Source organism: Garra rufa, chromosome 5 (assembly GCF_049309525.1).
Source record: "Garra rufa chromosome 5, GarRuf1.0, whole genome shotgun sequence".
NCBI lineage: Eukaryota > Metazoa > Chordata > Actinopteri > Cypriniformes > Cyprinidae > Garra > Garra rufa.
This window is the reverse complement of record NC_133365.1, coordinates 49,606,080-49,736,702: the sequence shown is the minus strand read 5'-3', so window position 1 is coordinate 49,736,702 and position 130,623 is coordinate 49,606,080. Positions and strand designations below refer to the sequence as shown.

The 130,623-nt window shown below is 35.1% G+C and overlaps 7 protein-coding genes and 1 pseudogene across 9 annotated transcripts; 3 read left to right on the top strand and 5 right to left on the bottom strand.

Annotated features, from left to right (window-relative positions):
- Positions 1-9,142: 9,142 nt before the first annotated feature.
- LOC141334889 (E3 ubiquitin-protein ligase RNF183) lies at positions 9,143-15,252 on the bottom strand. Its single transcript, XM_073840114.1, has 2 exons — positions 15,140-15,252; positions 9,143-9,793 (listed from the first exon to the last, which is right to left on the bottom strand). Exon 2 carries the CDS (start codon positions 9,719-9,721, stop codon positions 9,143-9,145), a length of 579 nt encoding a protein of 192 aa, XP_073696215.1. The 5' UTR covers positions 9,722-9,793; positions 15,140-15,252.
- Positions 15,253-19,558: 4,306 nt separating this feature from the next.
- Positions 19,559-30,718, bottom strand: wdr31 (WD repeat domain 31). 2 transcript variants are annotated; one of them, XM_073841130.1, is made up of 11 exons: positions 30,496-30,718; positions 30,035-30,133; positions 29,828-29,959; positions 29,624-29,750; positions 26,259-26,333; positions 25,493-25,637; positions 25,310-25,410; positions 25,131-25,198; positions 22,201-22,342; positions 21,955-22,117; positions 19,559-19,733 (listed from the first exon to the last, which is right to left on the bottom strand). In XM_073841130.1, exons 3-11 carry the CDS (start codon positions 29,872-29,874, stop codon positions 19,573-19,575), a joined length of 1,029 nt encoding a protein of 342 aa, XP_073697231.1. In that variant the 5' UTR covers positions 29,875-29,959; positions 30,035-30,133; positions 30,496-30,718; the 3' UTR covers positions 19,559-19,572. The 2 variants fall into 2 exon arrangements, with proteins under 2 accessions (XP_073697231.1, XP_073697230.1); XM_073841129.1 differs by lacking the exon at positions 30,035-30,133.
- Positions 30,719-33,824: 3,106 nt separating this feature from the next.
- On the top strand, positions 33,825-49,498 carry slc2a11b (solute carrier family 2 member 11b). Of its 2 annotated transcripts, none has more exons than XM_073840346.1 (12): positions 33,825-33,956; positions 34,839-34,937; positions 38,818-38,978; positions 39,097-39,221; positions 40,391-40,520; positions 40,652-40,800; positions 43,100-43,287; positions 45,244-45,354; positions 45,908-46,009; positions 47,698-47,773; positions 48,585-48,712; positions 48,879-49,498. In XM_073840346.1, the coding sequence occupies exons 1-12, from the start codon at positions 33,903-33,905 to the stop codon at positions 49,065-49,067; spliced, it is 1,512 nt and encodes a 503-aa protein (XP_073696447.1). In that variant the 5' UTR covers positions 33,825-33,902; the 3' UTR covers positions 49,068-49,498. The 2 variants fall into 2 exon arrangements, with proteins under 2 accessions (XP_073696447.1, XP_073696446.1); XM_073840345.1 differs by lacking the exon at positions 33,825-33,956 and adding an exon at positions 34,240-34,394.
- A 1,133-nt stretch (positions 49,499-50,631) lies between these two features.
- Positions 50,632-52,383, top strand: LOC141335463 (glutathione S-transferase theta-1-like). Its single transcript, XM_073840937.1, has 5 exons — positions 50,632-50,819; positions 51,027-51,114; positions 51,198-51,348; positions 51,434-51,607; positions 51,726-52,383. The coding sequence occupies exons 1-5, from the start codon at positions 50,696-50,698 to the stop codon at positions 51,870-51,872; spliced, it is 684 nt and encodes a 227-aa protein (XP_073697038.1). The 5' UTR covers positions 50,632-50,695; the 3' UTR covers positions 51,873-52,383.
- Positions 52,384-56,166: 3,783 nt separating this feature from the next.
- On the bottom strand, positions 56,167-57,651 carry LOC141334888 (glutathione S-transferase theta-1-like; annotated as a pseudogene).
- Positions 57,652-64,878: 7,227 nt separating this feature from the next.
- LOC141334887 (glutathione S-transferase theta-1-like) lies at positions 64,879-66,284 on the bottom strand. Its single transcript, XM_073840113.1, has 5 exons — positions 66,161-66,284; positions 65,966-66,053; positions 65,738-65,888; positions 65,209-65,382; positions 64,879-65,052 (listed from the first exon to the last, which is right to left on the bottom strand). The coding sequence occupies exons 1-5, from the start codon at positions 66,282-66,284 to the stop codon at positions 64,879-64,881; spliced, it is 711 nt and encodes a 236-aa protein (XP_073696214.1).
- A 1,235-nt stretch (positions 66,285-67,519) lies between these two features.
- chek2 (checkpoint kinase 2) lies at positions 67,520-81,672 on the bottom strand. The gene is made up of 15 exons (XM_073841211.1): positions 81,592-81,672; positions 78,991-79,268; positions 77,827-77,951; positions 76,978-77,116; positions 76,736-76,826; positions 76,449-76,545; positions 75,237-75,290; positions 75,087-75,151; positions 74,628-74,727; positions 72,796-72,882; positions 72,443-72,606; positions 68,623-68,738; positions 68,066-68,151; positions 67,848-67,901; positions 67,520-67,729 (listed from the first exon to the last, which is right to left on the bottom strand). Exons 2-15 carry the CDS (start codon positions 79,241-79,243, stop codon positions 67,658-67,660), a joined length of 1,503 nt encoding a protein of 500 aa, XP_073697312.1. The 5' UTR covers positions 79,244-79,268; positions 81,592-81,672; the 3' UTR covers positions 67,520-67,657.
- A 1,230-nt stretch (positions 81,673-82,902) lies between these two features.
- On the top strand, positions 82,903-92,460 carry hscb (HscB mitochondrial iron-sulfur cluster cochaperone). The gene is made up of 6 exons (XM_073841336.1): positions 82,903-83,272; positions 83,553-83,649; positions 88,438-88,527; positions 91,672-91,816; positions 92,028-92,075; positions 92,218-92,460. Exons 1-6 carry the CDS (start codon positions 82,944-82,946, stop codon positions 92,310-92,312), a joined length of 804 nt encoding a protein of 267 aa, XP_073697437.1. The 5' UTR covers positions 82,903-82,943; the 3' UTR covers positions 92,313-92,460.
- Positions 92,461-130,623: the final 38,163 nt, after the last annotated feature.

Below are 130,623 nucleotides of genomic sequence, written 5' to 3'. Positions count from 1 at the left end.
AGCAAAATAATGAACAGTAGGTATTCTAAGTCCAAGTGTCCAGACAGACAGAGACCATGAATTTACCCATCAAAGTTCATGTCCTTAAATTTCGTCATCTGTAAGTCTGTTTATACACAAATCTGAACGAGCGCTTGAGTCACTAACTTGAGTGGATGTTGAGTTTATGTTTCTGCCTGTGGTACACTTTTGTGATGTGCAGTTCTGTTTTCATTGCAAATTATGTATATTTTGTGTCATACAGTGAGGGAAACACACTTTGTAATTTAACCCAGAAACAAAAATACAGTAACACTCTACAATAAGGTGTCATTTGTTAACATTAGTTAATGTATTAACAAACATGAACAAACAAAGAACAATACATTTATTATACTATTTATTAATCTTCAATGTCAAGGTCAAAGCTTATTTATAAAGCACATTTAAATACAGCTGACACTTCCCAAAGTGCTGTACATGTTTCAATAAGAGAAAAAATAAAATATACACAGTACAAAAGTAGCAACATAAAAACGTAAGAATACTAAACTCAGCTCGTGTTAAAAGCCAATGCATAGAAGTGTGTTTTTAGGAGTGACTAAAAAAGGAGAATCTTTGCTAATGTTAGTTAATAAAAATACAGTCTTTCATTGTTTGTTAATGTTAGTTCAAACTGCAAAATAATGTTAACAAACACAACTTGTGATTTTAATAACGCATTATAGTTCAAGCTGAAATTAACATTAACTAAGATTAATAAATGCTGTAGAAGTATTGTTCATTCTTAGCTCATGTCAACTACTCACCCTTATTGTAAAGTGTTATTACCCAAATTACTTAAAATATTGCATTATAAACATAATTACATTTTTATAATGTTTATTTCAGTCATATTATTTATTATTAATGTTAGGAAATTGGTATAAGTGATTTATTTTTAGTGTTAATAAGAATAGCAATTATTGTGAGAGAGAGTTTCCTGTTCTTCAGATAGGAAGGTGACTGATTACTCATCCACTTGGAGGAAGCCAACAGGAAAACCCACTGTATGTGGGAGTGATGGTGAATAATGCTGCATCTTTGTTTGTGGTAAATTATATCGGCCGTGACCTCAGAGACACAAGAACGACTGGCTCATCTGACTGAATAAGTGGAGAAATTTAGCAGGGCAAGAGGAAGCTTGTTTTCTTTGGCATTTTAATGCATTTCATAGGAGTTTTTTTTTCAGCAGATCTAAGGATTTAATTGTCTCCATAGGGATGAACATTTCAAAAGTTTTTAAGGCGAGACACTGCAGGTGAATAGGGTTAAAAAAACGAATAGTTATGACCTTACTTATCCAGTTGATTGATTACATTGATAATTGCAAACATTTTTTGTATACAGGTTTTTAAAATGTTAGGTTTAAATATGCAAATGAGGTATTATTTAATAAAATATGCGCTAATTTGCATACATTTTCAATACAAAAATTTAAACACTGGATGAAGTCAATTTCAAACATCTTATTTAATTTTTTTTGACATATTAGAGTCATAGAGAATGTTTTAACAGAGGGGATTTTGGGTATCTCATTTTGTCAATTCAGAAAATTCTTAGAACAGACAGAAAACAATATATATATTTTTACAAATTTTCTGTGGAATAAAATGTTCTATAAAATCAAGCAAATTATATGTGAACAAATCCCTCTGTAAAAACCTTCAGAATATAGACAGGAATAAAAATGGAAAGTTTGGTGTGTGTAAGTGCTACTGAAGTGGAGATTTATGGCTTGTAATAAAATCTATTGACACAAATAAATACAGTGCCACTTAACAGTGTCTTTTGGATGTTTTCTTACCACTTTCCTAACACTTTATGAAAAACCAAAAAGCGCAAAATTTCAAACTTGACAGATGCATGAAAAAACAGTGTTTTTGCCTCCAGTGTCTTACCTTAATAAAACACTGTAAAAGTTAACAAAACATAGCAGCTCTGAGGTTCATAGCAACACTACAAACTTTGATTTTAAGCTAAAATGTCTAACTGAAAATTGAAAATCTGAAAGCACTGAAAATAAATAATTAATGGTACAATGTAAAACTTTTTGAATGTATATAAGAAATATTGCAGTAAAATGTTTGGGGTCAGTAAAATGACAGTAAAGACTTAGACATTGTTACAAAAAATGTTTAAACTAAATCCAAAGAATCTTTGAATTGAAAAAATGGTTTTCACAAAAATAATATGCAGAACAACATTGATAATAATCAGAAATGTTTTACGAGCAGCAAATCAGCATATTAGATCATATCAGAGCATATCAGAATGATTTCTGAAGAATCATGTGACACTGAAGACTCGAGTAATAATGCTATAAATTCAGCTTTGCATCACACTTTTACAATTTAATTTTAAAATATTTTCAAATAGAAAACAGTTATTTTAAATTCTCAAAACTTTCTTAAAAAGATCTTACTGAATATAGTACTCGTAGTATCTTAATCTTAGATATTAATTTTTTATTTAAATTTTTTAAGTTGAAATTACATTGACTTCATATTTTAGCATATATCATTACATAAGTTTATTGTAGATCTGTCTTTTTTTCTACAAACCAGTTTATCAACAGATTTTTTTCTAACTTGTGGAGACCACTCTATTGTTTAAAAAAAAAAAAAAAAAAAAAAAATTGCAAACATAAAGACAGCAATAAATGTGGTAAACATTATATATATAATAGTACTCGGATATCAATAAAAGCTTTATATGTAGTGTGCCATGACTTTCATTCTCATATAATAAACACACACACACACACACACACACACACACACACGCGCATACACGCACACACACACACACACACGCACACACACACACACACACACACACACACACACACACACGCATACACGCACACACACACACGCACACACACACACACACACACACACACACACACACACACACACACACACACACACACACACACACACACACGCATACACGCACACACACACACACGCACACACACACACACACACACACACACACACACACACACACACACACACACACACACACACACACACACACACACACACACACACTGGTTTACATGTTTTATGGGGACATTCCATAGGCGTAATGGTTTTTATACTGTACAAACCGTACTTTCTATCGCCCTACACCTACCCTACACCTAAACCTAGCCCTCACAGGAGATTGTGCATATTTTTACTTCCTCAAAAAAACTCATTGTGTATGATTTATAAGCCTGTTTCCTCATGGGGACCTCAGAAATGTCCCCACAAGGTCAAAATTTACTGGTATTCCTATCCTTGTGGGGACATTTGGTCCCCACAACGTGATGAATACCAGTACACACACACACACACACACACACACACACACACACACACACACAACAAAACTCGCAAAAAAAAAACAAAAAAACCCAAAGACAAGAAACTCGTGCCAGTTCTCATGAAGGACACACATAACCAGCCCACTAGTTTACTGAAGCGGACAGACATTCATAAACACACACACATCCACATTCTTTCATTAAAATCTCATTCTACATCAGTAACACGTTCACAGGAAAAGCGCAACTGTGCATTGTAGTTCACGTGCTGTAGCAGAACACGAATAGCAACAGAATAGACTGCTGTAATCTGGTCTGCTCAGTCTTTGTGTTGGGTTAAACATCATCTGACGTACATTAGCATTAGCTGCAACAATACGAAAGCAGAGATGTGTCACATGAGAGCGATGATGCTTTCTGACATCACTGGCTGAAAAATCACTGGGGATCAGTCTAACCCAACGTTTACCTTACTACAGTACATTAAAATCATCTCTACAGTACAATCAAACAATCTCTAGACCAGAACTTGTAATGTCTGTGGATATCTGACTCAAATCTACACAGAAACCACCTGCATGCCTTATAATCAGTCCAGACTGTAACATTTATTTTAAGACCAGATATTTCTGTAACACTTTACAGTAAGGTCTCATTTTAAACATTAGTGAAAATTGAAAATAAAAATTTGATAGACATTTAATCAGCACATCTAAGATGTAGATGAGATTGTTTCTTCATTGGAACAGATGCAGAGAAATTTAACATTACATCACAAAACATAATCCACACAACAGTCTATCAATTTACTCTGTGTGAAGTGAAAATCTGCTTATTTGTAATAAACAAATCCATCAAGATGTTTTAACTGTTGTTTCCAGCTTTATGACTCTATTTATATATGACCTTGGACCACAAAACAGAACAGTCTTAAAGGAGTAGTTCACTTTCAGAACAAAAATGTACAGATAATGTACTCTACCCCCTTGTCATCCAAGATGTTCATGTCTTTCTTTCTTCAGTCGTAAGGAAATTATGTTTTTTGAGGAAAACATTTCAGGATTTCTCTCCATATAATGGACTTCTATGGTGCCCCTGAGTTTGAACTTCCAAAATGCAGCTTCAAATGGACTTCTGAAAGTGAACTACTCCTTTAAGTCGCGCAGGTATATTTAATAAAATTATAGATTTTTCTTTATGCCAAAAATCATTAAGTAAAGATAATGTTCCATGAACACATTTTGTAAATTTCCTACTGTAGTATAAATATGTCAAAACTTATTTTTTTATTAGTTATATGCATCTAGGTTTAGTTCACTTCCAGAACAAAAATGTACAGATAATGACTTGTCATCCAAAATATTCATGTCTTTCTTTCTTCAGTTGTAAAGAAATTGTTTTTTGATGAAAGCTTTTCAAGATTTCTCCCCATATAATGGATATGTAATGGACCCCATTTGGACAACTTTAAAGGTGATATTCTCAATATTTAGATTTTTTTGCACCCTTAGATTCCAGATTTTCAAATAGTTGTATCTCAGCCAAATATTGTTCTATCCTAACAAACCAGTGGAAAGTTTATTTATTAAGTCTCATCTGACTGCAAATATCCACAGATCAAGCGCTGCTTACATGCAAAAACAGTCCTGAACAGTTTTAAACAAATATGTTGGTGGATTTTGACGCGAGAGGACAACAGGCAATGGACTCCCTGTTGAAAAAAAAAAACAGCATATGTTGGTTAGTTTTGGTGCTGGAATGCTGGTTTTAGCTGGTTCTTTGCTGGTCATGTTGCTGGTCAAGGACCAGCATAAACCAGAAAAGGGCCAGCATAAACCAGCATCCCAGTACCAAAACATACCTAACCAGCATATGCTGTTTTTTTCAACATGGCTGTTTCACTGGAGGAAGCGTTGTTGTGGTTTATTGATTTGTATTTTAGCTGGAATCACTGTTTAAAGTTAAAATAGAGACTTGCTTGTGGATCATTGTGATGTTTCATTAATGCGAATGCATTACCTAAGGTGACCAAATTAGACCTTGCAGAGTCATTGTGCTCTGTTGTGCTATTTTTAGGTATTTTCTGTAGCACACTGGCATAATGATTTCAAAAATCTGAAAAAGTCCAGCACATTTAGTGCAACGTTTAGTTCAACGTATTACTTTACTTCCTTGATTTTTCCCCTCACATCCGCTGATCTTAAGTCACTTAAGTTACACAGAAATTAATTTCCCCATTTCTGAGGTTTCAGTTGTTTCCGATGGCAGTCATCAACTTTTTACTGGTTTGTTTAGTTTTGTCAGCCATACAAGGCAAGAGAGTTAGAGGGGGCCGCTTCACAAGCTCTGGTACTTTTCCATTGCGTAGGCGGCTCATTACCGAAGGCTCGGGGAAGTTCAAGCCGCATACGTGAATGAACTCTAGCGGGAGGACGCCATCTGATGGACGAGCGGGGCAACAAATTTGCGTTTTTTTGTCGTTTCTACAGGACTCTGACCAACTTTGATAATGCCATCGCTATGTAATCGCTTTGTAAAAGACAAAAAGACTTTGATAGCTGTGGTGGTATTAGAAACAGAAATATTTCGTCAACATAGTAGCCTAAACATGCATTCAAATCTGTAACAGGCCTAATACAAACAAAAACTGTGTGCACTGTTTTTGCCCTTTCCTTTTTTCTTTTCAATGTTGTTAATGTAAATGTTAACAGTACTTTGACAATATAGCCTTTTACCATGCAAATTAAGCCAACTGAATCGAATTTAATTCAGTATTATAGGAGGATCAAATTTAACCACAAAAAAGGATAGTTCAAACCAATTCTATTGTTGTATTAAAGGAGTAGCTCACTTTCCGAACAAAAATTTACTGATAATGTACTCACCCCCTTGACATCCAAGATGTTAATGTCATTCTTTCTTCAGTTGTAAAGAAATTATGTTTTTTGAGGAAAACATTTTAGGATTTCTCTCCATATAGTGGACTTCTATGGTGCCCCCGGATTTGAATCTCCAAAATGTAGTTTAAATGCAGCTTTAAAAGGAAACGATCCCAGCCGAGGAAGAAGGGTCTTATCTAGTGAAATGATCCTTTTCTAAAAACATTTGCAACTTATATACTTTTTAATCTCAAACGCTTGTATTGTCTAGCTCTGCGTGAACTGTGTATTCCAGTTCATGACAGTTAGGGTATGTCGAAAAACTCCCATCTCATTTTCTCCTCCAACTTCAAAAATGCCCTACATCGCTGCAGTTTACAAAGGGAGCATGCAAATAAGATCGAAAACCCTTTACAAAAAAAGGTAAAACAGCGATGTAGGAAGATTTTGAAGTTGGAGAAGAAAGTGAGATGGGAGTTCTCGACATACCCTAACTGTCTTGAACCGAAATACATAGAGTTTACACACAGAGCTGGACAAGACAGTTAGACTGGCCTGGCTGATCAGGCTTGTTTTACCTGGTGGTCTCCCAGCCTGACCAGGCTGGAAATGTGATCAAAACCTTTTTAAAATCAGCCTAGGTGACCAGCTGAAACCAGCCAACCGGCCTAGGCCTGTTTTAGCTGTTTTTTCAGCAGAGAAGAGACACCAAATTGCAATATCAAACATAAAAATAGCAGTGGTTCTTAACCAGTTGATCTGCTAAAAATATACAATAAAGTGGCAAACATATTGAATTCATATTTATTTTTTCTCCCTCATTAACTTTTTCCCCAGACACATTTCTGGAATCACAAAAAGAAGTTACAGCAGAAATACCTTACCTTATATTGGGAGCCTTTGAATATCATGTTGGACAATGGGAGACATTTGAGTCAAAAATACCTAGAACTGGTCTACTTGGTTTATAAAACAAAGGATAACCCATCTTTACTGTGGTAAAGACATTTAATTGCTCAATCTGCTGTATATTATCATTTTTATAATCTACAGCTGTATATAATCTATAATCTCATAAATATTTCAGATATGTAGTGCTGACTATTATCAGTGTACCACAGTCATACCATCATATGTGACCCTGGACCACAAAACCATTAAGTAGCACAGGTATATTTATAGCAATAGCTAAAAATACATTGTATGGGTCAAATGATAAATGTTTCTTTTATGCCAAAAATCATTAGGATATTAAGTAAAAATCACATTCCATTTTTTTTTTACCATAAATATATCAATAATTTTTGATTGGTAATATGCATTGCTAAGAACTTAATTTGGACAAATTTAAAGGCGTTTTCTGTTTTCTGAATATTTAGTATTTTGCACACTCAGATTCAAGAATTTTTTAATCGTTGTATCTCAGCCAAATATTGTCCTATCCTAACAAACCATACATCAATAGAAACTTATTTATTTAGCTTTCAGATGATGTATACATTTCAATTTCAGAAAAAAATTGACCCTTATGACTGGTTTTGTAGTCCTGTGTCACAAATATATCTTTTACAAAGTTATTTTAAAGTTATGAGTACCTCCTGGAAGAATAGAGCCAGAGTGTACCAAAGAGTACAACAGTATCACCATCTCATACCACCACAATATTGCCTGTAAGAAACACAAAATAAAGACACAAGGTGCCAAAGAGTTTTGTACATGTAGCATAGTAGTACCACATAAATACTTTGGTACCATTACAGTACTTTTTTGGAACCAGTTTCCTTCTCAGCTGTTAAATATAGCAGAAGACTTTATGACGTGGGCCATTTGCATCGGATGGAAACGTTTAAAAATGTGTTCGTTCGTGTTGTTTGTTTGTTGTTTATAATGTCAGTTTGACCTTTTGACGTGGATGCAGTCAGTGCCAGTAATAATAAAGGCCAAGGTGTACTTTGCACAGTCAAATGCACAGCCTTTCAAAGCCTTTTAATAACAAGTGCACATATGTGTTTAACACATGCATAATAGAAAGATTCTTCGTTTTGAGCAAAAGTTGAGCGATAAAAATGGCTTTGTATTTGTTAAAGGGTTAGTTCACCCAAAAATGAAAATTAGCCCATTATTTACTCACCCTCCAGGTATCCTAGATGTATACGACTTCCTTCTTTCAGACGAATCCAATCGGAGTTATATTAAAAATGATCCTGACATTTTCAAGCTTTAGAATTGCATGGGCGGGTGTTTCTCCTCATTAGTCCAAAACAAGTCCAATAAAGTGCATTCAGGAGGTGAATAAAGGCCTCCTGTAGCAAATTTATGCACTTTTGTAAGAAAAATATCCATATTTTATACGTAATAATCATTTTAATCTAGCTTGCACCAACTAGCCGTACGTTGAGTATGCTACTGTGAGTCTCGCACAAACCAACTTTTGTTTAGAGAAGCAGGAAGCAATTTCCTTTTTTTAGCAATTGGATATTTTTCTTAGAAAAATGCATCGATTTGCTACAGGAGGCCTTTATTCACCCCCTGGAGCCATGTGAGGCTCTTTTTATAATGGATGGATGCACTTTATTGGACTTGTTTTGGACTGATAAAGAAAGACGCCCACCCATGCAATTCTAAAGCTTGGAAACAGCAGGATAATTTCTAATACAACTCCGATTGGATTCGTCTGAAAGAAGGAAGTCATATACACCTAGGATCTAAATAATTGGCACATTTTCATTTTTAGATGTACTTTAATCCCCTCTGACAATTGCTTGTAAACGTAGAAGTCTATATTGTTTTTGTTGTTCTCATTCCATGTCTTTTCCGACTGTGAAACAACGGCTTTGGCCAGTGTCGCCACCTTGTGGACAAACTGATTAGTGCAAAAAAAAAAAAAAATCCAGCTGCGTGTACATTGTACACGTCATTAGAACTGAAGCTATTTATTGTTGGTCATGATGATAGTAATGGTGAGAACGACGGTCAGTATGGCCACCATGCTCATCATAAAAGCTTTGCATAGTGGTGTCCGCAGAATGGTCATAAATAAGGACCTTTCTCTACCGCCGTCTCTGCCGTCCTGACCTTCCGAGCCGGCTGGATTCCCAACATCCAGAGTCTGGCTGATGGTCTGCGTCAGGGCTGGGGCAGAGCTGGGCACTCTCTTCACCTGCAATTTGCCTTTGCTGCGGTTAAAGCGGATGCTGTAGACGTGCTGCATGGCAGTCGGAAGGTAAGACAGCACAGTGGAGTCATTTGCTAGCTTGGGAAGACCCAAGTCGGGTAACGGGGTGTACGCGCGGCACAGAGGACACTGTATGGTGTCGGGTTGAGTGGACTTCACGTTCATCCGTGCAAGACACTCTAGGCAGAAGGTGTGCTTGCATTGAAGTACCTTAGGGGTGTTGAAGACATTGTTGAACTGGCAGAAACAGATGGCACACTCCAGATCTGGGGGCTCAAAGTTGTCGTCCACAGGTTTGTAGGGGTCATGGAGGTGGTTCGGGTCAGACTCCATGACAAGGGGAAGAGGTGGTGTGGGAGAGTGAAGTCAATGGGCATCTTCAAGATCCATGATGGAGTGGCAAGTCTGAAGAATAGATTAGTTTCATGAGTTAGACTGGTGCTTATTATTTTGTGTGTGTGTGTATATATATTATATATATATATACTGTATATATATATATATATATATATATATATATATATATATATATATAATGCATTTGTTTGTTAGTTAGTTTGTACACAATGGCTTTGTGTCTTTTTGCTTATGTTCCTCTATTGCATCTGCCAATTATAAAATAAAATAAAATAAAATAAAATAAAAAACAACCTGGCTCTGTACACAATGAATATTGGCTCTTTTTCGCTAATGTTTTTTAAAAAAGCATCTGCTAAATGCATTAAAATAAATTATTATTCTCTACTGAATGCAAGAATAATAATGAAAATAAAATAAAATAAAAATACTTGGCTTTGTACACAATGAATATTGCTGGGTCTTTTTGCTTATGTTCCTCTATTGTCTGCCAAATCATAAAAGTAAAACAATCATAAAAAAAACCTGGCATTGAACACAATGGCTCTTCACTTCGCTAATGTTGCTTTAAAAAAGCATCTGCTAAATGCATGAATAATATAAAATAAAATAAATAAAAAATCCTTGGATTTGTACACAATAAATATTGCTTTTGCTAATGTTGCTTTGGATAAAAGCATCTGCTGAATGCAAGAATAATAAAAATTAAAAGAAAACTAAATAAAATACCTGGCTTTGTACCCAATAAACACTATTGGTCGTTTTGCTTATGTTCCCTGTATTTCATTTGCCAAATACTACAATAAACAAAACAAAACAAAACAAAACAAAATAAAATAAAACAAAATAATACAAAATAAAATAAAATTAAATAATTGCTTAAAAAAAACATGAAAAAAATTAATGTAAAAAACCCGCATTGTACACAATGAATATTGTTGGCTTTTCTCTTCGCTAATGTTGCTTTAAAAAAAGCATCTGCTAAATGCATGAATAATATAAATTAAATAAAATAATAATAATAAAATAAATAAAAAATACCTGGCTTTGTACACAATGAATATTGTTTTGGTTAATGTTGCTTTGGATAAAAGCATCTGCTGAATGCAAGAATGGGAAAAAATAAATAAAAATAAATACTTGGCTTTGCACACAACGAATATTGTTGGTCTTTTTGCTTATGTTCCTCTACTGTGTCTGCCAAATCATAAAATAAAATTAAATAAAAAAATAAAAAAAACGGGCTTTTTACACAATAAATAGTTTTTTTTCTGCTAATGTTGCATAAAAAAACATCTTTTACACAATAAATATAGTTTTTTTTTCTGCTAATGTTGCATAAAAAAACATCTGCTAAATGCAGGAATAATAAAAAATACAATTTAATTTAATTTAATTAAAAATATATATATATATAAATACTTGTCTTTGTACACAATGAATATTGTTTTTGCTAATGTTGCTTTGGATAAAAGCATCAGCTGAATGCAAGAATAATAAAAAAATAAATAAAATTCCTTGCTTTGTACACAATGAACATTGTTGGCTCTTTTTAGCTAATGTTGCTTTGGATAAAAGCATCTGCTAAATAAATTTTCTACAGTAAAAGCATGAATGCAAATGTTATAATACAATAAAATATCATGGTCATCATGTTTTGGATGCTGCTGTTCTACAGTAGATGCCACACCAAGATTTTAACTACCTTAGCATGCAAGTCTTGCTTATTCTTTCGGCTTCAGTAGAAAATGCTAGTTGACCAAAGAGCAAACAAGATAGTTGACTTCAGGTTGCTGTGGACTGTATAGCTATTACTTGCAAAAAAATATATTAGGACTAAGACTGGTAAACAGACATATTTGTTGTTCAGCCCACGCACTAGATCTATTCACAACAACAGATTTGCCTTGGAAATGCTTACAGGTTTCCATCAAAGAACGGCCCCAAACTATGCAAAGCAGCAGAAGGGTGTCCCATTACTGACGCTCATAATGCAGATAGACAGAACTGGGTTTCTTCATTAGAGGTTCATCAGATGAGCTTTGGGTTGGCCTCAAATGATCATGGTTTACATTTATGATGACAGTATAGTCAAATACCATGTGTTTAAATGACGCTTATAGCTTCACAATGAGCCAACAACATTCAAACTCCAACTGGCAAAACTCAGAATCCTTTGAGACTCAATCAAACTTCCCTTCTATGAACTATATTTCTAAACCAATCAAACCCATTTAAACTTATCTATCTATCTATGTAGAAGAGAGGTTATTAATATGTGAGTATAGGAGCACATAAGTCTAAGTGGACGTCCATGACATGCGGAGTCCCACAAGGTTCAATTCTTGCGCCGCTGTTGTTCAGCCTGTATATGCTCCCACTAAGTCAAATAATGAGAAAGAACCAAATAGCATATCACAGCTATGCAGATGATACCCAGATTTACCTAGCCTTATTGCCAAATGACTACAGCCCCTTTGACTCTCTCTGCCAATGCATTGATGAAATTAACCGTTGGATGTAGCAAAGCTTTCTTCAGTTAAACAAGGACAAAACGGAAGCCATTGCATTTGGAAACAAAGATGAAGTCCATAAGGTAAATGCGTACCTTGACGCTAGGGGTTAAAAAACAAAAAAATCAAGTCAAAAATCTGGGTGTGATTCTGGAGTCAGACCTCAGTTTCAGTAGTCATGTCAAAGCAGTAACTAAATCAGCATACTATCATCTCAAAAACATTGCAAGAATTAGATGTTTTGTTTCCCGTCAAGACTTGGAGAAACTTGTTCATGCCTTTATCAGCAGCAGGGTGGACTATTGCAATGGTCTCCTCACCGGCCTTCCCAAGAAGACCATTAGACAGCTGCAGCTCATACAGAACACTGCTGCCAGGATTCTGACTAGAACCAAAAAATCAGAGCATATCACACCAGTCCTCAGGTCCTTACACTGGCTTCCAGTTATGTTTAGGATAGATTTTAAAGTACTTCTACTCGTTTATAAAGCAGCCAATGGCCTAGGAACTACATACATTGCAGATATGCTCACTGTATACAAACCTAACAGACAACTCAGATCACTAGGATCGAGTCAGTTAGTAATATCAAGGGTTCACACAAAACTTTTAGCTATTATGCCGCCCGCAGTTGGAATCAGCTTCCAGAAGGGATCAGATGTGCTAATACATTAGCCACATTTAAATGCAGACTCAAAACTCATCTGTTCAGTTATGCATTTATTGAATGAGCACTGTGCTGCGTCCGAACAGACTGCATTATTTTGTGTAATCATTTTTACTGTTAATTAATTTTAAATCAATTTTTAAATCATTTCAAATGTTCTTAAATTCTCGGTTTTTATTGTTGTGATTATTATGATACATTTATTATGATTTTAATTCCTCTTATGTACGGCACTTTGAATTACCATTGTGTATGAAATGTGCTATATCAATAAACTTGCCTTGCCTTGAATCACATTAACAATATGCTAATCATGCTAGAAGCATGCTAGCAACTTGTTAATCATGTTAGAAACTAGCTAATCATGCTAGAATCAGGCTAGCAAAATGCTAACGAATGCTAATCATGCTAGAATATCATGCTGGCAGAACATGTTAATGTCTTCCTAATAATGCTAGCAACATGCTAATCATGCTAGCACCATGCTAGTGACATGCTAGAAACATGCTAATCATGTTAACAACATGATAGTAACTTGTTTATCATGCTAGCTACATGTTAGCAAATGAATAACTCTTAGTAATGCTAACAAAATGCTAACAACTAGCTAGTCATGCTAACAACTTGCTAATCATGCTAACAAAATGTTAATAACTTGTTAATAATGCTAGCAACATGCCAATCGTGCTAACAACATGCCAGCAACTTGTTTATCATGCTAACAATATGCTACTAACTTGCTTATCATGTTAACAACTTGCTATTGAAATGGTAGTGATGCTAGAAACATGCTAGTAACATGCTAATCATGCTAACAACATGCTAGTAACTTGCTTGTCTTGTTAGCAACATGTTAATAATTTGCTAATAATGCCAACAACATGCCAATCATGCTAGCAACATGCTAGTAATGCTATAAACATGCTAGTAGCATGCTAACAACAGGCTAGTAACTTGTTTATCATGCTAGTAACTTGCTAATCATGTTAACAGCATGCTAGTAACTTGTTTATCATGCTAGCTACATGTTAGCAACTTGTTTATAACTCTTAGTAATGCTAACAACATGCTAACAACTCGCTAGCCATGCTAGCAACTTGCTAATCATGCTAGCAACATGTTAATAACTTGATAATAATGCTAACAAGCTAATCATGTTAACATGCTAGAAACATGCTAGTAACATGCTAATCATGCTAACAACATGATAGTAACTTGCTTATCTTGCTAGCAACATGTTAATAACTTGCTAATAATGACAACAACATGCTAATCATGCTAGCAACATGCTAGCAACATGCTAGTAACATGCTAACAACAGGCTAGTAACTTGTTTATCATGCTAGTAACTTGCTAATCATGTTAGCAACATGCTAGCAACTTGTTAATCGTGCTAGCAACATGCTAGTAACTTGCTTATCATGCTATCAACTTGCTAGTGAAATGCTAGTAATGCTAGAAACATGCTAATCATGCTAACAACATGCTAGTAACTTGTTTATCATGCTAGCAACTTGTTAATCATGCTAGCAATACGCTAGTAATTTGTTAATCATGCTAGAAACATGCTAGTAACTAGCTTATTATGCTAGCAACTTGTTAATCATGCTAGAAACATGTTAGTAACTTGCTAATCATGCTAAAACAACTAAAAACAACTTGCTTTTAAACGTTACAATTTTTTTATACTTCAAAACTTTTTAAACTTCCTAAATTTTTTTACTTTTTTTTTTTTTTTTTTTACTTTTTTTGAACTTCTTTAAACTTTTCAAACTTTCTGGTCCAGCCTTTTTAAGCCAACTTTTATCTAGTTATTATTATTTTTAAAGGATTGGAGTTGCTTCACAGTGTGCATGAGCATGTATTTCCTGAGTGTATTTGTCCAGTCAGTTTTTGCACATGAACACTGTGTTAAGTCATTTATCTATCCAATTTCCAAGTGTTGATTATCTAATTTCATATAACATGCCTTAAGTTTTTTGAATGAGAGATGCATAACACATTTAGATTTCCAAACCTCCACGTCTTGGTGACTAGGTCTTCTTTTTTTAATGGCATAATCCTATTTAACCACATTGGTGTTCAATTGGTGATTGATTAACTATAAGCTTATGCATGACTATTATCAAGACAGGCAAAATATTATATAATCTCTACTAGATATAAAAACAGCCGACATAAAAATACACAATATATAGATTTACAATTACTCACTCATCTCAAGACATCTTTTCTTTCTCCTTGCCAGATAAGGCAGGTGTCCTGGACGTTAAGGCTGTAGTGTGTCTCTGTTGCCTGTCGGAGAGAAAGAGATGTGTCAGTGTCTTTTCTCTCTGTGCATCTATCGCACTTCTCCGGACATGTTTTACATAGAAAAACAAAAACACCAAGAGTCACTCCACCACCTTCTTTCTTTTTTAGTCTCTCTCTGCCTGTGTGTTGAAAAGAATGGCAGCATTTGAATACTGGAGCAGCAGGCAGGAGGAAATGCACAGTGAGTAGTCAAATGCAGCCGCCAGGCAGATCGACAGTGTAAACTCTACAATCCTGACCTGAGACAGAAGCAAAGAGGGAATAGAGAATACATACCTGACCCGAAGTGAAGACTGTGTGCCGAAAGCCTTCTATCTTTGCTCCAAGAAGTGTTACTCTAACAGTATCACAAAGACATGTACATATACAAATATATATGTGCATACATTTGCATTTACATAAAATAAAACTATTAATAGAATTACAAATTGGCAACAGTGGACATTTTGGTATAGCTCTACTTTTTATTTTATTTTTATGAGAACTTTTGTTTTTTGTTCATGCAAACTTGTTCCTATTGGACATTCTCATTCATAAGCAGCAAAGATCAAGCTATGTGTATTATTCCACAGATGTTTCCATTTCCTGCTGCGACTGTATGCAAAAAAGGGCCAAAAAAAGGTGTTGTCTTCATTGAACTGAAATAATTTATTCACGTTATGTGCAAATACATAAACATTTCCTTCAAATTGATAACTCCACACCTCAGCATTTACATAATAGTCAAATAAACACATCGGTGTAACCCTCACGTCCTTCTGTAGCATTGAAACATTAAATAGTACGTGAACGTCCTTGCTGGGTTTGTTCACCAATATTTTGCGAATATTATATAGTGGTTGCAAAAAGTATTTGGACATTTTAAAATGTATGTCTTGTCATTTCATTACGCAGCAAAATATAGAAAAAATATAAATGAACTAGAAACCAAAACACCTGCTGATTTTGAGTACACTGAGGAAAAATACTTAAACTTTAAAAAGAAATGCATTAAATTAGCTTTTATCTAATATTATTTTACAATACATAAAAATGCATTCAATAAAAACAATAAATAAAAACTTACACAAATAACAAAATAAATGGATTTGCTTGATATTTTGTTATCTAATGCAATGACATTCAGGCAGTTTTAAGTGTGATTTAAGTGTTTTTTTGCGATCACTGTATATTTATCCAGAAATAAAAGACGTAAAATAAAATCTTTGGTTGGTATATTTGTGAAAAAAAAAAAACAGTTTGAAACATTCAAATGTTCTCATTATTTGAAAAAAATCAACATTGCCATGTTGAGAAGACAGTATTTTCCGAAAAAAAAAAAAAAAAAATCCTCAACACTCTTTTTATTCTAGAACTCCTAACAAGGATAGAAAAAAAAAATACATTAAAAACAACAACAATCACATTGCATCACGGATTTTCACTGACTTCACATTCTCCATTGTTTGATCACTGTTTTTGTGTTTTGTGAATTCTATAACGGGCCACATCATCTCATAAGCATCCTCTCTCTCTCTCTCTCTCTCTCTCTCTCTCTTCAGTGTTTCTCTGTGTGTGAAACACAAGTCCAGTCTGTTTACATAAATGTTTGAATGTGTTTATGAGCGTGTCTGTAAACTCTAGCAGCTTCTATGTGAAAAATGATTCAGCGTCCCATGTTGCCAAATCCTCAGTCTGTGTGAATATAACTGTGAGTGAGAGAGAGACTGAGATTTCATGTACATATGTGCTTTCTGAAGGAATGATTTTGGCAGTGAATCATTTTGACCTGTTAGCAATTACTTAATGAAAGGTACAAATAAATAGTCTCCAACAGGAGTGTAAAGAGTACTGGGAAATTACACTCAAGGTAAAGTATGGGCATGTTTTTATCCTCTAAAATTTACTCAATCTGGCTGAAAACATTTGTGGGAATGTATAAAAAGGAGCCCATATTTAATTGTAGTTAAGCATTAGACAGCAAGCTTCAGGAGTAGACTGTCCCGCTAACATTAATATTTGGTGCACAAACTTTACCTTTTAAGTTAACTTTTACTTACATATCTTTCTATTTTAATTACTTAAAACAAAGGCCCAAGACATATTAAACTTAGTCCAAATTTTATACCTAAAGTCACTTTTGCACATCTGATCTTCAGTATAACGGTGGGTATAATCCAAGCGGATTAGTCAAATTCTTCACAATGTTAAATGTTGTTGTGGCCGATTATTTTTCACAGTTGGATTTTATCAGTTCTGAATTAAATTATTAAATCGTAGGGACTATTAACTGTGATTTTTGAGCAAGTATTCAGTTTCAACAAGAGTTAAAGTGATGGATAAACTTTAGAATCTTCCAGAATCTGCAAAATGTTAATTATTTTCCCAAAATAAGATCATACAAAATGCATGTTATTGTATATTTAGTACTGACCTGACTAGGATATTTCACATAAACGATGTTTACATATAGTAGTTGAATTTATTAAAAAAAAAATGACCCTGGCAAGAGCTGGGGTGAAAACCTTTGAACAGAATGGAGATTTTGTGTAAATATTATGAGGCTACAGAAGATATTTACATGTTTCCCAGAAGACAAAATAAGTTTAATTTACCCTGATCTTCAGATTCAAAAGGTTTTCACCCCCAGCGTTTGAACTTTCTGTAATAGTTTCTCTGTAATTTTTCTGTAATTGTTCTCAGTGTGAAAAGATGGATCAAAATCATACAGTCATTGTTGGAAAAGGTTCAAATACAAAAAAAAAAAATGCAGGAAAACCAAAGAATTTGTGGGACCTGAAGGATTTTTCTGAAGAACAGCAGGCAGTTTAACTGTTCAGGACAGATAAGGGACTCATGAACAACTATCACTAGGCAAAAAATCATTCAGGTAACAACACAATATTAAGAATCAAGGGGATGTAAACTTTTGAATGGGGTTATTTTTATAAATTCAATTATTAGTTTCTCTTGTGAACATCATATGTAAAATATCTCCTTCAGGTCAGTACTAAATAAACAATAACATGCATTTTGTACGATCCCTCTTATTTTGGTTAAATAATTAACATTTTGCAGATTCTGAAGGAGGGATGTAAACTTTTGACCTCAACTGAAAGTACAATTATTCCAGTACTTTACACTCCTGGCTTCCAAAAACATATTCAAGCATATTCAGCAACCAAGCAGAAGTTGAGCGGCATTTTATTGCCCACATTTGTTTACACAGCAACATACACTCACAGAAAAAAACATCACACCTCTCCTCTCCAATCATTTCTGACCCTGAATTAGGCCATATTTGGAAAATGCCATACTCTAAATCATTTCTGCAGGCAGGGATTTTTTTTTGTGTCTCATTGCTTTTAGACACTACAATTTACAAATTAGACACAAGACGACTGCATGGACACATGCTTGATTTTATGCTCCTGTTAGTAATGAGGCATGGCTGAAAGGGCCAACCTGTTAGGAATAGCTCACCCAAAAATGAACATTTGCTGCAAATGTACTCATCCTCAGGGAATCCAAGTTGCAGATGAGTTTGTTTCATCAGAACAGATTTGAAATTTTGCATTACCACTAACTCACAAATGGATACTCTTTAGTGAATGGGTGCCGTCAGAACGAGAGTCCAAACAGCAAATAAAAACATCACAAGTAATCCACACCACTCCAGTCCTTCAGTTAACATCTTGTGAAGCAAAAAGCTGCTTGTAAGGAACAAATCTGTTTGAAAGAAACAAATCTATCAAGGTTTTTAACTTTACATTGCCTCTGACCAAAAATAACCAGTCCAAAATCCATTCAAATGCTTCCTCCTGTGACTCAAATAAATCAAAATCAAATTAGTTCAGAGCTGTTTTGGACTGTCTCTTAAACAGTTCTCAATCTGTGATTATTTCATTCAAAGACGTTTTTCCACTGGATCAAGTGATCAATACAGATTCTTATTTTGTTAATGATTAATTTGTTTATTATAAACAGACAGCTTTTTGCTTCACAAGATGTTAATTGATGAACTGGAGTGGTGTGGATTACTGTGATGTTATTAATCAGCTGTTTGGATTCAGAAGGCACCCATTCACAGCAGAGGAGCCATTGGTGAGCAAGTGATGCATTTCTAAAATTCTCCAAATCTGTTCAGATGAAGAAACAAACCCATCTACATCTTGGATGCACTGAACGCAAGTAAATTTTTTTTTTTTTTTTAGCAAAGACTGGTTCCTTTAATAAGAATAGGGTGTCAACATACTTTGGAAGCGTAGTGTGCAGTCTTAGTTCTAGGAGTTCCACTTATTAAATTTGTTTGTCTTAACTCATCAGTTTGATTTTCCAGGTGGTCCAGATGGACGTCAGAAGCGAGCCACTTCAGTGAGGCTGGGCACTGCTCCCTGATCTAGATGAAGTTGGTGCAGTCCTGTGTTAAAACTGGCACACAGCAGACTGCTGGAGTCACACAGAGCCAGAGACACCACAGGCCCCGAACCGTCCAGTGTTAATGTGTACAAACATTCTGAAGAGAGAATATGGAGGAGACAACAATTAAACCATTTACATTTTAAGCAGATGTGACTCTTTTTTTTTTTTTTACACGATCATACCAGCTTGACATGTTTAGCAAAAGCAGCTTGTTTCAGAAAGCATTTGCATTTAAATTCCACTTATCATCAAAAACCTGGCTAAAAAGCATTCATTGTCACAGTAAATCACAGCTCTTAAATACAGTTGAAGTCAAAAGTTTACATTCACCTTGCAGAATCTGCAAAATGTTAATTATTTTACCAAAATAAGAGGGATCATACAAAATGCATGTTATTTGTTATTTAGTACTGACCTGAATAAGATATCTTACATAAAATACATTTACATGTAGTCCACAAGAGAAAATAATAGTTGAATTTATAAAAATGACCACGTTCAAAAGTGTACATACACTTGATTCTTAATACTGTGTTGTTTACCTGAATGATCCACAGATGTGGTTTTTTGTTAGCTGTTCATGAGTCCCTTCTTTGTCCTGAACAGTTAAACTGCCCGCTGTTCTTGAGGACAATCATTCGGGTTCCACAAATGTTTTGCTTTTCCAGCATTTTTGTGTATTTGAACCCTTTCCAACAATGACTGTATGATTTTGAGATCCATCTTTTCACACTGAGAACAACTGAGGCACTCATATGCAACTATTACAGAAGGTTCAAACGCTTACTGTCGCTTCAAGGGTAAACACTATGCATTAAGGCAAAACTTTTTGATTTTGAAGATCAGGATAAATTTAACTTATTTTGTCTTCTGAGAAACATGTAAGTATCTTCTGTAGCTTCTGAAGGGCAGAACAAAAAAAAAAAAAATAGAAATGCAAAATATGAAAAATGTTTTCACCCCCCCCCCCCCAAAGCTCTTTTTAATGCATCGTGTTTCCTTCTGAAGCATCAGTGAGCGTTGGAACCTTCTGTAATAGTTGCATATGAGTCCCTCAGTTGTCCTCAGTGTGAAAAGATTGAAAAAAAACCAAAGAATCTATGGGACTTGAAGGATTTTTTCTGAAGAACAGCAGGCAGTTTAACTACTCAAGAGAAACAAGGGGCTCATGAAAAACTACCACTAAACAAAAAAAAAACTACAGCTGTGGATCATTCAGGTAACAACACAGCATTAAGAATTAACTGTATGAAAACTTTTGAATTGGGTTATTTTTATAAATTCAACTATTGTTTTCTCTTGTGGACTAAATGTAAATGTCTTTTATGTGAAATATCTTATTCAGATCAGTACTAAATAAAAATATATTATGCATTTTGTATGATCCCTCATATTTTGATTGAATTAATTCAATTTAGCAGATTCTTTTGACTTTAAATGGATGTTGGATTTTAAAAGCACTTTAAATACTACTCACAGAAAAAATATCTTTATGCATGTTAAATAACTAAATTATTAATATTTGGGGTTAGTAAGAATTTATGCTTTTGAAATGTTTCTTATGCTCACCAAGACTGCATTTATTTAATCAAAAATACATCAGTAACAGTAATATTGTGTAATATTATTGCTATTTAAATTAAGCTGTTGTCTGTTTTAATATATTTTAAAATATTATTCCTGTAATATAAAGCTGAATTTTCAGCATAATTACTCCAGTCTTCAATGTCACATGATCCTTGAGAAATCATTTTAATATGCTGATTTTTCTGCTCAAGAAACACTTTTGTCAAATACTTTTTATCAATGTTGAAAACAGTTGTGCCACTCATATTTTTGTGACTTTTCCAGAATTCTTTAAAAATAGAAAGTTTAAAAGAACTGCATTTATTTGAAATAGAAATCTTTAGTAACATAAAAATGACTGTACTGTCATCATTGATCCATTTAATATATCATTGCTGTATATAAGTATTAATTCCTTTAAGAAAATCCCTACTGACCCCAAACTTTTAATAGTAGTGTACATATATTTAACAAATATTAATTTCTTTTTGACTTTAAATTTATTCTCAACACTAAAATAATTACTATGTAACATATATTTAAATATTTATATTTAATTAAACAAATGTCAGCTGGGAAGATGTGCTTCCCCAGCTGAGGCTGGGTCCTCTCAAACTTTCTTTTTATCTAATCTAAAGCTTCTTAGAGAGTTTTCTGACTTGACTTCATAAACAGGAAGCTTGTTTATTAACCCATGAGCCAGCTGGCCAATTCAGCGGTTTATGTTTAAAAGTGTATTTATGTGTTACCTGCTGTGTTCTGGTCCCATATTTTTACAGAGCTGTCATACGACGACGATGCCACGAGGGCAGGACATCCGGGACGGGGAGGCACAAACACGCAGCATGCTGTGGTCTGCAGGTGTCCTCTGTATTCGGCCACCTTACAACCAGGCTGTCTGAGGTCCCACAGCTATACACAAGCATAAACACACAAATGTATAAATTCAGGTACATGAAGAACTGTGTCCCGGCAGTATCCGTACACACACTCACCGTGGCCTCACAACCCTGACCGCCGAAACCATTACTGGATGACAGCAGGTGGTAACAATTGGAGCTGATATCACAGTGTGTCTGGATGTACTGCTTTGCCGGAAATGTGTTAGTGACCTGCCAGGTACGGCTATCCCACACCCTGAGACAGATCGTACAAACCAACACACAAATCAAAATCATTAATATACTGTAGTGCTTTTCATAATACACTATAAGTCAAAAGTTTTTTTTTTTAAATAAGTCTTTTCTGCTCACCAAGCCTGAATTTATTTGATCCAAAATACAGCAAAGCAGTAATACTGTAAAATATATTTATAATTTAAAGGGATGGTTCGGAGTAGAATTGACTTCATTGCTATGCACTCCGAAGCCCATGTAAATACCCCATCCGAAGTTTTTTTTTTACTTTAGTCAAACATTTTTGGAGATATTAGAGTTTTTCGAATTGCTTGTTACAGGAGTGAATGGTACATGTGGTGTATCTCGTAAATTGCACCACTAAACGTGCAAGTAATCTTACCAAACTTGTACAGTAGTGTAAATAGGTTATGTACTCACAAAACGCTGCATCGGAACATTTGTAAGTCCACCATGAGTGTTTTAAAAACACGTTTTAGCCGATCCCTACTAGTCTCAAAAACTACAAATGGCGACACGTCGACGTCACTTCCCTGGTTTGAAAAAAGCACGTAAAAGTCCTCCTACAATTTGACATGCACACAGATGTAGTAGGAGGACTTTTACGTGCTTTTTTCAAACCAGGGAAGTGACGTCGACTTGTAGTTTCTGAGACTAGTAGTTCTCGGGTAAAACGTGTTTTTAAAACACTCATGGTGGACTTACAAATGTTCTGATGCAGCGTTTTGTGAGTACATAACCTATTTACACTACTGTACAAGTTTGGTAAGATTACTTGCACGTTTAGTGGTGCAATTCACGAGATACACCACATGTACCATTCACTCCTGTAACAAGCAATTCGAAAAACTCTAATATCTTCATAAATGTTTGACTAAGGCAAAAAAAAACTTCGGATGGGGTATTTACATGGGCTTCGGAGTGCATAGCAATGAAGTCAATTCTACTCCGAACCATCCCTTTAAACTAACTGCTTTCTATTTAAATATGATCAAAGCTACATTTTCAGCATCAGATTTCAGTCTTCAGTGTCACATGATACTTCAGAAATCATTCTAATATACTGATTTGCAGTTCATTTTATTGTCCTTATCAATATCTAAAACTGTTGAGTACCTTTTGTTCAGGAATCTTTGATGATTAGAAAGATCCAAAGATCAGCATTTATCCTAAATAAACAGCTTTTGCAACAATTATACACTACACTCCAAAAGTTTGGAAACACCCCTGGCAAAGTGTGGTTTTGGACGATATCAGCATGTGCATGACCTTTGGGCAATCCTTCAGGAGGCTTGGAGTAATATATCAAGTCAATGTTTGAATAAACTGACAGCTCAGATGACCATATTATGCAGAGCAGTAATAGCTGCTAATGGTGCGTATGTTGATGTATTAACTGTTTATGTAATAAAATATGTTTTCATTGTTTGTGTTGTCCCTTATCAGTATAACTTTTTTTTTTAGAAGTTTTTAGGAAGAATGCTTTAATTTGATAAAAAAAATGATGATAAAGACACTTATAAATGTTACAAAAGATTTCTATTTTGGATAAATGCTGTTCTTCTAAGCTTTCTATTCATCAAAGACATCTGAAAAAAAAATTCTACTAGCTGTCTTCAACGTAATAATCCATGTTTTTTTGATCAGCAAATCAGAAAATTAGAATGATTTCTGAATGATCATGTGAATGGATTAATGATGCTAAAAATTCAGCTTTGAAATCACAGAAATAAATTACATTTTAAAATATATTCAAATAGAAAACAGTTATTTTGAATAGTAAAACCATTTAAAAAAAAACATTAAAACCTTGCTGTTCATAAACTTTTGACTTGTAGTGTATGCAATGTTTCAAGGCAGCTATACAGAAAATAATTTCATGCCTTACAGTCATATTTAACAGGTAAGAGATGGGCATCACTTAGCATTACATCACTTGCTCACTAATGGACCCTCTGAAAGTCCAAACAGCTGATAAAAACATCACAATAATCCATACCACTGTAGTCTATCAGTTAATGTGTTAATTGTGAAGTGAAAAGCTCTGTGTTTTTAAGAAAAAATCATCAACAAGATGTTTTCAACTTCATATTGTTTCATTTCATTCAAATTGTGATGTAAGAAGACAACAGAGGATAGATTTTTTTTTTCTACTGGAGGAAGCGGATGACTCGTATTTTTTCTGGAAGCAGTGGTATATGATACATTAAAATATTTCTAACAAATATGCAGCTTTTCAATTTGCAAGATGTTAATTGATAGACTGGAGTCACGTGGATTACTTGTGATATTTTTATCAGCTGTTTGGACTCTCATTCTGACAGCACCCATTCACTGCAGAGGATCCACTGATGAGCAAGTGACGTAATGCTAAATTTCTCCAAGTCTGTTCTAATAAAGAAACAAACTCATCTACATCTCAGATGGCCCGAGAGCAAATTTTTAGCAAATTATAATTTTTGGTTGAACTATTTCTTTAAATATCATTTAATGAACCTAAGCTGACATGAACTGATAACAAACTTTTACAAAGATTAAAAAAGCATTGTAACAAACTAATTACGTAATATGGGTAGTTAGCGTAAGTTAATGTAAAAAGACCTTATTGTAAAGCATCACAGATACACTATACAGTATATCTAAATTTATATACAGAGTTGTGTGGTGATATAATTAACATAACCATGCAGCCTATTTGTTTAGCAAATATTTCCAGAGAAATCCATCTCTGTAAACAACAACAATTCACCAAAACAATAGATCATATGACATATCAGCGATCTCCTGACCTGATAGTTTTGTCTTCTGAGGTTTGGACAATAGATGTGCTTCCTGGTACCCAGCATAGATGGGTCACCTTAAATAGGACAGGACATGTTCATATTCAGTAACTAGAAAGTATATTAGCACATTCTGTTCACAAGGATATCAGAACACAAGTCATTTTCTGAAGACAAGCCTTTCTAACCAGGTTACGTGAGATGGTGTTTTTCTGTAGACATTCTCCTGATTCAATGTCCCAGAGGCGCATGGAGTTATCACGAGAGCCCGTGCACAGCTTTGAGCCATCTACAAATGAATAAAACCACATTACAGGATTGTGATTGAGATTTTGTGGTCATACCATTTTATCGTTTGATGGTTTGCTCACCTGGGCCTACCGCTACCCCGTTAACTACAAGCTCATGGCCACAAAACTCCTGGACGGGTTCTGTATCTCGACCCAAATCCCACATCAGCACCGTCTTATCACGGGATGCGCTGAAGATTGAGGAGCTTCCTTTAAAACAACATAACTAAAGAAAAACAGAGAGATTTATACACACAGTACATTAAAAACCCTTACTCATTGTATCATCTCTACATGTGTGAAATAAAGAGATAGTTCATCCAAAAATGAAAATTCTGTCATTTATTACTCACCCTCATGTCATTCCAAATTTGTAAGACCTTATTTCACCAGAACACAAATTAAGATATTTTAAATGAAATCCGAGAGCTATGGCACGCTCCATAATGAATTGTTGAATTAAGTCATTATTTTGGTTTTCTTTGCACACAAAAAGCATTCTCATAGCTTCATAAAATTACAGTTGAACCACTGATGTCACATGGACCATTTTAACAATGTCCTTACTGCGTTTCTGGGCACTGACCGTGTTAGGACCCTTGCTGTCTATGGAGGGTCAGAAAGCTCTTGTATTTCATAAAAAAAATCCTAATTTATGTTCTGAAGATGAATGAAGGTCTTACAGGTTTGGAACGACTTGAGGGTGAGTAATTAATGATTTTTGGGTGAACTATGCCTTTAAACAATATTTGTTTTATTCATTTTAGCTCCACCAATGAAAACTTTTTCAAAAGTTCAAGCTTTGCTTGTCTAATCAAATTAGAGGAAATAACTGAAATGTCATTACCTTTGTAATCTCTCTGTTGTGGCCCTGAAAAGATTTACACCGTTTTCCAGATCTCCAGTCATAGACAACAACAGCCTGACCAAAAAACAATGACAGAAATCAATTTAATCAACCTTAAACTTGACATTTTTTTAAACTAATATTTATGCATTATTTTCTGAAAGTCTTTATTTTTATCTTTTCAGTTTTTAATTTCATAATTTTATTTAAAGTTTTGGTAATTTGATTTGATTTGTAATTGTTTTATACACACACACACACACACACACACACACACACACACACACACACACACACACACACACACACACACACACACACACACACACACACACACACACACACACACACACACACACACACACACACACACACACACACACACGTCCACTTTTGTTGAACAGTACGGTTTTACAGTTCTCTCCTGCTCACCAAGTCTGCATTTATTTGATCTGAAGTACAGCAAAAACAGTAAAAATTTGAAATAGTTTTGCCCTTTTAATAACTGTTTTCTATTTGAATACATTTTAAAATGGAATTTATTCCTGTGATTTCAAAGCTGCATTTTTTGCATCATTACTCCAGTCGCATTATCTTTCAGAAATCATTCTAATATTCTGATTTGCTGCTTAAACACTTATTATGCTATTTTTCAGGCTTCTTTGATAAATAAAAAGTTCAGAAGAACAGATTTACCTGGAATAGAAATATTTTGTAATATTATAAATGTCTTTATCATCACTTTTGATCAATTTAAAGCATCTTTGCTAAACAAAAATATTAATTTGTATAATTCTATTAAGCTTTTTATTTCTAATAAGTGCTCATCATTGGATCTTTGTATTCATCAAAGAATCCTGAAAACATATTTAACTTTTTTAAATATTGATAATAGTAATAATAACAAAACATGTTTCTTGAGCACATCGTGATTTTTGAAGGATCATGTGACACTGAACACTGGAGTAATGATGCTGGAAATGTATTTTAAATAGTAAAAGTACAAACTACTGTTGTATAAAATCAATGTCACTATATTTTGATTTTCCGTGAGTCAGATAGACTGCATGAGCTTGATACTTGATACTGTCCGTTTTCAGTCATTTACAATCAGAATTATTCTAACCAATGTTTCGTTGCTGCGCTAGTTATTGTTTGTAATTGATGTTTTAATCAGTTTACTTGTCCGGTCGGGCAAGTAAAATCCTCTTTCACTTGCCCTTTCACAAAATCCACTTGTCCCGGACAAGCGGACAAGCATTAATGTCGAGCCCTGCTTCTTCAAAAAACAAAAAAACTTCAAAAGCTTTTGACTGGTAGTGAATATATATTCATTTATATATTACTTTTGTTTCAGTTTTAATTTTTGTAATTTTAGTACTTCAGCTTCAACTTATTTGAGGCAACAATTTTTCATTTTTATTGAAGTCTTTCCAACTAATATTTATACTTTTTTGTTTTTGTTTTTTTTTTTTACAAAAATGACTGAACAGTTTTCTAATGTTACTGAGTAACAGGGATGGAAATTAGCACCCGCCACCAGCTAAATGCGGGTGATTTTGTGTTGTGGCGGGTAAACTCGCTTCACCCACCGGCCACCGTGGCGGGTAAATAAAAATGACATACTTCAACCGGACGGCGTGAGGCGGTAATGCACCTTAACGTTGGTTGCGAACTGCTGTTAAAATACACGAAGAAGACGACGGCGGACACTTTTAGCGGAGGCACACCTTCAAAAAAACGTGTAATGTGATATATAAACGTATACGTATAAACATTGTTGTTGTTCTGACGGCAAACCAAAAAATCATCTCGGCATCATTCACAATTCGTTATTTAGCAGAGAACACAGAGCACTAGAATTTCGGCGCGGGTATTAATACACATTGGAATCTATCATTTGCACGTGCTTTTGAGTCCTGCTTATTTAATGAAAGAGAGACTCATTTGCGCACTCTATAGATTATGGTCTGTGCGCCCACAGAACGCGAAAAGGAGAGTGACAGATTTAAACCATTGTTAAGGGAGTAAGCAAATGTAATATTGATTTAATACAACAGTTGAAAAACAAGAAAATATAAAATGACTTGCGTTGTCTGACTACATCTCTATTGCCTGATTTTACTCTATTTCTTTAAATGAAAATATTTCTAAATGAGTAGCAGCTCAGCCGCTGCGCATCTCTAAAAGCAAAATAGCGGTGTTTCATTAATGAATGAAAGCGCGTTTTGAACCAATCTTCAGTTCATTATCATCCATTCTCGCTTCTTTCCCGAATGAATCAGCCGTTCGAACAAATAACTTGTCTTACTGCCACCTGCTGGTGGATTTAGTGTCATTGTAACGTATACTTAGTTATTTAAAACGTAATATTTCTATATTAAAAAATGTATATTTAATACATTTATCTCAACATGAATACATTTGCACTTATGCCACCCCTGAGCCTCATTAAATGTCTGAAATTGCACCTACAAGCCACTTTTGTGTTCCTTTGTGCCACCTCTGTAGTACAAATTATTTTTTATTAATACTAATTTTATATGATTGGTAATATAGTTGTCTTATTCTGCTATTAAATTGTTTTAATTAGACATTTTAAAAATAAAATATAATAAATAATTTTTTTAATTGACATATAATGACATTTAATAAAAAAATACCATAAAGGTAAAAAGAAACTGCCACTGTAAATCACATTAATGAGTCAATTATCACCTCAAGGCTAATTTTTTATCAGAATTTTTTATTATTGATCAGAAGATGCTTCAACATGTTTTAAATTAGTAGGACACGCACTGTAAGAAGGACACAAACTGCTTATAAAGTGGATGTGTGACAGGTATGGCTATTGAATGGTGTTTGGCAAAGATATTTTGGAGGAAAAATTTTAAGTTAGAAGTTTTGTTTTTTTCTTGCTTTGATCCCTGGGTTTGTAAGAGAGAGAAAGAGAAAATGTCAATATTTTATTGAGATGTGAGATTAAATAAACTGCTCAAGTATAGTAGATCTTGTAGTATTAATTTTCACATGCAGCTACACATTGTCGGTTAAAAACATTTAGTGGCTGGTAGATTTTGAAATCCACCAGCCACACTGGCCGGTGGACAAAAAAGTTAATTTCCATCCCTGCTGAGTAATATCAATTTCTTTAAAAAAGAAAAAAGATAAAATGTTGTGGTCAGTTTTACCCACTTAATGAGTCAGCAACAGCAATCCAGGTGGGCAGAGCTTAGCAAAGGCTGAATTATTTGTGCAATTCCATTGGATGCTGAAGTAATTTTACACTTCACCTTTGACATCCAACACCACTAACGCTAATTAATCTCCAAACCTCACTCCGATTCAAAGCTTCTCCAGCTCACCTGGTCATGCCCTCCTGACACACACAGGTCAGAGGTCAGGCTGACGACACAGTTGATGGCATCTATGTGAGCGGGTTCATACTGCACTACCTGGTGCACAGGTGCAGGCTCTGACCCCTCTTTGGCCCTGTCAACAATACAGCCTCAATGAGCATAAACTCAATACAACCAGCTGTCAAAACATCACTGCTCATTAGATCTCACTTGTAAAGGTCCGAGCGCCGCCGAAACTTGCTCTGTAGTTTTCCCATGCCTGTGTGGGCATCTAATCACCCGATATCATGAGGTTTCTCTCATCTCTGCACAGCGCAAGCCATCTTCTATCTCTTTCGGGATCTGTGAGAATTACAGTTTTTTACATAAGTTGATGAAGACATCAAGTCTCTGGCAGGCTCACAAGGGAGCTATTACCTGCCAAGAACAGATGCTGATGTTGTCTCTAGCATAAGCTGGTAATCAGTTATGTATTGGGTTCAGTTATGTATGGACACAGCTTGCTTCAGGGAGCTCCTGGAAGACAGGGAGGGCGACCTGAATCCTATTAAGTGCATTAGTGCCTCATCGCATTAGGTAACAAGTAAGATGCAATATGGCAATATTTGGCCAAACCAATATCTTCATCTCCTGCAATCAACCTTTAGATATGAAACAGCTACATATAAAGAAAGAGAAAGGGAGAGAGAGATTGAGAGAGAGAGAGAGAGAGAGATGCACCGGTGCAAAATGCATTGTTCTTTTGAAGGCAAACCAGCAAGAACTTCTTGACAAACATGCAACGCTTTTAATGAATGCATCTGTTATACAACTAACGTTACATGAGGCATACAAAGATGTGCATTAAATGAAGTTCGTGAGACCAAAACAAAACTTACCGACCCAAGCCTTAAGACGCTTAGCCGGATATCCCAGTCATTGTGTCAGTGTTATTGTGAACGGCTCGCATGAGTGTGTGTGTGTGTGTGTGTGTGTGTGTGTGTGTGTGTGATATCGAAGCTTGTAGAAAGTACGTGAACGAAGGATTTATTTCGCATAGTGATCCGTTTTGGTTGTAAATCTTCCAGGGCTCCTTGCGTTCAGCTTCTCCATGAGCGACGCTTTCTCTGTTACCAGGCGCACCGAAGTCACGTGAGCGCCCAGAGGGCGGGGCTTAAAGGGACTTTGATTGAAATTAAGCGAAACAAATAAATAAGACAATATTACATTTAAATGATAACAATTACTACTATTTATTCAATTCGTGCATCTACAAGCAATAGCATATACGTCAATTTATAAATAATAATAATGGAATAGGAATATCTTATATCAAAGATTAGTCAAATAACGTCAATTATCTTTTTTAAGCAACAGATATGTGACCCTGGACAACAAAACCAGTCTTGAGTAGCACGGATATATTTGTAGCAATAGCCAAAAATACATGGTACGGGTCAAAATGATCGATTTTTCTTTTATGCCAAAAAATCATTAGTATATTAAGTAAGGATCATGTTCCATGAAGATATTTTGTACATTTTGTACCGTAAATATATTAAAACTTAATTTTTTTTATAAGTAATATGCATTGCCAAGAACTTCATCTGGGCAACTTTAAAGGTGATTTTCTCAATATTTAGATTTTTTTAGTTTTAATTCCAGATTTTCAAACAGTTGTATCTCTGCCAAATATTGCCATTGTCCTAACAATCAATGACATACATTAAAAAAAAGTCTTATTTACTGTATTCAGCTTTAGAATGATGTATAAATCTCAATTTCAAAAAATTGACTGGTTTTGTGGTCCAGGGTCACATATGGAAAAGTACTATTTAAATAAAGGTGACATATGTCTTTTCAGCATTGTTAAATATTCTTTAATTCAGTGGAAAATAGTTTAATATTAATTCAAATGAACTCAAATATCTGTAAGTGTCATGCTAAATAGTAATTATGTGCCCTCTATTTAGCAAGAATAATTCACTTTTAAAAATAATAATAAATAAATAAACAAATAAAAGCTCCCCTAAATGCTATGTGCAATATGTTGCACATTGAAATGTTATTTTTTTTTTATATATATATATTGGCCATTTTTCAATACCAGTAAGTAAAAGTGCATTTAACTACGGAAATATCTCAATTGTATAAATAAGTCAAGCTTTTATCTTCACAGCTTTTTTGCATTTTTAAAATTTATTTAAATTTTTTTTTTTCGGAAATTGAAGAATAAAAATTCTTTAATTCAGTGAAAAATGGTTGAAGAAATTATGCTCTGAATGAGAAAAATGTATTTAGGAATAAAATATAGGTAAATGTCATACAAAAAAGTAATTATTATACTCAATCTAGTTTTAACAATAAGTGAACCAAGTGAAATAATCATTTTTAACAACTCATATGTCTTGTCAGATTTATTGTTGATCTCTATATGAATTATAGAATAAAAAAATTAAGTCAGTGTGAAATAGACTAATATTAATTTAAATTAAGCTAAAGGAATTATTCTCTAAATTGGGCAAATGTGTTTAGGGACAAAAAATGTCTGTAAACGTCATACTAAAAAGTAATTATATGCCCTCTTTTTAGCAAGAATAAATAAATAAATAAATAAATAAATAAATAACAAATTAAACTCAAATCACATTGTACATTGTAATAGTATTCATTTACATTTGTAAAGTTACAAAACATATACTGTACATCAATTAATGCATAATAATACTCAAACAGGAATATCTCAATCTTATATCAAAAATAAGTCAAATAACCATTTCACCAGTTATCTTTTTCAACAACAGATATCTCTTCTCAGCTTTTTGCTTTTTGTTACAGAAAAAAAAAAATAAATTAATGCAAATAGTCTAATATTAATTTAAATTAAGCTAAAGATATTATGCTTTGAATGGGAAAAATGTGTTTAGGGACAAAATATCTGTACATGTCATGTTAATTATGTGCCCTCTATTTAATACTACTAACTAACTAACTAACATATAAAATAAAATAAAATAAAATAACTAAAAATATGAATTTTTAGATATTATATGCTATTTTTTCCATATCAGTACCAACAACTTTTCTTAATTCTTAAAATCAAAGTGAAGTGCCTTAAAACTCCTTACTGCAATATATACTGATTAACCCCTTTCAACTAATTTAACTTACTTCAAATTATAATTTGTTTGTATGTGCAGTAGTCATAATAATATTTTTATTATATATACATAATAAACCAAAAATAATTCAGACACCAGATTAAAATTTGATATTTTTTAACTAGTGTTTTTTTTTTTTTTTTACAAGTGGGACACTATGGTTCATTTATGTAAGTGAGGATAGCAAAATAAAGTATACTGTGACATATTATGCCCAAAAATTCTTCATACAGCGAAAAATTGATTCAACACTTTGACCTGACCATGTTTTGTTACATACCTTTTTTATCAAAGTTATCCGAAATTATCAAGATGAATTTGTTCTTGTCATATTTTATTACCATTTTCTAAACTATAGCGAATAAACTGTGATAATGTGAGAAATCTTGAAGGTGTCTGAATAAATTTAGGTTTGACTGCACATATTATATATTATTATGCGTAGTAGTTATTAGTAGTATTTTCCATCTAATACATGCTGCTTAGAACGGTTGTTGCTTTTTTAGACTAATTTCTCTTCTAATATCTGCCCTCTTGTGGTCAATGAAAGCATGGCTACTTTTACTGAACAGTTTATATCTAAACTAGGCCTGTGGTTAGGCATTAGGACAGAATCTGAGTTTGGTGAGACAGAAGGAATTCTGTCTCAAGCATCTTAGATAATCATTTCTTGACTGACACCCTTCACCATGCTTTAGATTTCAAATGCAAAATGTTTCAATAAAACGATGAAGCTGGTATAGAGACTTCTAAACTGGTTGAGTTTTCTATGAATCAGAGAGAGGCTTATGGGCTCTGCAGGTCACTTGACTGAAACAGCAACAATGTGCTCTTTGTGATCAAAGGCCAAACAACACAATGCTTGATATAGTTGAATAAATGTTTCTACTCGCAAAGAACAGTCAACTAGTCAAAAAATCATCACAAGTAACCAAACAGACAACAATCCAACTATAATCTTACATTTACAATTCTGAATTTGCGCCTGAAGTAATTGTAAAGCTGTGGTCAACTGGAGCTTATGATTACACTAATGACTGCATACAGACCTACCTCCCTTCATAGATAATCTTTGCAGTGAGACCTGGAAAGCATGATGGAATAGCTCAGCTCTTTATCACTCTTAACTTCAAATGTTACTCTAAATGAATGAACTTAAAATGAATGGCCCAGAAGAGTCTACAACTTTAAGAAAAAAGGTAAGCCTTCATTTGACTTCGAATTTACGGCGCACAACAAAGTCTCTCCACACGATTATCCACGGGACTGAACGTGGAAAAGCAATTCACATGCATGTGTTAAAAGTCAAAAAATATCCCTACAGAGCTTCTCCGTTGCTCAGAAGGGAATTTCATCCTGAATTAACTCTGAACCCATGCAGTTTTTCAATGCTCATGCTATAAACAAGAGCACGATTGTATTTCTGCTAGTATAACTGTTATGCACCTTATCTAGAGCACTAAGAGCAGTTGTGTCCTAGGATGAGCTCGCATTTTAGAGACAGTCTGAATCTGTGATTTAGAGCAAAAATGTTTAAATATTTTAAACGTGTTTCAAAAATGGACAAAGACAACGAAGAGCTTAAGGAATATCATCCTTTACTTAAAGATTTCAAAGAACCACCTCAACAAATAAAGGTAAAAAAAATATATGAACATTTTTATAAGTTGTTGCTGTTGTTATTATATAAAGGTATGGTTAAAATACAAGAAGTTTTAATTACTTTTTATTATTTTTAAAATATATTTAACGTTTTTAGTTATTATTATTGTTATTATTAAAACATTTATTACTAGTAGGTTATGACTAGCTGTTGACTTTAATATTCATGCTATATTTTCAGTGTCTTGCATATTATATTTATACCAAATTTACTGTATTGTACATTTGCATGTATATTTGTATATTGCATATTTTCACAACTCTTTACTGTTCAGTTACTTCTGGTGTTGCAATACTGCAGGTTTCTTCACTTCATTAGATACTCTATTCTTAGTTACTCTAAATATGAGCTGTTAATGATTAGTTTAAATCAAACTCACTTTTGAAAATGGCTTTTGTACTCTGTCTTCTATCTTTAGGTTCCCAGTAAGTCTCTTCTTCTGGCTGTCTGGGCAGCTGGCATTGGTGGAACGTTTCAGTATGGGTACAATATATCTATCATAAATGCACCTACCAAGGTAAGAAATGTGTGCATTAATGTTTATTCTTATCACTTCACTTAAGCCTGTTTATGTTTTTGTACACTGCATAAAATAAGTGTGATTTTTAACAGTAAAAAACTGTAAAAATGCCACAGTGAAAACCTGTTAATTGGTTAATGTAATTTTACAGTAAAGACTGATAATATGCAGTTTTTGGAAGATTTAACATTTAAGATGGTAAAACCTGAAATGTTGCTGCCATATTTTTTTTTTTGAGGTAAAGCTCTGGCAAACACAGCCATTGGCATTTTACCATAAATGTGACCCTGTACCACAAAACCAGTCATATTTTTTAATAAGACTTATACATCATCTAAATGGTGAATAAATAAATATATAATAATATAATAAACTTTTCATTGATTAGGATAGGACAATATTTGGCCAAGATACAACTATTTGAAAATCTGGAATCTGAGGGTGCAAAACATCAAGTATTGAGAAAATCGCCTTTAAAGTTGTCCAAAGTTGTTAGCAATGCATATTACTAATCAAAAATTAAGTTTTTATATATTTATGGTAGGACAATTACAAAGTATCATCATGGAACATGATTTTAACTTAATAACCTAATGATTTTTGGCAAAGAAAAATCGATAACTTTAATTCTTACAATTTATTTTGCCTAATGCTACAAATATACCCGTGCTACTTATGACTGTTTTTTTTTTTTTTTTTTTTTCAGTGTAGAGCAGACTTTGTGTGATATGCATTAGTCACATGGAGTTCAGTACAGTAGCCATACAGTATGTGTGTGTGATGTATGAGTTATTTTTGTAGTCGCTCATCAGACTAAAAGTCACATGAAATCTGTAGATGTATCATATGGATTTTGGTCCCTGGCACATTTTTGCTAGACTCACAAAAAATAACACAGTATATACTGAATCCAAAACCCACATTTGGGTTTTGTGCACATTTATTTATCTATTTATTTATTTTTGGTAATTGATATCACCACAGATGATTAATCATAATACATGAATCCACCTTATTTTTCAATGTGGAATAAACTTTGCCGTTGTAGGGAAATAACAAGAAGGATAACTAAGTGCAGTAAAACTGTTTGCACTACAAACCAGTGTGTTGATAATTAAGATAATACATTAAAATAATATGGTAAGACACACCTTTTTGCAATATCAAGCAGCAAAACAAGCTGTTTTGTAAAGCTAAAACATCTGGACGCGGATAAGACAGGAAGCCAGACCCATACAATTTACAAATGGCCGTGCTTTCTCTTAAAGGAAAAATAAGGTGGATGCAATTGTTTTGTATTACATTTCTCTGAATGTAACACAAATGTGAAAAGGAGGCATTGTATAATAATAATAATAAAAATAAATAATAATAATAAAAAAAACACTCATTTTGATACATTTCCAGAACAGAAATCTGAATCTTGTTTGATTTTCTCAACATATTAGGGTTTTTATAGACTGGATTTTTTTTTAGCATTCCATGAATCAGAATATACTGTTAGAAGACCATGTTTTTATGAATGAAGTGTAATATAATTCAGGTGAATATTTTATAGACAACCTTCTTTGTAAAATCCATCAAAATAGAAATAAACCTAAAGTTTGATGTATGAAAGTACTACAGTGGAGGCCACTAGTATACACTAGTATTTTACACTGGCAGCTAAAAATGGTTTTAAGTCAGTTATTTCTATCTTTTGCTGTAGTGTGTCAGTACACTGTAAAAAACACACAATTTGTTGAGTCAACTTAAAACAATTTGTTACCCTGCTGCTTTAAAATCTGAAGTTCAGTCAACTCAAGTAAGTTTAGTCAACTTAACATTTCAAGTTGACTAAACTTACTTGAGTTGACTGAACTTCAGATTTTAAGGCAGCAGGGTAACAAATAATTTTAAGTTGACTCAACAAATTGTGTTTTTCTTTTACAGTGTACTGACACACTACAGCAAAAGACTAAGTGTACTAAGTGACAACTTAGATATTTAAGTTGACTTAACAAAAAAATGGTTTATTAAATTTTAAAGCTGGGTAAGTTACAGCTGCCTTAAAATTTAAAGTTAAATCAACTCAAATATCTAAGTTGTCACTTAGTACAACTTAACATTTAAAATTGACTAAACATTTTAGAGTTGACTGAACTTAAAATTTACAGACAGCCAGATAACAAATTCAAAACTCAACTAAGTTAACAAAATCATCCAGTCTGTCTGGAATGACATGAATTAACACAACAAACTGAGACAGTCTAAATCCAGACGAACTGTGGCAACGTCTCCAAGATGCTTTAAGAAGCCTATCTGCAAAGCTACAGTCCTGTTAAAAGCTGTGTAAAATGCTGTAAAATGAGGATGCTGTCAAAAATATTCATAAATAGATTTTCTTTATCAATCAACTTCTACTAACTAAATTAAACCAACATTTGGTGTGGCCATCCTTTGCATTTAAAGCAGCTTTTGCCCTAAGTGCATAGTTTTTCAGGTAGCTTTGCAGGTAGGTTTCTTGAAGCATCTTGGAGATGTTGCCACAGTTCTACTGGATTTAGACTGTCTCAGTTTGTTCTGTTTCTTCATGTCATTCCAGACAGACTAGATCTGATGATATCTCTATGTGGAGCCCTGGCTGTTTTCAGACCCAAAAATCTCACTGGATTATTACAATTAATGGCAAAATGAATGTTTGTAAATGTAAACTGATATTTCCTACTGACACACTACAGCAAAATATAGAAATAACTGACTTAAAACTGTTTTTAGCTGCTGAAAATACTAGTGTTCTAATACTTTTGGCCACCACTGTAAGTGAAGACTTCTGATTTAGTGTATGAGAAAAAAACATTTTTAAGAAAACAACCTTTAAAGATATAATTAAAATCTACAGATGCAAATAGATGAAGTGTAATAAAATAAACACTAAGGCCTGATTTCACAGGTTTAAGCTGTAGTTCTTGGTGTGCATCTTGAGACAAAACAATGGCACTAACATATTTTAAGATATGTGCAGGTTTCATTCAGTTAAAACAGTTAACATATGCATTTTAGTCTGGGACTAGGCTTAAGCCTTGTCTGTGAAACCGTGGGTATATGTGTATTTTGGATGTTGTCTTTCCACTAGTCAACATTATGCATGCAAAATGGGCCAAAATCTCCAAACTAACCAGTGCATAAAAAACAAAGTTGTGGCTGTAGTCTCTTGCTTTAATTGTTAACCACATTTCACAATGTTCATACTTTATCTTAGATTAGTAACTCACTAACTAAGAAGTGTTTTATTCTACGGAACATGAAAGTAGATATTTTTTCTCAGTGCTTTATTGTTGTTAAAGGTTGTATCAGCGATTTCTAGCCTAAAACATAAAGTGTCAATTTCAGCTGAGCTTTCTTCACGATCCGCTCGCTGCCTGCCCCATAAATTGTCTGTGAAAAAAACGCGTCTCTCTGGTCAGCCTAGGGTCCGAGATATGCCAAAAAAAACAATCGGCACTACCAACCTTTCCACAGATAAACAAACCGTGTTCCAACCAATCAGCGTCAGGGGTTTGGTGTTGTGGACTTTCCTACTGGTGCAGGAATGTGAGGGAGGCGGAGCGAAAGTCCACAACACCAAACCCCTGACGCTGATTGGTTGGAACACTGTTTGTTTATGTGTGGAAAGGTTGGTAGTGCCGATTGTTTTTTTTGGCATATCTCGGACCCTAGGCTGACCAGAGAGACGCGGTTTTTTCACAGACAATTTATGGGACAGGCAGCGAGCGGATCGTGATGAAAGGTCAGCTGAAATTGACACTTTATGTTTCAGGCTAGAAATCGCTGATACAACCTTTAATGTTACTATTATCCAAGTCAAAGCTCTTTTTACTTGTGTGTTTCCTCTCAGGCTGTGCAGAACTTCATTAATCAGACATGGACTGAACGCTACAACACTGAAATCTCTGCTCAGGTGCTCACACTCCTCTGGTCCACCATAGTGTCCATATTCACTCTTGGTGGACTTGTAGGAGCGACTGTGGGTGGGACTCTGGCCATTAAATTTGGAAGGTGAATTGAAGTCAAAAACACTGTACAGAACATATTTGAAGGATGTGACCAAATGTGCAAGACTGGGGGGATCAAATGTTGAGATGCCCCATTGAGATGAACTTTTTTTTTTTTTTAGGAAAGGGACACTATTGTTCAACAACACCTTTGCTCTGTTGGCTGCTCTCTTCATGGGCTTGAGTTATCCTACCAGCACTTTTGAGCTTTTAATCATCGGACGCTTCCTGACGGGAGTAAATGCAGGTATCCTAAGGTTTTGAGCAAATTATATACTATTATTATATACTATTGTTCAACATTTTGAATGTTTTTTTCCCACAAGAATGCCTTAAAGTGATCAAAAGAGATGATAAAGACTATTACATTGTTCGGTTTCAAATAAATGCTGTTCTTTTGAGCTTTCTACTCACTCCAGGAAACCTGAAAAAAACATATTGTGATTTCCATTAAAAACTTTCTTCAGCATTATAAAAGAGCAGCAAATCAGCATATTAGAGTGATTTCTGAAGGATCATGTGACACTGAAGACTGGAGTACTGATGATGAAAATTCAGCTTCTTTCAAAAACATAAAAAAAATTACCAACCCAAAACTTTTGAATGATGTTTTTTTGTTTTGTTTGTTTTTGTATACAAAAAAACAAATATTAGACATACATTTTTAGCATCATAACAACAGTCACATGATCATTCAGAAATCTTTCTAATAATATGATTTGCTGCTCGAAATACATTTATTATTGTTATGTTGAAAACAGACGAGTAGAATTGATCTGAAATAGAAATCTTTTCTAACATTATAAATGTCTTTATTATCACTTTTAAAGCATCCTTGCTAAATAAAAGTAAATAAAAGTATTAATTTCTTTCTATTCATCAAAGGTTTTCGGAAAAAATGTATTTGACTGTTTTAAATATTGATAATAATAGAAATTCTTGAACAGCAAATCAGCATATTAGAAAGATTTCTGAAAGATCATGTGACGCTGAAGACTGGAGTAATGATGCTAAAAATTTTGTTTTGATCACAGGAATAAATTACATTTTAAAATATATTGAAATAGAAAGCAGATATTTTAAATAGTAAAAATATTTCACAATATTACTGCTTTTGCTGTATTTTGGATTAATAAATACTGGCTTTAAAAAAAAAATAAAAAAATAATAATAATAAAACATTTAATAAAACCAAAAACTTTTGACTGGTAGTAAATGCAAAGTAGTTTCATGGTAGCCACTGCATTTTTGATTTTCTGTAATGGGTAGAATTTCTTGGTGCCTTTATCTTAAATTGCATGTGCTTTTTTATGTATCTGCTAAATGACTAAACATAAATGAGCCTTTTGAATTAATTAAGTTCCGTTATGAGCATTTGTTTGTGATCACAGACTGACATCTTATTTGAAATGACAGGTATCGCAATATGTGTGCAGCCTCTGTATATTGGTGAGATTGCACCTAGAGCTCTGCGTGGTGCTATGGCAATGGGAACTTCAATTTTCATCACCGGAGGGATCCTAACAGGACAAGTGATTGGCCTCAAGTAAGAACAAAGGCAGTACGAATAAAAAATATGAGGAAGGTCAAAACAAAAATAGATTACTCTTACTGCACCTGCGGATAATTTAAAAAATCTCAGTAAAATGTATGTGTGTATGTGTTTTTGTGTGTCAGTGAGTTGTTAGGTAAGGAAGAGTACTGGCCTATCCTTTTGTCCACCATCTGTATTCCAGCCGTAATCCAGCTGTTGGCTCTGCCCTGGTTCCCCGAGAGCCCTCGCTACCTGCTCATCGACCGTGGAGATGATGTCGCCTGCAAAAAGGGTACAGAATGGTTTAAGAACTATATTTGGTTGTCCTGAATTTTATTTGTCCTCGATTGTCTCTCTGCTGTCCTTTAAATTATTATTATAAGTTTTTTTAGAATCAGTTAATGGATTGCAGAGGTCAGTTAAAATACACTTTCGTTCAAACATTAGTAAGATTTTAGTATAATGAGATTAAGATTTATACTCTTTAAAAAATGCTGGGTTAAATACAACCCAGCACTGGGTGAAATATGGACAAACTCAGCGACCCAGAGTTGTTTGAACCAAACGGTTGGGTTAAATGTTTAACCTGGACCACAAAACCAGTCATAAGGGTCAATTTATGCCATCTGAAAGCTGAATAAATAAGCTTTTCATTGATGTATGGTTTATTGGGATAGGACAATATTTGGCTGATATTCAACAATTTGAAAATCTGGGATCTGAGGGTGCAAACATTTTTTTTTTTTAAATGTTGAGGAAATCTCTTTTAAAGTTGTCCAAATGAAGTTCTTAGCAAATCATACTAATGATACTAATCAAAAATTAAGTTTTGATATATTTACAGTATGGCATTTACTAAATATCTTTAGGGAACATGATCTTTACTTAATATCCTAATGATTTGGGGATAAAAAAAAAACTGATCATTTTGACCCATGCAATGTATTTTTGGCTATTGCTACAAATATACCCGTGCTACTTAGGACAGGTTTTGTGGTCCAGGGTCACATATGACTGGCTTAAAATGAACACAAAATAGGTTGTAAATTAAAAATCAGATGCATAATTACTAGAGGCATCAGCAAAGGTGAACATTTATTAATAAGCAATTAAAAAAAGAATATTATTTAATTATTATTTATTATTATTATAACTTATTACTAAATGTTAATTTATTGAACGTATTAATAAATGTTAATTCCTAAACCATTTGGGGTTCATTTTAAGCAAGAAATATAGCTATTGTTAAAAATAATTAAAAATAGTAATATAAAGCCATAGTTGAGTTAAAACTACCCAAAAGGGTCAAAACAACCCAAATTGTTGGTTTGTCCATATTTCACCCAGCATTTTTTAATGTAAGATTTTTTGGACTCATATGCTAACCCAGGCTCAATTGAATTAATTAAAAAAAAAATACTATTGTGAAATATTATTACAATGTAAAATAACGGTTGTATATTTGAAAATATTTTAAATTGTAATTTAATCCTGTGATGCAAAGCTGAATTTACAGCATCTTCAGAAACTTAAAAAAATAAATAAAATATTTTAAATGCATAATTAATATTTTTGTGAAACACGATAGTAACAAACAACATGTATTTAAAATGAAAATCTTTTGTAACACTATAAATGTCCTTATTGTCCCTTTTGATCTATTTAATGCGTCTTAAAAAAATTAGAATTGAAATATCAACTGTAAATATGAAATGTATGCACATGTTACTACAAACTACAAACCAAAATGCTTCATGTGATAATTTAGAAATGTGATCCTGGACCACAAAACCAGTCTTAAGTTGCACGGGTATATTTGTAGCAATAGCCAAAAATACATTGTATGGATCAAAATTGTTCTTTTATGGCAAAAATCATTAGGAAATTAAGTAAAGATCATGTCCCATTAACATATTTTGTAAATTTCCTACCGTAAATATATCAAAACTTAATTTTTGATTAGTAATATGCATTGGTAAGAACTTCATTTGGACAACATTCATTTGGCGATTTTCTAAAATTTTCCACCCTCAGATTTCAGATTTTCAAATAGTTGTATCTTTCAAATATTGTATATATATATATATATATATATATATATATATATATATATATATATATATATATACTTAGTTTAAAAAAAATTACCCTTATGACTGATTTTGTGGTCCAGGGTCACAGATACTGCTAGGTAAGACTGAATGGTATAAATAATAAATAAATGGATAAAGATAAACTAATCAACAACCCAGGTAAACAAACCACGTTAAAGATGACTAGGCAAAAAAAGATCATTGTATCCTGCTTGTTTTTAGCAGTTTCTCTGGCAAGTCTAAGGTCACGAGTCACATTCAAACTCATGATTCCATTTAAAGAAAGATGGTGTTGTCATCTCAGCTGCATACAACCACAAAATCAAACTGTTTAAAGACTGAAGCGTAAAATCTCATTGAAATGATCACACTTGAACGGATGATGTGAGCGCTCTGTGGGAGCTAAATCCAACCGATGAGCCGTAACCAAGAACAGAAGCGAGGAGAAGAGAATCTTGTGAGTAACGGAATTTTATGCCCTTTGCCACTTTCTTTCAGCTCTAATGTGGTTCCATGGCTCGGATAAATACCACGGAGAAAAGGAGGACATGGAGAGAGAGAGGGTCAGTGCCCTTGGCATTAAACCCAAAAAGCCCTGGGAGCTTTTCACAGACACTAGTCTTCGCTGGCAGCTCCTGACCCTCTTCGTGATCCACACGTCCCAGCAGCTCAACGGCATCAATGCGGTGTGTATCTCACTCAGACACCCAGAAACAATGACAATTCACATTAGAGGCTTGAAATATAAAAAGATTAGTCTTGACTGCTGATGTGTGCACTAATAAAACAAAAAATCCACTCTCACTCCAAAACGGCATGTGATCGGCCTGCTGTGGATTAAACCCTGATCTTTTCTCAGAGCAAATGAGGGGAAAAAATATATAATCATTCAGATTTTAGCTTTGAGGCTGTGACATTTACTTGAGCTCCTGTAATGGGCATGAAAGTGATTTTGCACGCACTTAAAAGCTTTTATGGAGTGTCATGTGAACCTCGTACAGTAGGCACAAACATTATTTACACACTTAGAGTCTGTACAAAAAGTAAGTATTTGAATGTCATTGAATTAGAAACAACATCAAACCAATAAATAGCACTTACATTTCTGAAAAAAATGAAAAGAATTTGTTATTAGATGAAATTTGATGATATTTAGCCTGCAATCGTCTCCACCGTACAATTACAAACTGTTCTCTACCAGAATTTCTTGTGGCTGATATACTCACGTAATATTAAAATATATTATGCATATAATATATTGTCCTTTGTTCTTCATAGCTAGTCTGGAAACGTTTACCTTTCTCTATGATGTAACTTTATCCTCCATAGCGTTTTACTTCAATGTTTACCAACGTCATCAATGTTGCCCATTTGTATGCTCTAAAAGAAACCGTAACTGTCCTGAAAAATGTACAGATTTATATGGAAACCCATTTCTTCCACAAGTCATAGTTGCGAAATAAAAAAGTCAAAATGATGACTTACGAAGACGAAACTATGACTTACTGAAGTGATTACGAGATAAAAAGTTGAAATTATGACTTTTTATCTCATAATTTCTGACTTTTGAAGCCACAATTTCGACTTTTTATCTTGTGATTATGACTTGTTATAATTTCGACTTTTAAAGTCATAATTTCGATTTTCGTCTTTATAAGTGTTAATTTGGACTTTTTTTATCTCAAGATTATGACTTTTTAAAGTCATAATTACAACTTTTAGAGTCATAATTTCGAAATTATTTAAAAGTTCTTATTACGAGATTAAAAAAGTCAAAATTAGGACTTTAAAAGTCATAATTATGAGATAAATTGAAATTATGACTTTAAAATAATTTAAAACTTATAATAATTTTGACTTTATATGTCATAATTACAACTTTAAATTCATAATTTCGACTTTTGAAGTCATAATTTTGACTTTATAAGTTATAATTTCAACTTTTTAAAAGCTTGTAATTATGACTTAAAGTCATAATTTTAACTTTATAAGTCATAGTTTTACTTTTTTTCATAATTATGACTTTTAAAGTCATAATTTCAACGTTTTATCTCATAATTATGACTTTTAAAGTAATTTTGACTTAATAATAATTTTGACTTTTTATCTCATAATTAATAATTAATTTCAACTTTTTAAGGCATTCATTTTTTTCTTACCTTTGCGAAAATGGGCTTCACCAGATTTGAATAGGTATTAGTGTGAAAACTGACCAACAGAAAACTGCTTCATCTGAAAAGTGATTTTGTGGGTTTTGCTTCATCTCTCTCTCTCTCTTTTTTGTTTTTAAATCAGAAATTGCACAGAAATTTTGCTAATGTGCAGTTTGCAAATATGACCGCACCTTAGAAAACAATAGAAAAACTTTTAAAGCATTGTGTTTGCCATTGTTTTCGCTAAAAAGTGTCATGTAATTCTAACCCCCAAATTATTATTATTTTTTTGTCATTTTATATCTGTAGCCTATACTGTATATATTGTTTGGTTTGACATGGTAAACTACAGTTTTGCAAAGAGAACCATTCAGTCCAGTGGTGGAAAAGAGTCTTTTTGTTAAGTTTTATTGTCACTGTGCAACTGTTAAACAAATTTCAGATCTAATGTACACTCATGCCAATATATGTGTGTTTGTCTCCCATTAGATTTATTTCTATGCAGACTACGTGTTCAACCAGGCTGGGATTCCAGCTGCCAAGATTCCATATGCTACAGTGGGAACTGGAGCTTGTGAGTGCATCACTGCACTGACGTGTGTGAGTCTGAAATCTGTCATTATATCTGCGCAAATTCGTTTATCTCATGCATGACACACAGTGCAGAAATAGAGCAAATACTATAACGCACAGCTTTAATTGGTGGGCTTTTGATACTGTAGATTATGGGCAGATTTGTTATAAAATTGTTTGGCTAATGCCTGTTGATCCAGAATCATGCCCCACTTGGCTAAATCACATAAAATGACCTAAATCACACCTTGAACCAGATTTCGAAAGGCGTTTTTGGTCACATCAGGTCTCTTTATTTCTATAGCACTTTATACAATACACATTGCTTCAAAGCAGCTTCATAGTAATAAACAGGAAAATAATACCAGACAAGTTCAAATTCTTCAAAGTTCTAAAATGACAATTGTGTCATTGTTCAGCTCCAATCTTCAGGTTCAGTTTCCTTCAAATAACCGCATTAATTTAATCAATTATGAAATTGATTAATTTCAGCTGTAAGCAGCTCAAGAGAAGACAGTAATGTGATTAATCTGCTTGACACAGTTCACAGTTGATTTAAACTGAAGTGTGTGTGTTTTAGGGTCTTCTGATCGAATCTTTGGGAAGAAGAGCTCTGATTATTGGAGGATACTCTCTCATGAGCGTGTGCTGTGTCTGTTTCACCATCGCCCTCACTTTTCAGGTCTGATGACTTAATACCTGCTGTTTTTTTCTCAATATATTATTGTATGTTGCTACAATAAACTATTAGAGTCTTATGGGTTTACAGTGAGGGAAAAAATAATTTGATCCCCTGCTGATTGTGTACATTTCCCTACTGACAAAGAAATGATACGTCTATAAATTTAATGGTAGGTTTATTTGAACAGTGAGAGACAGAATAACAAAAAAAAAAAAAAAAAAAAAAAAACAGAAAAATGCATTTCAAAAATATAAATTGATTTGCATTTTAATGAGTGAAATAAGTACTTGACCACTTTACATAAATGACTTGGTACTTGGTGGCAAAACCCTTGTCGAGGTCAGATGTTGCTTGTAGTTTGCCACCAGTTTTGCACACATTTCAGGAGGGATTTTGTCCAACACCTCTGTCCAGGTCATTAAGGTTTTGAGGCTGACGTTTGGCAACTCGAACCTTCAGCTCCCTCCAAAGATTTTCTATGGGATTAAGGTCTGGAGACTGGCTAGACCACTCCAGGACCTTCTTGAGCCAGTCCTTTGTTGCCTTGGCCATGTGTTTTGGGTCATTGTAATGCTGGAATACCTATCCAGGACCCATTTTCAATGCCCTGGCTGTGGGAAGGAGGTTCTCACCCAAGATTTGACGGTACATGGTCCAGTCCATCGTCCCTTTGATGCAATGTAATTGTCCTGTCCTCTTTAGCAGAAAAACACCCCCAAAGCATAATGTTTCCACCTCCATGTTTGACAGTGGGGATGGTGTTCTTAGGGTCATAGGCAGCATTCCTCCTCCTCCAAACACAGTGAGTTGAGTTGATGCCAAAGTGTTCAATTTTGGTCTCATCTGACCAACACTTTCACCCATTCTCCTCTGAATCATTCAGATGTTCATTGGCAAACTTCAGACGTGCCTGCACATGTGCTTTCTTGAGCAGGGGGACCTTGCGAGCGCTGCAGGGCATAGTGTGTTACCAATTGTTTTCTTGGTGACTATGGTCCCAGCTGCCTTGAGATCATTGACAAGATCCTCCCGTGTTGTTCTGGGCTGATTCCTTATTGTTCTCATGATCACTGAAACTCCACGAGGTGAGATCTTGCATGGAGCCCCAGACCGAGGGAGATTAACAGTTATTTTGTGTTTCTTCCATTTGTGAATAATCGCACCAACTGTTGTCACCTTCTCACCAAACTGCTTGGGGATGGTCTTGTAGCCAATTCCAGCCTTGTGTAGGTCTACAATCTTGTCCCTGACATCCTTGGACAGCTCTTTGGTCTTGGCCATGGTGGAGAGTTTGGAATCTGATTGATTGATTGCTCCTGTGGACAGGTATCTTTTATATAGGTAACAAACAGCGATTAGGAGCACTCCCTTTAAGAGACTGCTCCTAATCTCAGCTTGTTACCTGTATAAAAGACACCTACAAGCCAGAAATCTTGCTGATTGATAGGGGATAAAATACCTATTTCATTCAATCAATTTATAACTTTTTTGAAATGCATTTTTCTAGAGTCTCTCACTGTTCAAATACAGTAAACCTACCCTTAAAATTATTGACTGATAATTTAATTTTCAGTTATTTTTTTCCCTCACTGTATGTTGAAAAATGGCATAAGCTTTATTATCCTAATTTTCAAACATTTGAATGGATGCAGATTTATTGACATTTGTTTGATGTGTCTCCCTCACAGGAGTCCAGTCCTTGGGTTCCCTACCTTAGTATGGTCTGTGTTTTTGCCTTCATTCTCAGTTTTGGCCTGGGACCAGGTGAATGAATAAATAAAAAAGAAAGAAAGAAGGAAAATTAGGCATATACTTTATGAACGTTATAGTTCACCCATAAATGAAAATTTGTTGAAAATTTACTTACCCTCAGGCCAGCCAAGATGAGATTGTTTCTTCATCTAAACAGATTTGGATAGATTTAGCATTACATTAACATCACCAATGAATCCTTTGGAGTGAATGGGTGCTGTCAGAATGAGAGTCCAAACAGCTGATAAAAACATCACAATAACCCACAAGTAATCCACACCCCAGTCCATCAATTAACATCTTGTGAAGTAAAAAGCTGAATGTTTGTAAGAAACAAATCCATCATTAAGGCATTTTAACTGTTGCTTCCACCTAAAATATGATCCCTCCATAAAATTGCTTTCTCTAAGAGTCATCTCATCGCAATCAAGAGAGAGATATGCACAGATCAAGTACTTGATCAAAACAAAGAAGTCCAAAACTGCTATAAATAAATATTTTAGTGGATTTTGATGGGAGAGAACAACAGGGGAAGGACTTTTTCCACGTGTGAAAGCTTTGTTATGGATTATAGAGCCATGTGGATTATTTTTGGATTATTGTGATGTTTTATCAGCGGTTGGAATCTTATTCTGACGGCACCCATTCACTGCAGAGGATCCATTGGTAAGCAAGTGATGTAATGCTAAATTCTTTCAAATCTGTTCTTTCAAATCTACTTTTTGGATGCCCTGAGGGTTTCACTAAATTCATAACCACACCTGTATTAAGTTTGGCACACACACAAGTTTGTTCAGTGATATCAATGTGCTTTGTGCTGTAGGTGGTGTGACAAACATTTTAACAACAGAGCTGTTTACCCAAACCGATCGGACTGCTGCGTACATGATTGGTGGCTCTATTAACTGGATATCTTTCTTCTTCATCGGCATGGTCTTTCCATTTATTGTGGTATACATGAACACCTTTTTTCCCTTCTATTAAGATAGTTTTTATTGAATATTATCTACCATGCAGATTCTGTAAAAAACAACTTTTTTACAAAAAATGATTTGTTGATTACTTGAAAATTAAATGTTTTGTTTTTAACAAGCTTTTCTTTCTCAATCTCTCTCAGAATGGACTAAAGCAGTACTGCTTCCTTGTTTTCCTTGTTGTTTGTTGCTTGGTGGCCACTTACATCTTCTTTGTGGTCCCTGAGACCAAGAACAAGACCTTTCTTGAGATTCAGAGCGAGTTTCAGTCTAGAAAGAAGTTCATTGCTGCCAACGGTTCTGAGGGCCCTCTACTGTCCACACCGATGTAAAACACACCATACATTTACAAAGCACTGTATTTTAAAGGGCTTTATAATGTCTGCGTACTTATATATCAATGTGCCAAAATACCTGGAAATGTAAAACCAGAAAATATCTATATAAAATAACTCATTTGTGACACTACATCATGTGCCTTCAAAATGAATACTGCCTTTTACAAAAGGAAAGTCACATGATGGGAGGGACTTTGGATGAGTTTTATACAAATGAATATGGTTTGAACTATACTGTGCTGAAATACTACAAAGTACTATTAATAATTAGTGTACTTGTTTTTTTTTTTTTTATAATTACTTTTTATGTCTAATTGTAAAATGATCCATAGTATGATCTTAAGCAAGAAACATGTCATGAAATCACTAAATCATGCTTGAATTTATTTTGATGTCAACTACAGTTTTGGGAATAAAGGAAATGTTTGCACGACACACTTGTTTGTATCTTTCACAGACAGGTATTTTTATTCTTAACATTCCTAAAGTTTGCAGATACTTTACAAGCACCAAAAACAAAGCGTGAATAAAATTCACTTCATTTTTAAATTCAACAAACAGTTTGTGAAAATCTTTCACAGGTCTTTTGTTCTTAACACCCTTAACATATTTTAAAGGTTTTCTCATTTATTTTTTTATTAAATAACGATTTTTTTTTATGTATTATTATTATTTTTTTTATTAATGCTTGAACAACAATTACATAACAAAAGTGTATACATAGAAAAATAGAAAAATAAAAATTTATTGTATACATCTATATAAAACCAATAAATAAATAAAAAATAAACAAACAAAAAAAATCATGAAAAGCCTTTCTAAATCACAATAACTTAAATGTACCAGATAAGAGCACAGTTTTACAGCTTTTTTGTACTCTCCTTAATGTTTTTTATATAATTATCTAATTCCTTAAATACCACCAAATTTACAACGATGAATATTAAATTTAACAAGATTGATAATATAATTTTCCAACTTATTATTTTAATTCAAAAAGCCAAATATTACGTTCATTATGACATAACGTTACCGTTCATGTCGTTCTTTGTCATTTATATAGACTATGTAGAAACCTCCCACCATAACTTGACAATGCCAGAAAATAAGAGGTAAAGTTTCTGTGTGTACTGATCATAATAAACAATTTATATCGACATCTTCCATAAATCTGGTTAAAAATGTTTTAAGTTCCACGGTGCCATTATTCAGACGTGAATTATTACGCAGTGCCGTACGTACAACGCATTGTCACATGGTATATGTTGTTTTTCTCAACGCTGATGCGGATCGACCAATCGCTATCGTTTATAATTACTTGCTATTTTTTCAAATACATCATCATGCAGAGTTTACAGAAGCGCAATACCTATTGTTTTTCACTCATAAAATCATTGAAATTAATATATTTAAAATAGTATACTATTTAGTGTTCACATATGTCTCAAATACGATAACCGTTTTTTGATTTTAATGCGTTTTAGCGTTTGTGCATGAGCCACTATCCGCTCTCAAACAGGAAGACACCTTTGTGTCGTTTTCCCTAAGCAACTTGTCATTGGACTATTGACCAGTGACGCTCAAGCTGTCTAAAGGGGAACACACTTGTCGTACAGTTGACTATGGCTGGCAGACAGGCAGTGAAAGCGTATTTGGATCTCCTGTCGCAGCCATGCAGAGCTCTACTAATATTTCTGAAACACAACAAAATACCTCACACGGTGGAACTCGTTGCGTTACGAAAAGGTGAGCAACTTTGTTGTACAGTGGAGTTAGTGAGTGCAATGTGCATTTCAAGTCCAGATGGCTTGAATCCAAGCCTGTACAAAGGTTATCCTGCAGATGTACATAACCCTTCTATATTTATTTTAGAACTTTGCATGATTTGTATTATTTTGAAGTCATTCCACAATAACCTTCACACCTTAAATACCCTTAAACTTGATTTTCTAGGGCAGCATAAAACACCTGAGTTCACCAAACTCAACCCAATGCAAAAAGTGCCAGTGTTGGACGACAATGGATTCGTCCTTACTGAGAGGTGTGGACCTTTGGAATTTAAATAGTATTTTTAATATGTGCTATTTGTGTTGTTTCTATTATTAACCATCCTTTGTGAAACAGTGATGCCATATTGAAATATCTGGCGACAACCTACAATGTCCCTGATCACTGGTACCCCAAACTACCAGAGAAGAGAGCCCGAGTGGATGAGTACGCAGCTTGGCATCATGTGAACACGCGTTTGCACGCTTCCACAATCTTCCTGCAAGAGGTACGGTTTGATACTCTTTACTAGTTGACATGACATCTTAAACAGCGATGTAAGTCTTCATCTGATATTATTTCGAGTTGTACAGGTTATATTTCCAATGATGGGACAGCAGAAAAATCCTGCAAAGTTTGAAAAGGCACTGAGAGACCTGGATGGCACGCTGGACATGCTGGAAAACATGTTTCTGAAGAGACAGGCTTTCCTGTGCGGTGATGACATTTCATTGGCTGACCTGTTAGCGGTTTGTGAGCTCATGCAGGTAAGGACTGAAGATGTTTGCATTGAGGAATATAAAATTCAATATTCATGCACAATTGTGCATGTAAAAACAAATGGAGGCTTGAGTCTACATGAGTACATTTGATTGTCTCTTTTAGCCCATGTGCAGCGGGAGGGACATTTTGAAGGACAGACCCAAACTGCTGAGCTGGAGGAGCCGAGTCCAGTCAGCGCTCTCAGACTCCTTTGATGAAGCTCACTCTGTCGTCTATCAAATGAGGCAGAAGTTCTCAGCTAAACTGTGAAAAATCAATTAATTCTATAAGATTTTATGTCATATATAAACATTTAATATTACTAACATGGCATAATCTGTCAAGGATGAATCTGTCTAATATGGATATGCAGTTTTCTCAAAATCATGTTTGATTAATGCATGATTTCAAAGAGTCATATATCCGTATATATGCATATTTATGAGAGGCATACGTTTAGTGAAATATTTGTACCCGTGTTGCAACCATGTTTGTCTACAAGTCTGTGAACATCAAGAACCAGGTTTGCTCCTGAATGATAATTTTCTTTCTTATACTTGTGCCTTACATTTCTGTGATAAAAATGTCTAATTAAAACCGTTTCAGTTCATCTTAATTTTGCAATAATGACACAAACATACTTCTAAAAATGTAAAAATCTATAATTAAAAGCAAATACTTGAAATCATTTTTCCACAGAGGCATTGTAAGACCTTGAGTTCTCTAAGAAAATAAGAAACAAAATATTTTTTGACATATTAATAAAAATTGATTGACTGATTTAGCGTTTTCATTTTCTTTTTTTTAACAAAGTGGCATAGATTTTTAATGCGTAAAATGATTGATTCGAAGTCAGACTGGTGGGGTTAAAAATTATTATACAATTTATTCATATTCTTCAGATAAAATTCATATATTTCAGAAGGGCAATGTAGAACACAATCCAAACGATAGTCATAAATGAAAGATTAACACAATTAAGAGTCCATAAATCCAATAATCAGGAGTAAACATTAGTTTCAATGTTATATTAATAAGCCAATTCAAATCTGTTCAATAATAGTATACTTCTTTAAGAAGATATACAAATGCAGAAATTATAAGAAATATTGCAATAATAATATTTACTCAAAGTTGAGAATTCCATAAAAGCCAAATTGCAATGAATAAAGTCAAATTTAGTTAAATAGTCTATTAATATTATCAAATCTGAGAAAAATAAGTCTAATAGAAAATTAAACCGTTTCAGGTGCACCCAGAAGAAAGTTGAGATCGGAGTAAAGGAGGGTGAGAAGTCTGAAGTCTCCGATCTGTCCAGAATAAAATTGCAAGACTTTTTATACCCTAAAACCAGACAACTCAGGAAGTCTGAATGTCAAAGTCAGTTGAAAATACATCAATACATCATCTCGTGAATAAACTCGTGATTAGTAATTATAAACTTGGTTGAGTGGACGTGCAGTTTCATTTCTCATTTTTAGTTTAATTTATATCTTTGAGACATTGAGACGTGTTAATGTTAATCTAATTGTCCATCTAGACTGTCTTCATTAAGTACCAAGAATAACCGTTTTGTGGAACTGTGCTTCGGACATCACACACATACATAGATGATGAAAAAATACAGATGAAACATATACTTCGACGGATGAACATTGAATACATATTCTAAAAAGATTAATAATGATTTATAATAATAATTCATAAGACATATTCATAATACAGTTAATAATGCATAATCCTACATATGAATATGTAAATTCTTGTTAATTTCATAAAGTCAACACATCAATTTTTAATACATGAAAATAGTTATTTGTATTTCTCAGAATTTCAAGATTCTAGTTACAATAGATTAGAGGACAATGGATTTGTTCATGCCGAGAGGTAAGATTAGTTTAGTTTGAGAATATATGAAAGTCAGGAAATATAACACTGAGCCTGCAAGAGATAACAATCTAGCAATTTAAATATATCCCAATTTTCTGTTTAAATAAGAAATATGTAAACAGAAGAAATTTGCATTCAAGCCATTTCATGGGATCTATGAACTTGAAAAATGTATAATTGGGGCATCTTTGCTTACGGTTTCCAACATACTGATTTAGGACACACTAATTCTCATTTCACTTATTATACATTATTTAGCATGACAAGTATGTAAAATGAGACGTGGAATGTAACCAATGCAGACCTGAATAGCACTGTTAGCATCTAAAATTATGTAATTTTACACAAGATGATGAAGAAACTACTGTTGTAAATCCTGTTGTAAATCCCATATTATCAGACATGGACTATGAAAACTAGCCTAGAATCTAGACGCGCCCCTAGCGGCAGCAAATTACATTTGCTTCTAAGGTCAGTCTAGTTACTCTCAATTCACTTAAATTTCCGAAAAATCCAAGATGTACCGGGCCAATCACGAGTCGGTGGGCGGGCTTAACATGATGACGTCTGACCTGCGACCATAAGTTCAGTCAGACATGAATTCCTGGTTCCGTGAATTAAGCGTGGAAAACTGAACAGTATTTATATATTTTTTTACTTTTGATACACAGCCACGTCCATGTGTCCTGAGCAGGAGCTCGTTACATCTGAACGCGCTGTGGTGTAGAATACGCAAACACCGGAAGCGATCTGTGGCGTGTATACGACACTCATTGTTTACACAGCACAAGAGATTGTGGATATAGCGGCTATTCAAAATGGTAATTACTTGCGCTTGTCCTGGTTGTTCAAACCCATTTAAAGCTGAAAAAGATTACGTTTGCTTGCGCAAACTCATCCTGGACTTTTTTTTTTTTTTTTTTACATATTTCCCCTTTCGGTGTTTGCGTATACTACATCAAAGCGCGTTCACATGTGACGAGTCGAATCATAGATATGCTAAACTCGTGCTCATGACAGATGGACGTGGGTGTGTATCAAAGTTAAAAAGAAAATTATATAAATACTGTTCATTTTCTTGCAAAAACCGATCGTTTCGTGTCTTAGGACATCAATGTATCGTCACGAGCCGCAGGGTGTAATTTGGATTTGTCTGTGCATGTTTTTGTTTACTTTTAAAGGTTTAGTGCCCATCTATGTCTATTATTTAGCTGACAGACTGCACAGTGCACTGATTTTTGTTAAAAATCTTCGTCGCTCTGACTACGTCACCTGACCGACTAAGTCTCTGATTGGTTGTAGCGCTATCCTATTGCGTGGCGAGGAGTTTGAAAGACAACGGTTTATCCCACCCCTCCGGTTGAGCCCTGTCTATGGAGAGTGCCCAGACCCTACATTTATGTGGGTCTGGCTTGCCAGGCTATATGAAAACATGACTGCAAATAGAATATTTCTGATGGTACAAGAGCACAAAGTCCAAGACCACAGACACATAAACTGAAAATCAGTTTAATTAGCGTCAAAGACTGACATGGAAGAGAAGAAATTGTTGAATAAAGTTATCTTTGTGCACAAAAAGTATTATCATAGTGTAACGGTCTGGGTGTCTGTCCCTTTAAGGCTCGGGTTTTTTTCGGGGAATTTCCCTTGCACGGCGCTCAAGTGTATATGCGTGAGAATCCTCCTCCTAATCGTTCTTTTGTTGTTTCTTCCTTTTTAATAATAACCCTTTTTGTTAATGGTAACCGGCTTCGTGTGGTTTTTAATGCACAGTAGGTTTACAATAGCTTCATAACATTAAGGTTGAACCACTGATGTCACATGGACTATTTTAACAATGTCCTCCTTACTACTTTTCTGGGCCTTGAATGTGGTAGTTGTGTTGCTGTCTATGCAGGGTCAGAAAGCTCTCGGATTTCATCAAAAATATCTTAAATTGTGACTTACATGTTTGGAAAGACATGAGTGTGAGTAATTAATGACAGAATTTTCATTTTGGGTGAATTATACCTTCAATTTATTACCAATACAAATCTGGTGCTTAATCAAAATGTCTTCTGTGGAATTATAAAGGAGAACATACACCCTCAAGAGTTTCTTCTAATCAAACAGGCTGAACATTTGATTGATGCTGAAATGGATGAATTGTTTAAGAAAAGCATTCCAAACATTCGTTTTGGCTAAAATGTTCATTTCTATGCACCATTAACAGACACTATATTGAAAGCCCTCATTTATCTTTATATTGTGTATTATATCTAATATTTTAAATCACTCCAGTCATTGAAAGTTAAACCCACAACAACAGAGTCTGTGTTTTATTTACTGTGTTTAATATTTAGGAAAATTCTTACAATGTCTAACACGGTTTTAGTTTTCTATATACATATTTGTACAATTGTGTGTGTCAGTATCATGTTTTTACATTTTCTACATTTTGAGGATTTCTAACTTAGTTAATCGTAAACCATTAGGCCTACATTTATTCAAAATGTCTTAAAAGGCCAAAAAATGTAGCCCCCAAAACATGATATGCATACATTAAGACGTACGTACAACATTTTAAGTAAACTAAGCATGTCTGACTTCATGTCAGACAGATTCATCATTGATCCTGTAAGGCAAACTGCAGAAACACTTCCATGTTAATTGTGAATAGTCATGAAAAATATCTCTACAGAGTGGTTTGATTTGAACAGGGAGACAGTTTAGCTGTAAACTTCTTCCTTATATTATAAACAACAAAGTGAGCTTCATCAAAGGAATCCGAGAGCGCCGACTGAACTCGACTGCTCCAGCACAGGAGTTTGGATCTGTCCTTCAAAATGTCCCTCCCGCCACACAGAGGCTAGAAGAGACAATCAAGAGACATCAAAGAGGTTCATGTGTCTCTTTATGTTTTTACGTGCATTCGCAATTGTGGATGAACATTGCATTTTGTCCTAATGAATGATGCATAAAGGCCTATAAATGGAATCAACTTTACAGCATGTTTAGAAGATCCAAGTTCTCACCTGCATGAGCTCACAAACTGCCAACAGGTCAGCCAATGAGATGTCATCCCCGCACAAGAAGGCCTGGTTCTTCAGAAACACGTTTTCCAGCTTGTCTAATGTGCCATCCAGGTCTGCCAGCGCCTTTTCAAGCTTCTCTGGATTTGTCGGCTGTCCCGTGCGTGGCAGTAGAACCTGTACAGGAATACAAAACCTATGGAGTCTGTCTGTCAAAATTAAACAGGTAAATGAAGTTTACAACAGTTTTAGATGAAGAATAACATCACTGCTTGAAATGTCACATCAACAACAGGCTTAAAAATAAAGGTTCTTAAGTGGCATTGATGATTCCATGAAGAACCTTGGACATCCATGGAACCTTTCAATAGTTTTATAGTGGAAAAATGTACTTCAAAATGGTTCTTTTAAGAATTATTCACTAAAAGGTTCTTTGGGGAACCAAAAATGGTTCTTCTACAGCATCACTGCAAAAACACCTCTTTGGAGCCACATGTCAAAGCCTACCTCATGTAAGAAGATGGAGGAAATATGTGTGCGTGTGTTGACGTGATTCCAGGCCATGTACTCATCCACTCGGCTCTCTTTTCTGGCAGTTTGGGGTACCAGTGATTAGGGACATTATAGGCTGTCACCAGATACTTCAATATGGCATCACTGTAACACAAAACCAAAGCTTAGAAGAATATCACATCCCAATATAAGGTTTGACCTGTTTTTCTAGCTACTCTCTCCTTACCTCTCAGTGAGTACAAATCCATTGTCCTCCAACACTGCCAGTTTTTGCATGGGGTTGAGTTTGGTGAACTCTGGTGATTTTTGCTGCCCTAGAGGTTCGAGTTCAAGAACATTAAAGTTTTGAAGGTTAAAGTTTAACAAATGCATTTTGAATTCATAAAGAGTTGACAATAAATACAAAAAGACTATATTCAGCATAACTTTTGAATTCAAATAATCTCTATGTGCATTTAAAACAGCTCTAACAGTCTCCACTGAACAACACACTCACAACAATGTTGCTCACCTTTTCGTATAGCAATGTTTTCCACTATATGTGGTATTTTGTTGACTTTGAGGAATATAAGTACAGCCCTGCAGGCCTGAGACACGAGATCTAAGTACACTTTCACTGTCTGTCTGCCAGCCATAGTCAACTGAAGTGCGAGTCCTTCTGTGGAAACAAGTATTCTTTCTTGGGATGTGTCAATCGCTTCGCCCTTTAATAGGGGATGGGCCGAGGTGTGGTTGTGACGTGACTTGCTTGATACAGGACCAGGGTGTCCCATTTGTCACATGCTTGACCAAATCACGGGATGTCCCAGTTGTTTCTAATTCATGGTACACCTGGAGGAAAGCCATGAGAACTGGGTGAGGACAAACTAATTTACAGAAAGGCCTCCTGGCTCAGTTGGGATGGGGTAACCCACTGATACACCGTTCCAGAAACAGATCTGATAAAAGAAACAATGACATGGATAAAGCTGTGTGTATGTACATTGTGTGAAATGATTAATAATGGGGGGATAGGGTTTGATACAGGATCACAGTCTTGCGTGCAGGACATTTATTAAATTCCAGCAAATAACAGGACGTCCCATCTAGTACAGGACAGCTGGCACAGAGACATGAATGAATAAATTTCAAGTTCTCTTACGAGAGGTCTCTCGTACTGCGTAAGCGTTAAGCTTACGCTTGGGGAAAATCCTTTCCGCGAGAGATATTGAAGCCAAAAAATTATCCTTAATTTTGTATTAATGTAAAACGCGTTGCCGCAGTGAGCAGACATAGGCGAGGCGTATTGCTTGCCTATTGGCTGCTCTGCAGCAACTGCAGCACCTATCGAGCGAGGCTTGGCGCGAAACCAGCTCCAATGAGAGCCTTTCGCGCCTAATACGTCATCTCCCGCCGAAAGTGGCGTGATCCAAGCCTATAAATATCGCTCGAAGGTAGCTACACTCTGATTTTTTCATCCTTCAAGCGAAGCTCACGCATCGCTGGAGCCGGAGAAGAAGCCGCCGTCGACTGCAAGCATCTCAGCGGGACGAGCCATTGGAACTGCTGGCCACGCCGCCTTCCGTGCCTTCCTGCTGCGCTTTCCGGCGCCTATATCCTTTATAATCCTTTATAATCTACAGTGTGTGTCGCCGCTGCGATACACACTGTTTCTCTAAGAGAGCAAAGTGTCTTTTTAAAGATGCTTTCATACGGCTCGTGCAGATGCCAATGGCGACTCTGAGGACTTGCCTTGCCTTCTTCACTGAGACTGCTCCCCCGCCCGCGCGGTGTCGCGCCGTAAAAAGCGCTGTGCCCAGCGGGCCCCGGACCCTTCCTCCAGATGACAAAGCTCGCCGGTTCGCCCGCCTGCTTCATCGACCTCGTCAGCCTCTGTTCCGGACGTAAAGCGGCCGCTGTATGCCACCGCTTCCATCGACGCCGCTGACGAGGGGGGCCATGAAGGAGGAAGAGGATTTCCGTTTCCCGCCAAAGCGGGAACGCGCATGCTGCTCAGAAGAGGCGATAGCAGCCCACTTATGTCTGCCCTCCGCTGGACGGCGTGCTAAGTCGGCCCTCTCCTCTAAAGCTTGCCGTCAGACGTCAAACCTGCTTCGCCGCGCTCTCGCCGCCGCCTAGCCGCGTCAGCGCTGCGTAACATGGTCTCTCACCGTTGCTGAGAGGCACCCGTGGTTAACGCTTTCTGACGTTTTTCTCGTCTGGCCGCCGCCCCGCCAGACGCGGCCCGCGGCCCAGGATTGAGTTGAAACCTGAGCCTCCGAAATCGTCCTAGCACATCTGGGAAAACGACAGTGTACGAGTCCCGCGGTTGCCGGACCCCCACCAAAGTTATTCGCTCGTCCAGTTCCAGGAAATGTGACTGTTCCAGTGTTTTCTGCAGCCAACAAACCGGCTCCGTCGCCCGTTTGCCTGCACACAAAAGTCGTTCCCACGGCTACACAGATAAACCCCCAATAAAGTGTATTATCTGGTGTCCCGGCCACGGCCGATGGTGTTTCATGTGTCGTATGAATATGCCCACTAACCAGTGCTCATCTCTACACACAAACACAGCGCACATAAAATCGACTCAGATCGATTGCGCGTCACACGTGGTAAATGTGCCCGCTTCACAGTGCCCACAGACACCACATTATGCACTGTTGGTTTCTGTAAAAACGAAACCAACAGTGCATTAACTCTATACTTTGGGATGTTAAATGTGCCCGCTTCACAGTGCTCACAGACACCTCATTATGCACGTCAACCGGTTTCTGTTAAAACGAAACCAACAGTGCATCCGCTCTATGCAGGCGAACGTTGTTTTGGAGTGTTAAATGTGCCCGCTTCACAGTGCTCACAGACACCTCATTATGCACGTCAACCGGTTTCTGTAAAAACGAAACCAGGAGTGCGTTCGCTCTATGCAGGCGAACGCTGTTTGGAGTGTTGAACGCCGGTGCGCGAGTCCCGCGGCTGCCAGACTCCCACCGAAAGTATTCGCTCGCTCAGCTCCAAGAAATGTGGCTGTTCCAGCGTTATCCGCAGTCATCAAGCCGGCGCTGCAGCCTGCTTGTCTGCACTCAAGAGCCGTTCTCACGGCTACCCAATTAAATCCTCAAAGGAGTGTATTTTCGGGTGTTCCGGCCATAGCCGAAGGTGTTTTGTGTGTAGCTCGCATGCACATACACATGAGCACATCCTGTCATACAAAACCCGCGCACATAAAGTCGACCCGAATCGGCTGCGCTTCACATGTGATAAATGTGCCCACCCCAGAGTGCCCACACATATCACATCAGGCAGGTCTTACGGTTTCTGTAAAAACGAACCGGACGACGCCCCGTTTACACGGCTAAAGGCTGCGCTGAGTGTGTTGAATGTGCCCGTTACTACGCAACCACATATACACACAAAGATAGCAGTCCCCGCGGTCAGTGTACCCCGAGCCTCGAATGTCACAGTCACTCGTGCGTCACAACGCACCGAAGCGACTCCGTTATTGACAGATCGGAGCGCGCTTCGCACCTACCCCCTTGCGTTACAGGTAAATGCATGGGAAAAGCTCCCAGGGGTTTCACAATGGGTGCTGGACATTATTAAAGGAGGCTATTCGCTACAGTTTCACCGACTTCGCATGTGGTATATGTGCCCACCCCAGAGTGCCCACACATATTACATCAGGCAGGTCTTACGGTTTCTGTAAACCGGACGACGCCCAGTATACGCGGCTTAAAGCTGCATCGAGTGTGTTAAATGTGCCGTTATCACGCAACCACATATACACACAGAGAAAGCAGTCCCCGCGGTCAGCGTACCCCGAGCCTTGCATGTCACAGACACCGAAGCGGCTCCGTTAGTAACAGATCGGAGCGCGCTTCGCACCCACCCCTCGCATTACATGATAGATGCATGGGAAAAACTCCCAGGGGTCTCAAAATGGGTGCTGGACATTATAAAGAGAGGCTATTCGCTCCAGTTTCGACGACGCCCTCGCCGTTACACGGCGCGCGTCGAGACCACGATAAAGGCAGATGCAGCACACCTGCTACGAGCCGAAGTGACCACTAGATCTAAGGCAACTGAACAAAGCGCTAGTGAAGCGAAAGTTCAGAATGCTCACAACCAAGAAAATCCTCGCACAAGTGTGCCGAGGAGACTGGTTTGTGTCAGTGGATCTGAAAGACGCGTATTTTCAAATACAGATAGCGTCGCGTCACAGGCGATTTTTGAGATTCGCCTTCGAGGGCCAAGCTTATCAGTACACAGTCCTGCCATTCGGTTTGTCCCTAGCACCCCGTACATTTACAAAGTGCATGGACGCAGCGCTCGCCCCGCTCAGACAGAAAGGCGTGCGAATACTGAATTATTTGGACGATTGGCTGATTTTAGCGCAATCTCACTCAATGCTCAGGGAACACACGACCATGTTACTCGATCACCTCGAGAACTTGGGTTTGAAAGTCAATTGGGAGAAAAGCTCGCTGAACCCCAGCCAGAATATCTCCTTCCTGGGCATAGAAGTGGACTCGCTGGCAATGACAGCTGACGAAGCTTTCGTCAGTGCGCGCGCTGAACGTTCAGAGCGCAGTGAGCGCGCTCTGCCGCAGCAAGTCTGCCCCGCTCAAGACCTTTCAAAGAGTGTTAGGTCTTATGGCCTCAGCATCATCAGTTCTACAGTTAGGGATGCTCTGCATGCGCCCACTGCAGTTCTGGCTGAGAGCGCGAGTGCCGCGCCGAGCGTGGGCGTCCGGTCGACTCCGTCTCACGATCAATCAGAGATGCGTTACAGCCCTGATGCCGTGGAGAACAGCCGGCTGGTACCAAACAGGTGTCACTCTAGAGAGACCCTCGAAGGTGAAAGTAGTGTCCACGGATGCGTCCACCTCGGGATGGGGAGCGCTGCTAGACGGCAGACCGTCGTTCGGCCAGTGGTCAGAACGCGAGAAATCGCTGCATATCAACTGCCTCGAAATGATGGCAGTGGAGAATGCGCTGACATATTTTCTTCCCTTATTGAAGGGAAGTCATGTATTAGTCCGCTCCGACAACATATCGGTAGTGGCTTACATAAATCGCCAGGGCGGTCTCAGGTCCAGAAAACTACATGCACTTGCAGAACGCCTTCTGGTATGGGCTCATCGCAACCTGTGCTCGCTGAGGGCAGCGCACGTGCGGGGGACCCTAAATGTAGGACCAGACAGACTGTCCAGGAACAATGTTCCGGCGGGCGAATGGTCGCTGCACCCTCAGACGGTGCAACTATTATGGAAAACATTCGGCAGAGCGGAGATAGATCTATTTGCATCTCAGGACAACGCTCATTGTCTAGAATTCTTTTCCAAAGCCAAGGACGCGCTAGCCCATGCGCGGCCCCGCCGTCCTCTTTATGCTTTTCCCCCAGTCTCTCTCCTACCTCAGGTGATAGAGAGGGTGAAGGAGGAAGGGTGTGCAATACTGCTAATAGCGCCGTTTTGGGGGAACCAGCCTTGGTTCCCAGCGCTGATGCAGATGACGAGCATCGCACCGTGGCCAATACCTGTGAGGAGAGACCTCCTCTCGCAGGCGGGCGGCGCGATTTGGCACCCTCACCCCGAGCTGTGGTCCCTTCATGTATGGGTCACCAGGGAATATATGATGAACTCCCCACAGGAGTGATATCAACGATCACACAGGCTAGGGCGCCATCTACTAGACGGCTCTATGCCTCGAAGTGGTCGATATTTGCGGACTGGTGCACAGCCCGCGGATCCTCACCCACAGACTGTGGAGTGACAGATGTACTTTCCTTCCTACAAGAGCTGCTGGACAAGGGCAGGTCCCCGTCCACGCTCAAAGTTTATGTGGCGGCCATAGCAGCGTTCTCGATGACAACGCTAGGTCAGTCAATAGGGAGGAATGATTTAATCATACGCTTCCTTAGGGGAGCTAAGAGATTAAATCCACCCAGACCGCCTTCAGTCCCAACTTGGGACCTTTCTGTGGTGCTGGACGCTATGAAGGGCGGACCATTCGAACCACTACAGGCGGCTGAATTAAAATATCTGTCTCTTAAGGCTATATTCCTCCTAGCGCTCGCTTCAGTGAAGTGCGTAGGAGATTTGCACGCGCTCTCCGTGGGCGCGACATGCATGGAGTTTGGACCTAACGACTCTAAAGTTATACTCAAACCCAAGCATGGATATGTGCCAAAGTCTATTAACACACCGTTTAGAGCACAGGTCATCGCACTGTCTGCTCTGCCGGTTGGGAATGAAGAGGCTGACGCGAGACTCTTATGTCCAGTGAGAGCGCTAAGAGTCTATGTGTCTCGCACGTCTGCTTTTAGACAGACAGAACAGCTGTTCGTCTCGTTTTACGGGCATTCTAAAGGAATGGCTGCGTCAAAACAGACTTTATCCAGATGGATAGTGGATGCTATTGCACTGGCGTACGAGTCCAAGGGCATGCGATGCCCGCTGGGTGTCAGAGCACATTCCACGAGGGGCGTGGCCTCGTCGTGGGCTTGGTCGAGTGGAATTAACCTGCAAGACATTTGTACGGCGGCAGGCTGGGCCTCTCCGTCTACATTCATAAGATTCTACAACTTGGAGGTTCCCGCCCTACAGGCCAAGTTGCTATCGGTCTAGATATTAACAGATATCTAGACCCATGTTCCAAGTTTATCCAGGTCGTTTACCTGCCCGGATATACCAGGAGCCAGTGTTTCTAGGGTCCTAATCCCCTTATATGTTCAAGCACGTTCAAACACTATATGAACCCCGGGCTATTCGCCCTCGGGTCTATGGCATCAGATCTTGGCATGCACGGCGTTTTACATGGGGTCCCCAAGCGTAAGCTTAACGCTTACGCAGTACGAGAGACCTCTCGTAAGAGAACGTACTCGGTTACTAACGTAACCTCGGTTCTCTCAGAGAGGGAACGAGTACTGCGTACCTTGCCGTGCAAGCGCGTGCTCTGGGCGCTTTTATGATGAAAAAACCAGAGTGTAGCTACCTTCGAGCGATATTTATAGGCTTGGATCACGCCACTTTCGGCGGGAGATGACGTATTAGGCGCGAAAGGCTCTCATTGGAGCTGGTTTCGCGCCAAGCCTCGCTCGATAGGTGCTGCAGTTGCTGCAGAGCAGCCAATAGGCAAGCAATACGCCTCGCCTATGTCTGCTCACTGCGGCAACGCGTTTTACATTAATACAAAATTAAGGATAATTTTTTGGCTTCAATATCTCTCGCGGAAAGGATTTTCCCCAAGCGTAAGCTTAACGCTTACGCAGTACTCGTTCCCTCTCTGAGAGAACCGAGGTTACGTTAGTAACCGAGTACGTTTCTAGTTACAATAGATTAGAGGACAATGGATTTGTTCATGCTAAGAGGTAAGGTTAGTTTAGTTTGATTGAGAAAATATGAAAGTCAGGAAATACAACATTGAGGCTGCAAGAGGTAATTTCTAGGAATTTCAATGTACTATAACATCCCAATTTTCTGTTTAAAAAGGAAATATGTAAACAGAAGAAATTTGCATTCATCAAGCCATTTCATGGGATCTATGAACTTAAAAAATGTATAGTTGGGGCATCTTTGCTTACTGTTTCCAACATTCTGATTTAGGACACACTAATTCTCATTTTACTTATTATACATTTATTTAGCATGATGAGTATGTAAAATGAGACGTGGAATGTAACCAATGCTGTCATTAGGCCTACATTTATTCAAAATTTAGCCCCCAAAACATGATATGCATACATTAAGAAATACTGTAAATACAACATTAAGTAATTTTAAGCATATCTGACTTCATGTCAGACAGATTTATCATTGATCCTGTAAGGCAAACTGCAAAAACATTTCAATGGTAACTGTAAATAGTCATGAAATGTATCTCTACAGAGTGGTTTGATTTGAACAGGGAGACTGTTTAGCTGTAAACTTCTTCCTTATATTATAAACAACAAAGTGAGCTTCATCAAAGGAATCCGAGAGCGCTGACTGAACTCGACTGCTCCAGCTCAGCAGTTTGCGTCTGTGCTTCAGAATGTCCCTCCCACCACACAGAGGCTTACAGAGACAATCAAATAACATCAACGTGGCTCATGTGTCTACTTATGTTTTACATGCACAATTGTGGACGAATAATCAATTTCGTCCTAACGAATGATGCATAATGGCCTCTAAATCAACTTCACAGTATGTATAGCAGCTTCAAGTTCTCACCTGCATGAGCTCACAAACTGCTAACAGGTCAGCCAATGAGATGCCATCACCACACAAGAAGGCCTGGTTCTTCAGAAACATGTTATCCAGCTTGTCTAATGTGCCATCCAGGTCTGCCAGTGCCTTTTCAAGCTTCTCTGGATTTGTTGGCTGTCCCATGCGTGGCAGTAAAACCTGTACAGGAGAGCAAAACCTGTAAAGTCTGCCAAAATGAAACAGGTAAATAGCTGTTTTAGATGCAGAATAACATTACTACTTGAAATGTCACATCAACTACACCCTTAAATATAAAGGTTCTTTATTGGCATTGATGGTTCCATTAAGAACCTTGAACATCCATGGAACCTTTCAAATATAGAAAAGGCTCTTTATGGTGAAAAAAGATTCTTTAGATTTTTAAAATGTTCTTCAAAATGGTTCTTTTAAGAATTGTTCACTGAAGGGTTCTTTGGGGAACCACAAATGGTTCTTCTACAGCATCACTGCAAAAACAACCATTTGAAGAGTTTAGCCACATGTCAAACCCTACCTCATGTAAGAAGACGGAGGAAATATGTGTGCGTGTGTTGGCATGATTCCAGGCCATGTATTCATCCACTCGGGCTCTCTTTTCTGGCAGTTTGGGGTACCAGTGATCAGGGACATTGTAGGCTGTTGCCAGATACTTCAATATGGCATCACTGTTTCACAAAACTAGCATTTAGGAATGTTTCACCCCCCAAAAATTATGGTTTTTATAGCTACATGTTCTCCTGACCTCTCAGTGAGAACAAATCCGTTGTCCTCCAACACTGGCAGTTTTTGCATGGGGTTAAGTTTGGTGAACTCAGGTGTTTTGTGCTGCCCTAAAAGTTCAAGAGCATTAAAGTTGTTAACAACAAATGAAATGCACTATGTTCAGAATAGCTCAAAACCACTCTACCAGCCTCCACTGAATAACAATGTTGCTTACCTTTTCGTATAGCAATGTTTTCCACTGTATGTGGCATTTTGTTGACTTTGAGGAATATTAGTACAGCCCTGCAGGCCTGAGACACGAGATCCAAGTACGCTTTAACAGCCTGTCTGCCAGCCATAGTCAACTGAAGTATGAATCCTTCCTGCTTGGGACCCCTTGACCATTTCGACCCTGTAATAGGGGATGGGCCGGGGAATGGTTGTGAAGTTACTTCAGGTTTGAGATTGTTGGCCAAAGTTCTGATAGTGCTTCCTGTTTCTAGTCAACATTACACAACTTCAGATGCCGAAGATCTTGCTATATTTGCAGTGGTGGCAAAATTAATAGAACACTAGTGTTTTCAGCAGCTAAAAATTGGTTTTAAGTCAGTTATTTCTATCTTTTGATGTAGTGTGTCATTAGGAAATATCAGTTTACATTTCCAAACATTCATTTTGCCATTAATTGTACTTATCCAGTGAGATTTTTGTTTGCACAAGGAGCCTGACAACAGCCAGTGCTCTACACAGAGATCTGATCTCACCATCATCCAGTCTGTCTGGAATGACATGAAGAAACAGAACAAACTGAGAAAGAACTGTGGCAATGTCTCCAAGATGCTTCAAGAAACCTATCTGCAAAGCTACAGTATTGGTAAAAGTTTTAGGCACATGTGTAAAAACGTTGTAAAACTAGGATGTTGTCAGATTGTGTCACAAATTGATTTTCTTTATCAATTAAATTCTATAAACTAAATTAAATCAACCTTTGGTCTGACCATCCTTTGTGTTTAACTCTCTGGGGTCAACAAACGCTCACTAATGCTTCAAAGGGAAACACGATGCATTAAGAGCCAGGGGGTGAAAACTTTTGAACAGAATGAGGATGTGTACATTTTTCTTATTTTGCCTAAATATATTTTTTTCATTTTGTACTGCTCTTCAGAAGCTACAGAAGACATGCTTTCCAGAAGACAAAATAAGTTTAATTTACTCTGATCTTCAAATGAAAAAAAGTTTTCACCCGCATCTCTTATTGCATCATGCTTCCTGCTGGAGCATCAGTGAACATTTGAACCTTCTGTAATAGTTGCATATGAGTCTCTCAGTTGTCCTCCTCAGTGTGAAAAGATGGATCGTAAAATCTTAGTTATTGTTGGAAAGAGTTCAAATACATAATGCTGAAAAAAGAATTTGTGGGACCTAAAAGATTTTTCTGAAGAAAAGCGGGCAGTTTAACTGTTCAGGACAAACAAGGGACTCACGAACAACTATCAATATTAAAAAAATATTGAGAAATTTTTTCAAATTGAGTTTTGTTTCGCACAGATTTCTGACACATTGCTAGAATTGTCTGCAGATAACTTCAGAGGTGTAGAAAATTTTAAAACATTTTATTTTTGACACAGTATATGATAGAAATGCATATTTACAAGAGCAGTACAGTGTTGGACGTTAAGGATGAAAAGAGCTTTTAAAAGGTCAGCAGGAAACAAATAAAAGTGTGTGAAAGTCAAGGCCCAGGTTTCCTCTTGGATGGTGGGTCACCCTCTCCCTCTTCTGCCTTACGTTTCTGTGATGGAACCTAAAATCACATTCAGTTTTTGTATTAGTATGCATCTAGTCAATGTTGTAATACATTTCAAATAAAGAAAATTTTTAAACTTTCATCCTGAATAAAAATGCATTTTTTGTTGTTGTACCTTGGATGTTTGAAGTTGCATCAGTTGGTTTGCAGTGTTTTTCATCTCATCATCCTGTTACACAATCACAAGAATGATATTTTAAATTTGAGGAATGCTTTATTTTATTTTACTTAAAACAATCACATTTCAAATGTTATTTAAAGGTTGAAAACTTCAATACTAGTTGAATAATGCTCAAGCACATTTGTCTAGTTAGTGGGTTTTTCAGCACGTACGTTCAACCACGGATGTGCCAGCGCCTCCTCAACGCTCAGACGCTTTTCAGGATCCACAACCAGGAGCTTCTTGATCAAATCTTTGGCTGGAAGACAAAGTGAATATACACTGTAACTTACACTGCAAGTAGCATGGATATATTTTTAGCAATAGGCAACAATACATTGTATCGGTCAAAATGATAGATTTTTCTTTTATGCCAAAAATCATTAGGATATTAAGTAAAGATTATGTTCCATGAAGATATTTTGTAAATTTTCTACTGTAAATATATAAAAACATATTTTTTGAATAGTAATATGCATTGCTAAGAACTTCACTTGGACAGCTTTTAAGGTGAATTTCTCAATGTATTGTCCTAACCCAACAAATCATACATCAATGGAAAGCGTATTTATTCAGCTTTTAGATGACGTATAAATCTAAAAAAAAAAAAAAAATTGACCCTTAAGACTGGTTTTGTGGTTTATGGTCACAAATATTTCTGACAATATGAACTGATATGATGTACATGCAATTTAACTGTCTAATTGTTAATGGAAAACAAAGACATTACCTTCATTGGAAACCTTCTTCCACTGAGATGGGATGAAGCGGTAGTGGCCGTTAATGATCTGCTCACGCACAGACATGGTGGAGCACTCAGTGTTAAATGGAGGATAACCACCCAAACTATGAAAATACAGACACACACAGCTTTAGAAATAAACATAATATATTCATCCAAGCTCATCTTAACATCAGACCTTGACACAATCAAGACAAAAAATCTGATTTAGTACACAAGGAATGATCAGTTCACAAATCAGACTAATCTGGTTCAAGTTCGACTTAACGACTCGATCCAGTTTTAGCAAATAAAAGTTCACAGAAGATGAAGATTCTCACGGAAGAACACAAATTTCAGTCTATTCTTTATACAAAAGCTAAATGATGGCACTATTGCCTTCTGTAAAGCTGCTTATTGCTGAATGAAGCTTGTTTCATAATTTACTGTACTCTGCACTATTATTAAACTAAACCAACAAGAAGAATGACAACACTATTGTCTTTTTAAAGCTGCTTTATATCTGAAATTGCATTTGTTTCATAATTGTGACATTAATACTAATTTTCTGGTTTATTACTACACTGCAAAATGTAGCAACCTGAAACTGCTAGTGTAAAAAACTATTTTAACCTGGATTTAACTAGGGCCCTATGAAATCAGTTTCCCCCCCAAATTCCATTTTTTTTTTCATGTTTTCATTTTTCTGGATTCAGTTTTTTTCCATTTTAATTTCTCTATACTCTGTTTTAAATTATGATTTAAATCACAATTTATTAATCAAAAAGCACGTCTAATCAATTGAAACCATGAAACGTACACAATTTAACAACAATTTTATTAAGTTTAACAGAAATTATTTTTAAGGCCCTATGAAATCAGTTTTATTTTTTCTCCAAATTCTGTTTTGTTTTTTCCCAAATTCATTTTTTTCTGTTTTAATTTCTCTATACTCTGTTTTAAATTACATTTTAAATTACAATTTTGTTTTATTTAAAAAGCATGTCTAATCATTTGAAATCATGAAACTTACACAATTCAACAGCAATTTATAAAAAGTTGAACAAAAATTACATTTTTAAGGCCCTATTGAAGTCAGTTTTATTTTTCCTCCAAATTCTGCTGCTTTTCCCCACAATTTTTTTTTTCTGGATTTAGTTTTTTCCATTTTAATATCTCCAGGCTGAAAGGTTAACAAAAACAAACTTTTAAGGCCCTGTGAAATCTGGCCCAATTCTATTTTTTTTCCAAATTCCATTTTTTCTTTTGTTTTAATTTTTCTGGATTCCATTTTTTACCGTTTTAATTTCTCTAGACTCTGTTTTAATAATAAAATTTCATTTTATTAATTCAAAATCAAGTTTAATTAATTGAAAAAAATAAAATAAAATCAACAATTTATTAAAAGTTTCACAAAAATTATTATTTTTCTTTTTCTACAAATAAGTTTTATCTTTACCAAACTCTGTGTTTTCCAATAATTTTCTGGATTCCATTTGAATGATTTCATCAAATTTAATAACCAAAAACATCTCTAATTAAGTGATTGAAATATATATATATATATATATATATATATATATATATATATATATATATATATGTGACCCTGGACTTAAGGACTTAAGTCTTAAGTCGCTGGGGTATATTTGTAGCAATAGCCAAAAATACATTGTATGGGTCAAAATTATCGTTTTTTTCTTTTATGCCAAAAATCATTAGCATATTAAGTAAAGATCATGTTCCATGAAGATATTTTGTAAATTTTCTACAATAGATATATAAAAACTTGATTTTTGATTAGTAATATGCATTGCTAAGAACTTCATTTTGGACAACTTTTAAGGCGATTTTCTCAGTATTTAGATTTTTTTGCACACTCAGATTCCAGTTTTTCAAATAGTTGTATCTCAGACAAACATTGTCATATTTTAACAAACAATATATCAATGGAAAGCTTATTTACTCAGCTTTCAGATGACATAAGTATCTCAATTTCGAAAAATTTACACTTATGACTGGTTTTGTGGTCCAGGGTCACATATATGAATATATTATTATTTTATTTATTTCTCTTTTTTTAAAATTGGTAAATAAACACAGTAAATAAAAAAATTAGTCTTTCAGCTAAATATTCCTTAAAAAATGTTTTCATAATAATTTTATTAGTAGTAGAAGTACTGTCATTACATTAAACCAAGTTTTATTTTGACGGGTTGCTGTGAAGAAGTTTAAGTTTCTGTTTGTATAAGACATTCGTATATGACCTACTTTTGATTTATTTGGCAGATTCTGTGACATTCTGCTATAAAGTAAATTCCATTTTCAGGATTAAATTCCACGATTCCATCCTTTTTCTGCATCACAGAAAACATAGGGCTCTATTTAACCCAAATAAAGGTAGTTTTAGAAACATAAATGAAGGCATTTTAGTTGATTAAGTGATATTAGATACATTTTTGACTTAATTAAAACTAGTTAATTTAGATTTGTGACGTTTTAACTAGGGGTGGGCATAGATTAATTTTTTTAATCTAGATTAATCTAGATTAAATTTTGGAATTAATCTAGATTAATCTAGATTAAAATGGCTAATTTGAATTCTGCTGAAGGCATTCAGAATATGTGTGCTACCCAAATAATGACTTAAAGTCTTTGAGAATGGATCATAAAGCTCATAAAGCTGTTCTATGATAATTTGTTGATGAAAATAAATTATGTTCAATTAGATGTACTTGTGTTTACTAACTAACTAACACTGAAATTATTTTTTCTCCCTATTAGATTGTGGTTTTTTTTAACGTCAACACCTACCCAGCCCATTACATGTTACACCGTACTTTTATTTTGACAGGTTGCCGTGAAGTTTCTGTGTCATACAGTATGATATGATGCTAGTTTTCTCAAATGAAACAGTAAAGTGACACTCACAGCAGTTTGGGAGATTGAGTTTATCTGTTCATGTGAGATGAAAATGCCAAAAATTACCGGGAGCGTCACGTGTGTTTCAGTATGCGTGTAGTAAAAGCTCGTCTCCGCAATACATACATACAGCTAGGCAAACGGAACATATCGGATTCATATTAAAACGGTCTTTTTGCATTTCAGTTTTCACATACACTAGTCCATATCGCGATTTGAATTAAGTGACAGACCAGCATTTGATTTATGAATCCAAAAAACGACGAATTTACGTGGCATTTCGCTATAGTAGATTCTGTTTTCATGAATGGAGGAGGACGTGATCCCGTCTGTGTTTTGGCGGAGGAGACTTAAACGCGCGACCGTATTCTACAGTCTTCGGTATACATCCGCGTTAAACTATCAAGGTGAAAGTCATCATAGCTTGCGTAGTTTAGACCCAGCTCCCAACCCAAATTTGAGAATAGATTAACGGCGATATTTTTTTTATCGCGCGATAAGAGTTTCACGTTAACGCAGCACGTTAACGCCGATAACGGCCCACCACTAGTTTTAACACAATCTGTATTGTACGAAAGTCTATATAAATGAATGTTAATGTGATAAAAGTATTTATGATACTTTGCATCTTTTTTGACGCTTGACAGCCCCAGTCCTCATTCACTTTCATTATATTTAATATAGTGGGCAGGATATCCTATACATATACTGTACATATACTGTAATTTCACACATTTACATGTTTCACATGGGTTTCACATTTTTCTCATGTGATTGCACATATAAAGTTCATGTGTTTTTCTGTAAGGGAAGACTTTTCATTTAATTTCTAGGTGAGCTTCTCCTTTAAACTAATGCAGGATCCGACTGCTTCATATTTACTCATTCAGCTTTAATCTCCACTAACCAGATGAACAGCAGGACCCCCAGACTCCAATAATCGACTGCTTTTGTATATCCTACAGTCGCAGCATGTGTGAACACCTCCGGGGCGAGATATGTGGGCGTCCCGCAGAGCGTCTTCATCAGGGAGGATTCCTCCAAAATCTTGGACTGATTAAAATCCGTAATCTACAAAGCAGTGAGAATTCACACGTGTTGGCAAAGCATGAAGCATTATTTCTGTGCATCCTGTTTCAACTACAAAAACAAAGGCTTGGCTGGATCTCTGAACTTTGGAGCTGTTACAATTAAAGGAGAATGACGTCAGGAACTGCAGCAAAAAGCTCCGCCAGTTTCAAAGCTCTCTGGTAAACACACCTTAATCAAACAGATGTCGTCATGTGAAGCCAGCAGCACATTCTCAGGCTTGAGATCTCGATGAATGATCCCGTTATTGTGGAGATACTGGAGAGAACAAAACAGAACATTTTCGACATTCATATTTGCATTTGACCTCTGCTATAGCTTCCCAGCAAACAGGGGACATTCCCCGAACATTGCAAACGTCTGTTTATGTCCGCGGTACATCTGCTTTATAATATTCGCTGGCGGACGTTCAGAGGATGTCCAAATTTGGTCCTCTTTTCGACGTTTGCTCGCGAACGTTCTGAGGATGTCCAAATTTGGTCCTCTTTTCGACGTTTGCTCTCGAACGTTCTGAGGATGTCCAAATTTGGTCCTCTTTTTCACGTTCGCTGGTGGACATTCTGAGGATGTCCAAATTTGGTCCTCTTTTCGACGTTTGCTCGTGAACGTTCTGAGGATGTCCAAATTTGGTCCTCTTTTTCACATTCGCTGGCGGACATTCTGAGGATGTCCAAATTTGGTCCTCTTTTCGACGTTTGCTCGCAAACGTTCTGAGGATGTCCAAATTTGGTCCTCTTTTTCACGTTCGCTTGCGGACGTTCTGAGGATGTCCAAATTTGGTCCCCTTTTCGACGTTCGCTTGCGGACGTTCTGAGGATGTCCAAATTTGGTCCTCTTTTTCACGTTCGCTGGCGGACATTCTGAGGATGTCCAAATTTGGTCCCCTTTTCGACGTTCGCTTGCGGACGTTCTGAGGATGTCCAAATTTGGTCCTCTTTTTCACGTTCGCTGGCGGACATTCTGAAGATGTCCAAATTTGGTCCTCTTTTTCACGTTCGCTTGCGGACGTCCTGAGGATGTCCAAATTTGGTCCTCTTTTTCACGTTCGCTGACGGACATTCCGAGGATGTCCAAATTTGGTCCTCTTTTCGACGTTTGCTCGCGAACGTTCTGAGGATGTCCAAATTTGGTCCTCTTTTTCACGTTCGCTCGCGGACGTTCTGAGGATGTCCAAATTTGGTCCTCTTTTCGACGTTCGCTCGCGAACGTTCTGAGGATGTCCAAATTTGGTCCTCTTTTCGACGTTCGCTCACGAACGTTCTGAGGATGTCCAAATTTGGTCCTCTTTTCGACGTTCGCTCACGAACGTTCTGAGGATGTCCAAATTTGGTCCTCTTTTTCACGTTCGCTTGCGGACGTTCTGAGGATGTCCAAATTTGGTTCTCTTTTTCACGTTCGCTGGCGGACGTTCTGAGGATGTCCAAATTTGGTCCTCTTTTCGACGTTTGCTCGCGAACGTTCAGAGGATGTCCAAATTTGGTCCTCTTTTCACGTTCGCTGGAGGACATTTTGGGGACACTTTAGTTAAAGCTTGCATGTATACGAGCCGACCTGCGGCTCGCTGAAGCATACCAGAAGCAGCTGTCCATAATACATGGCTAAAGTTTGGCAAATCCCCCACCCGGGAACGAATTGAATTTCCGTAGGCGGGATTTATGTTGTGACATAATAGCGTCCGGAAAACAAATGCTGTAGTCCAAAGGAGTCGTTCGTTGTAGTTCTTGAAAAGCGATTTTTTTTAAACTAAATATCTCCCTTTGGAGTGGACTTGTAACTTTGTAGATGTCTTTTATACCCAAACATACACACCACACACTGGTTAAAGTTCAAAAAGTGAAAAAGCATAATAGGACCCATTTAACATCATCATTATAATAATGCTTTTTGTATAACCCTTTAAATGGTCAGTTGGCTATTTATGGATAAGCAGTGCAGGTTCAAGCTTGTGTTCTGAAAAACACTGTTAGAGGAAAATGCAGTTTGTCTCTAATATAAAGACGTACCTCCACAGCCTTAAGCATCTGATAAAAGTAGAGTTTGGCGATTTCTTCCTCCAGCTGTTTCTTGGCCTTGATTCTGCCAAACAGCTCTCCTCCTTCAACACTATTCACAGCACAGAGAAAATGAAATTATTCATCAAAAAGCCTGTTTAAAACATCTGTAAAAAATATCATGCTTAATTAAAAACTTGTGTAGAAGTTAGGTTTTTTGTTGTAAAAAATACAGATATATACTGGGTTCATGAATATAACATCTCTTAACGAATCATGAGAAAACTGAAATAGAAAACAAATGTCTATAATGACTTGAAAAATGTAAAAAATAGCAGTGCTTTAAAAAAAGTGTTTCCCTGTCTAGTAAATTTTCCCTTAAAATATCTATGAATACAAATACAGGTAGAAATAATTTGTATAGTGTTTATGTAACTAACTATTCCCCAATAAAACATAACAGGGACTTACTACTCCAAAACAATGTAGTACGAATCTTCTGTCTGGTAGAAATCTTCTGTCTTGATCAGGCACGGCTGCAGGAAAAAGAAAAACAGTGAAATATAATTGAGATGTTTAATCTACAGCTCTATAGCATTTCAAGACTCATTCATAACTTACATGATCAATTTTCTTTAAAATTTCAATTTCCCGTTCTGCGTTTCGAGTTGCCGTCTGTTGGAACACAAACAGAACAATTTAATATTTAATGTTTATTATGAATATAACAGATTCTCATCGAAAGAGCTTTCTCAAAACACCAAAACATTTTAAACTGAAAACAACCATATAGATTACTGGAGAAAAAACAAATTAACTTCAAATGACATCTATTACACGTATAAGTTTTTTTTTTTCCAGCTATTTTCAAATTTAGTCTTAGTTCTGTGTTAAATATCCTTGTTTTTATCATATTTAGTCAACCTTATCCTATTTAGTTTTAGTCGACTAAAAGTCTCAACATTTCAGTCTAGTTTTAGTCAAAGAAAATCTAAAGTATTTTAGTCTAGTTTTAGTCAATGAAAAATTAACAATTTTGCAATTACATTAAGTTTAATTAACCGTTAGTTGGTTAATTAATTTTGGAAGCCATTTTTATTTAGTCTTACTTAAATGTACATTTTAGTTATCATATTTAGTCAACCTTGTCCTGTTTCGAAGTCAACGAAAAGTATGAGCATTGAAATTAAAATCTTGTCAATTTCAATTTTCAATTTTAATTTTTCGTCATGCGGTATAATGGTTAAACTAATAATAATTATTTTTGCTCAAAATTATAATCGTAATGATCGTTACCATTTAAGAAATTTACAGATTTATTGGATCAAAAGTGAAAAAAGTAAAAAAAAAAAAAAAATCATCAAATAAATGCTTTTCTTTTGAACTTTCTATTTATAAAGAATTCTGAAAAATGTATCACAGTTTCCACAAAAAATATTAAGCAGCAAATCAGCATATATTAAAATGATTTCTGATTTTCTGATGACTGAAGTACGGATGCTGAAAATTCCGCTTTGCTTCACAGGAATAAATTACATTTTAAAATATATTGCAATAGAAAACTGCTATTTTAAATTGTAATATCATTTAACATTTTACTGTTTTTACTGTATTTCTGAATAAATTAGTTCAGGCTTGGTGAATTTAAATCTCAAAACTTTGAATCTCAATTGGTTTTCTAAATGTAGACTATATTATCATACAGTTCAATGTGGAAAATAAGACATTAAACTATTATAAACATAACCGATATGCATTTCTGTGAATCAGTGTGCACTAAACAAACAACATTCACCTGACTTGCACACTGTCAAGTGAAAATCCGGTTCTTACCCCTATTGATGGAAAGTCGTGTTTGTTTATAGTTTTCAGAGCAACTTTTTTACAGGTTTCCTTTTCAATGGCAAGCTTGACTTCACCACAGACACCTCTGTCAGAAAACACAAATAGAGGTTTATGGGCTACAGTAATGCAAACTGCCAAAACAAAAGTATATGTCAAATAAAACAGTATTGTTCAGGAAGCTCTTGTGGTAAGAAATGTCTGCTAGGAACAACAACAAAATGAAGCTAAGAGTAACTCACTACATGATATTCTGAATGTTTCTGCAAATCACTTACGTTCCAATCTTTCGTGCTATGTGATATTTTTTGCTGAACTCTAAAGGAAGGTTTGGCTGATCGTCCCCCATCTTATCTATGAACATAAAAACTGAAAGAAAGAACCAATCAGACTTTGAAAACCACTGGACACTATAATCTCGCATTTGTATGCAAAAATAACTATAGAATGATCATTTTAGGTGACTTCTTGAAGTTTATATTTCATAAGCTACTTAAGAAACTTCACCAAAATGACTAACCTTGATGTTTTTGTTCTGCAAGGGCAATAACAGAGTTATTGCTAAGAAGTCTTTGCTTCCCGTTTCCTATTTTCTCTTCATCATCATCCACCCATGTGCCATTACCACTGAGGTCCTCGACGTAGACGAGATTCTCATCCTGAAACAGCGTAAAAGTAAAACAGCTGATGCTTTAAAAAGGGCAAGTATTTATGTTGTAGAAATGTGCTTTTCACAGTTAGTCATGATCAATGTAGTCTTATGAGGGGAATGAACTGAATAAACTATTTTCATATAGAAACAATTAAATGAAAAATTATTCAGACACCAGATATAATTTTTTTTTTTTACTAGTGGGTGCAGGACACTATATTTCATTTACGTAAGTGAGGACAGCAAAAAAAGTAAACTGTGACATATTATACCCCAAAATTCTTTAAATAGTGGGCTACCAGTAAAACTGACCCAAAATTATTCAGACACCAGGTTTTGCTTAAGTGTTTTTTCTTTAATTGCTAATGCGAACTTTTTTCACCACAGACTGAACAAAATGAAGCATTGCTTGGTAATTGGTCAACAAAGTATTCATAGTTGCGTAAATATTGTCATACTAACAGTTGTCTGAATTTTTGGTTGATTGTAATCCATTACATACCTTTCTTTCAAAGTTATGCTGACATTATTAAGATGAATTTGTTCTGACACGGTTTAACTCTGAGTTCGTCACATTTTATTTCCATTTTCGAAACTATAGCAAATACACTGTGGTAATGTGAAAAATGTTGAGGTGTCTGAATAAACTTTGGTTTGACTGTATACTCAAACTGATGAAAACATGCTTGTCGAAGAGCTTCTATATGCTGATCTTACCCTAAAAATCCTAAAGTGCTTCTTGCTGTATGTCTTGAAATGTGTTGACTGCTTTACAATGGCATTGTTAAAGGTGTAATCGCATGCGGTGTCTCTTCCAAAGATGTACTGGTTTTCTACGCAATCTGGAAAATACAAAAAAGAGCCATATTTACTGTTATTGTTCAATAAATCTATTTAAAATCAGTTCAAAATAAAATACACTTAAATTAAAATACGACTATTAGATGAAAACCTAAACTTACAAACCCAAATAAAAAATTGCTTTGACAACTAGCTGAAGAACAGAAAAAAAAATATATATATAAAAAAATATATAAAATAAAACTAAAAATATAAAAATGCATAGCAAATTATTCCACTTGTCCCTCAATAATAATAATAAAAAAAAAATAATAATAAAAATCAACCTTAACGTTGCACATGTTGTGTCATTTACTGGTTTTACACGTTCAAAACACTGGTCTCATAATTACATTACAAATGCTGTCAATAGCACTTAACTTATGCTAAACATGGAACAGTTCATTAAAGCAACACTAAGTAACTTTTCCCTCAATGCTCCCTCTACAGGTTAGAAGCGGAATTGTCCATTACCGCTGGCGTAAATAATTTAGCCTACCGTCGCGTCACATGCATGTTATTTGTTTGAAAGGCTATCCAGGACTGGCTTTGGAAATAACGATGTCCAGCGACAAGGTAGAGTATGTTGTATGACTTTATAAAAGTATGAAAACCTTTTGTGAAGCCTGCCGTGAAGCAGGTCGCATTTGTAGTATCATTTGAACTACAAAACCGTGCCCGACGACCCAAACTTACATAGTGCTGTTATGGCTGATAGAGGGTCACAAAGCGAATACGAAAGTGCCGTTTCACCCTGTTATGAGTTGATGAACCACTGACATGAGTTCGGAAACATTATTTTAAGGTAAAAAAAAGTTACTTAGTGGGGCTTTAATAACATCTATTTGACTGCTTTTAATGATTAACCTTACTATACATATGGTAAGAGGTCAGAAATGCAATCCATTTTTTTGTTATTGATACCACTCCTGTTCAAAAACCCTTGGGAAACTAAATATAATGCTTTATATGCAGGAACAGAAGAACTCAAGTTGACTAAAGCTCTCACTTTCTTCAAATAAGGAAGACAATACACTTAACTGAGCACACTCAAGCCATGCACCAAGGGAATGATGCGGCCCCACACCGGACGCTGGACTTCCTCCTCATCTTCAGGAATAGACTGTAGTTCCTGGACTGGTACTGTATCTACAGAACTAAGAGTCCCTGAGCCTGAGGAAGAGCCCTGGCTTGAAGATGTTGGGGCGGATGAGGAGCTGGATCCAGGCTGTGATTGTGTTTGGGATTGGGTCTGGGATTGGGATTGACCACTGGGTCCAGGTTCCTCAGACATGATGATTTTACTCTGGAGATACACACTGGAAAATGAACATAAAGAGTCATTCCATGTCAAATCAACAAAATTTCAAAAACCTCCCTGGCTCGAATTTTTGATTTTGCTAATATTTTTTCTGAAAAAAGATTGACATGTATAGTGATGAAAGACAAAATATTAAATGCCATGAATGAATATTTACTGAGTAATCCACTATTTCAAAGAGGGGTGTGAAAACGTTCATTTTCACTTGAGGTTCAGACCCAAATTACAGGGGGGTAAAATGACTTCAGAACAACGGCAGCATCATAATGTTATTTTTACACAGAGATTGGTAAGTCAGTTGTTAGTAAAATCTGTTGACTTTATCAGTCTTTGTTGCATTATGTGCCAATTCAGAAATGGGGAAATGGCACTTTTCAAGTTTTTTCTCCAAAGTTTGCATGCCTGTACATCAAAAGGTATTAAAGATATCTTAATATATCTTAATAAACCCAATAAATAAAATAAGTACCAGCTGTATACAAAGCCACCAACATTTGGCTTTTAACCACTGAAAATGGGTAATATTCAACAATCTGGACACCAAGGCCTTGAAAATTTTAATTCCAAAAGAATAGTTTATTAACAACTATAATCCACAATTTTTCATATTTCTGGAGTTTTATACACCTAAACTTTAGTTTTTTTTTTCCCGGCACTCAGACTGTGTCTTGACAGAACAGTTTAACATCTCTAGTTTCAACATTATTTGGTCTTTAGACATTCCTCTTTCAAAGAGAAGTAGTATCATCATTTTGCAAAGTGACTCACCGCCGAAAATGGTACATTTGAACAATTTACTGATGGAGCCATATTGAAATTCCAGTATCTCTGGAACTGAATCTCATAGGGCCTTAAAAATAAAGATGCCACAAGGAAAGTTGGTTAAGACCCAATATCTAAAAGGGTGTTAAGATATATTTAATACTTCTTGATTTACAGGCATGCAAACTTTAGAGAAAAACTTGAAAAGTGCCGTTTCGCCATTTTTGAATGGTCACTGTTGACACAATAAAACAAAGATCACTAAAGTCAACATATTTTACTAACAGAGCTACCAATCTCTGTGTAAAAATAACAATATGATGCTGCCATCTTTCTGAAGTCATTTTTACCCTTTTACTCTGAATCTCAGGTAAAAATTGCCATTTTGACCCCTCTCTACAAAATAGTGAATCACTCTGTAAATATTCATCCATGACATTTAATATTTTGGCTTTTATCACTATACATGTCTACCTTTTTTCAGCATAAATATTAGCAAAATCAAAAATCTGAGCTAGGGACCTCCGGTTGAGTTGACACAGAAAAACCCAAATGTCAACAACAGTACATAACTCATATGAAGTGCATGGGTAAAGTCCAAAACTTGTTTACAATGGAATATAAGCTTAAAACTCACTTAATTCTGCATAGTATACGCTATAATGATAAAGGTTTTAAAAGACATATACATGTTACACTGTTGCCTTCAACTTGTTGCATGTGATTTGTAGTTGTTTGTGCATGGACAAATAAATTTGCAATTTCTGCCAATGAAATATTTAGTTTCAAACCTGCTCACTGCAAAAATTGTTGTGTTTCTAGGCCTTGTATTAGCTGGTATTTCCAGGTTTTGCATGATATACAAGCACACTGCATACTATCACTACTATGCTAAGTGTGCTTAGTGCATCATCAAGTTTTAATTGCATCTAATATCAAGGTCATATAATGTCTAGCATCTTATAACTTCTATAATTTTGATTATACAAGCAAAAAATAATGTAAATGCATAAAATGAATGAATGAAAGGCTAAATAAGTGAATATGCATACAACAATTTTACTCTTTTTAAAATCTATTTTTCATGGGCTTATAAAAGAACAATTTATAATTTATAGTTCCACTTGAAAAACATTTTTTTATACTTAAAAGTATTATTAGATCGAGTCACAGTGTGGGCAACTTGGGGTTGACAGATATGCTTCGATCATGTGTTCTGGAATAAAATGAATTGCTTTTACATCAAGTGACCTTTCCAAGTTCAATCTCTGAGGGTATTTAGGTCGGACTAATTTCATGCACCACTGACACCAATGCAAACAAATAAAACTTGTTAAGAAAACAGTCTAAAGAACCAAGTAGAATTAAAAAAGACTATTTATTTTGCAAATAAAGTCACTTTAGTTACTTCTGCTGGGGCGAATGTGCACTGCTTCACTTTTAGCGACCCAGGAAACCTGCTGTTGCTTTTTTTTCATTAGAAATACCAATTGAAAGAACATCCACACGTCCGTAAGATCGTCTAACAGTGTTTTTCAATCTCCTATCTTAATGCATACCTTAATCAAGTCCTGTTTTTAAAAGAAGAAAACTTGCAGAAGTGGGTATCAGGCCGCGTGAGCTGCTCATCAAATCTGCCGGGAAAAGCCACACAATTCACATCCATGAACTTCCCATAACATGATTCAGCCAATCAGAGGCCAGAGTAGAGGCTCACGGGAAATGTAGTTCAAATAATTAAACTAACTAAATAATTATATATTTAATTATACATTATATATTTTTTATATTGTAAGTCATTTGTAAAAATCGTTATTATTATTATTAATAATACTATTCTTATTATTCATTGTTGTTGTTGTTTTATTAGTTGAATATCACTTCTCAAGGTGTACTACAAATGTAATAAATCAAATTCAGTAATTAACTAGTCGTAATAGCTTTAGTTGTAAAACAAACAACTTACCAACTTCTTAAATACTCGTCAGTGCAAGTGGTTTTTTTTTTTTGCAGTAAGATTTTGAATGTTGTTTTCAGTTGAAAGATCCAAAGATCAGCATTTATCTAAAATAAAAAGCTTTTGTAACATTATACACTACTATTCAAAAGCTTAGAGTTATTAATTATTTAGCAATGACGCAAAACTGATCAAAGTGATGAACAAGTTTGTAATGCTACAAAAATATTTTTATTTCAGATAAATGCTGTTCTTCTGAACGTTCTATTCATCAAAGAAACCTGAAAAAATTCTACTCAGCTGTTTTCAACATAATAATAAATAATAAATATTTACGAGCAGCAAATCAGAATATTAGAATAAATTCTAAAGAATAACGTGACTGGAGTAATGACGCTAAAAATCCAGCTTTGAAATCACAGGAGAAAATTACATTTTAAAATATATTCAAATATAAAACAGTTGTTTTAAATAGTAAACATGTTTTATTTTATTTATTTTTTTCTGTTATTTCTGTCATTGAGTCAAATAAATACAGACTTGGTGAGCAGAGATGACTTTTTTAAACATTAAAAATATCACTGTTATATATATATATATATATATATATATATATATATATATATATGCTATATTTTAATGTGGGAGGGAAATTAATGATAGCTGTAGCTTTGAGTTAACCTTGGGTTAATATTGCGTTTTATTTATGTAAAGCATATTTCTGTTGCCATTACTCGAGACCAAGCAATAATAGATTAATAGATAATTACAAACAAAATAAAAATTAAAAATACAATATAGTCGACAAATACGTTGGTTGAATCATAGACTGTAAAAAAAAAAAGAATCGTTGAATTGTAAAAAAAAACTTTTATTTTGAAAAAATCTCTGACGCTCATGACAGGAAGTAGCGTGCAAACATTCTATAAACCCGATTTCATTCTGTAGGTGATCATGATAACGCTATACAGACTCCGATTTTTGTTAACGTCTGACGGATTTAAACATGCAAACAAATTTATATCAAACGGACAACTTCTTAACCTCGTCCTATTTCCGTGTTTCGCTTCAGGAAGAGCTGTGAGTTCTTACAGGAAAGTCAATAATGGTGTTTCTCACTGTAATACAGTTAAAGGACACTTAACTCTGAAGACTTTCAGCACTGCTACAGTCAACAAACTCTGTTGGAAATGCGGATCTTCTGCTGAATTATTTTTCTGTTCATCCTGTAATGTCATCCAACCTCCTGAAGACAAGACGAGTTATTTTGACATCATGAACTGGTGATTTAACTAGTGCTATTGTTTATAGGTCGTTGTTATAATTATGAATGAATCACTTGTGCATTCACAGATAATATTTTTGGCTTACTTTTTACGTATTGTTTACTTACTTTCGTTACTTAAAACTTGCCATAACATTGTTCTGATACAGTGTAGATGATCCAGTTGTTTTTACATGTTATCACAGATACAGTTTCACTATACACTATACACATTTTTCATTATATTAGTTCATAATCATTTCATAACGTATATAACTAAATATATTTGTCTTCCTCAGTGAACAGAAATTTTCATTGGACACCCAGAAACTTCAGAAAAGGTTTTTGGAGCTGCAAAGAGCTCTCCATCCTGACAACTTCTGCCAGAAATCTTCGGTAATGGGCTATATTATATAAAATTGTTATATTCCGTATTTTACACAGCACTATGTTTATTAACAGTAGACAAGCATATATTTTGAGATGTACACTACCAGTCAAAAGTTTTTGAACAGTAAGATTTTTAAAGTTTTTTTTGGTCACGTCTGCATTTATTTGATCTGAAGTACAGCAAAAACAGTACAATTTTGACACATTTTAACTATTCAAAAAAGTTTATTTTAATATGTTTTAAAATGTAATTTATTCCTGTGATTTAACAGCTGATTTTAGCATCATTACTCCAGTCACATGATCCTTCAGAAATCATTCTAATATTCTGATTTGCTGCTCAAAAATATTTATTATTATTATTATGTTGAAAACAGCTGTTTTCAGGATTCTTTGATGAATAAAATGTTCAGAAGAAAGCATTTACCTGAAATAGAAATCTTTTGTAACATTATAAATGTCTTTATCATCACTTTTGGTCAATTGAAGTAATAATTTCTATCATTTCTTTTCCAAAAAAAACAAAAAAACAATTATACTCACTCCATGCTTTTAAATGGTATAGTATATAATGTTACAAAACCTTTTTATTAGATTAGCTATTATTATCAGTTAAATGCTGATCTTTGGATCTTTTTATTTATCAAAGAATCCTGAAAAACGGTTTTAAATATTGATAATAATAATAATAAAAACATTTCTCGAACAGCAAATCAGCATATTTGAATGATTTATGAAGGATCATGTGACACTCAAGTAACGATAAGTAATGAGGCTGAAAATTCAGCTTTGTATTCCAGGAATAAATTACATTTTAAAATATATTAAAACAGAAAGCATTTATTTTAAATGGTAAAAATATTACAGTATATTTACAATATTACTGCTTTTGCTGTATTTTGAATCAAATAAATGCAGGCTTGGTGAGCAGTAGAGATGTCTTTAAAAAACATTACAAATATTACTGTCCAAAAACTTTTGACTGGTAGAGTAGTGTTCATTGGTTTTACATATCACAACAGTGCTGAGAGATACTGTAGGGATGTAAAATATATGGTGGCCATATCTGTTATGAGCAGATAATTGTGATTTAATAGGTGGGCCTTTAAACTATGAGTTCAAAATTTAAATTAAATAGAGTAGCAAAAGATTGTGATCTTTAAGAGCACTAATTATTTTTTTTCTTCTATAGAATATGTTTTAAATTGTTTGCCTTGCAGTCTTTTGTGTACGTTTTTTAAGTGTGAATCTCATGAAAGCATATTCATTTTTTGTTAAATTAATACTATTTATTTATTCATTTAATTATTTATTCATTTATTTGTTTTTCAAAGGAAAGCCACATTCAATTGATCAAAAGTTATAGAAAAGATATTTATTATTCATTTTATAAAAGATTACTATTACAAATAAATACTGTTCTTTTGAACTTTTTTGAACCTCTAAGATAAATTATCACAAAAAATAGTAAAAAGCACATCTTTTTTTCAACATTGATATTAATTAAAATATTTATTAAAATTTCTGCTAAAAATGACACTTTGCAATCATAAGAATAAATTACATAAACATATATATTTAATTAGAAATAATTTTTAGTTATAACATTTCACAATATTACTATTTTACTCATTCTTACGACATTTGTTTATATACACACATAGATTATTAATATATATTTTTTTCATTATTTTGAAAGTCATTTTTATTTATTTAAATTAGCATACAATTAATAATGAATACTATGATGAAACTATTAAGAAACTATCATGTATAATTAACTTTTGCAGTTCATACAATATGGGACCCTGGACCACAAAATCAGTCATAAGGGTAAATTTTTTTAAATTGACATTTATACATCATCTGAAAGCTTTCCATTCGTTTATGGTTTGTTAGGATAGGACAATATTTGGCCAAGATACAATTATTTGAAAAAAGGGTGCAAAAAATCTAAATATTGAGAAAATCGCCTTTTCAAAATTTAAATTAAATAGAGTAGCAAAAGATTGTGGCTAAATTGTAAATCTTTAAGAGCACTAATTCTTTTTTTTCTTCTATAGAATATGTTTTAAATTGTTTGCCTTGCAGTCTTTTGTGTACGTTTTTTAAGTGTGAATCTCATGAAAGCATATTCATTTTTTGTTAAATTAATGCTATTTATTTATTTATTTATTTATTCATTTAATTATTTATTCATTTATTTGTTTTTAAAAGGAAAGCCATTCAGTTGATCAAAAGTTATAGAAAAGATATTTATTATTAATTTTTTATAAAAGATTACTATTACAAATAAATACTGTTCTTTTGAACTTTTTTGAACCTCTAAGATAATGTAACACAAAAAATAGTAAAAAGCACATCTTTTTTCAACATTGATATTAATTAAAATATTTATTAAAATTTCTGCTAAAAATGACACTTTGCAATCATAAGAATAAATTACATAAACATATATATTTAATTAGAAATAATTTTTAGTTATAACATTTCACAATATTACTATTTTACTCATTCTTACGACATTTGTTTATATACACACATAGATTATTAACATATTTTTTTTTCATTATTTTGAAAGTCATTTTTATTTATTTAAATTAGCATACAATTAATAATGAAAACTATGATGAAACTATTAAGAAACTATCATGTATAATTAGCTTTTGCAGTTCATACAATATGGGACCCTGGACCACAAAATCAGTCATAAGGGTAAATTTTTTTTAATTGACATTTATACATCATCTGAAAGCTTTCCATTCGTTTATGGTTTGTTAGGATAGGACAATATTTGGCCAAGATACAACTATTTGAAAAAAGGGTGCAAAAAATCTAAATATTGAGAAAATCGCCTTTTCAAAATTTAAATTAAATAGAATAGCAAAAGATTGTGGCTAAATTGTAAATCTTTAAGAGCACTAATTCTTTTTTTTCTTCTATAGAATATGTTTTAAATTGTTTGCCTTGCAGTCTTTTGTGTACGTTTTTTAAGTGTGAATCTCATGAAAGCATATTCATTTTTTGTTAAATTAATGCTATTTATTTATTTATTTATTTATTCATTTAATTATTTATTCATTTATTTGTTTTTAAAAGGAAAGCCATTCAGTTGATCAAAAGTTATAGAAAAGATATTTATTATTATTTTTTATAAAAGATTACTATTACAAATAAATACTGTTCTTTTGAACTTTTTTGAACCTCTAAGATAATGTAACACAAAAAATAGTAAAAAGCACATCTTTTTTCAACATTGATATTAATTAAAATGTTTATTAAAATTTCTGCTAAAAATGACACTTTGCAATCATAAGAATAAATTACATAAACATATATATTTAATTAGAAATAATTTTTAGTTATAACATTTCACAATATTACTATTTTACTCATTCTTACGACATTTATTTATATACACACATAGATTATTAATATATTTTTTTTCATTATTTTGAAAGTCATTTTTATTTATTTAAATTAGCATACAATTAATAATGAAAACTATTAAGAAACTATCATGTATAATTAACTTTTGCAGTTCATACAATATGGGACCCTGGACCACAAAATCAGTCATAAGGGTAAATTTTTTTTAAATTGACATTTATACATCATCCGAAAGCTTTCCATTCGTTTATGGTTTGTTAGGATAGGACAATATTTGGCCAAGATACAACTATTTGAAAAAAGGGTGCAAAAAATCTAAATATTGAGAAAATCGCCTTTTGAAGTTGTTCAAAGTAAGTTCTTGGTAATGCATGTTATTAATCAAACATGAGTTTTGATACATTTACTGTAGGATATTGACAAAATATCTTAATGAAACATGATATTTACTTAATATCTTAATGATTTTTGGCATATAATTTTGACCCATACAATGTATTTTTGGCTATTGCTACAAATAGACCCGCGGTTTTATGGTACACATATTTTTTATAATGAGAGTTTATAATGATAAAGTTCTATTTATTTTATTGTAATATTTAAAAGTACTTCTAATTTGTTTATTAACTTTGTTGTGACTTATGGCTCAGTGTTACATATTTCCTGCTTTTTTGAGACTTGCCTTCTAACCCTTTTGCTTTGCATTATATATCAAACTCTGTACTCCCAGTATGCCTTGTCCATATCTATTTAGATGCTCAGGTAAAAGATATACAGCACATCATCGTTCCTATAAGGCAGCAGACATTTCTTTGGTGATTGGTGCATGCTTTGCGAGCCCAATTGGGTTTCCTGACAGCAACAGCAAGCTGGATGTTGATTCTCTAGGCTTTGGCAACTCTGACAGCTGAAAATGTTTCTCCTCTGCAAGTCATTTCTTTGGTTTCTCACCTCTTATTCCACCTGACGCCTCCCTGACGAATCCCATCACAGCTCCGACCCTCTGCGTCCACCCACACAGCCAGATCCTTCAGGGGGGAAAAAAAACCCTGCACAATTATCAGCATTGCTGGGGTTTCGTTTTTTGACAATTCTCCTCATTCCCAAGAGGAAATTCTTACCACAAACAAAGAACATGTCATGATATCTTAAAATAAATGTGACGACAGTACGTAATTATATAACATATTTGGAAAAGTTTGAAAGCTTGGGCACAGTAAGACTCTTTATGGATCACACTTCTTTTGTTACTTCATAAAACCACAATCACAGTATTCTTCAGGTTGCTTTATGCTTCGGAGCTTTGTGTGATTTGTGCCTTGAGGGCTGTTGAAATTGTTTTTGTAGCCTGTAAGAAGAATGACTTTAATTTGGAATGACTTTGTTGTCTGATCCTATTTACAGAAAGAGCAGGAATATTCAGAAGAGCAATCAGCACTGGTGAACAAAGCCTACAGAACACTGCAGAAACCTCTGAGTCGGGCCGTCTACATGGTAATTATTTGTTTAGTAAATATTTGTGCATATGGCAGCTATAGGTTGTGCGCAATAACCCCTGAAAACATATGAACACATAAGCCTATAAAATCGAATGCACAGTATGCAGTTTCTTCTCTTCTTTGTCATGCGTCCATGATAGTACCATGATGTAAATGTTAGGAAAATTTTAAAATGTCAGGAAAAAAAAAAAGAATTTTTTTTTTACAGAAGTAAAAACCTTAACTTACCATATACAGTTAGATTTTATAAAAAACTTAACACAAATTAAACGTAGTTTTACTATTTTATTATGAAATATTGTTACATGTATGGTTTTTGCTAGTAAACTCTGTGAATTACCATATACACTACAAGTCAAAAGTTTTGGAAGAGTAAGATTTTTTAAAATGTTTTTTATAAGGAATTCTCTTATGCTAACCAAGCCTGCATTTAGTTGATCCAAAATACAGCAACACAGTAATATTGTGAAATATTTTTACTATTTAAAATAACTGCTTTCTATTTCAATATATTTTAAAGTTTATTTTTTTTCTGTGATCAAAGCTACATTTTCAGCATCATTACTCCAGTCTTCAGTGTCACATGATCCTTCAGAAATCAGTCTAATATTCAAGAAACATTTTATTATTATTGTTATTTTTATCAGTATTTAAAACATTATACACTATACCATTCAAAAGTTTGGAGTAAGTATGTTTTTTTGTGGGAAAGAAATTATATAAATTATTTAGCAAGGATGCTTTAAATTGATCAAAAGTGATGTTAAAGACATTTATAATGTTACAAAAGATTTCTATTTCAGATAAATGCTGTTCTTCTGAACTTTCTATTCATCAAAGAAGCCTGAAAAAATTCTACTCTGCTCTATTTTTTTTTGAGCACTAAATCTGAATATTAGAATGATTTCTGATCATATGACTCGAGTATTGATTCTTAAAATTCAGCTTTGAAGTCACAGGAATAAATTACATTTTAAAATATATTCAAATAGAAAACAGTTATTTTAAATGGTAAAAATATTTCAGAATTATTCTGTTTTTGTTGTACTTTGGATCAAATAAATTCAGGCTTGGTGAGCAGAAGAGTCCTCTGTAAAAACAAAACAAAAAAAAACATTAAAACATCTTTTGACTGGTATTGTACCATTATACACACATTTACATTATAAATGTGCTTGCTGTCACTTTTGATCAGTTTAATGCATCCTTACTAAATAAGTGATTTAGTAAAAGTTTTTTTTTTTTTCTAATATTACTTACCTTAACTTTTGAAAGGTAGTGAATTTGGAAAATCCAAATGATTTCTGAAGGATCATGCGACACTAATATTCAGCTTTACATCACAAAAATAAGTTACATTTTAAAATATATTAATATAGAAATTGTTGAATTTATAGAAAATTCACAGTATATTCACATTACTGTTTTACTGTAGCCTGGAAAAAATCCAGACCCTAATGTATTAAGATTAAGGGTCTGGCATCGAGCAATGAAAAGTGCCTAACTTGAGGGGCGGCACCAAGCATGCATTTGAAACTCTTACTGCATGCAATTGGATAAAGCCACGACCAATCACAACAACACAAGGTGTGACGTATCCATACACTTAGCTACCAACGGAGCTAACTGATAGATTAAACTCTTGCCGTATCCAGTCGGCAAAACAGCAAAAACGTCATTCTTGCAAAGGAACGATTCGAGCGCGGTTTTCTGTTCCTCTTTTATATGAAAATCCAAGTATAACTCGTTTATTGTAGTGGCCAAAGCCGTTTCAAACAACTGGTGTTCATCTGTAGCCATCTTTCAATGCTTACTAAATGATTCCGGACGTCACAGCGCTGTCGTCATCAGCTTAGCTCGCCTCTGGCCCGCCTACATCAGATACACCGATTTGATTGGTTTCCAGAACTGCTTACGTATTGCAGTAATGTGCATCATTGCTCGATGCCAGAGTGTCTTGCAGAGACAATTCAAATTGTGCTCTCGCGAGACCTCTGGATTTCCAGGGTAGTTTTACTGTATTTTACAGATCAATTCAGAGAACAAATAAGTATAGCCAGGGTTACTATAAGAGACTTTAAAAAAAAAAAACACTAAAAAAAGAGTTAATTAAGGGTTAATTAACTTTGGACCAACAGTGAATATACAAAAGTTAATGTGATTTTAGGACACACCTGTGCACTTGAGGAAAACTGACTTCAGACATCCACTAAAAAATCACCTTCAGACCAATTGATTAAAATACATTACAAATAGTTCACTTTCAGAACAAAAATTTACAGATTATGTGCTCACCCCCTTGTCATCCAAGATGTCTTTCTTTCTTCATTCGTAAGGAAATTATGTTTTTTGAGGAAAACATTTCAGGATTTCTCTCCATATAACGATGGTGCCCTCGAGTTTGAACTTCCAAAATGCAGCTTCAAATGGCTCTAAACGATCACAGCCAAGGAAAGAAGGGTCTTTTCTAGCAAAACAATCGGTTATTTAAAAAAAAAAAATACAATTTATATACTTTTTACCTCAAATGCTTGTCTTGTCTAGCTCTGTGTGTACTCTGTGTAGAGATTAAAAAGTATATACATTTTAAATAGTTTTAGAAAATAAACAATTGTTTTGCTAGATAAGACACTTCTTCATCAGCTGGGATCATTTTAGAGCCTTTTGAAGCTGCATTTAATCTGCATTTTGGAAGTTCAAACTTGGGGGCACCATAGAAGTCCATTATATGGAGAGAAATCCTATTTCTAATTTCTTTACGACTGAAGAAAGAAAGACATGAACATCTTGGATGATAAGGGGGTGAGTACATTTTTACATTTATCTGTACATTTTTGTTCTGAAAGTGAACTACTCCTGTAAGGAAAATTTATGAAGAAAAGTGAAGTGAGCTCCTGCAGTGCAAATGATTTAGCAATCTAGCATCAAATACACAAGTGCCCAAATATACTTTGCAACCACTTTAAATATCAGCTCTAGCTATTTTCTGTATTTTACACTTTGACATTTACAGAAAACTAGGTTCAGTTTATGTGGGTGCTAACTTAAAACCAGTCTGCAGTCTGTTATAACTGCTGCCAAGAGGCCCTAGTGCTTTTATTATAGCTGTACCCTGTGTAACCTGCATGTTTCACTGTAGCTGGAGCTGCAGGGGGTTTTGCTGGAGGAAGGTACGGACGCATCCGCAGACCCCGCGTTTCTCCTAGAGGTCATGGAGATCAACGAGAGCCTCGCAGAGACGCGGAGCCAAGATGAGGTCAGCGCTATCGGCCGGGCTGTGCGAGGTGTGTAGGCCTGAAAGAAAAGCACCAAGCGGAAGTGATGGTTGAAATATTGCTCTGCGCCCACTCACGTCGCTCGCAGCTTATTTATGTGACCGTTTGCGGCCCTAGTTTCATTCCGTCAGAAAGTTCAAGGTCCTGTGGTTTTATGTTTTCGCTTTTAAGTCAGTGTGGTTGTGCTGTTTATATACTGTATTTTACTTCCTTTCACCAGGGAAACTGAAAGACTTGACTGAACAGATGAATTCATCGCTGAACAAAGGTATTTTTCTCTCTTACTCCTCCTCATGACCTCCCAAATCTGACAGAAATTCGGCGCCAAGGCCGGTTGCACGCACATTTTCATGGCATGCGAGTGGAAAAAAACTGTTTTTGTGTTTGCCTCACGGTTCTTCTTTTCACAGGGGATCTGCTGACCGCCAAAGAGCTCCTGGCCCAAATGAAGTACTTCACAAATATAGAGGAGAAGGTAAAAGACAGAATTACAGAGGGTTACTGAGGGAAAATTGTAAGCAAGTTGCAATTGTAATCCAGCTCAGTGAAAGATTTCACGCTCGTGCTCAGAAGTTTTTATAGTAGTACTTATTGTTAATAGTGTATATTTGTTGGATTGCTGTTTGTATCTGAATAAAGTAAATTTATTTTAATCTTTTGTCAAAAGCAGTGCTTTTTGTGTTAGTGGATCTTGCATGTGCAAAACTCAACACTGTGTTTTCATTGGTTGCCATGCATTTCTAAGGTGTTTTGGGTCATTTCTTACTAGAATATAAAATATAATTTTTTTTTTGCATGTTTTAGGATGTTAAAGGCAAAAAGTGAGCTCTTACATCAGTGACAGCACACTTTCTGACCAAGATGCATGATTTAGAATTCATTTTCAATATTAAGAATTAATTCATATATTTTCTGTTCTTGATTTAATCTTTAATAATTTTTTGTAAAAAAAGATTTTTTAAAATCTGTATTACTATTTAGGTTTTATTTATTTATATTTTTATGTATTTTATTTCAGTTATAGTTTTAGTTTATATTTATTTTTAGTTAGTAATTATGGTCATTCAGCTTAAACGTACAAAGTTATTTTATTTATAATAATTTATTGTAGTTTATTTCAGTTTTATTTCAAATAACAAAATTACATTTAATGTTGGTAAGTTTTGTTTAGGTAAAATTTGTTATGTAATATTTATATTTCTTTTTTTACTATTTTGATTTAATTTTCTTTATTTCCATTTCAGTTCACTTTAAGTTTATTTTCAGTTAGTAATTATTCAAGTAACAAAAATACATAAGTAACAAAAATACATTTTATATTGGTATGTTTTGTTTTAAATATACAAACAAATTGTTAAGTTGAATTTTGTGATGTAATATTTATATTTAATTTATTTATTTTTAACTATTTTGATTACATTTTTTATTTTAGTTTTAGTTCATTTTAAGTTTAGTTCCAGTTAGTAATTTTCCTATTCAACTTAAATATGTCAGTAAGTTAAAATTAAAAACACAAATTCATCAAAGCTAAAAAACAAAACAAAATTTTGTCATTTAATATTTATTTCATTATTTTATTACTATTATATTATAAATATTTATTATTTTTCAGTTTTAGTTTGTTCAGTTTTTTCCAGTTAATAATTATGTCAATTTATCTTACATTTTTCCCCATTACTGAGTTAATATTTATATTTAATAATATAAAATATTAATAATAATAATTATTATTATTTATTATTAATTGTTTATTTTTCAGCTTCAGTTTAATTAGAAGATACTGTGAAGTTAAAATGCTAGTTAGGTTAAATTTGTAATTTAATATTTATTTCATTATTTTAATATATATATATATATATATTATATATATTAGTTTTTTTCCAGTTAGTTATGATACTTATCATAACTTAAACTTATTTCCATTACTATATTATTTTTTTGTATAATTTTTTAAGGGTTAGGGTTAAGGTTTTTTTTTTTTTGTCATGCAATATTTATTTTTCATTATTTTATTACTACTGTGAATTTATTTTTATTTAATTTTAGTTTTGGTTCAGTTTATTTATTTTTAGTTAGTAAACTTATTTCAGTTACTTAAACTTACCACAGTTGCAGCAAAGATTTAAATGTAAAATTGATATTTGATTTTTATTTCAACTTCATTTTAATGAGCAAAATGCTGTAAGGTTTTGTTTAGTTTAATGTTGTCCTTTAAGATTTTTATTTCATTATTTTATTTTAGCTGTTTACATTCCATTTATTTTTATTTCAGTTTTAGTTTTAGTTCAGTTTTATTTTAGTTCTAGTTAGTAATTTTGATGATTCATCTTAAACTTATTTAAATTAAACTTAAAAATACAGTTAAGTTCTTTTTCATTTAATTTTATTTCAGCTTTATTTTAATACACCACAAATATTTTAATACTGTAAAGTTGTTTAGTTTGACTTTTTGCATCTAATAATTAGATTTTATTTTATTTCAGCTTTATTTAAACCTATATTTAAAACGGAAAATCCAGGCTGTCACACGAATTGTGCTATTATGCTCTAAATTTTAATACTTTAATCTGAATAATTAATAAATTATTGTGTTAGAAGTTAGTTCAAATCCCAACCGTATGTGTGAGCAATAATAATTGTGATGTTTTCATTAGCAAACGCTTCTATTAACACATGCAAACAATCTTTTAGTTGTGCGACTTTCCCAAGACAATACTTCTGCATTCAGCGTCAAACTGTGATTGCCTGATGCCACGTTTATTTAGGTCTGGCCTATTGGGAGAACAGAGAAAACAGGAAACCCGCAAAATGATGCAACTACAGTTATAAAACAAAACCGTGCAAGACGACAAGATTCATTTAGCCGATCCCGGTTGAATCTTTAATGCTACTACTCGACTCGCAATCTCTGCTGTGCGCTTTGTGATAAATGTGTCTTATTTCTCTCTAATGTGGGCTGATTCATTAAATTGTAATTGGAGCTGGATTTGTTCTAGATGATGGCATTCCTCTGGACATACACTCTGACATCAGTCTCTTATTAGATAGCACTTCGACAAAATTTCTTTATTGCGCCAGTTTGTACAGTCGCTTATGGTGTGCTATGAATTAAATTACATCATAACACACTTATCGATCCTGGATTTATGAATGTGTGTGTTTGTGTGAAAGGCAGCAGGAGGCAGGGAGAATCAAGGTGTGCTGCTGGAGCTGAAAATGCCTCCGCTGAGCTGTAGGGGGAAGCATGTCACCTCACAACGGAGGCTGTAGGTGGGCAGAAAATCTCTTGACAGCTGTTGTGTTTATGCTTGTTCTTAAGTGTGCATATTCCTTTTGAAATGAAGAGCAACATTCGAGGAGATTTTAAATGACTGTGTTCTGCTACTTTGATTTAGGTCTATATACGAGTGCATGAATTTTAATTGCCTTAAGATGGCAATTAAAAAATCAGTTACAAATCTTCAATTTTGTGCTTTTTGGTTGACTTCATAGATCAGTGATTGCACACAGTTCATAAGCTGTGTTCATAAAGGCACATATCACTCACACTTATGGTTTTGTGGTGTGGATGACATGAATGATAGCTCAAGTCATTGAGGCTTGTTGAGAAATAAACTTCACTTGGCAGATGACAAAACAGGTGAAAAAATAAATGCCACAGATGTGAAGTTAAGATGGACTGAACATTTAATGTCATTTTTACTGTAAAAAGACTATAAAATGCAAATAAGCCACCTTCTCATACAGTATATTACAGTATTTAAAATATCTATCTGTCTGTCTGTCTGTCTGTCTATAATGAGTGTGTGTGTTTTTGCGTAATTTATTTTATTTTTTATATGTATATATATATCATGTAACGTGTGTATTTGTTGAGTCAACTTAAAATATTTTGTTAACTGGCTGCCTTAAATTCAACATTTCAAGTTGACTAAACTTTTGAGTTAAGTTGTACTGTAAGTGACAACTTAGATATTGGTGTTGATGCAACTTAAAATTTTAATGCAGCCATGTAATGTTTAATGCAGCCAGCTTTTATCTTTAACAAACCAAATTTTTTGTAGTCAACTCAAATATCTAAGTTGTCACTTAGTACAACTAAACATTTCAAGTTAACTAAACTTATTTGAGTTGAATAAACTTAAAATTGTAAGGCAGTAAGTTAACAAATTATTTTAACTTTTTTTTTCTCACTGTATGCCTAATTTATTTTACAGTAAATATATAGTAAATATACAGTATACATGTATGTATATGTCTATATAAGCTTAATTTATAATTTATGCTTATTTTTATAACATATGTATGCACATATAAATAACTAAATATTTTTACAGTAAATTACAGTATTTAAAATCAAGTATAATATGTGTATATATATATGTATGTGTGTGTGTACAGTATATATAAACATAATTTATTTTATTTTTTAAGACTGTATATGTATATTACAGTAAAATACAGTATCTTTGCAAGTAAAAACTATTAATTACCATATAATCTGTAAAAAAAAAACCACATAAATAAATAGGCTTAATTTATTTTATTTCAGTTGTAATTTATTTATTTCCAGTTAGTAATTTCATTTTTTTTTTATTTATATTTTCATTTAACTGTTTAATGCTGTGAAGCTTTGTTTAGTCAAAATTTTGTGGTGTAATTGTATTTAATTTATTTATTTCAATTGACACAAAAAAAGTAAGCTTTAGTTAACTATAGTAACCCATAGGCCGATACACAAATCGTGCTATTATGCACTACATTTTAATACTTTAATAAATAAAAAAATGTAATGATAAATTAAAAGTTCAAATCCCAAAGTATAGGTATCAATATGCCATTCTGTAATACCATTATCATGGACTTCACATAATTTCTTCATAGTTGCCATTTTTTCCTGTACATTGAGCAACATTATTTACAGTGTAGAGGCAAAAGCTCATAACAGGTTGTTGTGACTTTAATAAAATGCCCCCTAGCATCAAGTCACAACTCCTTAGCAACTGCATGGAAATGCCCTAGCAACCACCTTAGCAAAGTGGTGGTATAATTAGCAAATTCAGGAACCTCTCACTTTTTTGGTGTCAAAACGAAGCCCATTTAGCAAACAAAGATCACAGTGACTTTGCAGTTTTGAACCCAGCTGCCACTGTAGAAATGACTGTAATTTAAAGTGAAAGTTCAGCTGCATCATCTCAACTCAAAGGCAAAGAAACAAGGACAGAAAATTCATTGGAGGTTAGAAAAACAGCTTAGACATGCCAGTTTACATTTAATCTTCAGTTTAAATCCATGTAACGCCACTGGAGCATTGCCCTGTGAACGTCCCGCTGAAAACATGACTTGACTCGCTTGTTTATTGAGTCAAGAACGCGAGCGTCACGTTTCTAAGTCTTCCTCGCAGGAGACGCTATTTCCTTAATACATGTGAATTAAGCCACAAATGAGGGAGGGAGGGGAAATGTGGCAATCTGATTGTTATTCATCCTGTAATCGGAAGACATCTCCAGCACTGGCAAATTAATGGGAAAACATGATCGACCAGTTCTGAAGCCACCGCTGTCTCCACACACTCTCTGAAATTGGGTTTGAAAGAAAAAAAAGGATGTGTGAAAAATGGAGGGTGGCCAGAGAAGAAGAAAATAGGATAAACCTTTTCTGGTGGGGAAATTAGGTGGGATAATATGAAGGAAAACAGGCTTAAATGCATGTTTTAGCGGTTAATATTTTTTTATTTAACGATGAAAGATAAAGATTCTAAAACTGAATTTTCACAGCAATGGCATGGAAGAATCATTTTTGGTTTCCCAAAGAGCCTTCAAGTGAACACTTCTTAACAAACACATTTTTCATAGTGTGAAGAACGTTTTACAAATCTAAAGAATTTTTGGTGGAATGCAAAGTTTTCATTGATGTCAAAGGTTCTTGAAACCTTTGATGCCAATTAAAAAAACTTTATTTTTAAGAGTATACTGTCAACCAGAGGTCTTTAACTTGGAGTCCGAGTCAAGTCTGAAGTCTTTAACCTGGAGTCCAAGCAAGGTTATTTTCTTAAACTAAAACTAAGACGAAAACTATTGATCAGAAAACATTTTCGTAAACTGAAATAAAATAAAAATGTCAAAATAAATGAAAAACTAGAACGAAACTAACAACTTTCACTGAAAAACTAAATAATAAAATAGTAATTATCAAAAATAATTAATCATTACGTTCTCATGCGATCTCATTTCTAAATGACAACTATTCCCCATGTCTATTAAATCTCTGAAAAAGTCTTACCGGAGCATTCAAATCTGTATTTGCCGCTGACAGAGAGAGCAGTCATCATGTTTATGTAAAAAAACAGCTTTACAAACAGTCTTTTCAAATATCACAGTCATTCATATTATCACAGCAATACTGGGATTAAAGGTCATAGTTTGGATGTAAACACTGATGTCTATTAGAGATCAAAATAGAGCTCGTCATCTTTTGAAAGTAATTGGCCCTTCAAATAATGTTTGTGGCGATTGCATTGTTTCGCCACTAGGTGAAAACAACTGTTAAAAAATGTATTTGTCATTGAGAGATTGATTCAGAAACGCAGATTCATCCAGTAATGTTTTGGTGAGCAAGTCATTTATTCATTCAAACCACTTTTTCATAAATGTAATATTATAAATTGGTGTATTAAATATATTCTATTTTAAATACAAATATTATGTATTAAATGATTATTAATTCATTCAAATGAATTAAACACTTTTAAATAGACTACAGCATTTGATATTTTGTCTCAATTTCTTTTGCTTAATTTAGAATGGCGAGGAAATCGTGATCTCTGTTTGATCTTCAAAAAACTAAAACTGAAACTAAACTATATAAAAACTAAATAGAAATGTGTTCACCAAATAAAAACGAAACTAAAACTAACAAAATTGTTAATGAAACGAATAAAAACTAAACTAAATTTTATTGCAAATTTGAAAACTATATCAAAATAAAACGAATAATAAAAAAAAAACTAAATTAATCTTGAGTCCAAGTCGAGTCTCAAGTCATTTAATGTCTCACTAAAAAAATCCCTTTCAGAATCCCCATGTATTGAAATCTTCCTATTTATGAAGCTGTTTTATAGGCTATAGGCAAAATATATGATCTTTGATCTGATTTTTTTTTTTAAATGAGGTGTTAAGATGTAAGGTTAATGTACATCCAGCCTGTTACTTATACATTTGAATCCATTACCATGTTCAAAACAGTTTTTCTGTAATAAAATTCTATAATCAGAGTCCTATCCATCATGAGTCATGACACATAAGGAAATATGTGACTCAGATATTATACAAAACTATACCAATGATGTGATATACAAGTGTATGACAACTGATGATCATCACTATATCAGTCGCGGCTCTGCATGTGTTTTTGGCCCTCTATACCGCACACCTCAATAGTGCGGCTACGACATGGCGACCAGAGCAGATCGCGGCCACTTTAGTCAATGCTGGCATTTATACCCATCATCCTGTGGCTCACTGAAGCATCCCAGAAGCGGCTGTCCATGCTACGTCGCTAAATTTAGGCTAATTCCCCATTTTGTCCCTACCCGCCCGCCAACGATTCGAATTTCCATAGGCGGGATTTATTTGAATGATATTCTAATGGACCGCGTTGTGACAGCATCCAGAAAAGAAACTCTGTAGTCCATAGGAGCTGTTCATTTAGTTCTTGAAAAGGGATTTTTTTTAAACGAAATATCTCCCTTTGGAGTGGACTTTGAGATTTGTGGCACCTGATGAATAATTAGCTTTTTTTTTGTTGTTCCCTGTCATTTCATTTTATTTGATGATTGATTCATTGCGGGTTCCCTCTTACGTCATACTCCGGGGTTCCCTTGGTCATTTATGCACATGCGCTTTCTTTAAAAATGGCGCTTACAGAGGATGCACATTTATATTGAGATAGAATGGAATAAATATATTGTACTGCATGTTAGCTTGCTTACTGTGCCCAAGAGCATAATTTATATTCACATATGTCTTACTAACAAGATACTATGCTTCGGACCACAGGTCAAGAGCTGTAGCTCCAACCATGTAAGTTTGCGACGCTGTTTGTGAATGTTCGTTTGAACTATGGCTTTAGGAAACACTGAATCATTGAACTATGTTGGTAATGACAGAACTTGCAACTATAGCTAACAATGCTTTTGGGAAATGCACCCCAGGATAAGTTAAAAGTAGGGCTGTCAGTCGATTAATTTCAAATCAAATTAATTTCATGATGTGTCATTTAATTAATCACAAAATAAATTTGACTGTGAAAACACCCATAAAAGACTTTTTAAAGCTATTTTTGTGTTAAATGAGAAAGTATCAAGTACACATTACAAATTGTAACTTGAGAAATATTTGAATTTAACATAAAATGTTTTTGTTTGTTTTGTTTATTTTATGCAATCTAAAACTCTGCGCTCCCTATCTCTCCGTTCAAATTCGTTCTTCTACAAATCTTCCATCATTTGCCACCTAAGCACAAGAAATTACCGTAATAGGCCATTTATTTCCAAAAAGCACATGTTGTCTGCTGTCAGGAGCAATTTAAATTATTTTGATAATTAAAAAGGGTTAAAGAATGCCCATTTTCCACAAGTTGATATGATTCTTTAGGGTATTCATGAAATGTCTGCAACATACTTTGTTTAAAATTCCTCAGTGGTCGTGTAAAACAACACCCGTTTTACCTTGTCAAAAACAGCTCTGTTCACAGTGACCCGTTTCAGTGCATGCTGCTCACTCCGCCTCTCATTTCTGTTTTTATGTATTCGGTGGCATGTTACCATCAAAAACAAAACTAATCCACAGAAAATAAAGACTTTTGTTCACTTTTACATCCAACTACAAAATGTTTGCATAGCTTACGAGACACAAGCTGCGTTTCCATTACAGATTTGCATGAAACTTTGGCGCTATTTTATAAATGTCGATTGAAAAGATTAACCGATGTTATGCGACTGAAACTTAATTTTTTTCCTCTCACGATAAGTCATGGCAGCAGATTTTTTGTGGGATTTTTGCTATATTTAATCAAATATGACCTGTAAATGCAAAAAATAAATAAATTCCATTGCTGTTTTGCAAAATATTCCTTTTTCGAATTGCCTGAAAAACCACCTCATGCAAGCGTAAAAACTTTTTTTGTGATATATGGGAGTTTTTGCACAATTGACGCGTTTCCATTAGGCGTATTTTCAATTCGCAATTTCAATTTGTGCAATTTAAAGGGTAATGGAAACACAGCTATTTGTCACTACAGCTACTCGAGTATGGAGAAAATGGTGGACAGCATCCAATTGGCTCAGGGCTGAAATATGCTAATACTGTACAATCTGTCAGCGGTTGTGGGCGGGGCCTGAGCAGTATGACATCATACTGCTCATAAAATCAAAACGGCTTGATAATTGAGACTGTTTAGGTTTTCTGGGGATTAAAAAAAAGACTAAATGGATTTCTATCATTGTAGGTGGTTGTGTCCACACACATTTATATGCAAACAACATGTAAAAGTGAATTTTGCATCAGATGTCCCCTTTAATGTTTCTTACCTCTGAGAATATTACTCTCAGGAGCATTTAGCACATTTTAACCACATCTAAATCCATTCCCCAGGTTTTCTCCCTCAATCAGTGCAGAAAATGTGGTATATTGTGTGGATTCCCTCTGGGCCTGCTCATATATCATTGTTAGCTTGCAGTGTCACTTTTGATCAAGTTCGTTTTTTTGTGATTGAGCTGCATGTGGCTCCAGCGTCACTGTGTTCGCTAAAGTGCGTAACCCGAATGTACCAGTATTCAGACAAGCAGATATGAGTTTAGATTATGAAGCATGATCAGCATGGATTGTTTGTTTGCAGAGTTGTAATAGAGTATATGCACTGCTGCATGATTACTAGTCTATGAAGGATCCTCCTTGTGTAACCTTACAAATGCTAATGAGATATTTACCCTCAGCAGTGTTTAACTCGTACTGTTTGATGCTCTTCATTAAGTCATTAATACTGCATGCAGATCTGCTATTTTAATCCTTCCCACAACTGTGTAACTCAGATGAATGTATTAAAAAACAACAGCATATGATATTCTACTTCACATACTAGGATAGATGCCACAAAAACCTGTTGAAAACATGTCCAGGTCACATTGTGAAGCCTATTTTTAAGAACTTCACATTTATTATGCATTTCAGTTATGCAGAATGCCTGAAACATTAAAAATAAATAAATAAAGAAGCAAAGAACATTTTATTTATTGCCTTGGTTGATTTGAAATGAAAAAAGTTCTATATCAATAAAATAGGAAAATTGTTTCACATTACAGATTACAAATTAAATAAAAATATATTTCTTCATATTAAAAATACTGTATTACAGTAGTGCGAATCTAATGTCAACCTTTGAAAAAATATGGAAATTACAAAAAAAGTTTCAATGACAGCCCCTATTGAAAACAAAATATGAAAATTACCTAAAAGAAAATGTTTACATAAAAAAATGAATGTACATTAATTACATCAATCAATGCAAAAATAAAATGGTAATGAATAAAACAGTAATGAGAATCTAATGATGGTCCCTATTGAAACAATATGAAAATAAATAAAATAAATAATATTTGCCAATATTTAGCTAAATAAATAGCAACAATTGTTTTAGATAAAAAAATACTGTATTACAATATTCCTATTAAAATACTGTATGATAGTAATGAGAATTTCTAATGACAATCCCAATTAAAAAAAAAGATAATTACAAAAATAATATTTTTACATAAGTACTGCAGTCAATGCAAAAATAAAATAAAATTGTTTCACATCAAATAATACTGTATTACAGTGAGAATCTAATGACAATCCCTACTTAAAAAAATACAAAAATAAAACTGTATAACATTAAAAAAATACTTCAATCAATGCAAAAAATAAAATAAAAAATAATTTCACATCAAAAAGCACTGTATTGCAGCAGTGAGAATATAATGACAGTCCCTAAAAAAAGAAAATTGCAAAATAAATAGTAATAATCGTTTTAGATTAAAAAATACTGATTACAGTATTCATATTAAAATACTGTATTAAAATAATGAGGATTTCTAATGACAATCCCTAAAAAAAAAAAAAAAAAAAAAAAAAATGAAAATTGCAAAAATAATTAAATTACAAAAATAAAATAGTTTTACATTTAAAAAATACTTCAATCAGTGCAAAAATAAAATAACATAAAAAAGGTACTGTATTACAGTAATGAGAATCTAATGATGGTCCGTATTGCAAAAATATGAAAATTGCCTAAATAAATAAATAAATAGTAATAACTGTTTTGGATTTTAAAATACTGTATTACAGTATTCATATTAAAATACTGTATGTAATCCCTATTGAAAAAAAAAGAAACATTACAAAAATAAAATTGTTTTACATAAATTCAATCAATGCAAAAAATAAAAAAAATAAAAAAATTAATAAAAAGGAAGTTTTCCACAAAAAATAAAATACAGTAATGATATTCTAATGGCATTTCTTACAAAAGATAGAAATTATTCAATAAACAGATGAATAAATATTAATTTAAATAAGTAAAAAGTAGTCATTTTTGATAAAAAAAAAAATGTTGTATGACAGTAATGAAAATCTAATGTCATTTTTTATGAAGCATGAACTATGAATATGAATATAAATAGATAAGTAAATAGTTATAATTATTTTAGATTTAAAAAAATATAGTATTACAGTATTCATATTAAAATACTGTATTACAGTAATAAGATATAAAAAAATAAAAATAACAATTACATGAAAAATACTACAATCAATGCAAAAATAAAAATAAGTAAAGTAGTTTTACATGAAAAAAACATATTACAGTAACAATATTCTAAAGACATTTTTTACAAAACATGGAAATTACAAAACAAAAATAGTAATATAGTAATAATTATTTTACATTTTAAATATATTGTATTACAGTAATAAAAATCTAATGACATTTCTTATATAACATGAAAATTGCAAAACAAATAAATAAATAATTAGTTTTAGTCTTTCTTTAATGAGAATATTGATAATCCCTACATTAAAAAAAAAGAAAAAGAAAAAAATATTTGGAATTTGGGGGAATGCGGTTATTGTAATGGAAATAACAGCTAACCAATTAGCCAGAGTTGAAACATGTAAAGTCAGGGGTTGAAAAGTCAAAAGTTAGAATATAAAGACATAGCAGGATCATTTTTATGTATGGTTAGAATAAAATAGAATATTAATAATACAGTTTTAAATAGTCTGAATACTGTTGCACTCATTAACTTCAATAGACTGTAACCCCTGTGTTCAGAGTCATCTCATGAGGAGAGATTTCTTTTTTTGTCTTTAAAATTGAAATATAATCACACCCAGAATTGTTCAAGCTGGCTCGGAGCTGCTCAATCTTTGTGAATAATATTCCTGCTGCTCCCTCACGTCACTGCGGCACTTCTCTGAGCTTTTGATATGAGAATCGCGGGGAGGATTTGAGGGGAAATGTTGCTGGCGAGGGTTAGAGAGCCGGTGGGTGGGTAGGTTAGTTCTTATAGACGGCGTGACTCATGAAGATCGTTTTCTATTTGACATTCCAATTCAGTTCTCCAGCAGTGTGTAATCTCCTCAAGAACATGCGTCATTAAGACGCCTGCCAATTACTTACCTGGACGCAACATGTCTCATTTGTAAACACTAAATCATAGCGGATTACTGCTTGCTTATGGTGCACCACCAGGAAGGAGAAAAAGAGTAAACGCAAGACTTGCTTGCTCATGACTGAGCCTGTCTACCACATTTCATGCTTTACAAACTCCACAATGAATAGGTATATAGATCCTTTCGTTTTTCTGAGGTATTTCCTGCCGTCTTATTGGCTACGTTTGCATAGTCAGTGTTTGGGACTGACAGCCGTATCATTGTCTTCATTTACTCACTCTCGTCTCTTTCCAAAACCGTTTGATCAAAGTGTTAGATGTTTTAATTTTATGTTATAAAGGTATGGTGACAAATTATGACAGCAATTCATATATTTAAGGCTTTCATTTTAGTTGGTTCTGTCTCTCTTTCGCAATGGCGCATGAACTGATAGTTCTCCACGCAGGATTGATGGTTTTCTTTTGCTGCTGTGTGAATGTATTCCAAGATTTCTATTCTGAATAAATGCTGTTCTTTTTAACATTTTATTCATCAAAGAATTTAGAAAAAATATCACAGATTCTGAAAAAAAAATAAAAAAATAAGCAGCACAACTGTTTTCAACATTGATAATAAATCAGCATATTGGAATGATTTTTGAATGATTGTGACACTGAAGACTGAATTAATGATGCTAAAAACTGCTTAATATCACAAAATAAATACTATTTAAAATTATATTAATATAGAAAACTTGTCATTTTGCAAATAAACAAATTATATATTATAAATGCATTATTATACAAAAAAAAATGCAGCCTTAATGAGCAATTAGCAGGGTTAAGCATAAAACTAAGCTTGTGAGTCTAAATAAGAGTTTAATGACAACCTCTGAAAAAATATGGAAAAAAAACTAAAACAAGTTATATTAAAAATACTACATTAATAAGAATCTAATGACAGTCCCTATTGAAAAAAAAGAAAATTACAAAATAAAATTGTTTAATATAAAAAAAAATACTTAAATCAATATTAAAAATAAATAAATAGTAATAGTAATAATTATTTGAATTTTTAATTTTATTTTTACATTTATATATATATATATATATATATATATATTTTTTTTTTTTTTTTTTTTTACTTTATTTTATCTTGATGTATTAGAATGTACTGTTCTTAGGATCTTTCTATTCATTCATTATTCATATATCCGTTCAAGAATCCTGAACAAAATGTACTCAACTGTTTTAAATATTGATTATAATAATAATCAGCATATTAGATAATAATCAGCATATAATCAGCAAATCAGCATATTAGAATGATTTCTGAAGGATCATGTGACAATAAAGACTGGAGTATTGATGCTGAAAATTTAGCTTTGATCACAGGAATAAATTACATTTTAAAATATATTCATATTGAAAACAGTTATTTTAAATAAAAAAAAAATAAAAAAAATTCTGTTACTGCTGTACATTGAATCAAATAAATGCAAGCTTGATGAGAAGAAGAAACTTCTTTAAAAAACATTAAAATCTTACTGTTCAAAAACCTTTGACTGGTGTAGTGTAGTTTATATCTGTATTATTCTTTTTATATCATATATGATTATGTGTCTTGGGTAAATCTATTTAGGGATGTTTTGATGTTTTTACTAGAAGACACAGATGATTACTCAAATCTGTGAAACGTTTTAATCACGAGTCCCTTGGAGTTTTCTTGTAACTGATGCCACGTGACACAGCCGTTTCAACGTCCACCAAATCAACCTCCAAAAGAGGTTTACGTTATCTGTCCTATCTGTAATATTTTCAGGCGAAGAATCTGATAGCTGGAAGTGCGACAGAAAAGCTCTTCCTCTCAGCGGGGACCGTGGCCCGAGGGGACGCTGCTCTAGATTTTAATTAAAGGTTGGCAGGGCATCAAACCTCAAGGAGTATTGGAAGGATCAGAGAGAATAGAGATGATTAGTTATTCTTTTGAAAATATAGGAGATATTGTACCCCAATCTCAGAGCGCAGGTTTTGAGGGGAAATCTTTGAAGGCCAGCAGTCAGGTTTAGGAGAGGGAAAAAAAGCCCAGAATACAATTCCCACAAGTCTCTGATGTTATCGAGCTTTGTGATGGGCGACTCATTGATAAGGCATATTCACGTTACGTTTGCTGGGTAAATTAAGTCTTCTAATTCTATTTAGCCAGTGTAATAGATTAAATATCTCTTGTGGGGATCTCATTGAGCATTCTGCTCAGACCGTGAGATCAGGCTTTGAGGAAATCCACCCGTAAACTCTGAGTATATTGCGTTCTGATGTTCTTATCAGTACACTAGAGTTTTATTCAAGCTTTTCAAAACTTTGAGTAACTCGATAGACTGCAATAACAAAGTATTACAGCCCTGAAAAAAAGCAAGTTTCATTTTTGTGTGTATTACACCAAGCTTTAGTGGTTTAAGAGCATGGTACATGCATTCATTTCGAGATCAGAGTCAAATAAAAGTGCACAACAGCAGCAGCTGCTGCCTTTTAAAATGAACTCTTCTGCTCACTAGGGCTGATTTAAAAATAAATAGTACATCTGGATTGCTGTTTCTGAATCTTTGAGATTTTCCAACTCTAAACCTTCATGTTTGGGTTAAATCTGAGTTAAAATTAGTTAAAATTAATGGAGAATATCGCGTTTTTCCATGTGTGCTCGACCATTTCCGTCGGTGGTGCTAGATCACTTGGTGAGGTCCACAAATCCTTTGGACGGAAACTACACCGCAAAAAGAGTAAATAAAAAGCTTTCTTTAAAAGGCGAAGGAATGCATGATTTTTCAAAAACCAGCAGACTGCTGAAAATGCGGGACATTTTCTCAATATGCGACCTGCGGAACAAGGGGGTGAGAATGCGGGACGGGTGGTCACCATAGACTGTACGAATTGCCTGTTGCATGTTATATATTGTTCAAAAGTGCAGGTTTAGGGTAGAGGTGGGGTTAGGTGCTCCAATTAAAGTATACATTTATATAAAATGATTTCTACTTCTTACAAATGCATGCAAACCAATTAAATCAAGATAAACAACTCAAAACAAGGAAGGACCTTGCATGTTGAAAAGTGCATTGAAAAATTATGCTAAAGGGGTACCTTGAGGGTTAAAAATTGACCAAGTGTCGAAATGTGACGAGCTGGGAGTGAAAAGTTTTGTCAAAGTACCCATTCACTGGTCTTGCAGTACCACTTTAAGTCGAATACACCTAATGCTGTCTGCTGGACTAAGCGTGCTCGTTGCGTGTATATGATTTTATTTTCACCACCTGCGAACTCACGAAAAGCTCATAAAAGGCACTTTACCTTCTTGCTGCTCCACGTTTGCCGTCTGCTCATTTTGCTTTGGATATACTGCGTGTTCCCTTCATGAAATTATGGTGCATTTTATCATTACGTTTTTGGTTAGTTTAGAAGTGTTTGGTCTGTGTTGCTTTCATATTTCATTTGCACCGCACCAGAGTTAGTTTGGAAGCGTTTTTTAGCGGTCTCGGTCTACTTGTTTGGTGCGCACCAGGGTTATATTTGCGGTATAAGTGCCAAAAACCATCTCAATATATTTTTACAGCTCCTCTCTTAGGAGCTCTGTCAGGAACAGGTTTACTTTGGCCCATCTAATTAATACTGATTGGCCTGTTGTTTTCTGAGTGACGCACGGCCAGGCCAACCACAGGTAACTAGGGTCATGTATGATGTTGCCTACTGTGGCTAGGCGATACTTAACAGGATGTCTCAGAAAAGTTTTTTTTTTTTTTTTAAATATCAAATGCGGTAAGTTACGTAACTATTGCTTTAGTAAAGCTCCTTTCACAGTACTTGTCAGAAAATTGCCGGAAAGTTTCCAGAGTGCCTTCTGTGTGAACGCAAACATGTCCCAGGATTGATTCCAGGAACGATCCCAGGTTGGGGACCTAGTAACATTGCTGGGATCAGTCCCGGAACAAGCTCTGTGTGAGCAAAAGCCAGAACCAGTGCAGTAAAGGCTGTGTTGTAGTGATGATGCACATTCTTCATGACTAAAAAAATTGTGCAAACTGGGAGTTCCTCACTATCCGTGCTGAAACGCAGATTGTTCGCCAGTTTAGTTTCAGTTTAGTGCAACGTATGTTACATGTCTTTACGGGATCTTAACGGGTTGAAAAATGTGTCTGGAAAATCACTGTGAATTAACCAAATCAAACAATTCTGGAACAAATCATGGGACACATTATCCGTGATTAAATATATATTTTTACTCGTTGTGCGAGCTAATGAAATGTCAGAGCAGAGCTCATCATTATTATTCATGAGCCTTCCAATGAAGGTAATACCAGAGCATTTCATTCTAAGGACAAATCCTAGGGTTGTAAATGGACCTGTAAAACCGTTTCCGGAGAACTTTTGCCCTTTCCTATGCCATATACCTTCTATGTAGATATCAGAGAACAATTTAAAATATTGTATCAATGCATTCTATGGCACCTTTAACTAAATTTACCACTTAAAAGCAAGCATTACAACAAGATTCATAGAGTTTGTAATTACTTGACATTAGAATTCTTGTTATTTTATAAGAAGTGTTACTTTGTACCCCACGCTGTTGCACAAGTCTGGCACATCTAGAGATTCTCAGTGAGCCGCCGTGCCTGTAATGACATCCAGATGCTTGTGCCAAACTACCTGTACCCCGGCCGCCCACCGCATCTCATCTCCGAGCATCTCTTCAAAATCCTGAAATCAGCCAAACGACTCCGGGGGGTCCAGACTTCAACCGTGAGCGTTAGCCTCTGAATAAACAATTACCGAAGCGCGGCCTCCACGGTCTTTCCGGACAATGATGGCGCGATAATGATGCCCCGAGCTTTTGTGCCATTTCCTTGTAGTTCAACAGCGCCGCAACCTCTCCGGCAATCCCTGTTTCCATGCCAACCGCATCCTCCATCCGCCTGCCTGCAACTCCACAGAACAATAAACACAAAAAAGGCTGATTATGGATTTCGTAGTCATCACACCTGTATTGATCCTGTTTGTCTTTTTGAAGTGATGGAAGATGATAATGTACGGTGAATCGGACAGCGTGTCCTCCGCCTGAGCCGGTGTGTCCGTGATGGAGGTGTCCTATCGAAGCTTTGATGCGAGACCCTGACAGCCGTAGTGGCCGGCGCATTGATCGAGTCATTAACAGGAGGTAATACATTTGCTTTCCTTTGTGAAGCCCTCTCTCTTTATGTCTCCGCTCTCTCGATTTTCCTTGTTCACACACACAGAGACCTAGAGAATATGATCATATCAGACCTGCCTATTGTGTCAGGGCCTCTGGTTAGTATTGAGCGGAAGCATTACACGGTTGAGAGGAGAAGGCATGGTACGAAAAAAATAAAACCTTCGGCTTTCCTTCAGCCTTATTGCGGTTATTGCGTTTGACAGGACAGTGACCACATAACTCAATCTTGTCAACACTCAAATTGAAGGCCCTGAAGGAGTATGTGTGCTATTGACCTGTGTTCTCCATGCCTTCTGACTTATGAAATGGTACAAGTCCGACCCGAAGGCACGGATTGCACGCTTCAGAAGTTTATTCCTTCTTTGGTGTTCGATCGAATCCGTAGACCTTTATGCTATACGATCCTAGCTTTTATAGAGTCTCGCTAATCGTTACTGATGTGCAAATTTGATCTCTCATTATGCGCGTGTCAGAAAAGGCCCATCCGTCTTTGATCCGGCGAGAGAGATGCTTTTGATTAGTTTGATGCCTGAGAGCATTGAATGAGAGGAAAGATCTGACCCACGCAGATTGAAACGGCCTCTCATTATCTAGTTCAGCTAAAACTGAAGGTTTTGTCATTTACACATCTCTGTTTTGTTTCTGTCCTTTGTAATGTTCTTTCTTCTATGCAGCTCAAGTGAAGATCTTGAAAATGGATGATGATTTATTTTGTCAAGCTCAAAAATGACATTAAACGCCACAAAGGTATCGTATGACTTGTGCAAGAGGCTATTCAGTAACTTTATGCAAAGAAAAAAACTGTATTATTATTGTAGTATTACCTAAATATTATTATAGTTTATTTAAACATGACATATCATGAAAATGTGACTTTTGTGGTATAATTGAATCCCTGATGCATCTACCTACCCAGAAAGTGTGAAAAAGAATTCAGACTTTATTCTCAAATAATTTCAACTTTATTCTTGGAACATTTCGCCATTATTCTTGTGATTTCGAATTTATTCTCGAAACATTTAAACTTTTTTCTCGAAACATGTCAACTTTATTCTCGAAACATTTAGACTTTATTCTTGAAACATTTTGATTTTATTCTAGTAATTTCGACTTTATTCTCAAAACATTTCGACTTTATTCTCGAAACATTTTCGATTTTATTCTTGAAACATTTCAATTTTATTCTACTAATTTCAACTTTGTTCTCGAAACATTTCGAATTTATTCTAGAAACATTTTGACCTTAATCTCGAAACATTTCGACTTTATTCTTGAAAAATTTCGATTTTATTCTAGTAATTTTGACTTTATTCTCTAAACATTTAAAATTTATTCTCAAAACATTTCGACTTTATTCTAGAAACATTTTGACTTTAATCTCGAAACATTTCGACTTTATTCTCAAAACATTTCGACTTTATTCTCGAACCATATTGACTTTTTTCTCGACAAAATTTTGACTTTATTCTCAAAACATTTTGACTTTATTCTCGAAACATTTCAACTTTATTTTCAAAAAATGTCAACTTTATTCTTGAACCGTGTCGACTTCATTATCAAATAAATTTGACTTTATTTTAGTAATTTCTACTTTATTTTCGAAACATTGACTACATTTTGACTTTTCTCGAAACATTTTGGATTTATTCTCTAAACATTTTGACTTTATTCGCAAAACATTTCAATTTATTCTCGTAGTATTAATTTTATTCTCAGAGTTTCGACTTTATTCTTGAAACATTTCGGATTTATTCTCTAAACATTTTGACTTTATTCGCGAAACATTTCAATTTATTCTCGTAGTTTTAATTTTATTCTCAGAGTTTCGACTTTATTCTCTAAACATTTCGGATTTATTCTCTAAACATTTTGACTTTATTCGTGAAACATTTCAATTTATTTTCATAATTTTAATTTTATTCTCAGAGTTTCGACTTTATTTTTGAAACATTTTGACTTTATTGTCATAATTTCAACTTTGTTTTGAAACATTTTGACTTTATTCTTGAAACATTTTGACTTTATTCTCATAGTTTCGGCTTTATTCTCGAAACATTTAGACTTTATTCTCAAAACATTTAAACTATTGAAACATTTAGACTTTATTCTCAAAACATATCGACTTTATTCTCGTAATTTTGACTTTTTTCTTGTAATTTTGACTTTATTCTTGTAAATACAACATTATTCTTGAAACATTTTGTCTTTATTCTTGAAACATTTAAACTTTATTCCTGCAATTTCAACTTTATTCTCAAAACATGTCAGCTTTATTCTGCTTTCACTCAAAACAGCAATTTTTAAAATTATATAATAAATTATTTGTGGGGTATTTTGAGCTGAAACTTCACACATTCTGGGTACACTTGAGACTTACATTAGATATTGTAAAAAGGGGCATAATAGGTCTCCTTTAAATAAATCATAGATATATAGATAGATAGATAGATAGATAAATACTTTTTTGCTTCATATCATAGTTTGTAATGTTTTGGTTTGTAACTCTTTAACAACGACTTTAAAAATGATTATGGAGAAATCAATTGGAAAAATACTACAGTGAAAATTAGGATGGGCATTGTTACAATCTATATTGTTTATTTTTGTCAAAGCTTTTTAGTTTCAGTTTATTTAGTCTTTAGGGCTGCTAGAAGTTAATGTGCTGCCAAGTATCATTTAAAAATGTTTAGCAGCATTAAATTTCTTAGTACAGTCTGTTGTTATTGCTGTCTAGTGGCATTTTCATGTTTAATGGAGGCACAATCTTATTTTTATTTCAGTTAATGAAAAGTTTTTTTATTTAGCATAAACTGTAATAACACTGCTTGTAAGTGCGAATCATCATCCAGTTTTGCTGTTGTTGAAAATAGCTGCTCCCTCACAATTCATTGTGTGTGTCATAGAGGAGAGAAAATGACAACATTAGGGTGAGTAAATCCTGACAAAATGTTCATTTTCCTGCGAACCTTTCTTTTAATGCTTTTAACTTTGCAATAATTGGATTGCTAGGAGGAATAACCTCAAACGTTGTCCGCCAAACGCAGTGCTAAAGGGATGTTAAGAGTTTTTCCAACCAGGCTTCATATGCTGCTTCAACATACTGTCAGAACACCTGGCAACCGCAGCTGCTAGACTAAATAGATGTGGCCCAGTAACCCCTCAGAGAGAGAGAGCTGCTTCACAGAACACCGTGTCCCTGCTGAACACCTTCCTTTCTGTGCTTCTGTGACAAACTCTTGAGAATGAAATTAGCCTTTGGGGACAAAGGCTCTCCCAGATTAGTATTTTCAAGTTCTTTGACGATGTCTACCACGATGGATCAGAGCAACCCAGTCAAGAAGAGCTTCTTTCTTCACAGCTCTATTCAGAGATGAAGGGTCAGGAAAGGCAGGTTCAAGGAACTATAGAACCACAAAACCATTACTTTCACTTTTTAATTAGTAGCTACTGTGATTTAATGCATCTGGCTGGCTTACTCAACGCTGCTTGACATATGAAGATGTTATTGTCACACCCCCGGACTTTCTTGTTTGGTTTTTCCCATTTTCCCCGCTGTTCTGAGTGTTTTGGTTTCTCCGTCATTGTCTGCACCTGTCTGTGTAATTAGTCTGTGTGTATATAAGGTGTGTGTTTCCCCTGTATTCTTGTCGGTCTTTAATGTTATATGGATGTCTTACCCTGCTGTTCCTGTGTCTGCTTGTATTCCGTTGGATTTATTAAATATTCGTCTTTTATTACGTCGTTGTTCGTGTGTTCCTGCCTACATCGTGACAGTTATATACTAAGTTTAAAAGTTGCTTTGCATCAAGCATCTGCTAAATTAATAAAGTTAAGTGTAAATTTGCTTGTTTGACCTACTGTAACAAATTGCTTATGTGCTTTGAAAGCATATGTGGGTGATTTACTGAAATTAATTGTGCAGAAAGAAAAGGTGAGAAAGAAAGAAAGAAGACATGCATTTAAATTAATGAAAAGTGACAGTAAAAACTAAATTTAATTAATAAATGTTGTTCTTTTGAACTTTGTATTTATGAAATGTGAACCTGGGCCACGAAACCATAAGGGTACATTTTTTGATATTGATCTGAATAAATAAGCTTTTCATTGATGTATGGTTCGTTAGGATAAGACAATATTTGGCTGAGGTACAACTATTTGCAAACAATATTGAGAAAATCGCCTTAAAAGTTGTCCAAATTAAGTTTTAGCAATGCATATTAATCAAATAAGTTTTGATATATTTATGATAGGAAATTTACAAAATGTCTTCATGAAATATGATCTTTACCTAATATCCGAAAGATTTTTGGCATAAAAAAATCTATAATTTTGATCCATACAATGTATTGTTATTGACAAATGTACCCATGCTACTTATGACTGGTTTTGTGGTCCAGGGTCACAGCTTTGCATCACAGGAGTAAATTACTTTTTTAAAAATATTAAAATAAAAAAGCTATTTCAAATTGTATTAACATTTCAAAATATTACAATTCTTTCTGTATTTTTCATAAAACAATTGCTGCCTTGGTGAGCATAAGCAACTTCTTCCAAAAACATTTTTTTGTCTTTCATTGGTCCGACAAAGTGAAAGTCCCACCTCAAACTCTCAGCATCAGTGGTTGTGTATAACTGCACTCTTATAATGTGATTAAGGCAGTACATAATTAAGTTGGAACTTACATAAACTAAATACTGTAATTAAAGTTAATGTGCTTACAAACTTAGCAGACATAATCACAGTACAACATGCTAAGTAGGCTTATAATGCACTTGTTTTTCTGTATCTTGAATTTACAGCTTTTATGATGGTCAGAAACTCAGGAGTGGTGAAATTTTTAGGTGCAAAATGAGAGAGGATGTGTAACCTAGAACTGGCAAACATTTTGCATTTGTCATACTGGTTTAAGGACATGTCACATGGGTGAATAAAGCAAGTAAAACAATGCAAGTTTTAGTTTTTGGGTGAACTATCCTTTTAAGATCATGAAATAAATGGGAAAACACTCCTCCAAAAATGTTGTATCACATTGATACAGTGTGTGTCAATGTGAGCAATCTACCAGTATGCTTTTAGATATTCTCTGTTTTTACTCTTTTTGCCACAATGAAAAGTGTATATTGCTAAAAACCCTGGGTTAAAGGGGTCATCGGATGCCCATTTTCCACAAATTCATATGTCTATAATATACTTTGGTTAAAAATTCTTAATAGTAAAGGGCCCTAGACAATTCCAGGGAAATAAGGGTCTTATCTATAGTAAAACAATTGGTCATTTTCTAGCTTGAGCTCACGCATTACATAATCACACACGTGGTACAGGTGGAAGTAATAGCCCAAAATCAAACACCCTTTACAAAAAAGGTAAAACGACAAGTTTTTCCCTCTTTCCTACCTTTTTGAAACAGAGTACACAGATGGAAAACTAACTTTGTGACTTTTCCAACAGAATTATGAAATGTGTGAGGATATGCATCGCAGAGCTAGTGCAAGATGAGCATTTTTAGTTAAGAAGTATATAAATTTTTCTTTTATGAAAATGACAGATAATACCGCTAGATAAGAACCTTTGTCACAGTTTGTCAGTTTTTTTTTTTTTTTGCCTTTTTCCTGTCTTCTGCTCTGGTTTAGTTCCTGTGTACCCATGTTTGGTCATGTTCCTGGTCTCGTTTAGTCATTATTATTTAACCATTGTCACCTGCGTTACCCTCATTTGGTTACCCTACTTAAGGTTCCCTCTCTGTTCTGGTCTTTGTTGGCTACTATATTTCTTACATGCTGCTTGTGGTTCTCTATGTTTGGATTGATCGACTTCCTCTTGGTTTATTCAATATTATATTGAAGTATCGCTGTCTACATGAGTTTCTCATCTATAAGAACATGACAACATTATTCCTAGGCTGGGATCATGTAGCCCATTGAAGCTGCATTGAAACTGCAATTTGGACCTTCAACTCAATGATCCCCATTGAAGTCCACTACATGGAGAAAAATCCTGGAATGTTTTCCTCAAAAACCTTAATTTCTTTTCGACTGAAGAAAAAAAAAAGATATAAACATCTTGGATGACAACTATTAGGGAATTTTAATGGTGGAAGTGAACTAATCCTTTAAGACATTATTTGCATATTAGCATTGTCAACGTCACTGATTGGACAAAGGCAGCACGCAAACTGTTTATATAACGGCTCCAATGTCTCGCATCCTCATATCTGGATGTACTTATCGTTGGATTATAAAGGTAAGAATAAAACAGTCTCTTCTTCACTCCTTTAAGTGTTTTCCATCATCATTTGAGATTACAATGCGCTGTGTTTCACTGACTGGCCAAGGAATGTAAATATGACACGCAGAATTGGTTGTATTTTGCCAAGCATCTGGCTGTAACCAGTGCTGGGTAAGTTACTCTACAAAAGGATTTAATTACTATTGTTAATTACATCTTCAGTGCAATTAGAACAGTGCAATTAGATTACTATACTAATTATTCTCTCTAAATAGTGTTACATTGCTTATTACTAATTAGATGCTTTCTAAATCCCATATCATTCTCAACCAGTTGAACAATACACAGATAGACATGAAACTTCTACTGAGCAGTCCACTAAGAGGCAAGTTGAAGAACCCAAGTGCAGTTTATTTATTAAGTCCAGCAGTGAACAAGGCTTGACAAAACATGACTTGACCATAGCGTGACCAGACTTGACCAAAACATTCAATACATGACGAAAGACAATGGCAATGAGAGGGCTATTTATAGCAAACAAATAGGGAACACATGACAAGACAATGAACCAAAGAAAACATGACACATGAACTAAGGAACCAATAGCAAGAATACAAGAGGGCAAGGGAATCACATGACTAAACTCTAAAATAAATGAACATTAAACACCCAAAAAGTCCACATTACAAAACTGCTCTTTTAATGCGTTCAAATAACTAATATAAAGTTGCATAAATTATTCTTGAACTGACCAACTGACCAGATGGTCACATTAAAAACATGTTTTATCATTTGACGTTGAATCACTATTGTTCCATATAAAATTGTCCTGTAGTCTGTACAGTAAGTAATATGGTGCTAACCCGCTAGTTTATAGAGCATATGATATTTTAAAGTGTCCTAATATTGTGTTGGAGTGCCCTACAATGCATCTAAGGTCAGAAAACATTGTAATGTTCTCAGAATCTACATTTAATATTAGAGTCATTTCTCAACTTTTTCATAGGCCTACTCTGCTCTGATTGTAAGTTAGCGAGCGCTTCCTTTATATTAAACAATAATAAAGTGATCCTATACATTCTTAAAATAATGACATAAACACATTTTAACACTTATGTAAGCAAATCATGACAACAGCTAAAGTTTAGCTGCTAAACTGTAAACACTTAACAATAATGGTGGATACGTTAGCTGAGTTTCTGATTTCCTAGGAAATAGTGGGTTCATATAGCCTGGAAAAAATCCAGACCCTAATCTATTAAGATTAAGGGTCTGGCATCGAGCAATGAAAAGGGCCTAACTCGAGGGGCGGCACCAAGCATGCATTTGAATCTCTCACTGCACGCAATTGGATAACGCCACGACCAATCACAACAGTGGAGCTAACTGATAGATTAAACTCTTGCCGTATTCAGTTGGCAAAACAGCAAAAACGTCCTTCTTGAAAAGGAAGGATTCGAGCGCAGATTTCTGTTCCTCTTTTATATGAAAAGCCAAGTCTAACTCGTTCATTGTAGTGGCCAAAGCCGTTTCAAACAACTGGTGTTCATCTGTAGCCATCTTTCGATTCTGGACGTCGCAGTGCTGTCGTCATCAGCTTAGCTCACCTCTGGCCCGCCTACATCAGATACACCGATTTGATTGGTTCCCAGAACTGCTTACGTAATGCAGTAACGTGCATCATTGCTCGATGCCAGAGTGTCTTGCAGAGACAATTCAAATTGTGCTCTCACGAGACCTCTGGATTTTCAGGGTAGGGTTCATAGTGAACTATCAGAACTATTTCAGTAAGACAGTAATATTGTAGTTTACCTGAAAACCTAAAGCTGCACTAGGTATACATCTCACATTAACCCCCCCAAAAATTGTATTTTGAGCACTCAATTGAAAATGTACACTTAACGTATCAATTGTACTTACAGGTTGTGGTTTGGAGACACTTGTTGGTCCAAATAAAGAAGGTACGGACAAGCGTTTAGTGAATCCGGTGTTGAACTCTCCGGATTAGAGAAGAAGTCCTCTGAAAAATGACGAACACACAACATAAGGTTTGAATTTTATTGCTGTTGTATTGTGGAGTATTAAGTTTAACTAATGTTTCTTTACATCATAATTTTTCGGCAATGAAAACAAAACAAACTCAGCGTCTTCTTGACATGATGTAAACACACTAACTAGCAGAAATGTTTGTGAGCAGGTCAGACTGTTCATATTTCATATTTAACTCTGCAGACTGTTTACATTGTAGGATAGCTATGTTACAAAGTGCAAAGAATATATTTTTCGAAAATTCATTTGACCTGCTCTTTGTTGGAAACGTACCTCTACCTGGGGTTAAAAGTCGGGTTAAACACAGTATGAATCTGTTTCTACTGTTCGTTATGTTTTTGGCAAGTATAAGCTACATATCCGTTACAAGAGACCACCAAAAATGGCCAAGATGTGTAATTTTGCTCATTTACGATGCAATCCTCAATATGTGAGTATACATTTTTAAGCAAGTTTTTGCACACTTTCATAAACATCAGGCCTGAGTTCACAGGCACACATCATAAGTTATATTGATGTTATATTTGAGTTAGCGCAGAGGATACGCTGTCCTGGTGAAACTTTAAAGCTGATGATTTCTCAGCAACACAGTGGGAAACTTCCTTTAAGCCAAAGGGGCTTTTTTATTTTTATTTTTTGCAAAAGAGTGAGAACAAAACCTGTCTTGAGAATTTCGCACCATCAACAAGATAGTAGCTTTGAGGGTAATACCACATCCAAATTCTCTCAACGCTAAAGTTTCCTTTGCTTCGTGTACAGTGTTCAGAGGGCTTCACGGTGAATATCACTTGTTGAGACAGATACGATTTCAGATGTTTGAGAGGAAAGGCTTTTGAAGTAAATACACATGAACCCTGCAAAGCCTGGCATGTGAAATAATAAAAAATTTTTTTTTTTTAAACACAACTGTTTTTTGAAACAAAATTTAAAAAGTTTGGATGTGTTTTTTTTTGGTGCATTATATTTGATACATCAGGCTTTTATGGCACATATAGTGAGAATACAAAGCTCATTCTCAAGTTAAAAAAAACACCCAAACTGTGTGAAAATATGCAATTTGGTGCAGTTGCTGATTTGTATATGACCAAAAAGTAACATCAATTTCTGATTGCTTGTAATGTAAAACAATTAGATCTTTCTAACTTTCTAAACTACTTGCATAAAATGCATAAAAATATCAGTTCTCACTCTTTATCTCCTATTAATATTTCTAAGTAAGATGTTATTTAAATGCATAATTTTATGATCCAAGCTCTGCAGTTTTTATTGTGAGGCGAAACATACAATGCAATGCAATGCAATGATTGAGAGAAATATAAACATTCCTTAAAAGCTTGATGGATCATATTTTCTAAAAAATGGCAGATAATTAACTGAACATAAGTTGCTTCAGTCCAGTATTGCTAATAACAATATAAAAGTTAGTCTCATGTTTAGTTTATAAATACCAGTAAAGATTTCATAGCAAAAAGACATGTAAACCATGGGCTTAAAGTAGATATTTTTACAATAATAAAAGACCTTTTAGTTGCAAAAATGTATACACTATCAGTCAGACAAAGGAAAGCATATAGCAGCTTGCATACAACAGGTTTTTGTGCAAAGTTTGATCATTTAGAGGAAATTTGCATATCAAATATGATGCAATAGACTGACAGTTAATGACATCAAAGCCTTCTGCCGCTTGGATGCCACCATCAGCACAAAAGCTATCTGCTCTATCGTTTTCAGCGAGTTGATCCAAAGAAATTGATTTCTGGGACCAACCTCTTGTGTTAAAGTGGCATTATTAGTTCTCTGTTGGCCATATGAAAAGCTGGCCCCACCAAACAAATGAATGGGAATCGTTCGTTTTGCGGACTCAGCTCTCAGGAGTGAATTGGTCTGTGTGGTTTGTCCCGTGCGAGTGTGTGAGCAGAATCTCAAGAAAGAGGCGTTCTGGGAATGTAATTTTCTCGACCAGATGGTCCAGTTTGCTGCGAGAGGAACCTCTCTGTTGTTTACTCCCATTAGTCTTTCTGGCATCACGTCAATCCGAAGAATACCTTCATTTTTTCCAAAAACACGACTGCATGTATCTTTTGCAAACAGATGACTCATGCAGCGAGTTCAAATCTGGACGTAGGCCATGCTTTCTAAGATAAATACAGCTTTGAGTTCTGTAGTTTGTGGATTTTTAATTATGTTCCTGAGAAATGCCTAAAATGTATTAAAGTCTTTTTCCAGGTGAAGTATTTTACTATACTAGAAAAAATATGAGCTTTGGTGCTTTTGAACTTTTTGGAAATCCTTGTTTCATAGACTTCCATCAGTATGTGAATTATGCAGTGATTTTTCAAGGCTAGTCTACATTTTGGTCAAATTTTTTGTCATTTTTAGGATGCAATCTGTTGAGGTTTATCTCATGCAATTCAAATTGACCACCACTTATTTCACCTATACAGTATATATACTTAGTCAATTTATAATCCAAATAGACCACAACATTATTTAAATTCATCCATCAACAGTTTTGGGGAAAGTTACGTTTAAATGTAATGCATTACAATATTGAGTTACTCCCTAAAAAAGTTTTTTTTCCCTTATGGAAAGTAATGCGTTACGTTACTTTTGTGTTACTTTTTAAATCTGGGCAGGGCTTGCTTGTTTGTTTTTAATATAAAAAGTTCTATTTTTGGCAAATGTAAAAGCCTTTTTATACCAAAAAACTCAGGCTTGGAGAAAAGTAAATTCACGTCTGTATAGAAGACCGCAGAAGAAAAAATGTCAACTCTTCAGCAATAAAAAAAAGGAAAACAAATGTTAGATTATCTTGAGTAATTTTTGCGTATTAGTATGGATGAATTGGATCATCGAAGGTCGGCAGCAAAGACATCGTTTAATAAAATGGGATTAAATACATAAAAGATATTATATTATATTATTTACCATAGTTTTGCATTGAATTTCACTGTTTTTATTCATTTTGTTAATGTTACTCACTCCTTATGTTTTTAACATCTACAATGCAAGTAGTTTATGTACTTTTGAGTACCTAAACATTTTATTTTGACTTATTTTTATGTACTTACAGTATGTTCCTCAGACAGTGTTTAGCATTCCTCTCCTTGATTTATTATAACTTTTATCAGTCTATAGTACGTCAAAAGTTTTCCCAGTCAGACCGATTAGTACAGCCCAAAACATGACAATAATTTAGCATTTTCAGCAGCAATAATCAGCTAAATATGTGAGTTTTATTTGGTTCAGTGATATTAAATAAAACCAGAACCAACACCAACCCAATTGCATTAAAATGTGTAAGATTATGTTTGCAGTCGTCGACACTTCAGCATGTATTTTTTTATTATTATTATTTTGAGGTTGCTAAAACATTTAAAAACACTGTGGAAATGTTCTATATGTATTGTTACTTACTCCTTATGGTTTATTAAATCTAAAATTAAAGTAGTTAATGTACTTTTAAGAACCTAAACATTTATTTTGGGTGGTTTAAAGCCTCTTAAACTAAGGAACAAGCCATTAATTTGACCAGGAATGAAAATCCTTGTTTGTAAGATTTTACAGTAATATTCAGGGCCTGTTACTAAACTTTTCTTTTTTTTCCAATGGTAAAGCTTACTGATATATTTTTGGAAATCAAAGTTGGGCTCCAATGATTTATAACTTATATTTTGCACTGAAAACTTGAGAGATTACGTGGAAAGAAATCCGGGAAGTCATTGGATTGAAAAAGTGGCATGTCTGAAACAGAACATTTTGTGCTGTGGAAAGACCAGTTGAACACAATATGGAACGACAGCATGTCTATGTCGCTTTGGGCCCAAAAGAGGGTAATGTTGTGGAAAATGTCCCCTGGTTTCTCTTTTATCGAGCTTTGCAAACATTTGGGGGATTGAAAAAAAACATCCTTACTTTTTTTTCCTTGTTTGTCAGCGTAATTCTGAACACCTTCTTCCATCAATATCTGCCAGTATAGCAGAGTGTTGCTGGAGTTGAGCTCTACCTGCGGGCAGCTGCCGGAATAATTAGAACATGTCCTCTCCTCTTCATTTCTCCCTCCATTTCCTGTGAGAGCCAGGGATTTGCAAACTGCTAGCAGAAGCAGCTGTAGAGCACAGACGCTGACAACATGGCAGTCTGATAGAGGTGGAATAATTTTACTTGGTTAACTGGAGGCTTGAAGTTGTCAAGGGCCTCATTAGGGGACGGCTATGGCTTCTTGGCCAAGCGCATTTTCTGCACGCTGCACTTCTAAAGCGGGATTGGAAATACCAGGTTGAAGATGCAGCTGGTTTTGCTCTGATTTCACTGTGAACGTGACCAGGAATCAGAATTTCGGTTTACTAGGACTTCATGCTTGGATTACACCATATTACGTGTGTTATGTAGATAGTGTGACAAAAAAGCTCAGGAGAGTGTATTTTAGTATATATTTACACAGTAAAAAATCTTTTATGAAGTTGTAGATTTTTCTCCCTACAGTTTCTTTGCACTTGTTTGCGAATTTCACTAGCAATTTTGGAGTGAAAATTGTTTCAAATTAAATCCTATCCAATTTTGTTCAGTGTCATTGTTCAGTGTTAATTTGTCTACCAATTAGGAGTTCAAATTGATTGCATTTAGCAATATTTGCTGAGAAAAGCCTAAGACATTATATTATTGTATCAGCGTTATTATATTTACTAAAACTAATACTAAAACCAAAAAATTTAAAATAAAGATCAAAGCAAAGAATTTTCTAAATGTAAAGCATATTGGTGCAGATATTTTAGAGGAGAAGAAACATCCTTATTGATACCTAGAAACAACTTTGACATTTGATGGATCTGAAAGCACATTCCTTCAGTAAGTGATATTTTTCATGAATGTATAGTTTGTCATGTGTCATTCTTGAGATTGCCTATGAAATGACATGATATGTGGTAACGCATAGCTCAGTTTTGTACAGAACGTGTTCCTGTTGCAAATTTTCTTTCGCTTTAGAAGAATTTCTGTGTGTATCTCACAGGCCTCAGCTCACAATGACAAATTGAATTATTCCATCAGCTTGAAAATTGCCTGGTGAAATATTCATCAAGGTGAATCCCAAATCTCTTGTTTCTTAAGGAGGGAGGACAATGGCTGGGTGAGATGTTCTTGATCCTGGTAAGTTAAAAAAATCATTTGGGTTTAAATATTTTATTTATTTATAGTATTACTTGTATGGCTTTGTATTTCACAGAAGTTCGTGTGAGTTTAACAGACTTGGAATGTAGCACGCAAATCATATGAACCATTTTAAGTTTTTTTTTTTTTTTTTTAAATTTATTAACCAAGGGTTCATGGTTCTTCAGATGTTAAGGGTTCTTTATGGAACCATTTAAACAAAAAAAGGTTATTTTATGGCAATGTGAAGCACCTTTATTTTTAAGAGTGTAAGCAGGAAAGAGCACAAAAATTTGACAAACTAAACTAAAGTTAATAGGTGGTAAAGATACGTACAAGCAGTATTAAGATATTAGCTTAATATTTCACCTACCTGACCGGAAATGATACGAACAAACATGAATGTTGTCAAGATTCTTGCCCTGGAAATCCTGGTTCAGTTTGGCCAACCACAAACGCCTTTTGCTTCACGGACAGTTTTTTGCACTCTTCTTCTTGATTTGTTAATCCTAATGTTTTTCTCGGTTCGACTGATTAGTACAGCCCAAACTTGTCATTAATTAACGATTTTCAGCAGCAATAATCAGCAAAATATGCAAGTTTCATTCAGTTCAGTGGCATTGTTTACATACAGTGCTGCCAATATGGCACACTGAAGACATGTTGTAAAAACACTCAATAGAGGAATCTGTGAAATGTCTGTATTAAGCAGGGTTGCCAGGTCTGAGAAACAAAACCAGCCCAATTGCTAGTCAAAACTAGCCCAATCACAATAAAATAGTGGGAAAACCGCGAACTTAGCAATGCTGGTAGTAAGAATGTTTGCTCTTCAAAACTTTCCTCTAAATCGTCTCTTTAAAAAGCAACCGCATGAAGTTTTGTGTATTTTTGCGACTTTGGAGCCCCCTTTTACAGTCGTTATTACAGTGAGTAGCTGTACATGTCCATTTGTTGCTGCTGAAAAGCAATCATTTTGAGGAATTTTGTACATTCTCCCTGATTGTTTGAAGGGAAGCATGGGAAAGAAACAGAAGCTATTCACCTTATAGAGTGTGTTTATGATGCATCAACAGTTGGCCATATTGGCGGCACTAAACTGAGACAGTGCCACTGAAACTTGCCTCATGAAACTTGCATATTTCACTAATTATTGCTGCTGAAAATGGTCAGTTATTATCATGTTTTGGGCTGTATTAATCAGTTGGACCAGGAAAAACATTTGGAGTACTATAGACAGCCAAAAGTTATAACAAATTAAGGAGAAGAGTTGCAAAAACTTTTGTTTGTGGTTGACCAAACTGAACCAGAATTTCCAGGGCAAGAATCTTGACAACATTCATGTTTTTTCTCATCATTTCTGGTCAGGTAGGTGAAATATTAGGCTGATATCTTAATTAATATAAATGTATGTATCTTTACCACCTATTAACTTTAGTCTATCAAAATATTGCACCCTTTCCTGCTTACTACATCTTTCTCTATTTGATTTAGCAGCTTCCACACATTTCTCCATGATTTAGACAGCATAAATTAGCAGAACAATGTACTCAGTAGTACATTAACCGTGCAATCCCTGCTGTTGTTTACATCCGAGTATCACCAAATGGCCGTGCGTCTGGGTAACTGAACAAATCGTGGCATAAGTGCAAACCCTCTATTAAAATTCAGTCTACCATCAAAATGATTTTGAAACTGATATTTCAAAGTAAAAAAACATGCATATACTTGATTTAATCTCAGCAAATGAAAAATAAAAATGCATGCACAACCCATGTGTCTCCAAATATATCTTGTGCACCCCGTTCACGTAAATCTTTCATTAGCCAGATAAGAATAACAAAAAGGGGCGGTGAGAAAATCCAACTCTAATATGAATTCACACGTTCTGTTGTTAGGGGCTATGCGTGATTACAGCCGAGCGTGTTATGCCCTCTTGACCTTCTGTGTTGTTATTAGATGAATTAACGGTGACACGCCTCTGTGCCTGCTTTACTCGTCATCTTCATCCAAACTGAATTAACAGCATCCGCTGCTCGCCGCTCTCTCAGCCTGTCCTGCGGTAGCATAATAATGATTTACATGAGTGAGTATCAGGATATGAGGATTAAATGACACATAGAGAGTTTTATTGGCAAGGAGATAAAATCAGCGCGGATAATGTAGTTTGGACAAGAAATGTGCCAGAATTAGCCGCATAAAATTAGCTACGGCACAGCGGATTGTCAAAATGCCACAAAACGACTGTGATATTTACAGTACATGCTCAGGGTTTAAACATTTTCTCAAAGATAAACTCTGCTAATTTGCATTTGGTGAAGTTTTGTAAATGCTTTTGAAAGAAATCTTTTATGCTCATCAAGGCTGCACAGATTTGATCAAAAATACAGAAAAAAATGTATGCATGGCCATATTGCTGATTCTCAGATGTAAACGACTGCATGGATTGCACGGTTAATGTACTACTGAATATGTTCTTCTAATTTGCTGTCTAAACCACAGAAAAAAATTGTGGAAGCTGCTAAATCATTTAGAGAAGGACTTAGTAAGCAGGAAAGGGCGCAATATTTTGACAAACTAAAGTTAATAGGTGGTAAAGATACCTATGAGCAGTATTAGATACGATATTAGCCTAATTTTTCACCTACCTGACCGGAAATGATAAGAACAAACTCGAATTTTGTCAAGATTTCTGCCCTAAAAATTCAGGTTTAGTTTGGCCAACCACTAACCGCCTTTTGTTCCTCAGACAGTTTTTTACTCCAAATGGTTTTCCAAGTCTGACCGATTAGTACAGCCCAAAACATGACAATAATTGTCTGTTATCAGCAATAATTAGTAAAATATGCGAGTTTCGTTCAGTTCAGTGGCACAGTTTACGCTCAGTGCCTCCAATATGGCTGATTGATGATGCATTGTGAAAACACTCTATTGGGACCAGAATATTACAGAAACTCATTTGTCCCCCTGGACCACAAAACCAGTCCTAAGGGTAACATTTTTTTTTCAATTAGGATTTATACATCATTTGAAAGCTGAATAAATAAGCTTTCCATTGATGGGCAATGTTTGGCTGGGATGCAACCATTTGACATATTGAGAAAATTACCTTTAAAGTTGTCAAAATGAAGTTTTGATATATCTAGAGTAGAAAGTTTACCAAATATCTTCATGGAACATGATCTTTACATAATATCCTAATGATTATTGGCATGAAATAAGAATTGATCATTTTGATCCATACAATGTATTTTTGGCTATTGCTACAAATACACCCGTGCTACTTAAGACTGGTTTTGTGGTCCAGGCTCATATTTGACTTGGGTGTAAGCAACTACCGACCAGTGACCAACCATAGGGAGGTGCTAAAAACATACATTAGTGGTATGCTAGCATAAAGGTTTTGTAAAGGCAGTACAAAATCACCCCTCACTCCTCAGTCTGTTTGCTTGCAATAATACATTTTCTCCTGGTTTCCACTGGTCTCGAGAGCATAATAGATGTCCTTGTTTATGTTTTCCCAGCCAATGTTTTTTTTTTTTAGTGGGATAGTCACTCTTTTTACTAGGACTCAAAGACTGCTTCATTTCACTTAATATTTTAATGTCACAGATGGCTAGTTTTACCAGCAGAAGCCCTAACGGCTCATGTTAGGCTCATGTAGCGTTTTACAGCAGTCTGTAACAGTACAGCATTTCAAACGCTAAGCGGCCTCAAACGCTCTGAACTCTCCTCAAACATTCTGCATGCTTGTACAATTCAACACATGAGAGGTTCTTTTTAAACTTGTGAGTGTTGAAACCATTATATGCGCTTGTGTTTCTCAGTGCATTCTTATTTATGTTTTTATGGCTCTTTCTTCTGTGTTCTGACGCTTGCTGCTGCATCACCAGAGCTGCTGATTTATTCATATCTATACTCACAGAGAACTTTGTAGAAACCCTTGGCCTGATCTGCTGCGGTATGAACTGATAACAGTTTCTTCTGGGATGTGAAGTGATCTCGCTCCTTCTCTGACGAATCTAGACTTTAGACTATCGGTATAAAGTCTGGTCCACTCTGCAGCTTATTTTGACAGAAAGAGACTCTGTGATTAACTTGTCCTGTAGAAGAAGGTTTATCAGTACAATAGTGCTTGAGGATTTTTAATTGCTACTAAGTGCCTCTTACAGGGGTCTTTGGATGCAAAACTTACTTTTACATGTGGTTTGAACATTAATGTGTGTTGGCAGTTTGTGTACACAACCACCCTTTCTTAGCCCCGCCCTCACCAAGCTGAAACAGTTTGACTCTGATCGCCATTGTGTGACTCAGGTGCAGGGGAAGACAAGAATGTCTCAGATTGAGCGATTGAGGTGTTCTGTTGTTGGATGTAATAATGACCCATCGACTTCAGCCAGAAATCTGGGTGTTATCTTTGACAACCAACTGACATTCAAAGATCACATTGCTAAGACCGCTCGATCTTGCAGGTTTGCATTGTACAACATCAGAAAGATCAGGCCCTTCCTAACAGAGCATGCTACACAACTCCTCGTCCAGGCCCTGGTCATTTCCAGGCTGGACTACTGCAATGCTCTTTTAGCTGGTCTTCCAGCATGTACAATCAAGCCTCTACAAATGATTCAGAATGCAGCAGCACGACTGGTCTTCAACGAGCCCAAAAAGGCCCATGTTACACCTCTCTTCATATCCCTGCACTGGCTACCGGTTACAGCACGCATCAAATTCAAGACACTGATGCTGGCCTATAGGACAGCCACCGGATCATCACCTGCCTACCTCCATTCACTACTACACATCTACACTCCTTCCAGAAGACTGAGATCCTCTAGTGAAAGACGCCTCATTGTACCACCACAGAGAGGTATCAAATCACTGTCCAGAACATTCTCGTTCAACGTTCCTGCCTGGTGGAATGATCTTCCCACCCCTATCCGGAATGCAGACTCCTTAACAGCTTTCAAACGACTGCTGAAAACCCATCTTTTTCGACACTATCTGACTCAATAAAAAAAAAAAAAAAAAAAAAAAATCCTCCCTTCTAGCCTGTTTTTCCTCTCTTTCTTGATCTTCTCCTTCTAGCCTGCACTCTTCTAACAACGCCTGATATATGGTATTTTTGAACACTTCCTATGTTGATCTGCCTCCTTAGGATGAATCACTTGTTGTATTCCCAATTGTAAGTCGCTTTGGATAAAAGCGTCGGCTAAATGAATAAATGTAAAATGTAAATGTAAAATGTAATGAACATAGCAGTCTTCATTTACTCCCGACATCTGAGCTGCTGAAGATGCAGAGGATTAACGTTACTTTCGTTTTTGAAAGGAAAGCACCGATCCCGATCTACATATGCGTCTATGTTCATGCGAATCATTCGTGATGCAGCTTCACCCACAGGAGGAAGTGAGTATAAGGGTTTTTTTATGCATCTTTGCAAAATGCCTTTCTTAATGATGTGCTTGTTAGCAAGTTTCGCAGATAAACGCGGCTAAAGTAAACATTACGGCTCATCATCCCCACTGCAGAGAGGAGCGGGGTGAGCAGACCTCATTAGCATTTAAAGGAACATGCAACCGAATAGCTTGCTTAAAAAAAAGCTGATTTTGACAAGGTAAAAAAAGTGTTTTTACACTACCATTTAGAAATTTTAACTAAAGTATGTTATAGACTTCTCATTAAGACCCTAAAGAATCATATCAACTTGTGGAAAATGGGCATTCATTGTTATTAACAACATGACGTGCATCAAGCATTATATTGCATCAAGGTTTCCCAAACTGGGGTTTGTGAAGGAACTTTAAGGGGTTTATGAGTTTAATGAAAAGCCAATAATTAATTAAAAAATAAAAATGTTAATGTCACAATCTGGCTGGGTGAGGAGTGGAAATGGAGGAGGAGAACCGGAGTAAATAAATACAAAGAAGTTTATTAAATAAAACATTGCAAATGAATACAAACAAACAAAAACCGGGAGCAAGAAGGAGCACATGAAACATCAGTAACATTAACGACGGACAAAGGGTAGTGAGCAGACACAGACTTAAATACACAAAAGACAAGGCGTGGTCACAAACGAGATAACAGGATGACGAGGGGGAAATACAAATATGGGCATGACTAAACTAAAACCACTAAACCAAAAGGGGGAGCAAATGGGAAAAACCAAAAGTACTGGAAACAGAGGGGGGGAAAACACTAGGGAAACAGAACAGGACAAAACACAGACATATCCTGACATTACCCCCCCCTCCCCCGAAGGCGCGTCTCGCGCCTAATAACATCCAAAGGGGAGGGAGGGTTGGCGCCCTGGAGACCGCTAGGAGGACACAGGGGACACTGGACACAAAGGTGGTCTCCAGGGCGGATCAGAGATCTCAGGTGGCCATGGCAGGTCAAGAAGCTCAGCGAGCCATGGCCAAGTAAAAAGTCCAGGAGACCATGGCGGATCTGGGGGCTCAGGAAACCATGGCCGGGTTAACAGTCCAGGTGGCCATGGCGGATCTGGAGGCTCAGGAAGCCATGGCCGGGTTAACAGTCCAGGAGGCCATGGCGGATCTGGGGGCTCAGGAAACCATGGCCAGGTTAACAGTCCAGGTGGCCATGGCCGAGTAAACAGTCCAGGTAGCCATGGCCGAGTAAACAGTCCAGGTGGCCATGGCTGATCAGGGGAGTAGCCCCCCCCCAAATTTTCTTGGGGGAACCTATGGTATAGTCCACACAGGAGAGCACGGAAGGGCGCGCAGGAGAGAGCTCCGGCTCAGGAGGGCGTGCAGGAGAAAGCTCCGGCTCTGGAGGGCGCGCAGGAGGAGGCGTCGGCTCTGGAGGGCGCTCTTTGGGAGCGGGCTCTGGAGGGCGCTCTTGAGGAGCGGGCTCTGGTCGGCGCTCTTGAGGAGCGAGCTCTGGAGGGCGTTCTTGAGGAGCGGGCTCTGGACGGCGCTCGTGAGGAGCGGGCTCTGGTCGGCGCTCTTGAGGAGCGAGCTCTGGAGGGCGCTCTTGAGGAGCGGGCTCTGGACGGCGCTCTTGAGGAGCGGGCTCTGGACGGCGCTCTTGAGGAGCGGGCTCTGGACGGCGCTCTTGAGGAGCGGGCTCTGGAGGACTGTACGACCCCAGCGGAGACTCTAGAAGAGCAGGCTCTGGGCGAGCGGTCACTGGAGGACGCTCTGGCGGCGCAGTCACCGGAGGGTGTTCTGGCGACGCAGTCACCGGAGGGTGTTCTGGCGGCGCAGTCACCGGAGGGCGCTCTGGCGGCGCAGTCCCTGGAGGGCTGGGCGGCACCAGCGAAGACTCTGGAAGGCTGGGCGGCACCAGCGGAGACTCTGGAAGGCTGGGCGGAACCAGCGGAGACTCTGGAAGGCTGGGCGGAACCAGCGGAGACTCTGGAAGGCTGGGCGGAACCAGCGGAGACTTTGACTTGGCGGTAGCCATCTTGGGTGCAAACGCAGGCTTGGCGGCCATCTTGGCCGGGG

Bases quoted from the DNA above. Each gene is read 5' to 3' on its own strand.
- LOC141334889 (XM_073840114.1), bottom strand. From the start codon at position 9,721: ATGGAGTCTGACCCGAACCACCTCCATGACCCCTACAAACCTGTGGAC.
- wdr31 (XM_073841130.1), bottom strand. From the start codon at position 29,874: ATGGGAAAACTACAGAGCAAGTTTCGGCGGCGCTCGGACCTTTACAA. The intron at 25,638-26,258 runs GTAATGACATTT...GTTTTTCTTTAG, and splicing joins ACAACAGAGAGATTACAAAG to TTATGTTGTTTTAAAGGAAG. The intron at 19,734-21,954 runs GTAACACATAAA...TTCTCTCTTCAG, and splicing joins ATGGGACCAGAACACAGCAG to AATGTTTGTACACATTAACA.
- slc2a11b (XM_073840345.1), top strand. From the start codon at position 34,287: ATGTTTAAATATTTTAAACGTGTTTCAAAAATGGACAAAGACAACGAA. The intron at 38,979-39,096 runs GTGAATTGAAGT...TTTTTTTTTTAG, and splicing joins CTGGCCATTAAATTTGGAAG to GAAAGGGACACTATTGTTCA. The intron at 40,801-43,099 runs GTACAGAATGGT...ACTTTCTTTCAG, and splicing joins TGATGTCGCCTGCAAAAAGG to CTCTAATGTGGTTCCATGGC.
- LOC141335463 (XM_073840937.1), top strand. From the start codon at position 50,696: ATGGCTGGCAGACAGGCAGTGAAAGCGTATTTGGATCTCCTGTCGCAG. The intron at 51,115-51,197 runs GTGTGGACCTTT...TTTGTGAAACAG, and splicing joins GGATTCGTCCTTACTGAGAG to TGATGCCATATTGAAATATC. The intron at 51,349-51,433 runs GTACGGTTTGAT...CGAGTTGTACAG, and splicing joins CCACAATCTTCCTGCAAGAG to GTTATATTTCCAATGATGGG.
- LOC141334887 (XM_073840113.1), bottom strand. From the start codon at position 66,284: ATGGCTGGCAGACAGGCTGTTAAAGCGTACTTGGATCTCGTGTCTCAG. The intron at 66,054-66,160 runs GTAAGCAACATT...TTGAACTTTTAG, and splicing joins AAACATTGCTATACGAAAAG to GGCAGCACAAAACACCTGAG. The intron at 65,053-65,208 runs GTGAGAACTTGA...TGTCTCTGTAAG, and splicing joins CAGTTTGTGAGCTCATGCAG to CCTCTGTGTGGTGGGAGGGA.
- chek2 (XM_073841211.1), bottom strand. From the start codon at position 79,243: ATGTCTGAGGAACCTGGACCCAGTGGTCAATCCCAATCCCAGACCCAA. The intron at 77,952-78,990 runs GTTAAGTGTATT...TGTATTTTCCAG, and splicing joins GCATGGCTTGAGTGTGCTCA to ATTGCGTAGAAAACCAGTAC. The intron at 67,902-68,065 runs GTACGTGCTGAA...ATTGTGTAACAG, and splicing joins TGGCACATCCGTGGTTGAAC to GATGATGAGATGAAAAACAC.
- hscb (XM_073841336.1), top strand. From the start codon at position 82,944: ATGATAACGCTATACAGACTCCGATTTTTGTTAACGTCTGACGGATTT. The intron at 88,528-91,671 runs GTAATTATTTGT...GTTTCACTGTAG, and splicing joins TGAGTCGGGCCGTCTACATG to CTGGAGCTGCAGGGGGTTTT. The intron at 91,817-92,027 runs GTGTGTAGGCCT...TCCTTTCACCAG, and splicing joins TATCGGCCGGGCTGTGCGAG to GGAAACTGAAAGACTTGACT.